The 136,504-nt window shown below is 38.0% G+C and overlaps 5 protein-coding genes across 9 annotated transcripts in view; 2 read left to right on the top strand and 3 right to left on the bottom strand.

The window, feature by feature from the left end:
• Positions 1–2,932: 2,932 nt before the first annotated feature.
• Positions 2,933–26,370, top strand: WIPF3 (WAS/WASL interacting protein family member 3; the record flags this gene model as incomplete). The annotated part of the gene is made up of 7 exons (XM_032235838.1): positions 2,933–3,055; positions 13,391–13,523; positions 14,597–14,728; positions 15,831–16,604; positions 17,189–17,299; positions 23,860–23,961; positions 25,978–26,370. Coding segments are annotated over 7 exons (1,416 nt in total), but the record flags the coding sequence as incomplete, so codon positions are not given.
• A 3,059-nt stretch (positions 26,371–29,429) lies between these two features.
• On the bottom strand, positions 29,430–53,658 carry SCRN1 (secernin 1). 2 transcript variants are annotated; one of them, XM_032237706.1, is made up of 10 exons: positions 53,472–53,658; positions 52,277–52,331; positions 49,976–50,135; positions 43,327–43,508; positions 37,836–38,038; positions 36,157–36,351; positions 34,443–34,608; positions 32,901–33,081; positions 30,294–30,453; positions 29,430–30,037 (listed from the first exon to the last, which is right to left on the bottom strand). In XM_032237706.1, the coding sequence occupies exons 3-9, from the start codon at positions 50,132–50,134 to the stop codon at positions 30,295–30,297; spliced, it is 1,245 nt and encodes a 414-aa protein (XP_032093597.1). In that variant the 5' UTR covers position 50,135; positions 52,277–52,331; positions 53,472–53,658; the 3' UTR covers positions 29,430–30,037; position 30,294. The 2 variants fall into 2 exon arrangements, with proteins under 2 accessions (XP_032093597.1, XP_032093596.1); XM_032237705.1 differs by lacking the exon at positions 52,277–52,331 and having other exon boundaries at positions 53,472–53,657.
• A 2,823-nt stretch (positions 53,659–56,481) lies between these two features.
• FKBP14 (FKBP prolyl isomerase 14) lies at positions 56,482–65,348 on the bottom strand. Of its 3 annotated transcripts, none has more exons than XM_032234681.1 (5): positions 65,219–65,348; positions 64,533–64,752; positions 61,983–62,134; positions 60,170–60,297; positions 56,482–58,066 (listed from the first exon to the last, which is right to left on the bottom strand). In XM_032234681.1, the coding sequence occupies exons 2-5, from the start codon at positions 64,721–64,723 to the stop codon at positions 57,908–57,910; spliced, it is 630 nt and encodes a 209-aa protein (XP_032090572.1). In that variant the 5' UTR covers positions 64,724–64,752; positions 65,219–65,348; the 3' UTR covers positions 56,482–57,907. The 3 variants fall into 3 exon arrangements, with proteins under 3 accessions (XP_032090572.1, XP_032090570.1, XP_032090569.1); XM_032234679.1 differs by lacking the exon at positions 65,219–65,348 and adding an exon at positions 64,913–65,208; XM_032234678.1 differs by lacking the exon at positions 65,219–65,348 and adding an exon at positions 65,034–65,207.
• Positions 65,349–65,605: 257 nt separating this feature from the next.
• Positions 65,606–93,171, top strand: PLEKHA8 (pleckstrin homology domain containing A8). Its single transcript, XM_032235650.1, has 14 exons — positions 65,606–65,796; positions 73,714–73,830; positions 74,539–74,694; positions 75,405–75,523; positions 77,361–77,519; positions 79,368–79,408; positions 80,096–80,211; positions 80,962–81,103; positions 81,700–81,785; positions 85,174–85,232; positions 87,012–87,142; positions 88,156–88,226; positions 88,490–88,551; positions 89,361–93,171. Exons 1-14 carry the CDS (start codon positions 65,757–65,759, stop codon positions 89,553–89,555), a joined length of 1,494 nt encoding a protein of 497 aa, XP_032091541.1. The 5' UTR covers positions 65,606–65,756; the 3' UTR covers positions 89,556–93,171.
• Positions 93,172–104,673: 11,502 nt separating this feature from the next.
• Positions 104,674–136,504, bottom strand: part of COLQ (collagen like tail subunit of asymmetric acetylcholinesterase) — a 61,136-nt gene continuing 29,305 nt past the window's right edge. Inside the window, exons 9-17 of one of the 2 annotated variants that reach the window (XM_032237169.1) lie at positions 133,093–133,137; positions 130,752–130,787; positions 128,886–128,966; positions 125,707–125,767; positions 123,047–123,183; positions 121,726–121,845; positions 120,096–120,216; positions 116,213–116,315; positions 104,674–106,579 (exon numbers count right to left, since the gene is read on the bottom strand). In XM_032237169.1, the coding sequence (XP_032093060.1) occupies positions 106,510–106,579; positions 116,213–116,315; positions 120,096–120,216; positions 121,726–121,845; positions 123,047–123,183; positions 125,707–125,767; positions 128,886–128,966; positions 130,752–130,787; positions 133,093–133,137 (774 nt within the window). In that variant the 3' untranslated portion in view covers positions 104,674–106,509. Of the gene's footprint in view, positions 106,580–116,212; positions 116,316–120,095; positions 120,220–121,725; positions 121,846–123,046; positions 123,184–125,706; positions 125,768–128,885; positions 128,967–130,751; positions 130,788–133,092; positions 133,138–136,504 lie in introns of both variants that reach the window. The other variant, XM_032237168.1, reaches the window with a different exon arrangement.

The following is a 136,504-nucleotide window of genomic DNA, read 5'->3' on the forward strand; positions in this document are numbered from 1 at the left end:
CTGGGGAGGGTGAAAACAGCCTCCCCTGCCCCCCCCGGAAGCCCTCCGGAGGCTTCAGGGACCTCCAGGAGGCTTTCCTGAAGCCTCCAAGCAATCAAAACGACCCTCCGAACAAACCAAAAGTCTGTTCCCGAACTTCAGGTTTGCACTCCAGAGGTTTCAGGGAAGCTCATGAAGCCTCCTGAGAGCCTCTTGTGGGGGGCTATTTTCACCCTCCCCAGGCTCCTATAAAGCCTATGGAGCCTGGGGAGGGCGAAAAAATGGCTTTAAAAAAGGGTGAAGTCAGCTGGCCAGCACGCACATGCGCGCTGGCCAGCTGACAGGGCAGTGCCTCACGTGCCCTGACAAATGGCTCCACGTGCCACCTGTGGCACGCATGCCATAGGTTCGCCATCAGTGCTCTAGAGTGTCAGCATCTTTTTTTATATAATGGCAACCAAAACTGGATACCATATTCCAAGTTTTGTCTTACCAAGGCATTATGAAGTGGCATTAACACTTCATGTGATCTTGATTTTATACCTCTGTTAATCAACTTAGAAATGGATTGGCTTTTTAGCAACTGCACAAAAAATGCTAGCTCATATTTAAGTGTCCACTAGGACTCAGATCACTCTCGCAGTTTCCACTATCGAGCCAGGTTCTACCTATTCTATACATGTGCATTTGTTTTTCTTGCCTAAATGTAGAACCTTACTTGTTTCACCATTGAATTTCCTTTTGTTAGATAGGGTCCAGAAGTCAAGTCTGTCAGGATCTTGAGCTAAAGTGTTGGCTATTCCTTGATATCATTCCTTGATGAGTTCCCTTTCTATCCCCTTGTCTTGGAAGTCAAATTACTTGTAATCAGAGCAAATGCTGAGAAGATGGGGTAATTTTTTTAAAAAATGTTTCAAAGATATGAATAACAGACTGCTTTTACCCATAAAAATTAATGTATGCAGTCATCATGACCAATTGGACCTGAGGGAACATATTTCTGGGATGGGTTCTGACAGAGGCTACTGCCAATTCGCTCAGGGATACACACACACAGCCCGTGCATGTGCAGTACAACTAAAATTGCTTTGCCATCACAGAAGCAAAAACTATAGGCACTGCCAGGAAAATTGGTTCTGGGGCTTGTCAGGCCTGGGCCACTGCCAGTTTCAGCGACTGAGGCTGCCAAGCTACTACCGGTTCGGCCGAACCCATAGGAACCACCCACTGGCATTTTTGTGTCATATTTGGGCTTGGAACTAAACAAAGTTAGGATTGTCTAATACCTGGACAAAAAACTTTAATGGAATATTAAAGGTGATGGAGAGGTTGAGAAATTGAAAAATCATCCCAGAAAAAGGCATTGGTAAATCTGCATTGCTACCAAGAAAACTGCATATATATGTATACATCATCATCGGGAATCATTCCAATTTAATAACAGGTATGAAATAACTTTAATCAAAACTATGATGAAGTACTATAGTGGCCACAAATAAAATTGCCTCACATGCTTCTTTTTTAAATTGCTTTACAAAGTAATTGGGTTTTTAGTGGTGCATTACACACCATACTTAATTTGGTTGCTGTTTCTTAGTGATCATCCTTATTTTCATTTTGAGATATGTGTTCGTTCAACAGACCAAAGAATGACTTGATGGAAGAATCATGAAAGCTACTGAAGGGTGGAGCTATAGAGTGACATTGTTTTTTGCATAATTGATTTGTGTCACTATATTATTTGTTTTAATTAGTAGCTTCCATTTAAATAAAGTCTTGCTTATTTTCCCAAATTACTTGATTGAATGAAATAATTACATTTAGTAAAAGAGGATGTTGGAAGTTTTAAAAAGGGGATCACACAGTGGGGAGAATATATTGAATCTTCATTACCACATCTTGAGAGAAGCTTCTTCCCAAACTCTCTAATTAGAAATGTCATTATTTTAACATTACTCATCATGCCACTTTTGTGTTTTATTTTTATTTTTGAATGTCTGGATAGAAATCTGTAATTCATTTTATTTTGTGTTAATGGCAAAAGTACCTATGTATAAAAGTAGAATTATTTCTGAGAAGATGGTTCACAGAATGCTGCATAAGGAATCTAGCATGTAATTTGATTTGACTTTCAGGAAAAAAATTGACTTTCTTATAATATAAGAAAAATAGATTGGCAATATATGTTGAATACATATTCTGGCAGCAAAGTTGGCATTGAAGATCAGCAAATTCACTCTATAGAACAACCACAATGTTGATAAAGGATTAGTCAGTCAATAAAATAGAGTAGCTACTGTAATTGCATCATTGCTATTCTGCTATACATGAACATATAGTATTTGGCCAGTGATCTCAATCTGATGTCCTCTAATGTATGAGATTACAATTCCTACAATTCCCAAACAAGGAATTAAATAGAGTATTACTGTTTCATTTCCACTGAATTATATGTTTAAAATGCAAAATAGGGCATAATCATAAAATCTTCCCTTAAAGCCTTCTTGAGTTAATCAATGTGAAGAGCTACAATTGTTAAATGCATATTTTACTTAGAAACTAACAGGGATTTCTTTTGTGCATGTGATTTATCTGCTTATCATTTAGAGATCTAAGATTTGTAAAAAGCAAAACAAAGCAACCACCTTATAACCTGAGTCAGGGGTGTCCAAACTTGAGAACTTTGTGGACTTCAACTTCCAGAAGTCCCCAGCCAGCCTGCTGGGGACTTCTGGGAGTTGAAGTCCACAAGTCTTAAAGTTCCCAAGTTTGGACATCCCTGACAAAAGTAAAGATGATCATGGGCATATAGTTATGTATACTGATTTTCCCCATAGAGCATTCGATCTCTGATTGTGGACAACAGATGCCTGTGTCACCGCCACCACCACCACCTCCTCCTCCTCTCCCACCCTTTTCCTCTGGAGGACCACCACCTCCTCCTCCTCTTCCTCCACCACCACCACCTCTTCCATCCTCTTCCGGAGGTCCTCCATCGCTAACTTCCCCTACTTCTTTTTCATCATCATCTGGAGATCATCCTCCTCCACCACCACCACTACCTTCATTTCCTGTGGTAAGTTTTTTTTTCCCCCTTCCTGGTTTGATTAGATTTTAAAGAGTGCTACTCCCATTTGCCTTCTGTAGGTGGCAGCACCTAACTAGGTTTAGCTGATCTTGAAATAAAAGGCCAGTTCTTGAAATATCTGTTTTGGTATTTAGATGGGAGGTCACTGTGAAATCTGAGGTTCTAAGGTAGATCCAAAGTTGAAAAAACATTTTTGGATGTTAACAGGAGTTGAACCTGATTTCTGGAAAATTTTAGTAGTAATACTACTGTACATTTAAAAATATACTTTAAAGCTGAATAAAAGAAACTAATGCTACTCACAAAATCTAAAATGCTGGAGCTTTGTCAATAACCGCATTTTAAATGCATTTTAAAAAATAAAAATAGGAGAACAGTATTCTTGAAAGTAGATACATGTATTCCTTAAGTAAATGTTTATATTTTCTCTTTTTATTTAAAATACTATGCAATTCTTTTTATTTTCCATTTCCATTTAGTTGATCTTAGTTACTTGGATTTGATTTGTATAATATTTTGCTTGCACGGTTTATGTATTATGATTGCTGCATTCTATAATATAGTTTATAGCTCACCTTCTGATCTTGACTGTGTTACGTTCATCAGGTATACTATTAATCCAGTATAGTTTCAGCTCATTCCTTTTCTAAATACAAAAAAATATTGTGATACTCCAAAGCCAACAAACTGTGTGACTTAAGAAAACCTCCATTTAGTTATGCTTGATGCATACAATTGGCTGGGATTTTTTTTCACTTTTCACAAACTACAAAAATATTTTTTGTAGATCTATTTAGGTTCACTAGCTTTAGAAAGAGTTTATCTTTAAAAATACTTTATCTCATATATTTTTCTTGGGTTGATTTCAGGTCAATAAATTGATAGGTATCAATTGAATTCTGAGATTAAACAATTGGGTTGATGCTTACCAGGCCAGAAGGCAGGAATCTGGTCTATGGTGGACATAATTTAAATATTAAGGCAGAAAACAAAGGAAAGAAAAGCAATAAGTGCAAAACAAGGATTCAAGTTAGTATTGTAAAGTCATGTGCAGAAAATTTTAAATCATCCTCTGTTTGGACTGGAGCTGGTCTTTAAATATACTTAAACAATTTAAAAAGTCATTAGAAAGGAGATGGAAATTGCCCCTGGGCAATATGGACTGAATGGATATTTGGGTCATTTGATATGATCAAAATCTTCCTCAGTCCCTTAGATCAACTGGTTGACTTCTGCAACTGCCTGCTTTTAACTTTACCTCATGCTTGGAGATCACCAAACTTCTAGATAGGATTTTCTGCATATTCAGAACTTAACAGGACTGTATTAAAGGACTAGGTTTAGGTTTTTTAGGTTTTATTGGGATTTATATGCCGCCCTTTTCCCTGAGGGGACTCAGGGCGGCTTACAACCACAGGGGAGGGGAAGTGCAAGGTCAAAACAAACACTTTGTGAACAAAAGAAAAATAATAAAAACACAACTTTCATTCAGCAATCAAACACTCGGGCGGGTAATTGGAAGCCTATCCCCAGGCCTGCTGGGAGAGCCAGATCTTGAGGGCTGCGCGGAAGGTCTGGATCGTGGTGAGGGTGCGGATCTCCATGGGGAGCTCGTTCCATAGGGTCGGGGCAGCAACAGAAAAGGCTCTCCTCCGTGTGGTCGCCAGTCGACATTGACTGGCAGATGGAATTCGGAGGAGGCCCAGTCTGTGCGATCTGATTGGTCGATTTAGGGAGGTAATCGGCAGAACCAGCATGTTAATTAACTAAAAAGCTGTTCAGATCAATGTTTGCATTCTTTTAATCTGTGACAGCGACAGACATATTTCCATACCTTATTTACTTATTTGTGGACTTCAGAAAACATATTCATAAAGTATCATATCTTTCTCTTTTATGTTTTATTACCTTTCAAAAATAAGAATGTGAAAGGCCATATGAAGCCAAAGCTATAGTTCAACTTCTGAATAATTGTACAGATCATAAAAATTAAGGTGAAGAATCCAATGACAAAAAGTATGTCCATGTCTGTATGATTTAAAAAAATATCCCTCTGAAAATGTATTGTTGGCATAGTCATATATTGCTCTGTGATTTTCAGAGATGTCTAGAGTTAACTTTGCATTTTGTCAAGTCAAATTAGACAGTAGGCAAAAATGCAAAAGTAGGAACTGCGTAGGTGAAGAACAGACACAAGTTCAACTGTTGACATAGTTGGTCTGCCTACACCATTCAGTCATTTCACGACCTTTAAAAAACTGGTGAATTATAGCAATAGCAATAGCAGTAGACTTATATACCGCTTCATAGGCCTTTCAGGCCTCTCTAAGCGGTTTACAGAGAGTCAGCATATTGCCCCCAACAATCTGGGTCCTCATTTTACCCACCTCGGAAGGATGGAAGGCTGAGTCAACCCTGAGCCGGTGAGATTTGAACCGCTGACCTGCTGATCTAGCAGTAGCCTGCAGTGCTGCATTTAACCACTGCGGCACCTTAGTTCATGGGGCTGCATCTACAAATCCTCAAGGAGATCAACTATTATAATCCTTCTCTGACATTCCTAAAAATGGATGGTAAGCATAATTTCCTCATGATGCTTTGTCTTTTATACACATTTTCATATCTTATTTCTTTCCATATATTTACACAATGTAATCTTTTAAAAATTGAAATAAATTTACTTTGCTAATATAAATTATAAACAAGGACCAAAAAAATCATTTCTCTTCTATCCTAGGATGACATTACATCACTAGGTGGCCTTCTGTAGCCATGCATAAATTTGGAAGGCCCAACTATTATTCAGTCCCATAAGTACTGGGTAACCTTCCCTAATATCCCTAATATGGAATTTTTGGAGAGGAATAAATGTAGTGGCAATTATTTGATCTTGGTAAATCTTGATATTAAGAACAGGACTTTGGAGAAGTGTATGACTTGAAACTGGCCACATCTCATATCTGTAGATAGTCACTGAACATGCATGAATTGGCAATAAAAACATGCAAATCAAATCCAGCCAAAATAACATCAGTTAGACTCTGGATTGAACACTTTATTTTCTATTTCAATGAGAGTTAATATTTCTCCATTTATAAGTGTGAGTATAGTATAATATTTATTGTCATTGTACTTAAATACAACAAAATTGGTTTTAACCTCATTGGTGCAAAATTATAACAGAAAGAAAAAAAGAAAGAAAAAGAAAAAACCTAGCGTGTGCATGGAGTGATTGTGGTTTTATTTAAAAGTCTCACAGCCCAAGGATAGAAAAGATTTACTGACTTCTTTCTCCTGACAATCTAGCCTGTTAAATGCATGAGTCATTCCATCCTTTTTAAAAACTGTACTTGTTATTTAAAGTAACATTCCTTATATAAGAAATAATAGAATATCCCCTAATAGCTGCCAAAGAAAATGAGCACCAACTGTTCATGTTCTGATTTCATAAAGGAAGGTCATGGGAATTGATTTTATTATTTGCAGAGGCATATGTGGGATTTAATAAAAGAAATAACCTTTTCTTTCTTGTTGCTTTTGAATTCTAGGAGGGAAATCAAGAAAGTGGAACTTTTGGGTGGTTGCTTATTTTTAACTCTTTATATTTCACTTCCCTCCAGGAGCAAGCTAAAAATGAAGAATGTACTATATCAACAATATTTCAAAACATTAGCCTCTAATCCCTTGTTTATAGAAGTCTATTAAAGTGAGATTAACAAGTAACAACAATGTGCAGTAATCACAAGGGCTTAAAAAGACCTCCAAGGATTTCAACAATATATTTTAGGGAGTTTAAGATTTTTACCCTTTGCCAAGCAAACAAATATTGAGACTTAGTAAGTCACTGTTATGCTTGGAGTATGTTGGAATAAGTAAAAGACACATCTTTAATGTGTCCATCTCCCAATGTTTTTTTAGATCATAACAGTTAACATCATAATCTTGTGTATCAGCTCAGCAGTTTTGCTTTATTCCACGCTGTTGATATTATAAGGTTTTGTTTTGTCTTACATTGTTGTAAGAGTCTATGAATCAATTACGATTTAGCAGGACATAAGTATATAACTAAAGCTGGGGGAAAGCAAATTAAGTGATTAACACAAGGTCCAAGTACAAAGATGGCTGACCAGATTTGCCCAAACACTGAACAAGCTGTGGCATTCATTCTTGTTACCTGGAACTAGCAATTGGTGAAAGCATGTTAGGAGAAGATCCAAGCAGGAAATAAAGAAGAATTTCCTGGCAAAGAGAATTATTAAGCAATGGAATATCTTGCCTCCCAGAGTTGTGGGTGCTCCATTGCTGGAAGTGTTCGGGGAAAAAATAGGCAACCATTTGTCCAAGATGGTATGAGGACTCTTACTTCGGAAAAGGGGGTAGACTAGAAGACCACCAATGTCCTCCTGGCCCCATGATCCATAGTCAAATGCTGTGATGGCACACATTACAGTGATGTAATCAGAATCTGATTGGCAATCAGAACTCTCTAGTATAAGAACTTGGATGGGAAATAGTATAAATAGAAATACAGTAAATATATTTCGATTGTGGGGTGGGTAATTCAGTTTTAAAAATAAAATGTTATATTAAGATTTTTTTTTCTACTCCTAATGATATTCTTATGAGGAGAAAAAAATAACTACTGTGTAGTATTTCCATATGACATAACCTGTGGACATATGAATGAAAAACAAACCCCACAGCTGTTGGTTCTAAATTTAAACCAAGAGTTTGCCCAGCACTGGACCTAGTCTAATAGCAGAGTTACAGCAAAACTATCAGGAAAGCTGCTGGAAACAGAATTTGAAGAGATTATTTAAAAATAAGGACTTTTTCAAGTTATGTTTCTTCAGTTCTTCACAGTAAGTATTGCTTGATGCTTTCCAAAAGAAAAGTAATTGGCAATACAATTCATTTTAATGTCTGCCATAGCAGCATTTGAATATGGAACATTAACCATTTGAAAATAGTGTATATATGTGTGTGAGAGAGAAATTTATCAAGGAATTTGAAGGTGAATTATGTAGGTTAATTTGTCAGACAGCATTTCAAAATGACCCTCTTTTTGGCAAGAAATGTAGTCATAAGAATAGAAGCTATTAATAAGATTTTACATCATCCCCCAGGAAATCTTCTGGTGCCAATATTACCCCAGCTGAATGTACCATCTAGAAGAGCTAACACTACATTTATGGGAAAGAGAAGGAAAGTTTTGTGGCTAACCATTTAAAATACTTATAGTATTTATATACTAAATAGGGTCTGTGGATCTTTTCATTATGTTTCAGATTTTTAATCAGCTATAATTTAAAGTTAGAGATATATTAAAATAGGATGGCATTCAGAGATTATGTTGAACAGGGAATGGCACAGATACAATAAGTAACATGGCTAAATCTGAATGTTGATTTAATTTCGCATATATTGAGTCTTGTTTGTGAGTTGTAGAAAAAAGAACCTGACAATTAGGTACAGCCTGCTGACTCCAAGTTGCTCTCCCTTCTATACTCTAACATTAAAGGCACTAGCCTTATTACCCTTTAAATATGCTTTTGTCATCTCTCTTGTGTTTATCACAGCATGCAAAAGTTGAAAACCAAATTATTTCTTCAATCATGGTCTCAGACGTTTCTAGTTTTTGCTTTTATTAGATATATTTTTAGGTGGACTAACTGCAAGTTGGGAATGTCACAGAACAGCCAAAATGAAAGCCCTGGCAAAAGCTAATTGACTATGTTGATAAACAGACAATTAAAAATAATTACACTTAAAAGAAAATGATGTATGACTGTTCAAAAAAAAATTCAGTATTTAATATGAAACTATTCCAAAATGCTTACCTGGCCATTTAGGACAGCATTTACCAGTAATTCTCTATTCTAGTAACGAATGGTGCTGCTTAATTTCTATAATAAGGGTTAAACATTTAATCTGTAGCAGATTTCCTTCCTTTCCATTGTGCAAGAAGTAAGTTATTGAACCATGAGAGATAACAGCTTTACATATGTTTACAGGAGCACATCTTGCTTATTTCAGAACTAAACCTTTTAGGACTAAGACTGAAATAAAATTGATTCAAATCTTGGTTTAATAGTCAGCCTACTCAGAATGATCTGTGCCTTTTGTTGCTGCCTCTATTTTTTGGAAGTATCTGTGTTATTTGCCATTTTGTTTCCTTTTTCTTGTTTAGTTCTTTGTCTCCTTTAAAATGATGCTTTATTAAAAGAGGATCTCAGTGAGTCATGTTCAAATAATAATGTTCAAAATAAAAATGCAGTTATTTTGGCCCTGTGGGAAAATCCAAAATCTCTATTATGGGCATTAATACAGAAGTTTACAGAAATGTGCAAAGTTTTGGGATCCTGTCAGTGAACAAGATGGGGAAGCAAGAAAAGCAGAGATGTGACATGATAATAAGCCATGAGGTCTGCAGTAAAGTCAGTCCCAAGTTGAAACCCTTTCCTCACTTGCACCTAATTATCATGTCAACATGGCCTGACAACAGTGACGTGCGGTGAGGTTTATGCCTGGTGAGGCTCAGCTGGGCATCCTTTTGCGAAGCAGGGCAGCGTTCGGCCTCGGCGGTGGGGGGAGGAATTTGCATCGCGGGAGCCGCCAAGCGCCCAGGTCTGCAGCAAAGGCGCTTGGCGGCTCCCACGATGCAAAGTGCCCCGCCGCCCACCCGCTGACCCGGCCTGCAGCCGCTGCTTCTCCAAGCTCCGCCGCTGGAAGTCTCGGATCGCTTCTGGGAGAAAGCTGAGTGAGAAGCGGAGCGAAGCTTCTCCGTGGCCTCCCGGCGCTGCGCAGAGCCTCTTTCTCCCGTTTCATCTGTCTGATGGGCATACTTTCCTGATTTAGCCAAGAAAGTGTAAAACATAAGAGGGAGAGAGTCATTTGTTACTACTTTGCACTTCCTAAAGCCCATCTCTTCCATTCACCTCCCCTCATTATGATCTTGACTGATAGATGGTATCCTATTACACTATGATGTCCAGGAAGTGGAAGAGTAAAAACACCAAAAGTTTTCACCAGGATTTTTGCTTAAAACACACAGTTCACGTGAAATCAGAAAATCCACCATTACATTCAGCCCTTTCTAGGGCAGGGGCGTCAAACTGGTGGCATGTGAACCAGATGAGTCACATGCTAGCCATGCTCATCCCCAATTTAGTAAAGGGGAAAAAACTCACGATTTGTCACATAATGATGTGATAACGCAAGCTTGACACCCCTTTTATAGAGAAAGGGAAACAGTTTTGAGATGCAGTGGTTTTCAACTCTAATCTGGGAAGTAGCACTTAAGCTTTATTTCTTTATTTGAAAATGTCTTATAAGTTTTAAATGCAAGTTCTGTTTAAGTTCTCATTTAAATGGGAAAACCCATATTTTATTTGTCTCTTAGATATGTTTAACTGTGACTAGATTTTTGCCTGGGTATAATAATTCTGCTAAGCTAAAATTAAAATAAAATTCCTTGTGTAAATGTTCCTTACATGAATGGATGTGCCCATCACTTTAATATCAAAGAAAACACCCAAATACATTTTTATGTAATACAAATGGTCACAGCAGAATTAAGGGGAAAACTTAATATAGGTCAACTTTCAAATGGACTCTGGTGATGTATTAAGTTTCTGTATAGGCAGATCTGTCGGTCTAGCTCCAGGTTGAAGGAGCTTCCAGATCCGATTATTATATTTTGTGATTTTTATATTTTATTACGTGGTAGCCTTATTTTGAATGGCATTACATTTCATTAAAAATTTAAAGTATAATCCAATCTTTCTCAACTTGGTGCCCTGCAAGTTTAATTAGGACTGTAATTACAGCAGTTCTAGAAGCTGCAGTCCCAACACATTTGCACTACCATTGAACACTTGATTCCTCCTTCCTTGTTTCTAACATTCCCAATCAAAAGATATTTTTTTGGAGCTGAATACTGTCCATAAATTGACTTTTAAGTTTTACTATCATATCAGTTCCACCAATCATCTTGATTGCTTTGGAAACAACAGAATTTATTACTTGGGGTTGAAGTCCAAAGTTTAACCATTGTACCATTTTGTGTAATGATTAAAGCATCCAGCTAGAAACCAAAATACATAAGACTATAAAATCCCATTTCATCATAAAATTAGCTGGGTGATTTTCAGCCAGTTTCTTCTTTCAGTCTTAGAAAGAAGAAAATGGCTAATCCCTTTCAAAAAAGCTGCTATGCCCAGTCATAAGAAATAAAAAATTACTAGATGGGACAACAATTTTTTTTTCAAGGCTGCTGAAGGGAAATATGTAAAATGAAAGTTTGATTATACCTGAATAGAATTCCTTAGTAAAGTGATTCAGTGTGAGATAAAGGAAATAAATGTAAGTTATTTCTTTGCCTGATCCTAACAGTGACGTGCGGTGAAGTTTATACCTGGTGAGGCTCAGCTGGGCATCCTTTTGCGAAGCAGCTCAGCAGGACAGCGGTCAGCCTCGGCAGGGGGGGAATTTGCATCGCGGGAGCAGCCAAGCACCCGGGTCTGCAGCAAAGGCGCTTGGCGGCTCCAGCGATGCAAACTGCCCCACCGCCCCCGATGCCGCCACTCACCCACTGCCCCGGCCTGTGGCCGCTACTTCTTCAAGCTCCGCTGCTGGAAGTGGAAGTCCCGGATCGCCTCTGGGGGAAGGCTGAGTGAGAAGCGGAGCGAAGCTTCTCCGTGGCCTCCCGGCGCTACGAAGGGGCTCTCGCAGGAGTGCGTGCCAGCGGCTGGTGGCCCGGAGCGGCCCTGGCTGCGAGACAAGGCAGCGCTTAAACCAGCCACTGCCGCCGCCACCACCCCTCCTTCGCCCGGAATGCCCTGCCGGGCGAAGGAGGGGCAGTCGCGGCGGCATGGTTGCTTTAAGCGCTGCCTTGTCTCGCAGCCAGGGCCGCTCCGGGCCACCGGCCGTTGGCATGCGCTCCTGTGAGAGCCTCTGCATAGCGCCGGGAGGCCGCGGAGAAGTTTCGCTCCGCTTCTCACCCAGCCTTCCCCCAGAGGCGATCCGGGACTTCCAGCGGCGGAGCCTGGAGAAGCAGGCCAGGGCGGTGGGTGGGCGGCAGGGCACTTTGCATCGCGGGAGCCGCCAAGCGCCCAGGTCTGCAGCAAAGAGCCAGCCTCCTCCTTCTCCTCCACTCATCTCTCCTCTGAAGCACGCCCTCTGAAATAGCCTGCCCAACGTAAGCGTGCTCAAGAAGACATGATTCGCTGCTTCCAGATCAGGAGGCGGGAGAATTAGTGCCTCTTTTCCATCTGAACTTTTTTGCCTTTTAACTCTTTCTTAACTTTTAGAAGGTGAAAAATTCCTCATGGAAAGGAGGCCCCGAGTTCTCTCGCCTCCTGCTTTGGTTAACACTCAGCAGACACCAAGCCACTGTGACCTGGAATCTGGTAGCGACTATCTTGGCTTTAATTATTTAAAAAAAATTTTTTTTTAATTTTTTAATTTCTTTCTTTTTCCTCCCTTGCTCCGCCTCCCTTGCCTCTAGTGACTGCACGTCCCTGGATCCTAACCATGTTTTGTGGGTGAATATTCCATTGATTTCAGTTGATTTGATTCCAAACTGATATGATGTACTTTCAACTATCTTCGTTCATTAAAAAAAAAGACATTGATATTTTTTATTTTGGCCTTACTAGCATAGTCATCAGTACCGTTGTCTGTGATTATCAGCTGAAATGGAAAATGAATTATGTGCTTTTAAATAAAAGTAATTCATATTGCATTTGCAATCTGTAATATCTTTAGTTAAAAGAAGTTTTGATCAGCATGTTCCACTTGTCAATCACATACCAGAAAGCTTTGTTTTTATTGAAAGAACCTGTAAAAATTCAAGTAGGCCAAGGATCCTGATAGATAGTGAAGCACTATATTATCCTGAGGAAACGCCTAGTAAATTTGCTACCAGATTGTAATTCTACATAGCAGACACTGACAATATTTAAGTATTAAAAAATTGACACTGGTGACCAATTAGTGAAAGCCAATATGGCATAGAGTTTAAGGATGTGAACTATAACCAGGAAACTTCAAACTGCAGTCCATCCTCAGTCAGAAGAGCTAGGACTCACTCAGCTTTGTTATGAGGAAAAGCTGGAGAAGAGAATAGTATACTTTGAATTCCTGGAGGTAAACATGAAGTACATTTAACAAATACAATTTCTGGCCCATATTTTAAGATCCTGATGTTGACTGTCAAACCATATACAGTGTGATGATCATCAAGGAACCAAACATTGCTAGACACATCTCCCTGTCCTTGTCTCTCCTGATGTCTGGGATTTTGACCCGTTATTTTGACAGGCAAACACAGAACCACCCAAAGTGAAAAGGGAGGAATCCAAAAGTCGAAGTGCTTTATTACACGAGATCCAAAGAGGGACTCGACTGAGAAGAGTAACCCAAATCAATGATCACAGTGCTCCGAAGTTTGACAGTAAGTCTTCTGTTTATGGACATGCTCCAATGGCCGCTCAGTCCTTTTTACATTAAAAGCCCTTTCTTGGCAGAAACCTTTATTTTTTCCTTGATTACAAGGAAAACTGTTTCAATGACTCACTTCCATTTTTCTGATGAAAGTTTCTTATATTGGCTTGATTATTTGAAAACGGTTAATCTTATCAAGCTAACATTTTTCTTAAATATTCTGAACTTCTTATTAATTAGAGGAATAATTTTCAAGTCTTCCAATTACCCCATATACAGTATTTTGGGATTTTGGATTCACACTGTATTTTGGATTCATTCTTAAATCAATTCTTAATTCCTCCTCCTCCAGTTTATGACTTTAATTCTTGCACTTTTTCTGTACAAGTGACACATTTTTGAGCCTTTCTTTTTTTCAGCCATTCTGAACACTTGTCAGTTATTCAGTCATATCTTTCATTAGGGAAATAGATTGATAGTTTTCTATATTAAAAAAATGTTTCCTAGTTAATTCAATTCCCTCCAGCCAAAATCAATAAAGAAAATTGCAGCAAGGAATGCCCAAGATTCCTTGAAAATTAACAAGATAAAGAGGAACTAGTAGAAGAAAGAAGCAAAAAAGGGAACATATTAATCTCAGCAGTAATTGGTTGAGATTATAGAAAGTCAGTGTCAACATCTAAGTTTCTGTTTTAAAGAACAATATACAGTATATGCACAGTTATTATCTAGATTACAGGGAATATTTCTGTCTTAATATATGTATCAGAAAGTCCTGCTTTTTGTTACGTTAATTGTAATGCATACAGATTTTACATCATAACTAAGCCATAATACAGTTTGCTCAGTTATATATTTCGTATTTAGTTATATATTAAAAGTATTTTTTTCTTTGGCTTAGTGTATATGTGAATCCAGCCACAGCATGTTCTAATCATGCTTACTAGCTGAATCCTGCCACACTTAACCATCACTATGTTGTATGTACACAGCGATTAGCCTCTGTTCATTTTATGCCAAAAGAAAAAGAGCAGAAAACCGAAAAGCTAACATAATACCCCTTCTCCTCCTCCTCCTTCACAGCTGACAAAAGAAGGCCCAGCAAAGATGGAGGAAGCTCTGGAAATTGTAGCAGTGAAATTCCTCAGGCATTAGGGAACCTTTTTGCAGAAGGATTCCCTGTTCTGAGACCAGTGGGCCAAAGAGACTTAGCAGGTAAAAAATACAGTTTGCAATGGAGTCTAAACAAAAAAAAACACCAGAATATTTTAGAACATACGAATTTGTACTTTTGTATATAAAATTAATATTCAAAGAATAATTGAAGATTTGGAGTGCAAACAAGATATGATTTATTTTTGCATGTTAGCTATACTTATAGAAAGTTCTCAGATCCTATGAATTGCATAAAATGCAAAATCACTTTGGTATTCATTGAGCACAAATCAGTTATTGTGTAGTATTTATGTTTGCATTAACAACAAACATGCATATTCTACACATTATTTGCAATATATTTTCTCTTATTTCATTATATTAGGGAAATTTTGGTCATCATTTTTGCCTTGTACAATAAATTAATTTAAAAACATCAAGGCCTTTGAACGATGTATCTGTTTCAAAATAAGTATAATCAAGCCAGTTAATAATCATGCTGCTATGATTCATACTAGCTGTTATTCCTGGATGGTTTTATAGGACAGTCAAGGATAATGCCATTTAAAGTAATAAAAGTGACCAAGATCTTACCTTGGTCTTACAAACATTGTTTGTCAACCAAACAGGTAAAACAAGGTTAAACTAACAAATCAAGCAAGTAAGAGAGAGATATGAGAAAAACAGATTTCAGGCACAATAGGTTAATAAGCTACAGTGCTGTGTGGAAAGACAGCTGTTCCTGAATTCACCAGAGTGTAACTGTTGCCTGGAGACATTCATCTCACCTCTGTATGGTGTAATTGAGATGTGCAGGAACAGTTCCTCCTTTCCACAGTACTATTTTAGTTTGTTTTTTGACTGGCAACAGAATGAAGCAAAATTTAGGTCCTTCTGATTCTCGGAATAATGAAATTGCTGGATCTGTAGTCTTTGAAAATGAATTGGCAGGATTAGAATAGCTAATTGATAGTAGGACAACCGATTTAAGAAATTAAGTTAGAAAAAAATCCTCTTGTTTTCTTCATTTGAATCCAATAATCTGGATGAATTATTTAGATTTAATTACATTGAGAATAATTTAGACTATTCAAAGAATGAATTGTTGGCTGTAGTTTTGAAAATTAAAGGTGATTTATTTGCTTTTGCTTCATTTTCTCAGTGAATAGGACTGGAAAGCCACCTATTGCCAAAACAACCCCAGTCCCACTCAACAATAATGGGAAGTCCAGTGGCAACTTTCAGATCTCCCCAAGTGGCCCTAAGCAAGCAGATGAGTCAGAAGCATCCAAGATTCAGAGTGCTATTCCAGCTCCCCCCAGCATCCCTGCTCCTGCTCCTCCTACTTCAGTTCCATCTTCTCCTCCTCCACCTCCTCCTCCTCCACCACCACCACCACCATTACCATCTCCCTCTGGCAAACCATCTCTTATCTTTCCCCCTCCTCCCCCTGTACCACCTCCTCCTTTTGAGCATCCTAATAAATTTCCTTCTCCAGACATGGCTGCTGCTGCTGTATCCTCTCAGATTAAAACTCCTAAAGGTCATCTCTCCCCATTACACATACCACCTCCACCACCATTACCCTTGTCTCCATCATCCCCCTCTGAGCTTCCAGGCAAAATTAATGAATGTTCCAGCCCAAGCTCCTCCCAGCTCGATCTAAAACATAATTCTCCCCCCATGCCTCCACCACCACCACCACCTCTCCCAGGTCCTTCTATGTCTACTTTTTCTTCACCTAGAACCTCAATGTTTTCACCACCATCACCAACCTGTAACAGTGCCTTGAACAGCAGCAGTGATTCTGCTCCCCTAATGCCTCCCAAGAGCCAGTTACAAAAGCTTCCCATTCAATCAGTGCCTCTTCCCTCTACTCCCCCAAGCACACAGCAAGCTCCTGCAATGCAGAAAAGGAGACAAGGAAGAGGTGGAGGTAACTACTTTCAATAGCACCTATTGGATTACTTCCTGTGGAATATAACTCGCATTGGGTATGGATGTCCTTTCTATATACACTTAGGAGCGGAAGTTAATTGGAATCCTTAGTGTTCTACATTGTGCAACTCAGAAATTGCTTTAGAATGTAACTACAATCTCTCTCTCTTTCTCTCTCTCTCGTCCATGGAGGACTACATGCCTGCTTGGGTTGTACGGCTGACTGAACACGCAGCCTTCAACAGATTGTCCAAGGTTTTATCTGCCCATAGGCCAAAATAAGTTTCCTATAAGTCAGAGAAATTGTATCTAAAAGTAATAATACCTCACTGAATCTGATGATTTGAACAGAATGTTTTTTTAAAATATACAGGGAATCTACAAAAAGAAACATGCTGGACAAAATAGGAGAACTGACTGCAATCCCACATTGGTTAATTGTGACTAATCACACTGCCTAATTCTGAGAATGAATAGGTTACATGTATGCATGTTTTGCTAGAACTTTTTGGAACGAGAATGAGCGGTAAGAATGCAAATAAATACTTGATTCACTCTTTTTCTCATGTTTATTCTTCTTAGCAAAATTGATGCCACCACCTGTTCCTCCTGCAAGGTCTCCCACAACTGAGCTCACAAGCAAATGCCAACTCACACAAGTATCTCCATGGCCACCAGCTACTCAGGACCCAGGTATTACAGGTAGCACTATGTCATTTATTGTTGCCAAGTATTGTATATACAAAAACAGAACTTTTCTTATCATAAGGTTACAGACTTAATGATCTATGTGAAGGCTTTGTTAAAACTTAGTCTGCTTAGGAATAGCAATGCAAATTGCTCAAGAAAGTCAGTATGCACTCATCCATTGTTTAGTGACTAAATTCTGTTCTAATTACTAGTTGTTGTTAAGCAAAATGGTTGCTAAGTGAATACGTAGTAATTCAAAGAGAGAAAGAGTGATGCTACAAAGTTTATTGGCTGCTACTGCCTGATTCAGTCAAGGTTCTTCTGTACATCTATACCAGCATTACTCTTATTCTGACATGCATTATCAGGCACACAGCCTTTAGTTATAATGCATACGGTCAGAAAATGATGTTTTTAATTACCATCACATTTGTGAATGGTCACAAGCAGAAATAGTTGCTAAGCGAGGAACAAGTGCATTTAAGTATGTCAATTTGAACTTTTTTGGAAACAAATGGACATTTGTACAGGAATTTTAAAGGCAGATACATTCATAGTTAGCAATATACCTAGGAAAAAACTCCAGGATCAACTATTATCATTATTTATAAGAAAACACTGGCAAATCATTTCAGTATTTTTACCACAAAAACTACTTGAATAGTTTACTAGATTGACCTATCATAGAATTTAAACTTTTTAAGTGAAACAGTAAGATACAAAAAAGTGGATTGTGAGAGACTACCGCAATTCTAATATCTTTAGAATTGGTAGAAGTGTATGGGGCTAAACAAGCTTTAAGTAAAACTTACGGAATTTTAAAAATATGATAAAATGATGCAACTGAATTGAGAATATGCTGGATGGATTATTTTCCTGTGGTTTTGGCTGGAGGGGCTACAACAGGGTTTGTTACAGCCTGATTGGTCCAGCTTGGTCCTCCTTTCCCTCTCAGTTCCCAGTTTCCCTGAGTCTTTGGTCCAAGCACTAGCTGTGGCTCCAGTGAGGTATTATATTAAACTGTAATAAAGATTCGATTATTGGATATTCTAAATTAATTCTAAACAACTTGCCATCAGAGAGATGTTCCATTCTCACGAAAGAGAGCAGGGGGCTTTGCCTCCGGGCTCCACAGCAATCTGAGAGCTGCCTGCCCCTTCTGAGCACAGCTGAGGCCGTTTTTCACTTAATTCAGCACGGCGGCTTAAACGCGGCTTCTAGCAATCAACTTTAAAAAGCTCCAGCTGATTCTGATCAGATTTCAGCACCGCTGCTGCCGGGGCCTCGCTGCAGCTTCAAAGACCTGCCGTGGCTCACTTAGTCACAGTGGGCGCGCTGATTGAATTCACCAGCGTGGACCTCAGAACAGAAGGTCTACAGATAAGCTGGGCGCAGGAGTCTCTCAGACTCGGCTCATCGCGAGGCTAATCCCTCAGAGCCACTTCAAAGTTGCGATCGCCTGATTCTTCACCCATGAGGTGCAGCGGCCATTTTTTGTGTGACCTTGTGGGCGGCGGCCTCTTGCTGCATTTTCCAGCAGTGGCTGAATCGAAAGTTAATTGGAAGCCCGCAGGAGACGAAGGGTGCCAGGCTTCACAAAGCAACTGCAGAGAGCCAGAGATCGAAACCAGCAGGCACCCACAGCCATCCTCGGACACGTGAATGAGGCATGGCCTCCAGAGTTTCAGATCTACAGGCCCAAGGAGATCTTGCGGAGGAGGGCCAGGGGAGGCTTAGACCCAGGGCAGCGGCCTACAGGCCTACAGCCGACCAGCACCCTTCCAGAGCTGCTGCTAGTGGGGATGAATCCAGAAGACAAAAAGCCCTGGAAAAACAGGTGGCTAGGGCAGGAAGACTGGCGCAGGGAACTAGGCCTGAATCCCCCAGCTGATCTAGATCTCTGATTGGGCTCCATTCTCAAATACCTGGTTTGCCTCTTAGGGGCTTCTGCCCTTCCTCTCCCTCTATCTCTCCTGCAAGGCCCTGCAGGGGGGGTGGCCTCCCCTTCTCCCCCCACATCTCACCTAGAGCCTATAGGGAAAGGGTGGAGGATCCAGGAGAAGGGGGATCCCAGGACAGGGCAGTCCAACTTGCCCCCCGAGGGCTTCCATCAGAGGCCCTTCCTAGGAGGATTTAGAGGATTTAGACCAGTTGCCAAATAGCATCAGGAAACTTATCTCCGCAGCTATATCTAGGGGTATTTCCTCGGGCCTAGCCCAGAGGGACAGTTCTTCCAAAGGGGTGTCTAGACCACCAGCGGTTTCCTCTTCTTCCAGAGGGCACGATAATCTTAGGCCTCCTTCCCCCTCAGTGGTCAGTGAGGGTTCCATCTTGGGAGAGGTCACACACCAAGACTTGGGGTTTCCAAAGGATGAGGATTCCGCCCCCCAAGAGGCCCCAGCATTTCCGGGGCTTTTTCTTCCCCTGCTTTCAAGCCTATGTTACACAAGGCCAAAAAGACTACTCAGATTGGCACAGGGGCTCCACCAGTCTCCCAGCACAGGGATCCCAACTTGGCCATGTTTATAAATCTCAGCCCCTCCTCTTTTCCTGGAAGTGGTACAGAATCTGTGGGCGAGGTAATGTGGCCGACAAGCTGAAGCCAGAGGACAAGTGTGCAGAGCTTACCCTTCCTAAGAACGTCAATGCTTCTGCCTGGGCTTTAAGGCGGCCGCAGAAGCGTTCTATTTCAACCGCACAACAGTCATGTGGCTCCGACAGCTACAGGACCGCATCCCAATCCAAGATGAGCGTCTTCACCAAGACCTCACTAAGATCATTTCAGCTACTCAGTTCTCGGTGGACGCCACCCTGGATTTCATTAAATTTGCATTCAGAGCTCTATCCACCTCTGTGACTGCAAGGAGACTTCTGTGGCTCCATAATTGACGAATGGACAACAAGTCCAAATGGAATCTAGCAGCAGCCCCCTTCTCCGGCCCTAACCTTTTTGGAGCTTCCCTTGATCCCATCCTTGTGGAGAACAAGGATAAAAAGAAGGTCCTACCTTCAAATTCTAAGAAGCCGGACAATTATCTGTCTTCATACTGTAGGCCTTCATCTTTCAGACCTCCTGACCAGGACTACTGCCAGCAGTGGTATGCCCCCTGCAGGTATGATAGACAGAGTCAGCGGCCGTTTTGCCAAGATAGGAATAGGTTTCAGGGTCACCCCAAATAGCCCTTTCGTGGAGGGGGCAGCCGTCCCTTCCGCAGGGAAAAATGACTCCAACCCGAGTCTACCCGTAGAGGCGCCACCTGGCATTCTTCACGGACCAGTGGGATCAGATAACATCGGATACCTGGGTCAGGTCGACAATCAGGGAGGGTCTCCGTCTGGAGTTCCTCGTCCCTCCCCTGATGCTCTTCAGAACTTCTCCCCCCTCCACGGACCCAGAAAGGCGCCGCCTAATACTCCTGGCAATCCAGCATCTGCTGGACATTCAGGCAGTCGAGCCGGTCCCTCTGGAGGAGTGTGGGCAAGGCGTGTACTCGAATCTCTTTGTCGTCCTGAAGAGCTCTGGGAGATGGAGAGCAATCCTGGACTTAAAGCATCTAAATTCATTCCTGGTCTACCGACGCTTCAAGATGTCCTCTCTCAAATCCATATTACTGGAGATCAGGTGGGGAAACTTCATGGTGTCAATAGACTTAACAGAGACATACTTGCACATTCCAATTCGGCCAACCCACCGCAAATTCTTCCATTTTTCCCACAGGGGTCGTCATTTTCAGTACAAGATACTTCCATTTGGCCTGGCCTCTGCTCCCCACACGTTCACGAAAGTCCTGGTGGCGATGGTGGCTCACCTGCGCTCCCGGCTGGTGAGACTCCATTGTTACCTCGATGACGTTCTCGTCCTAGTCCAATCCTGAACGCAGGCGAATCTGAATCTGCAGATTACCATTCAAACGCTACATTCCCTAGGGTTTTCCATCAACTTCCCCAAGAGCCACCTCTCCCCATCAACAAAAATCCTACACTTAGGCACAGTGATAGACTCGAGAACAGGGCTAGTCCGTCTCTCACCAGAACGTCTGACAAGTCTGCAAAGCTTGGCACGGCACATCCGCGCAAGTCGGTCAGCTTCCATCCTGATCTTGGTGCGATTACTGAGCAAGATGGTGTCGTGCATAGGGATCGTCCCGTGGGCCTGCCTGCAATACAAAACACTTCAGTGGACGCTCATTCCATTCCAGCGACAGTGGATGAGCAACTCCCTGCATTCCATTCGTCTACCACCGGGCCTCCACTGGTCCAGAGGTGGTGGTTGTCCCCGTCATTGAACCGTGGGGCCGAATTCTGGGAACCGGACCGCATCTCCATCATGACGGACGCCAGCCTCTTCGGCTGGGGAATGGTGATGGAGACCAGCCTGGCGCAGGGACAATGGTCAAAGTCTGACCTGCGCCACAACATCAATTGGCTGGAGCTGAAGGCGGCCCACCTAGCTCTTCTCCACTTTCGAGACTCAATAGCCAACCAGCATGTCCTCCTCCTGACGGACAATGTAGCAGACATAAATTGTCAAGGGGGGACCCATTCCAAAAGCCTGTGGCAAGAAGCTCGGAAGCTCGATCTATGGGTGGAAAAGAACTTGGCATTCATCCTATCAGAACACATCTCGGGCATAGCCAATCACCAAGCTGACTGTTTGAGCCGGATGACAGTGGATCACAGCGAGTGGCAGCTGGCTCCAGAGATATTTCACAGGATCTGCCTCCACTTCAGCGATCCACTGGTGGACTTGTTCACCAGCCCGAGCAATGCTCAACTTCCCCGATTCTTTTCCCACTTTCCTGCATGCAACGCAGAGGGCACGGATGCTCTCTAGAGCCCATGGCCCCTCAGCCTTCTTTATACCTTTCCTCCTCTTCCTCTCATCCAGGGAACGCTGAGGAAAATAGTGTTGGAAGGGGCCCATATCATCCTGGTGGTCCCGTTTTGGCTGAGGCGACCTTGGTTCACGGACCTTGTCCAACTATCCATATCTCCACCCTGGAGGATCCCCCAGGAGGACATCTCCCTGTGCCAGGAGGGTCCTGATTCACCCGGAGCCCCAGAGGATCCAGCTGACCACCTGGCACTTGAGCGACGCTTTCTGAGGGACGCTAGCCTATCTGCCAAGGTTACCTCCACTATCAAGGCAGCCAGGCGTCCTTCTACCACTCAAATTTATAATTTGACGTGGTCGACATTTGTGTCCTGGTGTGGGAGGTTCCAATTATCCCCGGCTTCTGCCTCGGTCAGCCAGGTCCTCAAATTCCTACAACACTAGACCGCGACCTCCCCCATAACACCTTATGGAGGCAGACGGCTGCCCTATCTTCGGTCTTAGCAGGGGAGGGTCATTGGTCATTAACCCAGTAACCGTTGGTGAAATGTTTCCTCAAGGGTGGGGCAAGCCTGTGCCCTCCCCCGGTACACAGGTTCCCCATGTGGGATCTCTCCCTGGTTCTTAGAGCCCTTACAGATGTCCCCTTCAATCCTTTGAGGACCGTGCACCTTAGGTTCCTGACCCTGAAGATGATTTTCTTTGTCGCCATCACTTCGGCTAGACGCATTTCCGAGTTGGGCGCTTTTTCGTCCAAGGAGGATTTGTGCCAATTCCACCAAGACAGGGTTGTCCTGAGACTAGATCCGACCTTCCTGCCAAAGGTCAACTCCCTATTCCATAGGTCGCAGGAGGTCATCCTTCTCAACTTCTACCCCCCTCCTTCCCACGAGAGGGAGGTCCGCTGGCACTGCCTAAATGTCCGCCGCACCCTACACATTTATCTCAGGTGTACATCTCCTATCAGGCAGTTGGAGACCCTGTTCCTGTCCTTCCAACCTAGGTCGCTAGGGGCTAGGGTGTCTTCCACCACCATAGGCAGGTGGGTGCGGCAGGCCATCATGGAGGCCTATCAGGCAGTTCACCAGGTTCCGCTGCAGGGCATCACTGCCCATTCCACCAGGAGCATGGCTACTCCCTCCCCCTTTATTCAACACTATCACCTTGATCATTTCGCTTTGGCGGACACGGCCTTCGGCGGTTGGGTACTCCAACAAGTGGCAACCCCCATCCCCCAGAGTCAACGACCCACCCTGGGACTTAGCTTGGGTATGTCCCTGTTGTAGCCCCTCCCGCCGAAGCCACAGGAAAAAGAATATTGGTCCTTACCTGAACGTTTCTTTTCTGTGGCAGAGGTGGGAGAGGCTACTTTCTCACCCTTGGTTTGATCAAAAGGGGTCGGAGTGGCCAGTGTTTTCTCGGTATATGTGGTGTTATTTTCCTTACATAATTGCTGTCAGCTTTTCCATTCAACCTCATGAAACTGGGAGCCGAGAGGGAAAGGAGGATACTTAAGAAAAATCCCTCAGTCTCTGGACCAATCAGGCTGTAACAAACTGTTGTAGCCCCTCCTGCCTCTACCACAGAAAAGAAACATTCAGGTAAGGACCAACATGCTTTTTATTGTGCTTGTGTATAACATTCTATGATGGGTACATATGTAGTACATGCTTGTTACTTTGCTTATTGTAATTCAATATGAATTTTTTTAAAATTAAACTCTTTCCAGATGATTTTGAATCAAAATTTACTTTCCATTCCGTGGAAGACTTTCCTCCACCAGAAGAATTCAAGCCCTTTAAGAAAATTTATCCTAGCCAAGAAGCAAGAAGTAAGTCAACATTTCTATCTCAATATGATATGAAATGCTTCCTAAATAGGGGCTATTATTCATCTTGGCCCTCTAGTTATGAGAGAATTCTAGGCTTTCTCAGTGTAATGCATGGAAAAGTGTTTCCACTGTAGAAAAATGTCTGCTGAATTTTCAAAAACATCACAGGAGCTTCCATTGATACCCACAATTTGTGTTTTATATAGTGCCCATGTGTGTGTGGGGTATGACTTTTGTCAACCAGATCTAAATCATTAAGATTATACCCTGGACCTCTTTGTACTCTCTCATCTTAAGAACAATGTCAAAGCCACTGAAACTTGTTTTTGTTGTTTTTGACAATTTAATTGCCTTCTAATGTAGCACATCTCCAAGAAGAATGATAATCTCCGTGCTTATTATCTATAGGCCTTCCCCAGTGTTATTTATGCTTCATTGTCTCATCCACATGAGACATCAGTTGGCTGGGGAATTCTGGGAGTTGAAGTCCATATATCTTAAAAGTTTCTCAGGCTGAGAAACATTAACCTAGAGTGATTTGTTTACTTTGGCTTCAAAACTGGCTTCGGTATATGGCATGGAGTAACCCAGGGATAGAAATTTGAGGACATGTGATAGATGCAGTCAGATTATGACCTACATAGCAGAAACAGCCAATCACAAATAATCATTTACCAGAAGGTGAATTATTATTAGAACAATTATAGACATATATGTCATTTTATTATATTTTATATGTGTGTTTGTACATAATTAGTCAGCCAGTTTCATATAAATAAAAGCTAGCTGGGTTACCTTGGGCCAATCATTTTCTCTCAACCCTAGGAATAAGGCAAACTACTTCAGAAAACCTTGCCAGAAAGATTTGGGATTAGCTAAGCAATCAGCAGCAGTCAATCTGCATGCATACATATATGTAATTGTTCTAATTAAAACTATAATTGTTTTATTAACATTCATATTTAAAAGGTGAAAATGTTAAACAATGTAAATGAACTCTTTGTGCACCCAACTAATCTCAGTAGGACACTGCCATGATCCAAAGGCATTACGGCAAGGAAATATGGTGCAAGAAACTGGTAGCTTTTGAAGCTGACTTTAGATTTATTTATTTTTTCACTTCTTAAAAATAGATATAAAAACGTTTAAATGGTTCTTTTAAAAAATCTTTTAAGAAATGACAGAGGAGTAAAACAAATTGTGGCCTTTGAGGCAATCATCAGTAAAAGTACAGTGGCATCCATGGCGCACTGTTGCCTACTAACTACTAGATTAGATGTTCTGAGCAAGCCATGTCCTTTGTGCAAATTGATAATTTTGGTTGGATAAGAATCATAGTACAGATGATCCTTGACATACAACCATTAATTTAGTAACTTTGTTTAGAGGTTGCAGTGATACTAAAAAAGGGACATGATTGTTTTTCACATGACCATTGCAACATCCACATCATCACTTAACCAAAATTGCTTAAAATGGCTCAAGTTGCTCTTAGCAACTGGTATGTACTTATGACAGTTGCACTGTCCCGAGGTCATGTGATCACTATTTGTAACTTCCCAGCCCTCTTCCAACAGGCAAAGTAAATGGAGAAAATTGGATTTACTTAATGACCTCATTCACTTAATAATTGGAGTGATCTGCTTAATAAGTGAGGCAAAAACAGTTGTAAAATGGGACAAAACTCACTTAACAACTGCCTTGCTTAGCAATCAGTTGTAATTGTAGATCAAGGACTATCAGTATATATTGAGAAACTGCTATCTTAAGTCCTATGTCAAATAAATACTTCTTAATCCTCTAAGTATATTAAATTGCTGTGATTTGAGAATTGTGTGTCTACATGTGTGTCTTAGTTGAATTCAGAGGTATTATGAAGACTTTCAACTGAGATAAGTGGTCTATAAATTTGCCTTGGTTTTCTCAGGTTTATGGCTCAAACCTCTTGCTTATTGGAGAAAGAAATTGATAAATGTCATGGATAATGTCATGGAAAATACCTTTTTCTTTTTACAGATAAAGCAAGCAACCCCCCTTTACGAACACAAGCAAGATGAGATCAACAATTCAAGGGTATTCCCAAAAAATCAAGAGTTCATCAATTGCAGTATAAAATGTGGGGAATATTTTTGTGATAGGTACAGGCAAATATGGGCACTTAAAAGACCTGCTGGATGCAGATGGGCCAGAATGAGAATGCATGTTCAGTTATAAAAAAAAGTTGCAACATAATGTATTTTTATTTAAATTTCTTTAAAACTGGCCTGAATTTTTTTTGATGCTATGGAGTATTATAATTTACGTAGCTGTTCTTTCTTTTTTTGGTATATTTTGGTAAAGTAAAATTGATTGCCTGTACTGTATGCAATTCAGTTGCCCATGGAGTTTCTGTTGTAATTAATTCATGATTTCCAAATTTACATTATATAATATATAAATTCCTGGCAAGTCTTCTCTTTTGTTTTTTTTGTATATAGCTTTTCAGTGGTGCATATGTATAGATTTCTAAAAGAATGTCACATATATATTCTGAGCATGAAGAATGAAAACAAAACATTTTCCATTAGCTTCTTCAGCCCATCAGACTAAGAACATAAAATGTTGTTACTTGTAGTCCTCAACTTGCAGGCACAATAGGGATTGGAAAATATGTTATTTAGCTGTGTGGTTGTTGTGAGGTATCTCATGACTGTACCCAATTTTATAACCTTTTCTTGCCACGTCCTTAAGCAAATCATTTGCAATCCTTATGCAAGATATCATGTGACTATGACTTGCAACCTCCCTATAACTTGGGATTGTAGCAAATAACCATGACATGACCACAAGTTATTACAACAGTTATAAATAAGACGCTATAACCAACTGCCCAAATTACAATCACATGACCATAATCAGAGATCATAAATGCAAGGACTGTTTTCTTCAGTGCCATCCTAACATTCAAAGGCTGCTAAACATTAAGTGAGGACTACTTGAGTTAGCAAGCTTCCATGTGATTGTGAAGGCTGGCCCATTTGATGCCTCTACCCATCAGAAGCATTAAAAATGCATAAAACCAGAAAAAGTTCTAAAATGCAAGATCTACTTTGAATATTTTAAATATAAAAAGCAAGTTCTTATATCTCAGGGCATCTTGTTTTTGAGTACAAGGCCAAAAGATGCTTGCAATACCAGTTGCCCCCACAGAGCAGAGTGGAAAGTTATTTCCCCCCTTCCCCTCTCTCTAATAAGTGGATTCAGTGACAAAATTCCTCTGAATTAGATGTCACACACAGCCTACTAGTAGGAAGAATATGTGAACTGGAGCATGGAGTAAAGGAATATATCTTGTTTAGGAAGCATCTGAAGTCTTAAACACTAGCTCTTATACATTTGGGCCCTAAATATCCCCATTGCAGTCCTTCCTTTGTTGCTTTTTGTGAAAAGCAAAATTGTGTGAGACAGGAAGCTATGTTTGCCATATCCCCATTAATTTGGTTCTTAAATTTTCTTGAATTCGAGAACTTACTTCTGGAATAAAAAAGGGGAAGGAATGCGACTTTTCTGCACCAAGGAAAACTAAAAGACATTATTTACTGAGTCAGACCTTATATTTAAAAACAAGACACAGAGCAGTAGTGTCTAGTCAATGATGACTCAATTAGAAATGACATGTAACCATATTTATCTGCACCGAGACCTTTAAATATGAAAATTATTGAAACATTAAAAAAAATTCAGACTGTATCCTAAATTAATTTTAAAAAGAGTGGAGGAGAGAGAGGAAAAAGGGGATGATTTCCCATTTAAATAAGCTTTTGACATATATTATGACATATAATGTGATTTAATAACTTCCAGAAAATAAATAATTTTACATTAATAATCTTATTTCTTACTGGAAAAAAGGAAAAAAAACGCATCTGTAATGCATTTCAGAAAATAATATTAAAGTATTTACTACCCAGACATTATTTCTCCACATAAATAATTTATTAATTTGGTCAATAATAAATGTCTAATACATATATCCTAAATGACACCAAACTCCTGATAGCAACCTCCTACAAGAAATACCTAAAATGTACTAATTCTGCTTCAATCAGGTATTATACATTCGAACACATCCTCAGGGAGAGAGCATGATCAAATCTTGAAGCATAGTTGAAACATTTGGAGTTTCACAGAAAGTGTCCATAAATCAATGCATTTACCATATGGATTTTTCCCCTTCTCCAGCTGTCTTTTAATGCCATTATTCTTTGAAATTTTAAACCATAAAATAATAGCTATACAAACTGTCCATATAAGATACATTGCTTCACTAAGGAAAGTCTGTAGATCTCCATAGTGACAACATATATTGGAAAAACTAGAAAAAAAAGTCTGGCCCTTGAAAATTAATTCCTTGTACAGGGGAAAAATACTTTCCTTAGCTTCCTGCATAATGTTTAAATCTATTATTTCCCTCATGAATCTGTGTGTCATTCTTGACATCTGTTTTATGAGTTTCCCTAGTTAACAGTATAAACAGCATTTGTGATCTGATCACAATTATTTAGTTGGAAGTTGATAGTTGGAAATGTTTATAACATCAGAATCCTGATGTTTTCAATTATAGGATTAGCACCATAGTTTTGAGATTAGAATCTGATCCGCCTGTCACTGCCTGATGGCTTCACTTTCACAATCACTTTCTTCCATACATCCATCTTTTCATTAAGAAGTCAACAGTAGGAGGAATGACTTGCTGATGGCCAAGATGAACTTGGTAATGTCCAATGTTATCTGGATGCATGGACAATAAGCAATTTAGGAGAATGGATTCAGGATGCAAAAACCTGGAGGTAAATAACACTTTCACTTTCAAATTGCTTTAAGAAAGTAACTCCAATTTTATATTATTGGTGAATGTGGGATATGAGGGAAATATGCATTATAACACAAAAACCAAGTTATATATCTATGACAATGAGATGCAAGTACACTAGTGCGAGTTTCTTATGTCATTACCACACATTTTAACTCAATCTTGGTTTGCTGCAAATGCAAATATGTTGATCTCATTAAGTGTCTGTCAATCAAAGTGTGCAAACCTTGTTCATCTGAGGCTATCTTAGTATTCATAATTATATAACAATGGTAATTGTTTACTGGATTAGATCCTGTTCTACTATTTTAAGTAGCTATAAATGACTGCTGCTATTTGGCAAAGTAGTAAGTGACTTATTAGCTGCATAAAACAAAGGTGATAGAAGATATCCTCACCTTCTATCTCACTTGAAACCTTTCCAACAGATTTCCAATAATATTGGGAACATGATAAACCAAACATTTGGAAACATGTTTCAAACGCAGCACAAAGAAATATGAAATAATGTGGAATAGAGAACTAGATGGGCTATTTCTCTAAGGCAGTGTTTCTCAACCTTGGCAACTTGAAGATGTCCGGACTTCAACTTCCAGAATTCCCCAGCCAGCGAATGCTGGCTGGGGAATTCTGGGAATTGAAGTCCGGGCATCTTCAAGTTGCCAAGGTTGAGAAACACTGCTCTAAGGTTTATGTAAATTGTTTTCATTCTCATTTAAACTAGCATTAGTGAGAAAGCATTCCATTGCTAAAAGTTATACCCTTTTTAATGGAATTTCCTTTTTTTTAAACATTTCCACATATTCTGTTCAAAAATATCATTTAGAAGTTATAAAGTGGACCATCTTTCTTTTGAAAGTAAATCAATATTTTGAAGGGAAGTTCTCAAAAGATCCTGATTAATTTGAAAACAACATTAAGATTTCTACAGTCTTTTCTAAAATTATTCATTTCTAAAGTTTTGTCACTCAAATAAAACAAAAATTCCAGTTTTACACCGGCCAGCATGCATCTACTAACTGAACCAATCAGTGAATCTTCTCTTTTAGCAATATACACAGGACAACACATAATGAAAAAGGATGTTAACTGGATACAGCTACTGAGGAAAGTTTCTCTAGAAAGTCGAATATTTCCTCCCAAATTCGGCAATATGGTGAGATTATCTTTCAAGGCTTGAAGAGTTCTATGTTCTTGTGCAAAGGCTAACAGTGTCTATGGGCACTGAAATGAAAAAAAAATAAAGTCTTAGTTTACAAATTACAAATGCCAATCTAAAATGCAGGAGAAATATATACATATAGCAAAATAACCAAAATGTACTGAACTTAACTTCTTATATATGCCAAAAATTGCTTTGAAGTAATTTAAGTTCAGGAGATAGAGAAGAATATTAACCTCTAAGCTGACTTTTTTACTTTTAGAAAAACATTTGCTGAAATAGGAATATGCATGTGGGGAAAAAAACATGAAGACTCACTTCATTTGAAGAATTTTATTTCTGTATCTACACAGTCATAAAAAAGGTCTTCTATTTCTGAAGAATCAAGAATCTCAGAGCTAGAGAGAATGCCTTCCATTGCTTCCAAGCCCTGTTTTTCGAGGCTTAACATTATTCTTCTTAATGTCTGACCTTTTTCCTAAGGAATGCAAAGGCCAATAGGAAATAGTGATTAAAAGGATTTAAGCTGTAATCTTATACAAATGCTTACAAATGCATCCATATAAAAATTCTCAAGAAACTAAAAAGGATGAAATGCTGTGCATTAAATTTACATATAATAAAAAAGTTATAATCCAGACTTTCCTAACTTGGTTACTTCCAGATTTTGCAACATTCAGAATTATCAAAAAGTGTGTAAGAACTGCAATTCCTAGAATTCCATGTCAAAATTCTGAAAGTTGCTGACTAAACACATATAGAAGATGACCAGTTGGAGAAGATTGGAGTATACAGCAAGAAATATACTTCAATCAGTATAGAGCTGGAAGGGATCTTGGAGGTTTTTTAATCCAAACCCCTGTTCAAGCAAGAGAACCTATACCATTTCAAGCAAGTGGCTGTCCAGTCTCTTCTTAAAAACCTTCAATGATGAAGCACTGACAATGTCTGAAGGCAAGCTGTTTCACTGGTTAATTGTTCTCATTGTTAGGAAGTTTCTCCTTAATTCCAGGTTGCTTCTCTCTTTAATTAGTTTCCAACCATTGTTTCTTGTCTTGCCATCTGGTGCTTTGTAAAATAAGTTGGCTCTCCTCATCTTTGTGGCAGCCCTTCAAATATTGGAATACTGCTGCTATATCACCTATAGTTGTCCTTTTCTCTAGGCTACCCATACCCAATTCCTGCAACCATTCTTCATATGTTTTAGTATCCAGGCCTTTAAAATCATCTTAGTTGCTGTTCTGTGCACTTTTTTCAAAATCTCAAAGATCTTTTTTTGTAATGTGGTAACCAAAACTAGATCCAGTATTCCAGGTGTGGTCTTACTAAGAATTTATAAAGCAGTACTAATACATAACATGATTTTGATTCTATGCCTTTACTTATACAAACAAGAACTCTATTAGCTTTTCTGGCTACTGCTGCACACTGCTGATTTATATTAAAATGATTATAAAAACACTTTCCCATGAAAGAGATTAGGACAAATGGGAACTTCCCCTAGAAAAACTCTATTTTTTTACAATTATTTCTCTAATTTTTTTTCAGCTATAACTGGGTGGGGGAACAATCATCTTGCTTTGAAAAACTTCCAAATTCCTTTTGCTATTTGCATGTATTGTCCTTTAATTGACAATACTTAAAATTATAAAAGGAAAAAAATGGTGGCATCTTGGGAAGAACAATTGTAGTATTAATTTTTTTGACAAAACCGCCATTCATTCATAGATCTATTGAGATTCTCAGTCGTCCAGGTCATGGTTGTCCCAAAGGTGCTTTTTTCAAGAGGCAACTGGACTTTCTGGTTTTTCTATGAAGACGTTACACTTCTTGTCCAAGAAGCTTCTTCAGCTCTAATTGGATGGTGGGGAATGGAAGGATTTATACTCCTTGCAGACAGATATTTAAGGTCACCTGGAGGTTTATCTGTGTCATCGGGGTCAGCTGAGTGGTGCAAATTGGTGTGGAGCCTTCTTGGAACTGTTGAAAGGACTCTAGAAAGTCCAATTGCCTTTTGAAAAAAGCACCTTTGGGATATTCATTCATTCATTCAGTTTCTATGGCTGCCCATCTCCTATAGTGCACATGCTCACTTGAAAAAAAGTAGTTGAAGATACTATTGTAAGTATTTCAGATATAAATACAGATGCAAATAATTTTTTGCTTAGTGATGGTAATTGGAACTGGGATATCTGTAAGACATAATGCCATATCACCATGCCAACTTGCATCAGCAGTTCCAGCAGCCTCAATTGCCATCATTAGGTGAGTAATGTGCAATCTCAGCAACCCATGATCACAGGAATGCCTTTCGCGACTGCCTACCCACTTCCTCATTAGCTTTGCTTGTCAAAAATTGGCAGTGAAAGTTACAAATATTGTTCACGTAATTGCAGATTGCTGCAACATTATAATAGTGAGCCAGTTGCCCAGCATTCGAATTGTGATCATGTAACTGGGGATACTGCAACAGCCACAACTGTGAGGACCTATTGTAAGTATCCTTGTTTAGCCCTATTGTACTGTCACTGAACAAGTAGACATTAAGTTAGGACTACATGTAGTGCTATATTGGACATGCATGCTGGAAAAAAGCAGTTGGAGATAATATTGTTAAGTATTTCACCTACCAGTATAAAGATTCAGTAATTACAGAAAGTAACATTCAGTTTTCAACTATATGTGTAAAGTTTCTTTTCTCCCATTACAATGCATGTCTCTTTCTGATTACAAAAACGTCAACATGTATAATATAGAATTAAGCTATCTATAATTAGGCAAAGAAGCAATCAGCAATAAAAGGAGCACAACCTTAATATATTTTATAAAAGTATAAGAGAACTGCTTTTAAAATGCAAATATGGACTGAACAATTCAATCAGTTTAATAATAATTAATATTCTAAAATTGAATTGGAAGCCTTACCTCATCACTCTCTAAGACTAATCGGGCCTGCTGTTGTACCTTATACAGTTCATGTCTGCGATCAGGTTTCTCCTGAAACCGAGGAATTTTTTTCACAGGATCTTCACTACCAAAAATGGGTGATTGAATTTTAGGTACCATTTTCATACCATCCACAAAGATAAAAGGTTTAAATATAGACCTGAAAAAAGTTATATGAATGACCAACTGAGTAATTATAGTTACAGATTACATTGTCACCTAGCACCTTTTCCTACAAACAAAAACAACCTACCCAAAATAAATTTGAGCATATCAATTGCATTAAAGAATAGGGTAAATATATGCAATGCTTTCGACAAACTCTAATTACTTTTGCTAATTATTATATTAAAACTTAAATAATCATGTTAGGAATTTTTATTGCCACTGATCACTTTTTTAATTGGTCTGTTTTATCACACTATTCTGCACAAATTAACAGCAAGTTTATGTCACATAAAATATCCCTTCAAGCATATAGGCTTTTAATATTGCAATTTTCTTGTACAGAGTTATTCATATCAACTGGAATAGACTTGTGCTACTTTTAGGAATTGTGTGCAGTGCCCTTTTGCTGCTTCTGAATCCTTCTTCCCTTGAAATATCCTGTGATTAGAACTAATATCTGGAATTCACAAAAATTTGTTCAAATTTCTATTACATCTAAAAATAAATTTAACATCATTTCCAATTAAAAAATTTTTTTTGATGTCTTAAATACAAAAAGCTTGCAGGTAATGGACAAACTACAATGCTGGAGCCAATATAATATTTCTTGATGTATTATAAAGGTTAAAGGTTTTCTCTGTCCAGTCCAGTCAAGAACCGAGGTGGTGCAGTGGTTAGGGTGCAGTACTGCAGGCCACTTCAGCTGACTGTTATCTGCAGTTCAGCGGTTCAAATCTCACCAGCTCAAGGTTGACTCAGCCTTCCATCCTTCCGAGGTGGGTGAAATGAGGACCCAGACTGTGGGGGCAATATGCTGACTCTGTAAACCGCTTAGAGAGGGCTGAAAGTCCTATGAAGCGGTATATAAGTCTAACTGCTATTGCTATTGCTATGACCGATTCAAGGGGTTGGTGCTCATCTCTAATTCGGGCCAAAGGAACCTGTGTTATCTGAGAGATGATTCCATTATCATGTAGCCAGTATGAAGTATGAAACACAGTAATCTTCCCATTGAAGCCGTGCCTATTTATCTACTTGCATTTTCCTGCTTTAGAATTACTAGCTGTGCAGGAGCTGTGGCAAGTAATGGGAGCACAGTCTTTGGATCTCAAACCTGGGCTGGTTTGAGCTCATCTATCTTTTTTTCCACTCTTACAAAGCTGCCTTTACTCAACTACTGATAGATTTAAATTAGCAGCTGCAAAAATATGCCCAGAGATTTGAAAAAACAAAACAAAATGCTGAACATTTCTTTACATAATCTTATACAGTGAATAATGTATATTTTACCCATCCAAGATGTAAAATTAATTAATTTTTGAGACTATTAAAAATGCTGGTCTTCTAACATACTTGGATGGATCTGGTGTGCCAGTGAAAAAATGAATGCATGGGGAAGTCAGATTCTGAGGTAAGATGGACACCATGCTTGCTGTTGTAAGAAAAGAGTCTGAATCCACAGAGATGCCATCAGCCTTGTTACGTAATAGGTCAATCATTGTTTCCACAGTGATGTTGCCTGGAAGAAAAACATGGAAATTGGGAATTTAGCATGATCACTTCAGGAGGAAAAACCTACCCTCTTCTGTGCCAATTCATCTGGGAGGTAACAGGTTATGTGAGGCTTTTTGACTAAAATAGGGAAAAAATGAATGTGTGATGATTAAGTAGAATAGATCAGTGAAAGAAAAGCTGCAAACATATAATAACAGGTAAAATGGACACAGAATAAGAAAGAAAATTAATCATCATACTTATAACTGCTGTAAAAAAAATGGAAACCACTTCTCTGTAATATTTTTCTTTCGTTTTCTATTTTTTTCCTTTCTTGAAAGGAAAGCTTACACTTTGATTTTCTTTTGTTTTTCTTACTTTATATTAGTATTAATTTTTAATCTTACTTTTTAAAAATAATATATATAATTTATATATTTATATAATACATAATTGTATATGTATATCAGGGATGGATGGACTTCAAAAATTTCAGCAACGGGTTCTCTGCCCAGATGTTGTGTGGGCGTAGACATGGCCTAGTCGGCCTCCTGCACCACAGCAAGGGGGAGCATTTGGAGGTTCTCCGAACCAGCCATAACGTTAGCAACGGGTTCTCCTGAACCCAGGTGAACCCGTAGCAGCCAACCCCTGATATTTGTGTGTGTGTGTGTGTGTGTGTGTGTGTGTGTTCATATGTATATGAAACTGCTTGCTTCAAAACCATCCATACACAATGCAATATGGTTATTCTCTATTTATTGCCAAGAGACAAAGGAAAAGATCCAGCAGAGTCCACAGATATATCAAAAATAGGAAAAATGCAAGTTGCAATAATACATGCAGGGAAAGAGGCGGTACATCAAAGAGATCTCCCTTTCACACATATGCCTGTAAAGGAATTGTGATTTATAAAGATTTTTCTGGTGCCCTTATGTATGTGTGCCAAAACTAAGCAACCTCCCAGATTTTGTGCAATCCCCAGCTGCCACCTACTTTCAATATGACATCATTCTTTTTCAGGCCCCTAATATAGTTCAAATGCTTGTGCCCCAGATCTAACTGGAAATTCCTCTGTTATATAACTCACTCTCTCAAATATCACTTTGAACATTGCAGCCTAATATTGAGGGTAAAGTTAAACAGAATTATTAGAATTCAGAAAAGAGCAAGGGCAACAAAATAGATGCAAAATGTAATGTGTGGTTTTATCAATCCCTCTTTTTAGACAATTGGAATTCATCCTTCTCTGCAGAATGAATTTGCAACTTTTCTATCATTTTCTATTTAATCAACTGTGCAATGCAATAAAGATTATTTCTAAATTTTCTGAGGAATTGTTCAATCTTCTCCTATGCAAAGTGTGTTGATGGGTGAATTCCTTGCATGAGATCATCACCGGGATAGGACCTGGAATTCTCTGCTCCAAGTTTCTCTTGTGCCCTTTTATGCATACATTATCTAATTTATTCTCTCTAAAAATTTTGCCATTGGTTGTAATAAATTGTCAAGTTGCCCTCCTGCTCTAATCTTGTACTGTTTGAATCAGACTATGGGCAACAAAGTTACTTGCCTTCTTGCTTTTTTAAGATCTCCTTCCCCAAACAACAATTTGAACAATCGTCAACTCGGGAAAATATTTCAGCAAAATTGAACTCCTTATCTGTGCTCCACCATCCTTTACTTTCTGCATAACTTCTAAGCTCAGGGTGCTCTGCGTCGATTTTTGTAGTTAAGGACAGACAGTTGCAAATGCACTTCACTCCGTCTATAGAAACAAAAATAAAACATCTAAATAAAATATGGCATTAAAAAAACTAAAGTGAGATCCAATTTGCATTCAATAAAATCCTATTAGCTAAGTGCTAATGTTGTAACAGATTTAGAAGAGTTGCTCCACTGAATTGTGCAAAGTAGTGACAAACTGATTCTTTCTCACCTTTGCTGCTTTTATAATAAATAGCAAAACCTCTCTCCATTCACTCAAGTGTCTGTCACATTTAAGGAAGGTAGCAAAAATAGATGCACAGAGTGGCTAGATTGATTTGCAAATATGCAGATATACCTAATATATAAATCCCATTCAGAAAAATAATCAACATACTTTCTTCTATAATAAAACATGCTTAGCAGCTTATAAGCCAAGATAGGAGACTGGCCTCAAACTCCCTTGTCTGGTTAGAAAGAACAAAAGTTTAATCCAAGCTTCAAGATGGAAGAAAAGAGGCTTGCCTGGCTAAAGCTAAATGAAGTTTATTTTGTCTCACTCTTTCTAGTTAAAAAGATTTAATCTTAAGGCAGAGAACAGGGAGACTACTGGAGAGGTGTAATGGAGGTTATGGATGAGGGAAAGAGATGCTGCCTAGGGAATAATCAAACAAGAAAGGTCACTTAAGGATCACTTAAAGTCACTTAAGTTCATGGTCACTTAAGGATCAGAGAAAGAATCTTAGGAAGGAACATCCCACCCCACCCCAATTGATTAGATGGTTAAAATGGTGATGGGAAGAGTTTGTACAGTCAGACTTGCAAGATTGTTACTGTGATGTAGCCTTATAATAAAGTAACTTTAGCTCATCTAGTTGTGTTTCCTGACTGGTTTATCTAAGAAGGACACAAAAATGTGAATGAGAATAAGAGAGAGAAGAACTGAACAAGCCAGAAAGAGAACTGGTAAGAACTTCAAGAACAGTTCTTATTACAAATGGCAAAACTCTGAAAAATGGAGAGCAGTAACATCAGGTGGATGGAGAAGTAAACTGCCTAAGACTGTGGTTGAAAACAATGCATTGGGGTAGGGTAGAGGCAAAAATTTAGGTTGGCAGGAAAACATCAAACAGCTAGGCCAATATGTGTGTGGTATGTGGTGTGTGGATGTGTGAAGCAAACAGTGATTTGCCTCATTATCTATTGGATATTCATGATTTAGTGAAAGTCAGAGAAAAACTGTTTTCATACTTTAGGAGTTCTAAATGATTAATTTTTAGAAACAATTTGAAGACCCTTACACCAGTCATTTTACTCTGCAGTTCTTTTTGAACTCAGGTCCATTTTGTTTTTTGACTTTCAGATTTGAGGATTTCTAACTTCTATTTTATAAGCTGTCTGGAGAACTCCAGTTGGGTGATGAAACAAAAATACAAGTATATACAAGAAATAAAATCTGAATTTATACAGTGTCACATTGGAAATTCACATTTTATATTTTCTTATAAGTAATGGATGAGGATAAAAATTAAAATTAAAGCAGACCTATAATTTTCTCTGCTGCCCAATATTTTCCAATAGTATCCAACACCCAGGCTTCTTTTCTATCTACTATCAGATAAGCAGACAGGAAAGTATGGCACATATTTCCATCTTCATAGTAATTTCCACCTTGACCATATTCTTCCAGCAGCGAGACAATGACATCCAAAGCTTCTTTAGCAGTTGAACCTCTTTCAAGCCCAAGTCTGGGAAAGGAATTAAAAAAAGCCACCCTAGTTACAGAAGCACTTAGAATTTATCTTTAATTTATATACAGAAAAGAAGAAAGCAATGTAGCTGTCTGTTGAGTAATTAAATAAAGTCTAAGCATGTTTTTCAAACTTGGCAACTTGAAGATGTGTGGACTTTAACTTCCAGAATTCCTCACCTAGCATGCTAATTGCCAGGTTGAAAAAGCACTGGTTTAAACAAATAATGATTGCACGTTTTTTCTGGGGAATTGGTACTGTAAAACAGCACAAAGTCAACTGTATGACAACAATGCAACAATTAGCCTCACATATTGAAAAGAGACGTCCTTAGCAAATATAAATGGTGGAATAAAAAAGGATTTCCCTGTCTTTTTGTGAATATTCTTCAAGCACAATACTCTCCATACTGATGCTATTCATCTATGTTGGTATTATGTTAATAAGCTCCCAGAAAGCAAAACCAGCATCTTGTTCAACAGAGGGTGCTAGATTGAGCAAATCTATCTTGGCTACTTCCTGGAGCCCTAATCTGTATCACCTGTAGATCAGCTTTATGAAAAAGAGAAAAGGGAGGAAGAGGAGGAGAATAATTTTGTAGTAGAAAATTGGCAGCCAGAGGAAAAGAATAAATTCCTAAAATTGTTTACTATTTTTAAAAATGCTGCTGGATAATTTGAAATCTATTCCAGATAGATTTGCAAATTGTTGTCTTCTAGATGGGCAGGGTGTTGGATAAACATTAATATTTCGTGGTTCCTTAAAGTGCTTAAACGAATAAAATAGCTTACTGAACAAAATTCTATTTAACAGGAGAAGGATGCAGAAATACAAGCTACTAACTTTTTTAAAAAAAAGTGTCAAGAACAGTCTGATTAGCTGGGGGTGTCAAGAACACTCTGATTAGCTGGCGGGGAGTCTGCCAGGGCACAGGCCAGAGCTAACTAATGGGTGTGGGTCGGAAGTGCTGGGAAAGGTTGGGATTCCGGGGAGACATTAAGCCATTCCATTGGGGGGTTCCCCCATTCCATTGGAAGGTTCACCATCTCTACTGTTTGTGGGAGAGGCAGATATAGTGGGTCCAAGGGCCAAATTATGTTCGGGGGATGTGGCTTCGCGGTTTACAAGCAATCGCGCATTCCAACCCTCATCGCCCTTCTCGCACTCCCAGGTGCTCAGGATTACAGGATCCTGGTCTCCGGCTGGTGTCACTTAATGCCAGGTCCATGGTACATAAGGCTCCCCTTATTTACGACCTCATACAAGAGGGTAGAGCAGACCTGGCGTGCATTACGGAGACCTGGTTGGGCCATAAGGGGGGTGTTCCCCTTAGTGAATTATGCCCACCAGGCTTCCGGGCATTTCACCAGCTGAGAGCCCAGGGCAGGGGTGGGGGGGTGGAGTGGTTATTAGGGAAAGTCTTGGAACTCAGAAGGTCACTGTGCCTCAGATAGGTGGGCGTGATTCCCTTTTTGTGAAATGGGGCCTTGGAGTTCAGGTGGGCCTTTTTGTTACATACCTATCTCCCTGCTACATTTCATAAGCCCTGCCAGAACTGCTGAATGTGTTAGCCGGATTGGCGGTTGATTTCCCCAGGCTTATGATCCTGAGGGAATTCAATCTGCCTTCCATAGGCAAGACATCCGAATCAGCTCAGGAGTTCATGGCTTCCATGACGGCTATGGACCTAACTCGGTTAATTCAAGACCCCATCCATAACAGGGGACACACGCTCAACCTGATTTTTGTCTCTGGGCAGTGGATGAATGATCTAGATTTAGGGGATATTTCTATCCAATCCTTGTCATGTTCTGATCATTTCTTCATCAGGCTTGACTTCCATACTGCTACTCCTCACCGCAAGGAAGCGGAACCAACTAGACAGTTCCGCCCCAGGTGCCTGATGGACCCTGAAAGTTTCCTGATGGAGTTTGGGACTTTTCCTGAATTGCTTGCTCACAACTCGACCAAACCCTAGTGGAAGCCTGGGATAGGGAGGTCACTGGGGCCTTGGATCGCATTATGCCTTTGTGGCCTCTGACCCAGTGTCAATCCCAGGTAGCTCCCTGGTTTACCGAGGAGCTCCGGGGGATGAAACACTTGAAAAGACGCTTAGAGGGTGGTTGGAGGGCCAGCCAGTCCGAATCTGATTGAACACTAGTAAGAATTTATATTAAATCCTAGTTAGTGGCAATAAAAGCGGCAAAACGGCAACATTTGTCCGCTCGTATCGCATCCGCAGATAACTGCCCAGCCGCCCTGTTTAGGGTGACCTGCTCCTTACTTAACCAAAGAACTGGGAAAGACCCCTTGTAGGGTAGGGCTGAAGAATTTGTTCAGTATCTGCAGGATAAAATCGCTCAGATCTGGACAGGCTTGGACTCTGACTGGGTAGATTCGGGCGAGTCGATGGGGATGAATCTTGTGGACACTATCTGGGATGAATTTGGCCCTGTGACCCCCGAGGGCATGGACAGGATTATGGGGAGACTCAGTGCTGCCACTTGTGTGCTGGACCTGTGTCCCTCTTGGTTAGTTTCGGCTTCCCGGGAGGTGACACGAGGCTGGCTCCAGGCGATTACCAATGCTTCATTGAGAGAGGGGTTCTTTTCCACTGCCTTGAAGAAGGCTGTGGTGATGCCCCTCCTTAAGAGGCCTTCCCTGGACCTAGCTTCTTTAGCCAACTATTGTCCGGTCTCCAACCTTCGCTTTGTAGCGAAGGTTGTCGAGAGTGTGGTAGCACGTCAGCTTCCCCAGTACTTGGATGAAGTTGCCTACCTGGATCCATTTCAGTCGGGTTTCAGACCCAGGTACAGCATGGAGACGGCATTGGTCGCATTGGTTGATTATCTCTGGCGGCCCTGGGACAGGGGCTGCTTCTCTGTCCTGGTCCTATTAGACCTCTTGGCGGCTTTCGATACCATCAGCCATGGTATCCTACTGCGACAACTTGGGGGGTTGGGAGTGGGGGGCACCGTTTTACAGTGGTTCTCCTACCTGTTGGATCAGTCACAGGGACAGAGATCGACCCCCAGGCACGCCACTTGTGGGGTGCCCCAGGGGTTGGTTCTCTCACCCCTCCTGTTCAACATATATATGAAACTTTATGAAACATATATATGAAACTGAGGGGGAAATTTTAGCCCCCTCAGAGAGGGCCTGCAATCTGGGAGTCCTCCTGGATACGCAGCTTAGTTTAGAAGAACACCTGACAGCCGTGACCAGGGTGGCCTTTTACCAGGTTCGCCTGGTACGTTAGTTGCACCCCTTCCTGGATCGGGATGCTCTGTGCACAGTCACTCATGCCCTCATCCTTTCTTGCCTGTACTACTGCAATGCTCTCTACATTGGGCTGTCCTTGAAGAGCACCCGCAGGCTTCAGCTGGTCCAGAATGCAGCCATGCGGGTAATCATGGAGGTACCTAGGTGCTCCCATGTTACACCCCTTTTAGGCGGCCTGCACTGGTTGCCGGTTGTTTTCCAGGTGTGATTCAAGGTACTAATTATGACCTTTAAAGCACTCCATGGCTTAGGCCCAGGGTACCTGCGAGACCACCTACTGCCACCAGTAGCCTCCCACCGTCCAGTGCGATCCCACAGAGTTGGCCTCCTTAGGGTGCTGGCGGCCAGACAGTGTAGGCTAGCGACCCCAGGGGGAGAGCCTTCTCTGTGGGAGTGCCTTCCCTCTGGAATGAACTACCGCCGGAGCTTCGCATAATCCCCGACCTCCGGTCCTTCCAACGCACCCTAAAAAGTTGGCTTTTCCAGCAAGCTGGCCTGGCCTGAACAGAATAAAATAAATGATTAATTTAATTGTTAATTTTAATCTAATTTTTAAAATTGTATTGTTAATATTAATTGTTTTTGGATACTTTATTTAATTTCCTTTTTAACTTTTGTAATATGTTTTTTTTAAATGTTGTACGCCGCCCTGAGTCATTTGGGAGAAGGGTGGCATATAAATCCAACAAACAAACAAGCAAACAAGTTTGGAGTTATAATGAATTTGGGTTACAATAAAATATGTCAAATATAATTACTATTAATGTAGGACGAAACAATGGAGGGAATGAATTTCTATGTGTGTAAGGGAGGGAAAGAGGGAGGGAGGGAGGATGGATGGATTTTCTGGGTCCGTAAGTTGATCTCAGAGAATATGTAGCTTTAGCTGCTAGATCTTCCCCAAGAGTTTTAAAAAAAACATTAATATACTACAATACACTGATAGAACAGAATATTGCTAGTTCAGGGTTGAACTGTGGGCTTCACTTCATAAAGTCTGAAATAAGAATTATAATTTGTATATAATCTTCATGTATAATCTTCAAATACACTTCATGTGCATCCCTATATTTGCATATATTTTGTTTTTAAAACAGAGTGACCAACGCAATAATATTACCAAAAGTACGTACGTATGCACGAACTTACTTACTCTATTGAGGGGCAAATGACATGGGCTTTGTAATTTGTTAACTAACATACTTTGTATTTCAATTTGATTTATTTATCATTTTAAAATGATGTTCAGGTTTATTAGCTTTTAACATTCTTAAACTGATAAACAAGCTGTAGACTAGCTCGAGATAAGAAAAAGTTTGTTAGTACAAATTGGGGTGGTCTGGTTTATTTCTTTTGTGAACTTCAAACAACCTTTTTCCTCCAATTATACCCCTTATTATGTCAGACCTCATTTTAGTGAACATGTATGATATTATGGGATGTAAATATGTAACATGTTTGACTCAGAGGTGATATGCTGCTGTTCGCACCAGTTTGCTCGGTGGCGGCAGTGCGAGGCTATGCCCACCCACCCTGACGCCATCATGGACCTTCTGCGCATGCTACTGAACCGGTAGTGAAGAGAATAGAATACCATTACTGGTTTGACTACATGTAACTGATTGCCTATGCAAAAGGGAGGTTACTTTTACTCTGTCCAATCAACTTTCCCCTAGCATTTTCTTTGTTGTGTTAACTATAAAAAGGAGGCATACATAGGTTCAAGGTTTTCTTCCTTCCTTTTTCATTGAAAGATCTCATTTTATCAAGGTACCCTAATAAATTGCTTTTGAATTATCTTGCAGGTCAGATGCTTATTGGGAAGATAAACTGAGGTAGAACCTAGGGCCAGATTTGGCTTTGTCTGTCTGTCTGTCTGTCTGTCTACTTCCAGTGTTTTGTATGATTTTCAAAATCACCATATCAAATGAAAGAATTGTTTTAATCTGCTAGTATTCTGGACCAGTCCCATAAATTCCTTGTTCATAAAATGAGCTTCTCACCTCACAAGATCCATTCCTAGGAGAGCTTCAGTTTCAGAGGCTGCTTCTCTGGCTAACACAGCTTCATTAGCAATGAAGACTCCATGTTCATTGGCTCCCATTTCAGCCCCCCAGAGCCAGGAAGGTCTGCTCAGTGTAACAGCATTTGTTTTAGGTACTTGATCTATTTCAATGTATGTGCACTGTACGGAAAAAGGAGATTCATTTATTTATTTAATAAATTTTATCCCACCTTTATTACTTTATAGTGATTCAAGACAGTAAACATTCATCATGCTGCATCTTCCTCCTCTTTTCCCTGCAACAACAACCCTGTGAGGTGGGTTGGCCTTAGAAAGTGACTGGCCCAAAGCCAGCCAGATGGTTTTCATGGCTAAAACAGAACTAGAACTCATGGTCTCCAAATTTCTAGGCCAGTAGTTTACTAGATCAAATTATTATTCAGTCTTCATCTTAAAATGTTAATGACATTTTAGATTTTGGACAGGACTACATATAATTTTTATCGTAATAAACACTAAAGCATTCAGGTTTTCATGAAATTCCTAATAAATTCTTCCTCGACCTGCAATGTTCAAAATCCCCAGCTACAATGGCTAAATTCTAGGAATTGCTGTCTGAACATCATGAGTGAAACTAGATTAGAGAAAGCCATTGTATTGTAGTTTATTATCTTATTATAATTAAGTATGAACTACATAAGCAGCCTTAAAGAGTTATAAGAGGAGCTAGGTGACTTATGCCTACAATCTTTTTAAAGATTTTAAAGATTAAAGATTTCAGATGCATTCATGACCTTAACACATAACTCCTGATGTGTTGAGGTCATGAATGCATTATTATATACTTTATTTATTAAACATGAAACTCAGCCAACTGAACATTCAAAAATGTATTACAAATACCAGTGACTAGTGCTAATGGTTGATACAGTTTGCTGTCAGCGTCCTAGGTATCAACCAAGTACCTTCTTAAAATATAAGATGTTCCGAGTTGTGCAGTTTTTTGCAGTTCCGCTTGTGTTATTGCAGGAAGCTGCAATTTGTGGATGTATCTTGTAAAATTCTTGGACATGGTGCCAAGTGCCCCGATGACAATGGGTATCACTGTTACATGCTTTATCCATAGCCGTAGTTTCGATGGCCAAGTCGCAATATTTCATTATTTTTTCTAGTTCTTCTTCTTTAACTCTGGCATATCCAGGAACAGCGATATCAATAAACTGTACACTTCGGCCCTCTACAACCGTGATATCTGGCGTTCTCCAAATGACGACCCATTTGTATTCAAAAGTGCCACATGGTCTTCACCTTCTCATTTTCGATAACTTTTTCCACTTTATGTTCCCATGACTTTCTGGATACAGATAAATCATATTTTTAAAATAATGGTCAGTGGATTAATTTAGCAACTCGGTCATGTAATCATGCTTTGTAATCAGTTTGTGCAATTTTGCTGCATTCACATATTAAATGTGAAACAGTTTCGACTTTGTTATTGCAAAGTCAGCAGTTTGGGTTGTCAGTGGATTTTTGTATCTTCACTTTCATGGCATTAGTTTGTAGTGCTTATTCTTGAGCAGCCAGTGTTAAACCTTCTGTTTCTTTCTTGTTAGTTCCCATCTTAAGCCATGTCCATGTCAAGTTGTCATTACATTTTCCTTCAAAGTTTTTCAAATGCTGTCCTTGCAAAGCTTTGGTTTTCCATCTATTTAATCTGTCATCCAGCTGTTTTTCCTTATATTCTGACTTTTTTCTGTTGTTTTTATGCTGTTCTCTGTTTTCACAGCCTGCATCAATTTTTCTGTACTTTGGTTCATATAATCATTCAAACTTTGTTTTTCTTCTTCTACAGTTTGATGGATTTGCAACAGCCCCCTGCCCTATTTTTCTTGGCAGGTACAACCTGTCGATATCATGGATGTAAGGCGTGGTACATATTCAAAAGTTTGCGTGTTTTCCGGTCCAGGTTTTCCAGTTCAGCCATAGTCCAGTTGATGATTCCAGCTGAGTAGCGTATCACTGGAACTGCCCATGTATTAATGGCTTTAATTATGTTTCCAGCATTCAGCTTTGATTTTAATATTTTGCGGACCCTCCTGATGTATTCCTTTTGCATTGACTCTTTGACTTTTCCATTCAAGATGTTATCTGCTTCCAATATGCATAGGTACTTGTAACCATCATCCTTTGCTAATGCTTTCACTATATTTCCATTTCCCAGTTCTATTCCTTCTGTTTTTTTCCATTTTTCCTCGCTGCACGGATAATATAGCACATTTTTCAAGCCCAAAGTTCAAGCCCAAAGTTGTTTATTATTATTATTATTATTATTATTATTATTATTATTATTAATTATTATTAATTATTATTATTATTATTACTCAATTGTATCACAGCGGCCAGTTGTTTCACCGGATTTGGTATTGGTTACTAGTCGGGCCACACCCAGGGGCCTACTTTGTTCTATAATAATAATAATAATAATAATAATAATAATAATAATAATAATAACTCCGCCGTTGCCGGTCCCAAGCCCGGATGAGAAAGGAGGAGGGTTGGGGTCAGGTTGGCATCTGGTCCCGTAAAAAAAAACCCCGCCAACCCATACAATATGGTGAAAAAAACAAATAAGAATTCCATACCGCATCGGTCGTCGCGCGGGTTAACAAGGGCCGCGGCGGATGTTGGGGTCCCTGGACATCCGTCGACAAGTGGGCTACAAGTGGACCAGCCAACAAAACGACAAAAATATAGTGCAGATGAAAACCGTGCCATAATGGCCTGTTACTACAACTCAGAGCCAGAAAAAAGAGGCTATTTAAAGCGAATGTATGAATTATGGAAACAACAATATCCAGATTCAAATGTTAGTGAACAACGACTAGCAGATCAAAGGCGATTTATTATACGGAATAAAGTGTTTAGTGAAGTTGAACATGAGGAAATTCAGGCAAATTGCAAAACCCAAAAAACAATATCACAAGCGGAAATAACTGATATTCAAGACACAACTAAAGACATTATAGTAGAACTCCCAGAAGAAACTCTCGGGGAGGAAATAACATCACCACCACTAGAACCAGTTATCACTGAACCAACTGATGAACTAACTCAAAAACAAAAAGAATTGAAGGATAAGATCATGGAGTATTTTCTGCTTAATGAGGAAAGGCAACGTTTACCATCACTAAAAACTGTGCCTAAGAAAATTTTGGCCCCTATCATGAAAATGGTTAATGCAGTGTTTTCAACAATTGAACCGGGATCCATCTTGGAAACAAACCAGTTAATGTACAGCGCAGCTGTAATAGTCACTAATGAACTAGGCATTAAAATTAAAGTACCTAGTCACACAACAGAAAAAGCATCAAAGCCAAAGTGGAAAATCCGTTTAGAACAAAAAATCAAAAAATTAAGGGCAGATGCTAGTAACTTAAAGAACATGCATGAGCAACGGCTTAAAAACAACAAAATCATAGATCGGCTAATCAGACGATATAGATTGGATACAAGAAACATCAATGAAGCTGTAGAGATTGTAAAACAGCAGATAACAGCAACAGCTAGAAAAATTGAAAGATATGAGGCACGAATCATCCAATATAAACAAAATCAGCAATTTCGATCAGACCAACGGCGTTTTTATCAAAGTCTTAATGTAAATGGTGACACCAAAAGTGAAAAACCAGAAAAACAGGCCACAGTTGAATTCTGGAAAGAATTGTGGGAAAATGCAAAGGACTACAACAAGGAAGCAAAGTGGATACATGACTTTGAGAAAAGCATTGGCAACAAGCAAATGCAAGTATTAGAAATAACAACTGAGATGGTCAAAAATCGAGTTAAAAAGGTAAAGAATTGGACATCACCTGGAAAGGACCAATTACATGGTTTCTGGCTCAAATATCTGACCAGTTTACATGCAATATTGGCCAGGCAACTGAATGAAATTTTACAAAAGGGCCAAATTGATGAATGGTTGACAACTGGAAAAACATACTTGATTCAGAAAGATGCAGCTAAAGGAACAACACCTGAAAACTACAGACCAATAACATGCTTGCCAACAACCTTCAAATTACTCACAGGCATTATTGCAGATAACATGATGGATTATTTGGAAACAAACAACATCTTGCCAGTAGAGCAAAAAGGCAACAAAAGAAGGAGCAGGGGCACCAAAGATCAGCTTCTAATTGATAAAATGATATTAGAAAATTGTAAGAACAGAAAAACGAACTTGAATATGGTCTGGATTGATTACAAAAAGGCATTTGACTCACTGCCACATAGTTGGATCATAAAATGCTTAGAAACAACTGGTATTAGCAAAAATATTACATCCTTTACTGAAAAGGCGATGAAACAATGGAGAACTGAGTTGGCAGTAGGGAATGAGATCTACGGAATAGTTAATATCAAGCGAGGAATTTTCCAGGGTGATTCACTTTCACCTCTTCTCTTCATCATCGCAATGATCCCACTATCAGTAATCTTAAAAAAAATGAAATTAGGCTACCAAACAGCCAAAGAAGCTGAAAAAATTTCACATTTACTATATATGGATGATTTGAAACTCTATGGAAAGTCAGAAATAGAAATCCAATCATTGACAAACACAGTCCGAGTATTCAGCACCGATATTTCAATGCAGTTTGGCATGGAAAAATGCGCCACTGTATCCATAAAAAGGGGCAAAATCACTGCATGTGAGGGAATTGAAATGCCCAATGGCCAATTAATTAAATGCAAAGAAAATGAAGCCTACAAATACTTAGGCATTCTGCAGTTGGATAACATCAAGCATGGAGAAGTAAAAACTATTGTCAGGCGAGAGTACACCAACAGAGTTAGGAAAATTTTGAAATCTAAATTGAATGGTGGAAATACAATCAAGGCCATAAATACCTGGGCAATACCAGTTATAAGATACACAGCTGGTATAGTTAACTGGACACAAGCTGATTTGGACCGAAAAACCAGGAAACTAATGACAATGCACTACAGTTTACATCCATGTGGTGATACTGATAGACTGTACCTGCCCCGAAAATCAGGTGGCAGAGGATTATTACAAGTGAAGCAAACAGTTGAAGAAGAAAAACATGCACTGGCTGATTATTTAAAAGAAAGTCAAGAACATCTATTAATCGAAGTAAAGAACAAAAATCTACTGAAGGCCCAACAGACGAAACAAGAATACAGAAAAGATGTGATAAAATCAAGAATGGAGAGTTGGCAGAACAAAGCACTGCATGGCCAATTTCTGGAAAAAATAAAAGATAAAGTGGACAGTGAACAAACTTGGTTATGGCTAACAACAGGTACATTAAAGAAAGAAACAGAGTCACTAATCCTGGCTGCGCAAGAACAAGCTATCCGCACAAATGCCATTAAGGCCAAAATCGAAAAATCCTCTGATGATGCCAAATGCAGACTTTGCAAAGAAGCTGACGAAACTGTTGATCACATACTCAGCTGCTGTAAAAAAATCGCGCAGACTGATTATAAATTGCGGCACAATTCAGTAGCACAAATGATCCATTGGAATTTGTGCAAAAATTATAATATTAAAACAGCAACAAACTGGTGGGAACATCAGCCTGAAAAAGTCACCGAAAATCAGATGGTCAAGATCTTGTGGGATTTCCGTATACAAACCGACAAAATACTGGCGCATAATACACCAGACATCACACTGGTTGAGAAAAATAAAGTCACAATCATAGACATCGCAATACCAGGTGATAGCAGGGTCGCCGAGAAGGAACATGAAAAAATCGCAAGATACCAGGACTTAAAAATCGAAATTCAACGACTATGGCACAAACCAGCAGTGGTAATTCCAGTGGTAATTGGCACACTGGGTGCTATTCCAAAAGCACTGGAATTACATTTAAAACAGTTAAAAATTGACAAAATCACCATCAGTCAAATGCAAAAAGCCGCACTGCTTGGATCTGCACGCATATTACAAAAATACGTTACGACGTCCTAGGCCCCTGGGTGGGGCCCGACTAGTAACCAATGCCAAATCCGGCGAAACAACTGGCCGCTGTGATACAATTGTACAATAATAATAATAATAATAGCAGTAATATTTATATTTATAATAATATTAATATTGTTAATATTAATATTATTTATATTTGTGTTTATGTTTATATTTATAATAATATATTTATAATAATATTATATTTATAATAAAATCTGGATAGCTGAGTCTATAATCTCAATGCTGAAGAACCAAACATGGCTATAAATAGACTACTCTTTTTTAAAAAGCTCTAAAATTGACCATCTGGGACAAGTGAATTTATCTAATCCCATTACTGAAGATCCAACAGCCACATAAATTCAAACTACTGAAATACTTATGGTGTTTTTCTGCAGATTTAAACAGAAGATTTAAATATATCACAATCTTTCTTTGAAAAATAGGAATATTGCTGTTATGATGAACATATTGATATCTGATAAAGAAGATCTGTTAATCTCTGTTAACTGTACACTGTCTCAGATAAACAGAACCAACTGGGGACAGACAATTGGAAGGAAGGAAAAGAAAAATAGTATTTTAAGATGCTCTACAGTGTTTCAACCATTTTCAAAAATATTTTGCCAGAACCTCAAATATTTTTATTTACCTCAACTTTACTTCCTGGATCATAAGTAGCAGCAGCAAAATAAACTACCTCCTGAACTTCATCACGGGGACGTGCAGAATTTTTTCCAACTACTACATGGCCATTTTTAGTAGATGGTGGAAATGCAACAAAACAGTAACTGGGAGGTGCTACATCCATCCTAAAACATAAAAGGTACAAGTATATATTAAAGATATGAGCTTGCCTTATTTCGGGATTAGAACCTGTAGTAGAACTGGCTGTACAAATTCATATATAGGATTTTTTTTATTCATTTAAAACTATTTATTTAACAACTGCATATAACCTTATGCTAACCATGATTGATTGGATGGATATGAGAGTAATTACTATTTTCTATCTTTAAAAGGAATTAGCACATGAAAACTGAGGACACAATTCAGTTTTATTGATTATTGTTTTGAGTCATTATGCCTGCCTTGATAGTTTATTCCAAGATAAAATACCTTTATCACTTTTGATGAATGCCATACTAAACAAAAGAATGGCCAGAAAACAAACTTAGAAGATACATACAAGCGAGCTTGTCAAAGTGATCAACCTTGCTTCATAGTAAGAACACCAGTCTTCTAGAATCTCTATGCCTGTAGCTGTAGCACTCTTAGTAGTTGTGCAGAAGCAATTCTGACTGACTGAAAAAAAGATGACATCTTCTGATATCCAGCCCTCCCTGCCCTTTATACACATCAATTTCATACCTCAGCTGCGAAACTTCTGATTAAAGATGCCAGGCCAACACCGTTGGTATAGTTTTAAATTCAGAACATCAAATTCTTAACCTGGATTCATTCCCAGTATCAGCATAAACTGTAACAGCTTAAGGTTGCCAGGCCTTTATACACATCAAACACAGTATTTCCTAAGACACTGTGTTATGTCACCCAGAAGCTAAATGTGAAAGGAAATAACCCACACTCTCAGAAATTTTGGAACTGTATATTTGATACATTTTCAAGAGAACACTTTGTATCCTTAAAAAGCTTCCTCTGGATGCAAAATAATTGTTGCTGAATATAACTGAATAGTTCTATATTTTCCAATGGTTTGAAAAACACTTGACATTTGCTTTAAAGGCCGTAGTCTTACTAGTAACTATTACATTTCATTGCTTCAAAAACAAAAAATATGTAGATCATTAGGACAACAATTCCAAAGTTATTTTGGAAATAACAATAATAGACTCGAGCTGTTGAGCTACCAACCAGCCCCAAAGGCTGTGAATCTCACCAAAGATTAACCACATAATAATAATAATGGACAAGTCCCATAGTTAGGGACTTGTACTTCTATATTTCAAAATTTATATGTATTTTTTATGCAGTACCTCTTCTATACTTTACCCCATCATTTTATTTTTTGACATTTCAAAAAAAAAAAAAGGCACACCCATCTTAATTCACTATTATGCATAAGGATCCAGTTGGCAGATTAATAAGGGTTAGAAAATCGGATGGGATGGGATGGGATGGAAAAGAAGAGAAGGGGAGGGAAGGGAAGGGGGAAAACCTGTACTTGCAAATCAGGAATTGATCCAAGGATTATACTTGGGCTTATGTGTGCTTTGCTACTAACCTATGACTCCTTTCAAGAATGGCCAGAGATCTTGTATGGATGTATAGATAGAGGACTAGGAAAACACAGTTAAAATCTTACATCCCATAGTGATTTTGAATGTAACAATCATTTATTTGATTATATGTTATCTATAATACAAATAAAAAAGCACAGCTACAAATATATTAAAAAAAAGAAAAAAAAGATGGTATTTACCTACAAATGTCATTGGGACTCACTTCAATCATGGAACTGACTAAAATATACAAGACTTGCATAATAGAACAAATTCTTTTAAATAGATATTGGTATAAAGCAATGTTCTGGGCACATAATTCAATTTAAGTGCAAAAAGATTGAGGAAAAAATGCCTTTAGCAGAGCTAATCAGTTATATTAAAGATTGCAATCTTTAACCTACACTGCATTCTTTACATATCAGCAGTAAAGGCAAAGATTGAATCTTAAAATACAAAAGCTTGGCTTTGAAGAATTACTGAATTAATGGTAATTTAAACTGAGACTGTTTAAAACATTGTTTTTCAGATTATGAGCCAGGACTATATTGCTCATAATTTTAGATTGCATCTAGCAGTTTGCAAATTGCAGCAAAGGTTCTTGTTTCAATCTGTCCCTCTCTATTATTTAAAGGCAGCCAACTGAGACAGCCCTGTAAACATTTTTCAGATGATATGCATATACATATCCTTAAAATATTCATACATACACACAAAGCAGTAATCATATGCACAAATTTCATCTCCTTAAAAGATAAGTCATACCTGTAAATGAAAGAGATAGAGCTTATTATGTATGATGATTATACTGACTCTGGTTCCATCAGTTGTCAAAATCAGCTAGATATTTAACACCATAATTAAATGAGCATACTGTAATAAGCAGCTACAGTCTTATCTTAAAAGACCCACTGTTCATCTTGAATTATATACAATCTATAATTTATTCTAGTTTCAAGTAAGCCCTAAAAATTTGATGGAGTTCCCCCCCCCACTTATCATTCTTTTATCAATTGGTGCATTCCAGACATGTTAAGACTACAGTACTTAGAAGGTTAGACAAATGGGGCCAAAACTGGAGAATAATAAAGGGAGTTGTCATTCCAACATATCTAGGCTGGGCCAGGTTGGAAAAGGCCTATAAAGCTTCAGTGAATCAAATTTTATATTCCACACACTATACTATGGAGCATAATGTCATCTGATATTTGAGTGACAGGAAAAGATTTCCATGCATAATCATACAAGTTGCACAAAACCATGATTTGTTTGGTCCTGGTTTAGCACCTTAAGAAAAACTGTGGGGGTTGGTTCATTAAACCATACAGCACCACAGTATTCAGACCTAAGTCAGTGAGTTCTGACAACATGCCAACCAAGCCAAATTAAAACTGCTTAGCCCAATGCATGAACCCAACCTAATGCTAACCCTGATCAATGCATTGAAGTAGCGATTGTGAGCCACAGACCATAGGCCAAAGCTTTTAAAATAACTTTTTGCTGGATGTGATCATCGTCACATCCTCTTGCAAAAATAACCGCCTACTGTTGAGGCATCACTATCCTAAAAGCTCTGAAGCTCTTTCTGATCCTCCTGGTTTCTTTCTAGTAAAAACATCCACAAGGAAGGGAAAAAGAGAAAAGGCAAAGGCGATCCACAGCCTTTTCGTTTCCTCCCACAAATCCGGCTGCAGCCTTGCGAGACTCCCTGAGGCGATTTAGACTGGCGCTGATTGTTCATCATCCCAAAGCGCTCCGCCGCTCGGAACCTGAAGGTTGCAGAGCTTGAAGCGAGGCCGGGCTGAAAGGGTTCACATGGGCGATGCGCAGCAGCGGGCATGCCCTTGACGCCCAGCTGGCATCACAGCGCATCCTTTCTCCCCCTTTCGGCAAGGAACGACTTACCTCTCGAGCCACCTTCGAGGCGCTTTTCCGTGGATCTTCCTCCGCCGGAGGCTGCTTCTCTTTTTGCAGACACCAGGGGGAAAGAGGCTCGGCTCCAGGTAACAGCCAGGCTCCCACCCACGTGAACAACTTCGCCAGCAGCACCAGAAGAGAAAGAGGAGGGAGGGCGGACGTCAGCGACTACTCTGCCACCTCACCGCCCGGTGGCGCCGCCTTTGTCGCAGCAGTTGACGCTCGCCTTCCCTGCGCTGGGCTCAGACGGCGGGGCTGCTGCGGCGAGACTAGGGCGGGCGACAGCGGGAGGAGGGGATTGGAGCTCTTTCTATCAGACAGCGGCGGAGGGGGCACCTCGGAAACATCGGCCTCGCCCAGGGTGCGGAATATGAGCGCCGCGCTTCTGAGTATGAACAAAGTGACATCTCAAACCAAGTTGCTAAGTAGGAGGGAAAGGTAGAAATAATAACATTATTTCCCTCTCTTTCCCGAACCCTCCAAGGTGGGGTCCAGGAAAGCTAAGAAAGCTGAGGTTGATGTTAATGATTTGTCTAAAGCCCCTTTTGTTTTGTTGATTTTATTTTGGTATCAATTTATTATAGTCTGAACTGCCTATCAGATTTTATGTTTTTAGCTGTTTTGGGTGGGTTTTTTTTTTAGTTTTATACTCTACCAGAGCAAATAAATAAATAATAATAAAATAATCTGAAGAATTATAGTGATTGTGATGGGAGAGATAAAGCAAATATGTTGCAAGAAGCAAAAATGTTAAACTGGAGACTCTGGATTCGCTTTTCATAGTTCCATATTAGGCTGACACTAAAATGAGTGAGGAAATATGATTGAGGCAGGTATGTGTCCCCATCACAAACCTTAAACCTTACTGCTATGTTGCAAGATCACTTAATTTTTATAATTGTGATAGCAAATAAAATAAAATAAAATCCAGACATTAGAAAGATCAGCAGGCATATGATAGGAAATACCTAATTGGTCAAATGCTGTATTATTATGAAATATGAAATCTTTTGTGTGATCTGCCTTGAAATGTTACAGTGCATTTCCTGTGCTGCTCCATTTTTTTCTAAGATGTTCCATTCCATTTTTAATAACATTTTCAGACCACTTATTGGGTAGGTTCGAGGGATTTTCCTATGAAGTATTTTTGAAATTCCCTAAACCCGCTGATGGCTTTCCTTTGTCTTTTGACTATATCAGATAATTTAGTCTATTATAAGGTACTCTACATAGGACTGTCCTTGAATAGTTGTCTGGAAGCTTCGATTGGTTCAAGATGCGGTTTTGCACAAGCCTAGATTTGCACATTTCATCTTGCACTTTTTTAGGAGCTGCATTGGTTGCCGATTTCCTTCAGGTGCAATTCAAGGTGCTGGTTATTACCTTTAAATCCCTACTTAGAAAGCCCATATTACTTTACTTCAGTGGTTCCCAAACTTGGCAACTTTAAGACTTGTGGACTTCAACTCCCAGAATTCTCCAGCAAGCTGGCTGGAGAATTCTGGGAGTTGAAGTCCACAAGTCTTAAAGTTGCCAAGTTTGGGAACCACTGCTTTACTTGAAGGACAGCCTCTCCCTACTCAGTTCACCAGGACCAAAAGCAAGGCATTTTTCAGCTCCCATCCATTAAGAAAATACAACTGGTGAGATCAAGAAAAAAGGCTTCCTTGGTGGCAGCTTCTTTCCTATTGAATAAGGTAATCCTCAATTTATGACCACAATTGAGCCCAAAATAGTGCTAAATGATAAATTTGTTAAGTGAGTTTTACCCCATTTTACAACTTTTTTGCCACATTTGTTATGTGAACCACTGCAGTTGTTATGTTAGTAAGTGTTATGTTGTTAAGTGAATCTGACTTTCCCATTGATTTTGCTGATCAGAAAGTCATAAAAGGGATCACGTCCCCAGAATACTGCAATTGTCATAAATATGAACCAGTTGTCAAACTTCCAAATGTAAAGCACATGACCATGGGGATGCTGCAATGGTTATAAGTGTGAAAATGGTTATAAGTCATTTTTTCAGTGCCATTGTAACTTTGAATTAAGTGAACTGTTATAACTTGAGGACTACCTGTACTGCTCCTGCTTTATAATTTTCAAGAACGCCCTGAAGACGTGGTTCTATAACAGGAGACCTCAAGCTGTCACAGAACAGATCAAGTTCCTAGTGTGATTATATCAGATGCTGCCATTGGGGAAAGGGCAGTACTGGTGGGGTTTTATGTTACGGATTTTTAACGCTGGAAGCACCTAGACTCCCTTGTGAGAATTGGATAGCTGTGTAAATGTGTTAAATAAATATATAAGTAAATAAAAGTTCTTGCCCTAAGACCAAGAGATGGTGACGATGAATGATAATGGACATATATTTTGTCACTTCTACTTCTCTTTTTTTTAACATACTAATATTGAGGAGTGGGAAAATACTGAAATTGCATAAAATCCTCAACAGCTTAAATTACAAAAACATCACATTCCTGTGTCTACTTTCAGGGAACTACACCCAAATTGGTAAGAATAATTATAGTCTACATATTTCACTACTGATGGGGAATTCAGCCTCACAAAGTCTGCCTTAGAGCACTCAGATATGGTAACTATAGGATTCTGACTAGGCTCCCCTATATTGCTAAGCCTCTTATTAAATTGTTAAGTCATGACTTATTTAAGCTATGCTGATTGAAAACACACAACTATGGTGGTGTGCCTACCATATTGACCACAGGAAGGTTTATAATATTAAAAATCAACTTACTCAAGAGTAAAAATAGATTTGCACTTCCAAAACTAAGCTACAGAGATATATTGTCTAGGTCAGGGGTGTCAAATTGGCCGCCCGTGGGCCAGATGCATCATGTGCAGGCCACGCCCATCCCAGCTCTGCAAAGGGAAAAAAACATCATGATATATAATTTGATGGCAATGTGATGCAGTGAGTTTGACACCTGTGGCCTAGGTCATTCTCATTTAGCAACAGTTCTATTATGACAATGATGAAAAAGTAATTTTACAGCCAATCCTTGTATTTACAACCTTCACAGTTTTGTGAAGCAAAGGAAAGCTGAAGTAAGAATGTAAGTACAGTTAGGATTTTACTTAGCAACCACTTTACTTAACCAGATTGCTATTAAACAAGGACCATCTGTAAAACTCCACCAACTTGCTAGAGCTATTGAATTCCAATCTACAACAGAGCTACACTTACAGAAAAAAACCAGAGAAGTAAAAGTCTCATTTGGAAAATCTAAACTCCCTACACAATGTAAGGGAAGAACTCAGTAATTCAAACCCATGTCAACATGACGGACCTAGTTGCCATAAGGGATTGCCTGCTCTTTTGTTGTAGAAGCCTGATTGTTTGTGTCTTAACTCACAGACAAACAGACACAAAGCAGATCACCTACTGTTAAAGTAATACTACCCACCCTACTATAATAGGGAAACAGACATGGTTCTCATACTAATGGGATTGAATACCTGAACATAACATTTCCTATTGGTATATATAAACAGGACATCATACTAAGTGAAATAATATCTTGGTTTTGTTTAATCTAGTATGCAAATCCAGCTAACCATAATTTCTTTAGTAAACCAAATTGAAAGCATGACTTACCAAAACCCAATAAACCTACATTCATTTTTCAAAATAGGGATCAACGGATTTGGAAGGCAAATAAAATAGTGTGAGTTCGACTGGCAATTTAACTCCAATTCAAAAGAACTGTTCATACTGCACTTGGTTTATATAGAAGAGAGAAAATCTTGCTAAGCTACAATTTTGAGATCTATTGGGTTTTAAGTAGGTCTTGAAAAGAGCATCAGGACCCAAAAACTAACCCCCTCCTTAATTGCTTTCATTCTTTTGAATTGTGAAAAAGAAGTGGTTTCTTTAATAAAAACTACCGTAAGGTCTTAAGTTGCTTATATGAGACACTGTAATCATTTCCAGCAAAAAGCAATATTTTATTTTTTATTTTTTTTTAACAAAAAAATGTTGCTGATAAAAGGGATCTTTGGTCCTATATAAATTATACAAACAATGAGATCTACTAACACAATGTGACAACTATCATTTAAAATATTAAGAGTTCTAAGAGCACAGAAATGAAATACTTGAACAAGGGATGTATTCTTAATAAATACTTCAATGTAAACAATGGTATTTTCAATATTATTTGTTTTTGGAAATGTTTTAATTTCATGTTCTTCAACACATAATGCTTCTACCTAAATAAAAACCTTAAAATATTTAAGTCCTATATTTAAACATTGTATCATTTAGTATCAGGAATAGATCTTGTAGAAAAATAGGTGTTATAATTTATGCACACATTGATGAGTAACAGCTCCAAAAATTTTTTAAAGAACCATTCATTTTGCAAACTTGCTTTTTTTTAAGTCACCTTTTACACAATGTTTCATAGTTCATCATGCTTATAAACAAATTCTCTTGCAGATATAAAGCCATCATTGTCCTCATCTTCTTTATTAAATATGTCTTTAACCAAAATATCATGGTAGCTTAAATTAATTGGTGCACCATGTCTTTCAAATTCCATCTTCAAATACTTTTTTACCTTTGAGACAAAGAAAAAAGACCAAAATTTAAAATTACAAATATACATTTAAAAGCAGATAAGCATAGATTTACAGAGAGGAGCCACGGTTATTGAGATATCTTTTTTTAGTACACTTTGTAGCTTCACATAAATATTATCCCTTTATTAGCTAGCCAAAAGTGTAGGAGGAACATAATATAAAAGTAGATCCATATATAATCCAGGATTACATATTTATTTATTTAAATTGTATGCTGCTCATCTTACCTGAAGTGATTCTGGGCAAACTTACAATTAAAATATACTACAAACATTAAAATAATAAATAAGAATCAAAAATTTAAAATTCAATTAAAATAAAACTAACTGGGATCAAAAGGAAGAGGGCAAAGTGCATTCAGAAAAGGATGGGCTATTATCTATTCCACTAACCATTCCAAAGTGCCACATCCCAATTGGGACCTCAGACTAGTTGGCATAACCATGTCTTCAGGGCCTTTTGGAAAGCAGAAACGATGGGTGCATGCCCAGTTCTTGATTCATCTAAACTTTCCCTCAGATAATATGTTGAATTACTGTGCAATAGAACTCTGAAGGCAGAAATTGTTCAGTTCTAATGTAGCTCACCTTGGAATGAAAATTTTATTTATAGACACCACATTTTCATAGAACTTCAAAGGAAATGACAGCTTAGATATTGTGCTGCCCCAGCAGTATAGTGTAGGAATTAAGAACTCTCTCCTTTAAGAAACTACCTCATGGGAAATGTAGGCAGAAACTACCTTATGGGAAATTAGTTCCATGACATGTGATCACATCTGTGTTTCTGATTGGCCACTGGGGCATTCTGTCTGCGTGCAAAGTTTATAGCCGGGCAGTTTAAATGCCTTTGTGAACCGGAATAGTAGTGCTTATATCTCCGCTCAGCATGGGAGTGAAATCATCATCTTTTTACACCACATGATCGGACAGATTATGGAAAGTCAGAAATATCTTAACACTGAACTGTAAGTTTTGCTGTTAAGAATGTCTGATAATACTTCTTTCATTTTTCATTTCCAACACCTCCCTTTCTATCCTTACTTGAGTTTAATGGTTTTATAGAAAGGTTTGGATATTCGGATAAAAAAGAGATAAATTAAAGGTCTGAATAGATAGACAAAGCAATGAGATTTTTAGTTGGGGAATCCTAATTGATCAACTTACCTGGCTCTAATACAGTTTGAAACCCTGCAAGTAGTAAAATAACCGAAATTTGAAATGAGCTACATTGTTTAAGATTTACAGATAATGGGAAGCTGTGTTAACGTAGTGGGTTTATTGACCCTTCTTGTTTCTCCTTTCTTTTTGTGTGTGTGTGTGTGTTTTTTTATTTTGTATTTTTTACTATTCTCTTTTTTTTTTCCTTTGGCTTTACTTTTATTTTATTTTTTTAATTTTAAAGTTAGCTGGCCTTATTATACTCAAATGCTTGTTAAAGAATTATGCCGGGTATGGGACCTGCGAAGCCGTAAGGGGGTTAGGGAGGGGGGATTATAGGGGGGAGGGGGGAGGGTGGAATTACAGTTTCAATTCTTAGAACAATAAGAATTCACTTGTATACTGCGGCTCGTTTTTCTTTTTTCTTTTTTTCTTTTTCTCTTTTAAAACAAACTGAAATGTATGGATACACCAAAGCGAGGAGAAGAGGGAAAGAGGAGGGAGAAGTAAAGAGGGAGTGAGAGGGAATGTAAGGAGGGTGAGATGGAGGGAGGGGGAGATGTCTGAGGGGGAAGGGAAGTAGAAGAGGGGAATGCTGGAGGGGTGAAATGAAAGTTGGAGGGGGAGAAGAGAGGGTGTATGGGGGAATGAAGTGTCATGTTGGGTTTTTTTTTTCTCTTTTTTTTTTTACGCACAGTATATAAGTGATTGTATAAAATGAAAATGAAAATGAAATAAATAAAATGTATTCAAACGAAAAAAAAAAAAAATAAGAAATAAGAATGTCTGATAATAAACTTGATCTGAATAAGATTCCTAAGCATGGAGTTAACTGCATGCTCCAAGCAAGCCTACAACACTCGAGGCAGAACATACTGTATATCTTTTTCTATACGCTGCAGAATACATTAACAAATTCACCTCTTCTTTAGATAGCTTCCAATCATCATCAAGATCCATCTCTTGAAAGGACTCGTGAGATCTTGGTCCATTTCTGATTTCTAAAAGGTCAATGTGGAATATCAGTGTGCTTTCAGGTGGAATTTTTCCTATGAAATAAATAAACAAGAAATATATAAAATGGAGATCACATTAAGCCTAATACTAAGAACATAACACCAATTTTGTTATCTAGAGTTAACCAAAGTATTGAAAGATGTCTAATTAATTTAGAATGCAAATCCATGCACACTCAATTAGAAGTTAGTCTCATTGAACCTTTAAATGTATCAGAATTACAGCTCTTACAGTTTAGCACCCCTGAAGGCACCAGAATAATGGACAAATCTTCTAATTATATTATCTTATTGTAAGTGCAAAAAGATATCTAATCTTCTATAGTTTACAGTTCAACAAATGTACACATATTCTGTTTATAGCTCCATCCCATTTGGATTATATAAAGGTAATTATTTTATGTGTTGTTTCTGCAATGTTTGTAACATTGAATATGGCCAGAAAATATACTGACATACACCTAGGTTAATCTGAGGAGAAAGACTTGTAATATTTCTCTTTGTTCTATAAAAGTTAAGTGTAAGAAAAGTAAAAGTGAGAACACAGAACTGGCTTCAGTTCAAATTTATGTTACCTTGTCTACATTACTTCATTATATCTTGTAGCAGTTAGATATGTGGATGCATGTGTTGTTGTAGTTGGTTCTGTAGCAGAGAAGCTGGAAAAGTACCAGGACTGAAGAAGGAAGAGAGGAGGTGGAAAGTAAAGGCCATAGTGGTAGAAGTACTTGACGCTATGACTGTTACGCTGGGAGAATGTCACCAACAGATTCCAACATTAAACAATCTGCCCAAAAGAATGCAGTGCTTGGAAAAGCTAAGATACTGAGTAGAACCTACAAACACCCAGGGGTTCTATGGAGCACCAAGGATTGAAGAAGACACCCAAAGGATGAAAAGGGTGTATGTGTGTGTGATGTTATTTTATTAGAATAAGTTACATATAAACCAGCAGTATACTCCTATATAAGAAAAATAATTCTCTTTATATCAATGGAAATAATCAAGTTAAAAGGATATCAAACTAGTTTAAATTAGCCAAGGAATATTTCTGAATATATAAGAGCATATGTGTATGCAAAAATTAGACCATGAACCTGATCAAATGTTTCACTAAATCCATAAGTGAACAGAAATTGATACAACTATTTTATAATCCAAAATTAAATACAACAGCTCTCTATAAATGTTAATGCATAGTTTTTATTTATATGGAATTGTTTACAGACTCAAAATAAATAAAAAAACATTAGCAGGTGCAAAGGTTTGGAAGGTCTATTGGTCAATACTTTGTAGCATCAACTGCTTCCAAAAGTCTCCTGTAGTCAATTAAGAATCTTTTTGGTCTTGCATTTGGATTCCCCTCCCCACTCTTACTTATAGAACGCTTCTAGCTCAAATGTCCTTCATGTTTGAGATTTCCACAAGATGTTCAGTATTATTCAAACTTTGGGCTACAGAGGTATGCTAAAGCATGTTTCGTTCTTTTTTAAAAGCATCTCATGATTGAGGTATGTTTCAGATGGTTGTTTTCCCAACAATATTTTGAATCTATAAACACAGACTAAGTAAGTATATATTACAAGATACAGAAAGATGCTGTGTTTCCATGCAATTGTATTATGTAACCTGGGTAAAGAGATAAATATTGGTAGAATATATGATTTTATGAACCATAATCTTATAATTATATGATTTTATGAACCTGAAAGTATTACCTTTGCCTTCTTTTCCATAAGCTAGGGATGAAGGTATTGTTAATTTGCGCTTCTCTCCTACACACATCTCTTTCAAACCTTTGTCCCAGCCTTGGATAACTTCCTTTATACCAAGAGTAAACCACGTTGGTTGGCCATTATTATGCTTGTGACTGAAACAAATAAAACATTCCCTTAGGACATTCAGTTGAAAAAAAAATCCTGTTGCTGGATCAGATCACAGATTTAATATTTCAGTATTCTGTTCATGAAAGCTAATGACAGGCTAATTGAAAAGCCATCCCATTCTATTTCTTTCTATAATTTACATGGCAAACAGAATTACAGGATCCCATGAATTATTTCCTGGAACAAGTTTTGAAAACTGAAGCCGAGGAGTGTGAAGCCCCCCAGTCATTGCTAACTAAACTCAAGCAGTTCTCACCCTTGGCTTTGCTAGGTGTGGATGCAGGAGTGGTAATTCAGCAATTTCTGGAGGGCCCTAGCCCCATTTTAAAGCATAGACATAAAAGTGGACAGATTTTAAGATCTTTTCTCCTGATTTAGCAACTGAAGCTATTAATAATAGCACAATATAAGCAAAAATAAGTAGCTTATGTTTGCACTAATTGAAATCTAGGGTCTTCATGATAATCATTAGCTTAAAAGTATATCAGGAATTTTAAAACTTTGCAATATTGCAATGTTCTTGTGTGATAAATTGGGAGGAGAATGTCACAGAAATGCTTTTAATTTAATAATTAACAATGCAGCCAAAATCTCCAATAAGGAATGAATTTGGACATCCTTATTGCATTATTAATTTCTGGAATCTGGCTTTTATTCTTAAAACAACGTGATTTCTCATTTATTTTCTAATCTGTAATTGTTCTTTATAGCTTTTTTTTTAAAGACCTCACTCAATAGCATGCTTACAGCCTTCTCATTCGTTTTCTGAATTCTTTTGGTACAGTAATACCCAAGGAAATATTTTGCTGGGAATTCAGAGTATAAGAACAAACTTCAGACATCATTTCCTTTAGTTACACATCGTACTTACTTACCAGTTTAAATATGTTTCTATTATCTATCTGTTACATTAATGGATACAAATATTGAATGTCATTAGTATATAAAGATATTCCAGAAATTATAACCAACAGAGATGGAAGAAGCAAGCAATATATTTGACAGAAGCTGAACCCAATTACTGGAGTCAGTGTCAATAAATTGCAAATAGATGCAACAGCTTGTCGCAAATATGCTTTTTGTCAATTTAATTTTTAGTAAAATACCAAATCTTCAAAATATACCATGCTCTAATCACAGAAAATTAAAAACGTGATTGATTTAGTGATAGATTGTAAATTTACAAGATGTTAACATTTAATGTTTAAACATCTAATTCAGACTTCATTTCAGAATGTTTTATAATGTAATTAGACAACCGTGAGACATTGGGTCATTGTTTCACAAAATATTTACCTTAACAGCGAAACAGAATAACCAAGGGCAAAAAAAGCAGTGGGAATGGGAACCAGGTCCAACTTCCTACAGATGACTGTCTTTCAGCAACTGATGATGTAACAAGTCTACCTAGCCTCCAGACCAGAGGACTAGGATGAGTTAGTCTACTTGATTTCCAGCAGTTGAAGAAGGACCTGGCCTCTGGAGGGCTGGGGTAGGACTGGTTTACAGAAGTTTCGGATGACAGCAGAGAAGCATAGAAGTAATCACAAATCTCCCAAATTTCTATCCCTTGGGAATCATGGATCTCAGTTTCTGGATATCTTTTATAATGTATCCAAGGAACTTTGAGGTACTTGATTCAAAAATTGTTGCCCTATGATGCACTATAATTTCACCCAGTAAAAGTTACAGAAGAATTTAGTAATAGATACTTTAAACTTCTAAAGAATACAATATACCTGGCAGTCCATGGAATTCTTGTGCCTCTTCCAATGAAAAATAGCAGATAGAAAACTGATTTGTAAGCCAAATAATATTCAAGATGAGATCATTCCTGAAGCAAATTTTAAAACAAATGACTGTCTGTGTTGCTCATACACCTCCAGGGGTATTGATCCATAAACTAAGAACACTTTTATTATATTCATTTATATTTATAAAAGTATGATGGTACAAAAAGAAAGAAAGGGAAAGAGGGTCTTTCCGAAGTTAACCAGGACTTTGCTGCAAGAATGGTTTATCCTACTTCTGGATTTAGAAATAAAAGTTAAAAGTGATCTTATCCAAAGGAAAATCTCACAATTCAGAAAAACGAAAGTGTATGTAGTAATAGTTATGACCCAATTGAGAATAAATCCACAATATCCTAAAAACCCAATATGCCTATAATAAGGCCACCAAATATTTCCAATTAAGACTACATCATGCATTTTGATTTTGCATATTAAGGATGGGCCACTTTTAAGGGCCATATTCAAAGAATAATGAGAAAAGCTAACATATCTTCCACTATGGTAAATACTGTTTCCATTCAAATATCCCATTGAGCAAAAATGTGATTTATTTGGTTAGCGTGTCTGAATCTGCAGAACAAATACTTACGTGGAATGAAACAGTGAGCCATCTTTCTCTAAATATCCCTCATAGTGCACCAACATCAGGTCTCCAAACTTGGTCTTCCTTTTGCAAATGAAAGGTTTATGGAGAACTTCGATTTTGACTTCTGGTTCTGGAATGAGAGCACCATTCACCAAAGCCAGTGTCCCAAAGAGAATCCAAAAGGTACCTTCCATTCTGGTTACTTGAAGATGCGTTTTTCAGACTGAAAAAGCAACCGGCATGACATTACATGCACCTGACCATTAAAAAAATAATAATCCAACAATCCTCAAATAGAATCTCACATTACTAAGGAATGATCTAAGATCACATTATTTTTTTAAAAGCCCTCTAAAATATACTGTCTTTACTTTCTAGCGTACTTAAATTATATCTTCTGAAATTCAACTTCATAGGACTTTAAAACGTTGGACGTTGCAATAAAGGTGGAGATGGAAAAGGCTAACCACGGAGCCGAGATTCCTCCCAGCCTTTGTATCTCACCAGCTTTCAGTCTCATTCACCAGATCCGCAGACGTGGCAAACGTGGTCTTAAAACCCGCAGAAAAGCAGACAAATCTCCTCCAAGTATTCGTATCCATTTAATAGCCACCTCTCCTCTTTCTCCTTTCTGGTTGGCTGAACGCGAGGGCTGGGTTTTACGCCAGCCACTCCATTGGGAAACTGACCCGTTCATCTGCGAGGCGAAAAAAAAACCGGGGAAGCTCTCTCATCGCTGAGCGACGATTGGTCTCCCAAAAATTCTTGCGAGAGAACGCCGCGCATATATTTTGGAATCCCTCAACACAATACCGCCGGCTTCGGAATGCCATCATAGGCTGACGCCACGCATGGATCCGGATTTTCATTGGTTCCCAAGAACTCATCTGCTCTCTTGGTGTTCTAGCCGCGCCCCTTTTCTAATCACATGTAAACTTTGTATTCAAGAACGTATTTACGTAACTCTGCGGAGTGGATGAAGCCCGTAGCTGTAATTAAATCTGCATTTCTACTCTAGTAGCGTAAGGCTAAGTAGTTGGCTGGTAGGGGGGGGAAATAGGGCGGGGAACGAGACAGGAAGGCGGGCCGGACTTCTGCCAGCCTCAGGATGGCCTTGGCCGTCCGTGCTTCAGCTGTGGGGCTGAGAGCTTAAAAGTTTCCCGGGGGAAGGCCAGGGGCAAGGTTTCCCCTGTCCCAAGCAGATCTGGATGGGGGGACCTTGTCATTATGGAGGGGGTACTATACAAATGGACCAACTATCTAAGCGGTGAGTATTACCCGTCCTACCTCGTCTTTGTTAACCCGCTTAAGTTGCGCCATTTCGGCAAATCCTGAACTTGAAGCTGGAAACTGGTTCCTGTAACTAAAAGAGCGAGGTAGTGACTTTGAAAACTAGGAAAAAAAGGAAAATGTCCTGAGTGCCTAATTTAGATGCTGCTGGCTGTTGGAGGTCCTGGCCGGGGGGGGGGGAGTATTAAGAGTCTGAGCTCTGCTGTTTTGCCTTGAAGAATCGAGGGATCCTGGCTTGGGAGGACAGTCCAGTCCTAGAAAATAACTCGCTTGCTAAAGTTTAAATACAAGTTCAGAAATAGAAGGAGTTGTGGGAAACCATGCAGATGCTGCCCCTAAAGGAGAAAGAATTGGACAAAAAACGGGACAGAGCACCTCATTTAAGCAAAAAGGGATTATGCACCATCTGAAAAAGTTTTTTTTTTGCCTAGTATCCATCAGCAGTTAAGTGATTGGAAGGTAAGGATACATAGTGCTGCCAATGTAGTGAACTACGAATAATTAACATTTACAGTTTTTCTAACCTGCTCTTTAAAAAAAAAACAAATTGGAGACATGGTTACTATAAATTATGTAGATGCCGTCTCCAGCTTAATTTTTTTCAAGCTGTTTTCATAGGACAAATTGTATGAGACTAGCTTTTAATCTCCTGATCATCCTCATTGCTCACTTTCAAATCAATTTCTTTGTGATTTTCTTATAAGGCAGTCCAGGACCTACAACTATTGAGCTCAAAATTTATGTTGCTAATCAAGGCAGTTGTTAAGTGGGTTGTGCTTCATTTTTGCCATAATTCTTAAGTGAAGCACTGAAGCTGAGTTTTTCCTGCAGTCGTGAAGCACATCTGACTTCCTCCTTTGACTTGCTTCTTGGAAGCTGACTGAAAAGATTACCAGTAGTGATCACATGGCCCTAGGGCAGCATAATTGTAATAAATACATACCAGCTTCTTGGTGCCTGCATTTTGATCATGTGATCCTAGGGATGCTGCAACAATCATAAATGTGAAAACTAGTCATAGGTCACTTTTTCAGTGCCATTGTAAAGTTAATGGTCACTAAACGAATGGTTGTAAATCAGAGACTACCTGTATTAGACTCTGCCAAATCTTGGTCTAAATTTTGTGGCTCTCTGCATAATATCTCTTAATTTTATTAGAAACTGCTAATGAGTAACCTGTGAATACTATTTTGAGTAGGCTATGTATCCACTTAGTTGTTGCTCTATTCAGCCCACACTTAATTTGCTTGCTAATCAGAATGCCTGTGGCAAATACTTTGCTGAAATCCAGACAGTTAAATTCATTTATTTTGATCACAGGTTAGATTATTAAGAAAAATTGGACTATAAGAATAGTAAATTTAAACAGAATCAAATTCAGTGCATTCAAAAGCTATTCAGTCTCCCCTTCACTTTTGTCAGTTTTGTTATGCTGCTACCTGATTCCTACAGTTGTTGAGATTCATTTTTTCTCATTAATCTACACTCAGTATCCTATAATGACAAAGTAAAAACAGAATTTTAGAAATGTCTATAAATTTATTAAAAAGGAAAAAGTGAAATATCACATTGGCATAAGTATTCAGACTTTTTGCAACAATACTTGAAATTTAGCTCAGATGCTTCTCATTTCTCTTGATAATTGCTGAAATGTTTCTGCATCTTAATTGGAGTCCACCTGTGGTAAATTAAATTGATTGGACATGATTTGGAAAGGCATAGAACTCTTTGCAGAAGGCCTCACAGCTGACAATGCATACTGTAGTAGAGCAAAAGCCATGAGGTCAAAGAAACTGCCTGCAGACCTCAGACACAGGCATAGATCTGGGATAGGCTACACTAAAGTTTCTGCTGCACTGAAGGTTCCTAAGAGCGCAGTGGCCTCCATAATTCTCAAATGGAAAAAGTTTGGCACAACCAGGGCTCTACCAAGAGCTGGTTGCCTGGTCAAACGAGTAATTGAGGGAGAAGGGCCTTAGTTAAGAGAGGTGACCAAGAACCCTCTGAACTCCAGAGATCCTGTGTGGAGATGGGACAGAGTTCCAGAAGGACAACCATCAGTGCAGCCCTTCACCAATCTGGGTTTTATAGCAGAGTGGCTAGACAGAAGCATCTCCTCAGTGCCACATGAAAACCCGCTTGGAGTTTGCAAAAAAGCACCTGAAGGATTCTCAGACAGTGAGGAACCAGATTCTGTGGTCTGATGAAACCAAGATTGAACTGTTTTGGCCTCAATTCTAAATGTTATGTCTGAAGGAAATCAGGCACCACTCATAACCTGCTGAATATCATCCCAACAGTGAAGCATGGTGGTGGCAGCATCATGCTGTCAAGGTGTTTTTCAGTAGCAGGAGACTGGTCAGGGTTGAGGGAAAGCTGAACCAAGCAAAGTACAGGGATATTCTCAATGAAAATCTGTTCCACAGTGCTTGGGATCTCAGACTGGACTGAAGGTTCACTTTCCAATATGACAGCAATTTCAAAGTTGTTGCAAAAGATCTGAATACTTATGCTAATGTGATATTTCAGGTTTTTTTTCTTTTTGATAAATTTACAGACATTTCTAAAATTCTGTTTTCAGTTTGTCTTTATGGGATACTGAATGTAGATAATTGAGAAAAAATGAATTTCAACAACTGTAGAATTAGGCTGCAGCATAACGAAATTGACCAAAAGTGAAGGGGGTCTGAATACTTTCTGAATGCACTGTAAATAAACAATGCAAATATAAGGCCTGTTCTGTTCAGTTGTAGTATAACACAATCACAGCTATCATGGTGTTCTCAGGAAAGCTAGGTATATAATGTTTACAGTGTTAATGCAATCTACAAAGGAAGTTGCCTAATCAAAAAATAAGGTAATGTTTGCCTGACGTGATTGATTTTTTTATGTTATCTATGATAGAATATTACTTTCGGAGTATTCATAAAGTGATCATTTTTTTTAGAATCTTCTTGATGAGACTAATTTTAGTACCAAGGGTCTTTTTTTAAAAGCCTTTTTGAAGATAGAAATATTTTCCAATTATTTGGCTTTTCACCAGTTCTTCAGAGTAGTTTCTTAGGATTAATCTATGTAAATTTCTCCCTGACCGTCAGTGGTTAAAATGCAATGGGCTAGAGATTTAAACTCATTTAAGGATCTTGAGTTCAAGTCCCAATTTAGCTGGGTAATTTTGTGCCAGCCACTCTAAATAGGAAAAAGAGAATGAATTGGATACATTTACCACTTTGAGTTATTTATAAAAATAATAAAGGTGAGATATAAATAAAGTTTGGGCCAGTCATTCTAAATAGGAAAAAGAGGATGAGTTTGATATGTTTGCCACTTTGAGTTATTTATAAAAATAATAAAGGTGAGATATAAATAAAGTTTAAAAAACAAACTCAATAAATATTCCATGAACATATACCTATCATCTTAAAGATTTAGCCCTGCCCCTTCATACAGATTTGCGGAATTGCTTCACGGAAAAAAATAGTGTTTTATTGGAAGATATACATTAAGAAATTTTGATTTTTCTTTGCTACTATTTAGCATTTTGACATTCTTTATGAGCAAATGGTATATTGTTCCTTTGTTCTTAGCATCTTTTACTAACTTGTGTTCATTCCCAATTTTAACTTTCCCAGTACCATCCCAGGAAGGTAGGGCTACTGTTAAGCAGTCTTCCTTTATTTTTTTCAGAACTTTGTGAACTTTTTTTGTATCTTCTGCTGCCCTTCAGGTTTTTACTGAAAGGAATTTCCAACTATGGAAGCCTATTTACCATTATGCTAATGCGATATTTCAGAGTTTTTTTCTTTTTAATAAATCGTGGGTGAGGCGGGTTACCCTGCCTATTTTTGTAACGGAATGATCTTACAATCTTGAACAAATACACTTTGCTCTAAAAGGATTTATTTACATTATATGTGCAGTCTAAAGTGCAAGGAGGATGAATTTAGGAAGGTGTGATATCATCATGCAGCATTAAAAAAGAGAGTATCAGGTGTTTTTTTCCTGAGTTATAGAACAAGAATCAGGTTTAAAAATAGACCAAGGTAATATAAGAAATTCACTAAATGAATAATTTTAGTGTGAGACATATGGTACATTTAAGTTATATAGATAGATAGATAGATAGATAGATAGATAGATAGATAGATAGATAGATAGATAGATAGATAGATATGTTGTATTTGTGCTGATAAATAACCAGCCGAAGGACGAGCCGGAGGACAGAGAATGGAAGTAGTGATCCTCCCATATTTGGGCATACCGGGGTTGTAACTTTAATATATATGTTTAAACTATTTATATCTGTTGTTATTAACTTATTCAGAGTTACAATGGTAAATATCCAGATGTATTTCCTTTGTTAATACCAAATGTCTCTGAGTTCCTATTTTGCACTTAAAGAATGATAGGCCCGGTTAACTGAGTTTAAGCTGTAAATCTCAGATATAGAGGTTTTATAGTAATAAGACTTGTTGGGCAGCACAACTTTCTTTTTAGTAAGTCAGCATAAATACTTAAAAACATAGTTATCAATGTGTCTAACAAAGATCCAAATAAATTCAATATTGAAGTTGAAATATGGATAAGATTTGCATCTGAATCATGATTTCATACTTGATCTTTTTTCCTCTCTGTGCTTTATTTTCAATTAGGTTCATTACAGTTCACTAGCTATCCTTCAAAAATGGTTCTAAACAGAACATAAACAGAATTTATTAATATTTAGTGATGATTTCTGCAATATATTTCTAAAATTTATATACAATACCTATTCTAGAACCTATAATCCCAAAATATTGATGAACTATAGTTCCCATCAGCCCTGGCCATCCTAGCATATGGGATGAGAGTTAAGGGTTATAATTTAGTAATATTTTGAAGATCAAAGGTTTAAATCAATTTAAATAGCTTTAGTAGCAATTATATGATTGTAAAGTTTCTCCAAGAGAGATAAGAACAGAAGCATTCCCAAGGCAGGTTAAAGGGTCAAATGCCAACAAAGTTACATAATATAAATTCCTTTTCTACATGTGTCTTGACATTGTATGCATGGATAAAAGAGTGGCACTTACACTGGTCATGTGTAATATTGTGGATGCCTCTGCTATGTGTGCATGCATTTTTGTGTATATGTGTATGTATATTTGAAATACATTCATTAGAAGAAGTAGAGTTGAGATTAGAAAAAGGCCACTACTTGTATTTGGTATTCAGAATATAAACTGCATTCTTACTGCATTCAGAATATAAACTGCATTTTTACTATGCCAGTTTTATTTTATGGTGTCTTTTTATAAATCTGTTCAAACTGCAACATACTTGATGGAACAATTTTTCTCATATGTTCTTATTTATATCTTAAGATCATTCTTGATTAAATGATCTTTTTCTCTTCTTAGGTCAAGTGTGTGTATGTGTGTATGTGTGTGTTTCTAATTGACAGTGAGGATATTGAAGTAGGGTCTAGCTTGTGCTTATTAGGATATCCATCAATAGTAAAGGAACCAACAGTCCAGATATACACCACAGACTAGCACTTGATAGGACAACCATGAAAGCCTTGGAAAAGATATTCAAACGCCATGATACCTACGAAAATCAGAATTGAAAGAATCAGGGACCCATAGTCTTCCCGGTGACACTCTATGAAAGTAAAATTTGGACTTCGAAGAAGAGGCATATTAATACTATTGAACTTTAATGTTGGAGAGGTTTCTTGGAACACCATATCCAGCCAAGTAAACAATCAAATGGATCATCAAACAAATCAATCCAGAATTCTCACTCACAACACAAATGACCAACTCAAATTTTTCTGTTTTGAATATGTTATGTGAAGATGCAGCTCTCTGAAGAAGGCTGTGATGCTGGGAAAGATGGAAGGAAAGAAAAGAATAGAACAACAAGCAGCAAGGTGGATAGACTCAATTGCAGTGGCAATAAGCATACCATTGGAAGACAAAGACCAACCTAGGGATGAATCATAATGGAGAAACTCTTCATATGGAATAAGTCTTTATTGAGTCTTTATTAAAATTCAGTTGCCTTGGAAAAATTTAGAAAAGTAGTCTCCAAAAGTATACTTTTTAGAATTTTCTGGCAAAAGTAACAAAATAAATCAGGGGTTATTTTAAAAATGAATAAACTTGATTCTTTGCCATTAAAATATTAAAAATGTATATTTTATATTCAATGCTTTAAAAAGTCACTGGTAAGTCTTGAATACTCTCTTTGTATCTTTACATCTATAAACTATGCTTTCTGTTACATTAACATTTGCAACACTTAAACGTGTGATTTTATTTTATTCAAGACCCCATAGCTGAAATATAAGAAATGCTTCATTTCTTCTTCCTTCTGTCTGTATGCCATGGTGCAAGATATGATAATAGCATCACAGAATGAGTGCCCAGATGGTCTCACACATATTGGGGTTAAACATGCCACCTAACTATAAATGCAATTCATGTAGAAAGAACAGTTTTTGTGCTGGAATTAAACAAAAGCGCACAATTTGTGATCACATTAACATAATCAGCATATAATCATTACAACATTATGATAATCAGCAATCTAATTATTAATTAAAAGCTTATATCTACTGAATTCTATGAATTATTTACATGATAATTTCTGTTTTCTTGAGATCTAAAGCTGCTTTTTTGCATGTAGGTTAAGTATCAGCTGCCTTAATACAAAGGAGGAAAATTACAGTATTGGTTAATTATTTCTATCTTGGCTCTAGTATCTCCTGTTGTTTTCTAATTATGTCTTATGATTCCTCCTTTTTCTATGGCTCTCACATTCATAAATTCCCCAGTAAACAACTTGTCTCGAGTAAGTGAATTCTTTCCCTTCCCACTCAACCCTTCATCAGAAGTTAATGATATCTATGTACCTTCTACTGAATATAGAACACAGTTTATGTTTTTAGTATTAAATGGAACATCAAGTCATTAATCTGGGAAAGTGTGGGGGTGCAGGAATGCTGCATGTATCTATGACTTTAATGGATGTATATTGGTACACAGCTATAAGCAAGATTAAGTTAGATTGCTATCCAGACCTTAGCTTTACTTAATTCCAGAGCTATCTAGGTGAACAGGATTTCAATTCTTTGAATTTCCTTTACTGACTGATACTGATTAATTTGAGAGACAGCTTTACTGAAACCAGTGCGAACTGAATTTTTGAACAGAGGTATCTATTTCTCACAGATGATTCTTGTATAATAGCTTTTCCAGATCTGATGGCATGCAAATCCATGTGTAGAATGGATTGACGAGTTGTTATTAAAGTTTTTGATACACATTTACTGTGGGTGTTGTAGAGTATATAATAAGTAACCATAAAGGTGAGTTAAAAGTAAATGGTATGGAATTTTTATAAGAGTAAGTTAAATAACCTAAATTGCTCTTTCACATTAATCTTTTCTCACCTACAAACAATTTCATTTAATTTCATATTTTAAATTAAAAAAAATTAATGACAGAGAGAAAGGGGACTGGTTGTTTAACAAAAACCATGAAAAGTTGCAACCTCTCTTAAAACTACAGATTGGATAATAACAATATTATTCTCTTAATTGCTTTGCAGTCTCTTGAGCAAAATGGCCTTTTGGAACCAACTGCTTCTAAATCAGTATTTTTTCAATCTTAGCAACTTCAAGGTGTTAGGATTTCAACTCCAGAAGTCCTCTTGCTTAATTAAAGTTAACTCCTGGTTTGATGTGACATACTTAAATCTGTATATGTTATATTTTTATAGAGCATACAGTTTTTGCTAGGACAAATTCATTAACCATGGAGCAAGTTTGGGCTTGTTCTTTGACCTGCAGTAAAATATACCCTTTTTTCCAGTTGTGATTTTAAAACACTGCTTTATTTCTTTCCAGGCTGGCAACCTCGGTGGTTCCTTCTTGCAGGAGGTGTGTTATCCTATTATGACTCACGGGAAGATGCTTGGAAAGGCTGTAAGGGGAGCATTCAGATGGCAGTTTGTGAAATTCAAGGTAGAGAGATAATATCCACAAAATATATCTTCTTGCTTATTACATTCAATGGCTTTGTTTAGAAAGTCATCTGCCGCTTCATAAGCTGTGTATAGTAATCTGTGAGTAAGTGTCATAAGCCCATACTTTTCCAAATACATTCCTGGTCTTTTTCTCCACCTCTTTGGAATGAAAAACCATCCTATCTTGCTTTGTTTCCTGTTAGATGTGAAAAAGAAGAGATCTACATTAATATCAGTTAACCAACAGGGACAATAACTTATTAGCTTAGTTTTTAAACTGACATGAAACCCAGAATTAACATCAAAGAAGAAATTAAATTAAAAGAAAACTAATATCAGATAAACTATAATTTTTGTGACAAGGAAGTGGAACTCATTAATATGAGATATAACCATACTTTGATTGATTAATGCAGAATATGTCATATAGGTCTTAAGGTGGTTTGCAACACCTCCTCGTTTATTTATTCCTGGTGTACTTGATTTAGCCAATGGAGCTATGATTCTGATTTTTTTTTCTGTTTCTCCTATCCATAAATTTGTAGAAAAGAACTCTGATTAGTAATTCCAGGAGTTTTCATTTGGTTTATTTAGAAGAAAGGAAGAAAAAGGATGCTTATAATTAGACAAATTGTGTCTGAATAAAGTTAGTCTAAATGTGACTGTAGGAAATGTTGATTGAGTCTTACCTAACTCTTGATATTAGTTCATTCTACAGATAATACACGCATGGATTTGTTGATTCCTGGAGAACAGTACTTTTATCTCAAAGCTAAAGATACAGCTGAAAGACAAAAATGGTTGGTTGCCCTGGGAACTGCCAAGGCTTGTTTGACAGATATTCGGACATTAAAAGAAAAAGGCAAGTAATTCTCATATGGGGATCAACTTAATGTAATATTTCTCAGCTTCCCCCAAAGTAATATTTTCTATTTATGTTCATATCCAATCTTTGAATTACTTGTTGCACACAAGCTTTGTTGAACAGGCTTTGTTTTATTTCTTTCAAAAATATCTCTGAGATTTTTTATTCCTGGGAATCTTTATGCTGAATAGGGATTTAAGTATGAATGTCTCCTGAACATCGGACAATTTAACAACTGTGCAACAATGAATTCCTTCTTTTATAAGTCATATCAGTTAATTAAAAGCATAGTAATTATAATGTAGGAAAAAGGTGTTATAATAAAAATTGCATTTACTCAAATATTACTTCTAATTTCCACCAAGTGAAAAGTTATAACCTATCCAAATCTATCTTTAAAACATGATCTAAAAAGATCTGGTTTTGTTATTTAAGAATATATTATATATTATTTTCTTATATAAAGACAAATTTCTAATTTGAAATCTTGTATATTGTTTTAGAGTCAAAAATTAATATACTATATTAATATCAAATTTGGTTTCATGGGTTTTTTTATTCTGCTTTCCAGAATTTAAGGAATAATTAAATGATCACTTTTCTAAATACAGTATTCTTTGGAAAAATAATTGTTGAGTAGATATAGGAGATGCCTTTGACAGAATAACATATTAACAACTATGACTTATTTTTCTAATTTAATTTAGAATTTACAGAAAACACTGAAATATTGAAAACAAAAATGGCAGAACTTAGATTATATTGTGACCTCCTGGTTCAGCAAGTGGAAAAAATTAAAGCAACTACTACAACTTCACATGTTCAGGTAATACATTCCAAAAAGCACTCCCATTGTCAGAAGTATTAGAGATGTTTGCAAAGGACTTCAGGACAAGTATCCTATAGAGGGAGTTTGAGAAAACAAATGTTTTCTTCAGATTATATTATTATAATTTTTGCTCTAATATCAGGCCTTTCTTCTGTTCTTACAAAGTTATTTGATGAAAAATTCATTCTGGCTTCCATACAGCAACCAATATTCGGCTTTGAAATATAATTCAGGCCTTCCAAAAGTAGATTTGGCTTGCCTCTTTTGATGATCTGAGTCACAGTGTTCTGATCACCATGAACTGTGTCTACAGGTGAATTAATTGATTTTCACATGTACATAATATGGAAGTGATAAGAAATCTAGACCTGGGTGTATTCTAAACAGTACCATATTTGGTAGGTGCTTGACACATAGCTCTAAAACACTGATGGCTAACCTTTTTGTCTTTGTTCGTGGGGACATGCCCCACCCTCTGCACATGCATGCATGACCCTCCCCCGCGCTCCTCCTGTGCATGCACATGGTTCCCCACCACCACCACCACCCCGCTTGGGCCAAGCAGGCTTCACTAAAGCCTCCTGAAACAAAAAACGGGGTGCAGGCGGTGTTGCACCCCACGCACTCCCCCGCCATGCATGCGTGCGTATCCTCTGCATGCACAGCAGAGACCTGAAAATCAGCTGGATAGTGGGAAGTGCGCGCACATGCGCGATGGAGCTCAATTGGGCAACGTCTCATGTGTCCACAGAGAGGGCTCCGTGTGCCATAGATTTGCCATCACGGCTCTAAAGCGTAGCAAAACCCTGCTACTTTTGTTAGGTTGTAAAGAACTAACCAGGACACTAAGAAATCACCTCTCATGTTTGATTAGTACTAATACTATAGAGAAAATACTCTTGAAAGAGAGAAGCTATTTATATTCCTCTTACTCAGATAATTCATGCAAGATATAATTACACATAGAGTGAATTTTGAAATGGACAGTTGCCTTACCCTGTCACTCACTTTTAAATGAAAAGGCAAATAGGCAAGAGACATCCTGACAACTCAGAGTGGCCTCATTTTTAAAGATGCAAAAGCTTCTGAGTTTTCCAGGAAACCTCAGTCCTACCTGGATAACAAGGTCTTGGTAAAAATACATTATATGTTCTGGCAGTCAGCAGTGCAGTCTGAATCATTTGTCTTGCTTTTAATGAACTGTCAATGTCAAGTTCAGTATCAGAAATCAGCCTGTGTACTTTAATGTCAGGAAACCTGACAGACAGAGTTGGGGTCCTTTTGCTGGAGGCATGAAAAATGTTTAAGGTTTTCCTCTTTATACATTCTCTATGAGAGATATATGTCCAGAAAAGAACTCCTTAGCTGTAGCATCCAGATATGGAATATACTCCCTAAGAAGATCTGCTTGTCATTAATTTGTTGGCTGGAAGTGAAAACTTTTCCCCCCCATGCACTTTTAAAATTAAAATCAGTAATTCATTTTATTATTGCTTTGTTCTGAAATTTCATATCTTCCAGATCAGTTAAACTTATTTCAGTTGAGCAGTTATTTCTAGACAGCATATACATTCCCAATTGTTAGGAAGACACTAACAAAATCTACTCTAGCTTTTTAAAAATTGTAGCTTCCATTGCTATACCTCTATTTAAATGCAAACTAGCCTGGAATTTACCAATGAAGGACAGTTAATTAATTTGCTGTATAAATAAATATGTCATCTGAGCTGGGAAAAGTGAATTCTGATATTGAAGATTTGCAGTTGAGGTAATGATGATGGCAGGTTGGAAAGCCAAAAGCTTGGGTAATGCTTGAAAACTTTTAATTTTGCAGCATGGAATTAATATGGGCGCACTATTGAACTCCAGCTGTGCCACATTCCTGAAGACTCTTGAAGAATGTATGCAGATTGCAAATGCTGCCTTTTCTTCTGAATTTCTTCAACATACTCCAGGAGAAACTTCATATGCAGTTATTCGCAAATTAAACAAGGTAAATTTATATAATCTCAGATGCTACAAAATAGTTTATGAACTGACAACTTATGTTTGTTTATGGTTCTGAATATGGTTTGCTCTTTTCATGAGTCCTGAAATCATCCACAAATTAGTATTATTGCTCAGATAAACTACTGAACAATAAAGGCACCGCATTTTGGCAATCTGCAGTGAGAATCAAAACTAAATGCTGGGCAAGTCATCAGATTCCTAAAACAAATAAAAAAGACTCTTTCTCAAACACAGCAAATAACTCCCTCCAAATTTTAGCATTATTAATATGTCATGAAACAGTAGCTTTCTGTCAAATAAAATCATTGTAGCAAACAAGCACTGTACATCGCAACTGCCAAAAGGGTGACTTTCTATTATGGAAATCATTCATTAGATATTCATAGAATGAGCAATTCCAAATGCATATATAATTGAACTTTGGCTTGAGATGTGCTATACTGGAAAATAGGCTTATGATTTTTTTTTGTCAAGAAAGCCTGTAATATGTCTACTTTTTTGTAGAAAAAGGCATTAAGGAACAAATTTTAAATATGAGTGAGAAATTTATTAACAGACTATGCATTTTTAACAGATATTACAAATATGGTTTGTTCCTAAGGTTTTTTTAAAGATACATTTCAATGTCATGGTTAAAAAAAACCAATTGCCAAGCAAGTTTGTCAAATGCTGCTTTGGGTGTGGTCTGCAATATTTCAGAAGTTTATTTCTTGCTCATTGTTGTTCATGGATTGTATACAGGTAGTCTGCAATTTACAACAGTTCATTTAATGACTTTGAAGCTACAATGGCACTGAAAAAAGTGAAATGACCATTTTTCACACTTATGATCATTGCGGCATCCCCATGGTCCTGTGATTTACCTTTGGATATTTGACAACTGATTCATATTTGTGATGGTTGCAATGTCCCAGGGTCATGTGATCACCTTTTGTGAATTTCTGACAAGTTGAGTTAAAGGGAAAGCCAGGTTCACTTAAAATGGTGTCACTAATTTAACAATTGTACTGATTTACTTAACAAATATGGCAAAGGTCGTAAAATAGGGGAAAACTGATTTAATAAATTTCTCAGCAATATAAATGTTGGGTTTAATTGTGGTCGTAAGTCAAAGACTACCTGTAACGGATGAAATGTGGAGTGCAGGATTTGTTTCCTTCTGCAATATATCGTGATTTTTGCTGGTTTATGCTTTCACTAATATGATAGCCTGCTGTACTAGAATATGATAACTTCCACCTTCCTAACTGACATGATGAAAGGTGGCTGGAAAAAGTGATAACAGACTTCAGAGTCAGCAGTCAAATTTGGATCTCAAATAGTTTGAACATTTTTTTCATGGATCTCTCAGCTTTTAAGGCAGTATGCAAAAAACCTGATTATATTTAGAAAATCATTGTCATTCAGATACTAAAAATATAAGCCAAACAGAGGGAGCAGTATAATATTTTAAACTGGAAAACAAAATAATTGAGATAAAAATGACACAAATGTCCATGCCTCAACAAATATTTTGGGTTGTAAGGTTGTTAAATTTTGAAATTCCAGAATTAATAATTTATATGAGATCCCTTTCAGTTTTCTTCTCTTCTTTACTTGCCATAGCTGAAAATTGCTATTTATGTGTAGTGTGGCATAAGCATGAATTTTAGATTTGCTTAGCTTGGTTATTTCTTGTTTACTCGTTAGACTAAATTAAGTGGAGTACTGTAGCATTCATACATAATGTTTTAATTTTTTCCATATTTTGATGAACTTAAGGTACAATATCAAACCGGAAGAATGTTGCCAGTGCTTGAACTCATAACCAATCTTTTTTTCCCCCTTGCAGCTGAAACTTCCGGCCATACTTAGCCGCAATGTAACAGAAAGGTACAACTTATTTTTTTCTTCATTCAGTTGGAGATTTTATCAATATCTAATCTTTCTGTGGTGATCCCAATCCTCTATTAGTGGTAGCAACAACAGGGAGAAACTATTGCAAAGAATGGTGTTTTAATGAGGTGGTTCTGTAGATGCCAAACAACATCTGGAAAGCCACAAGTTACTTCCAACTTCCTTTCTTTTTTTTTTAATGACCAGAATTCAAAACTCTCTGTCTATATAAAAATTTTGAATTTAGACTTGAGTCCATCCAAAGAATTTGTCTTACATTTCTGTATATTAAGCCAATGCCATTAGACAATTTTAAATGGATACCTTATAAATAAATAAATAAATAAATAAATAAATAAATAAATGCATATTAACATACTGTAAAATTCACGTGGCACCCATAGAACCATCTGCTTCTGCTGCCAATACTGCGTTTATGTTTTAAAAATAAATTTCATTCTTCTTTTATTAGCATGAAAAAATAAACTCCCAACTGAACAGTCAATAGTGAGACTTTTGCTTTCTAAAGATGCAAATGCAGCTACTGGATCAGAAAAGTAAACTCTTAAAAATGTAGTATTATACATAAAAATGGAAGGAAAGGTGAGAACATTATGTAAGACAAGCATTAATTTTAAGCATTCATTTGGCTTTCCCTTTTTTTAAAAATTTCTTTCCTCCCAGGAAGATGCAACTAAAGAAATGTGAAAATGGGTCTATTTATAAAAATACTACCCTTTGTGAAAAAACTTTTATTGAAAAATCATCCCCTGTACCCCTAAAGAGAAGCGAAACGAAAGGTAAGAAAATAGCCCTTATTTGTTCTCTGGAGAATCTGTGGAGAAATTATTTCATATCTAGCCATAACAGAATCCTGAGTTGGTACAGACTTCGCATGTGTGGGCTTGAATAGGGCCAGTTAGAACACAATGTTATACAGTACTTTGCAATGTGCTTTTCATTCTGTGGCTGTCCTGCTAGTTCCATGTCATGAAAGACTGATAAAGCCACATCTGAAGGGGAAAAAGAGGGATGAAAGTCAGAAGAATAAAGACATCGAAAGAAAGATAAGTGAGTGGATATGTGTTTGTGAAGAGATGTGATCGACCTCTCTATAATAACCAAACATTTGAATAATGGATGTTTGACATCTACTGTTGTTAAGAGTTTGTCTTCAAGACAAAGAGGCAGTAGAGTAGTGCTGTCAAGGGGACTCATGACTTTTTTCCACTTTGCTAAACTGGGCGTGGGCGTGGCCAGCATTTGACACATCTGGCCCAAGGGGCTGGAGTTTGACAGCCCTGCACTAGATAATTCAATTAGAGTAATAAGGATATAGAATCTGCTTAAATTTGATATGTTGTTTATTTTCCTATTGTTTGGAAAAATATTTATGGATTTGCTAACTAAATAAATGATAATGCATCTCCAGCTTTGTTACCTGGAAACTGCACATAGAAATCCATTCTGGTCTAATATTAATTAGAAGTTATTTTTTTCCACAATTAGCTTCCATACCATTTAAATACTTTTGTTTCTTTAAATCTAAGGTAGCCCCAGTAAAGATGGAGAAAACAAGCTGCTACCAGAAGGGAACATTCAAGAGGACAAATCTTTAGAGCTTTTAGAAGAATCTGTAAACAGATCAGCAGACACTGATTTTCCTACGTTCTTCAGTGTTATGAACTATAGGTAATGTGCCACCTGGATGGAGCATGCCCCAAACATCTTAATTAATGGAATTCAGTCCAGAACAGCATAAATCTCCACAGAATTTGGAGAGCTACATGCTTGCCTAATATGTTATGAGAAAAGAAAAACTAGTAAACATTTATAAATATTATAAACTACAGATCGTCCCTTAACCAGTCATTTTATCATCGTTCAAAGTTATGACAGAAACAAAGCCCATAAAGCACTCCCAATCATCACAAATGCTCACACCACCTTCCTCCTGCGATCATGTGTCTGCATATTGGGCAGGGCAGCTTTATGACCAATTAGGACATTCCATAATTTGTAATATTTTTTGGTGGGGCCCGAAAATGCTGGTTCATTTAATGATCACAGCATTTGGTTAATAGTGGCTTGAAAAAGACTGTAAAATTATTTCCTGTTGCAAAAATGCCTCAGCCTATGGCCATAACACAATTGTGATCAATCATAATTACATTTGTAAATCAAAGACTACCAGTGGAAAGTTTTGAAATAGGATTCAGGGTGGAATTATTTTTATTGCTATTGCAAGATTTGACTTCTTCATGTTCTGTTTGCATTCTTTTCCAAAGATTTAGTGATATCAAGCTTTTTGAGGATGGAGGAATACCAACAGAAGAATTTCTCAATTCTTGTTATGAAATAGTTCCAGTCTTGGGTAAGTATAATTGCTGGTTTTCTCCATAACATTTATTACATATGAATATTTCCGTTTGGCTCTTCGGTATTCTATGCTGAGTCATAGAATAGATTCTGTAATTTGTAAATAGGTGGTCCTTACTTATTCTCAGTATTTGCTGATTGCCTTAGACTTTTCCAAAGTAATTCAGTAAAGTAAGTAAGTCTCTCTTTGTTATGATAGTTAGGAAGATAGAGAATGATTTGAGAAGTTGTTATGGGTTATTGGTGGCAATAACCCATAATAATCCATAATTGTTAAAGGTTATTGGTGAAAGGAAGGAATTTTGAGAATAATGAACTTGATTACAGTTCATTATTACAGGCAGATTTATTTTAGGCAGATACAACAGATCTTTGTCACTTATTTAAATAATACCTTTATATAACTTTATAGCTTTATTTTCCTACATAATTTTTTCTTGAAGGATGTTTTGGCATGTATTTAATTTTAATTTTAAATTATTTATTTTTATTCTGTGTTTATTATTATTATTTAATAAATTAAACCGAATATTCCTCCCTTCTCCTGACTTTCCCACAACAACCCTTTGAGGTGAGCTGGGCTGGGCTAAGAGAGAGTGACTAGTCCAAAGTCACCCAGGTGGCTTTTATGCCAAAATGGGATTAGGGCTCACCATCTGTTATTTTCTAGCCTGGTGCATAAATCAAATTGCCTTGCAATGTGCAAATTCAGACATTCAGCATGTCTGAAATAAGTCTTAAATAAAACTTCAGAATGTTGAAGGTTGCATATAGCCAACTGTAGTTGTATGGACCTGTTTGGGTGACCTTCATTAGGGACAGCTTTTGATTTGTTTCCTTCGTACCAAGCAATAATCTATGAAACTTACTTCTAATAGACATATTTATAGATGTTTCATTGTGTATTTTTCATCTGGCTCTTGCTTTATTTCCATGAAACTCCATTGATTTCCATAGTGGTTTCTTAGGATGCTACCTTCTATCTTCTATCTAGGCATGAAACAATTCAAGATCTATATAGCGTCTTGATCTTGATTGTCTGAAAGACTGATTTCAATAAATTTTATTTATTAAATTTATATGTCACACATCTCCCTAATCAAAGTAAAATTATTTTCAGAGTGTAATTTAGAAACTGCTAAACATTTAGCTCATTCTGACCAGGTTCAATCTCTTATGCATTTCCATTGCATCTTCACCACTTTAGCTTGTCCCCAACTTGCAATCTTAAGGGAGACTAGGATTTCTGTTGTAAGTCGTGCATTGTAAGTTGAAGCACGCAAGTGAGTGGGCCTGGTTTTATATCTTTTTTGTGGCAGTTGTTAAATGAACACCATGGTTGTTAACTGAATGTGGTAATCATTAAATAAGTTAACATTCCTATAAGCATTTTCAGTTGGAAATGACCTGGAAAGACCAGAAATGGCAAAACTCATCATAAATTATAGTCACATGACCTCAAAAAGATGAGTTGGTTGTCCAGCACATGAAATGAGGTCATGTGATTGTGATGGTCAAAGAATGCAACTATTGGAACTACAGCACCAAGTCATCTAATTGGGCGGGAGGGATCCATCCTAACTGAAGAGTTGCTAAGTCATTGTCATCAAGTGTGGACTATCTGTATAGGGACCTATCTTATAAACAGTTGTTTGTCAGGCTTGAGCTGATCTCCTAAAATAGCTCTAAATGTATATAATGGCCATGGAATTTCTAAAGCCATTGCTTTAGGACAGAGGTGTCAAACTCAATTCCACTGAGTGCTGCATCAGGGTTGTGTTTGACCTTGGAGGGCTGGGGTGTTAGTGTGTCCATCTTGATGTCACTTATGCTTGTGGTGGTCCAAGCACTCTGCCAGCGACAACAGGCTCCCAAGCTCTGTTTTCGACTGTGATGGCCTCCTGCAACCCTCTGCCAGTGAAAACAGAGCTCAGGTGGCCCTCCTGCACTCCACTTTTGCCGGCAGAGGCATCGCGGGCTGGTCCTTTGCTGTTTCTAGGGCAACCGCACAGGCCAGATCTAAGCACCCCTGGGCCAGATCCAGCCCCCGGGCCTTGAGTTTGAAACCCTGCTCTAGGAAGTCTGCAAAGCCTGAACATGTTAAATATTATCACGAAGATGTTTCCCTTCAAATGCCAATGGGGAAGGCTAGTGAGATGCTCCAGATGTTTATCACAAAAGACTTTAAAATATCATTAATAGACCATAAGCCAGTTCAAGCATTTTGCTGTGACTGATGACTTTTAAATTCTCTTTTTTTTAGGACTTGAGATAGATTTCTGTTCAGTAACTTATCATTGCAGGTGGTCCTCACTTAACAGCATCCTGTTCAGTAACTATGTAAACTTACGATGTTACTGATTGAATGGTACTTACAACTATTTTTCACAGTTACAGTGGTTGCAGCATCTCCGCATATATATATATAATCATGGTCCGGACCCTTGGCACCCAGCTTGCAATTATGACATCTTTCCATCGTGCAATAACCTTTTTTGATATTCTTTGCCAGTTTCTGACAAGCGAAGTCAGAGGGGAAGCCAGTCAAAAATGGTAATTGCATGACATCATGCTTAACAGCAACTAGAAGTACTAGAATACTTCTCTAAGGACATGATGGTGTGATGTTGCATTTTATGATTTAAATTCCCGTTCCAATTATTGTCATTAAGTGAGGGCTAGCTATATTTTTCTCAGAAATTATGTCAGAACCTGGGATCTGTGTATCCAACACAGATTGTTTGAAAATAGTTCACAGCTTTAGCATCATTTGGGGTGAAAGGAGGTTTCTTAAATAATAATTATTTTGTTCTGTTCATAAAAGAATGAGGTCAGTGAATTAAGAACAATGATGTCATGTAGACTTTTGAAGAAGAAGCATGCCAAATTTATGTTATCAGAAAATTGAGATATATTCCACAATGTCTCTGTTTGGGGAGACAATGTTTTTTTTTCCTTTTTACAACCCTGGGATCCCTTTTTATCAAGGTGGAGTTGGGGTGAATGAATGAAGCTGAGTGTTTACTGGCTGGATACCATTCCTGATGCCTACATGGAGTTTGCAGCAGACAATTTCTGATTGTGTCCTGATAGAGAAACATCTGTTTCTGCCTAGGACTGAACTCTCAAATTTCCAAGTGAGAGGCAACCGTCTTCACCTCTAGGCCACCAGCTGCTTATGAGGAGACAATACCTGACAGCAAAAATAACAATTCTTCCACTTTTCTGATACACAGGCAGATACCCTTGTGTAATACCAGATGTAGTCCAGGGGTGATATCCTTCCTGCTCTTCTGTGCTAAATCAGAATTTTGTAGATGCCAGTAAAGGAGGGCCTTGAGGGAACCAAACTTTTGAAAAAGACAATGTTTTCTTTTTTCTAGACAAACTTGGACCCACAGTCTTTGCCCCTGTTAAGATGGATTTTGAAGGAAATATAAAGGTAATAGATTCAGTATAACATTCAACGGCCATAACTTTCATAGCATTGTAGAATTGAAAGGAACCATTTAGACTATCGTGTACTCAAATTGAAAACAAAGTAAGCCTGGCCAAGATATGTCAATATATATCACTGTAGAAGAGCCTATCACCTCCTAGGTATTACGTTCAAAGGTCAAAGTGCTTTTAGAATTAGGCAGATTTTTGTAATTTTCACCGGCATTTGCCTTTCTCTAACTTCAGCTTATTCTCCCATGTTTCACCTCCCTCCCTCCCTCCCTCCCTCCCTCCCTCTCTCTCTCTCTCTCTCTCTCTCTCTCTCTCATCTGATTTTGGGAGCTTGATGCTTACTATACCATACTTATTTCATGTTTTACATTCCTAGATGTTATAAAACAAGCTATACTTTATTTTATGCAGTTCATGATGTACCTTCATATACTTAAAGAGAGCTATATTAAAGAGAGCTGTTGTATCCCCTCACAAGGCCCTTTTCTATGTTTACTTTCTGGGCTGCTGTCTTTGCCACTCTGTTGCAAAGGAGCTTTCTCACATGAGGTCCATAAAACTGCTTGTTTCAGCAGGCCAGTGGGAGAACCCAAATAAGAAAGCAGTGAATGGTCTAGTCAGGTCTATGATACGCATGCTGGAAGTGAAACGTAGAGCCATCTTTTTGGGCATGTCAGCTGTCGCACATTGCTCTTCTGGGTTCTGGCACACAAGTGTGGCGGCCAGCTGATCTTCGCACATGCAGGAGCATCGGAAACCAGAGGAGCAGTGCACCGGGAAGCTGAGCTTCCAGTTTCCAGCATGTGCATACACACCAGTCAGCTGGTCTTAGCACGTGGATGCATGCCAGAAACTAGAAGACCAGATGTTCGGCATACGCACCCCGGAAACCGGAAGCTCAGCTTCCCAACATGTGTGGAACTGCTTTTCCAGTTTCCGGCACTCCCACACATGCACTCCAGAAAGCTGCTTTTCTGGTTTCTGGTGCTCCCCGCGTGCACTCCCATTTCAGCACTTGGTGCTGAAAATGTTCATCAACACTGGTCTAGTCGCATCCCAGTTCTTTTTCATGCACCATTAACTTTTTGTCGCAACAAACGTTTTTTTTAAAGGAAGCCAGATGATATATGATAGGGCAGGAGTGATGATAATAGTACCTTAGTTTCTAAAAGCAGTGGAAATCTTGATAAAAATGGAGTTCCTGTCAATGAAAAAACACCTTTCCTTGTAGTTCTAGAGGAAATGCTGCCTAAATGTTTCATCTGAATGGAAAACTGGATAGTTAACTCTGAAAGTTCTCCAAGTCCAAAAATGGAGAGTTGCAAGGAAAATTGTTACCTACAGAAAGCTCTTCTGTTACCTTTCCTCTAGGTTGAAATATATTCCATTATCTCTTTCCTTTTATGGTTTAATTTCTAATCTTTTCGTTGTTACTTAGCTTTTTTCAAAGAGACAAAGAGGCTTTTCAGAAAAAGAAAAAATCGCTCTTGGAAGAAACCACCAGCAGGATGTATATTTAGAGTTTTAAAGACTAGTTTTTCCATCGTTAGTCTAGAGGCATGCAGTATTTGGATTGGAACCTGGCAACAACACCAGTGTCTGTTTTCACACTGAATTCAATACATTTTTCCCTGCTTTAAATCCAAATATTATAACTCTCAATCCCATCATTGCATTAAGTAAAGATGTTGGATACCAGCAGGTTTATATCTTTAAGCATGTTTTCTTTGTTTGCTAAAAAGTCTAAAATGTATGTTTGACATCCTTTCAGAAAATAAATCAGAAATATATAACCAATAAAGAGCATTTCTGTACCCTTCAAAAAATTGTCCTTCATGAGTTGAGCACTGAAGTGGCCCAAGTTCGACACTCTGCTACACAGGCCCTCCTCTGGCTTAAAAGGTCAGTTTTCTGCTCTGGGGTGGTGTTGAGATTACTCTGTAGAAGGGATTTGCTTTTGCTCTAAAATATGTTAAACAATGTTTACTTTTTAAGAAAACAGTTACATTTTTGTCACATTACATGCAAAACAATACCCAAGATGTCACTTGTATTTAAAAACACTAAAAATATATGGACTTGTGCATCATGATCAGTCTTTGGGTGCAGATTACAGACTAGCCAGTCATTGGGAATGTTATAAAGTTTAGGAAAACATTCTCCATATTACAGAGAAGAAATAGTGGCAGGACAATGTGTTTAGTTTTCCTTTATTAAATGTACGAGGTATCAAAGAGGTCTTTATTGCTGGTATTTGATAACCACATGCATGAAACAATATAGAGACATTGAATATGCATATTGGACTTGTTAGCAATTTTTCACCATAATAGTGCCCTTTATACTTAACATTTTCAAAACCAGTGCTTGCATTCTAGAAAGAGTTTTGCTTTGTTGCTGTCATTCAAGATACTTTCAGAAACATAAAAATAAGAAAATATCTTCAGTCAACCTAATGCGATGAATTAAATTGTAAAAAATGGTCTTTGCTTGCTAATAATTTTGTCATAATTTTCTTACAACCTGGAAATAGCTGGAAAAATGTCTTTGCTTTTTACAAGAACTGGTTCATGCAATTGGAATGAAATGTTTGTTCTTTAGGAATTTTTTCCAGAAAGGTGTATTTTTATTTGTTTGAGATTATATTTGATTTTAAATATTTGTAATTTAAAAACCAGTGTTTATTTTCAGATATAGTAGTTTGATATATTGATATACACAGAATTCATAGATATGGATTCACAGAGCTAAGAGGTATATTGGGCAGCTTTCTATTGTTATACAAAAAGCTTTCAACAGTATCTTAAAATTAAATCACAGAGATACAAAGGGCCTCACTATCCTGTCTTTGTGTTCCTTTGTAAAATTAATGGAATGTTTTCAGAGATATAATATACCTTGTTTGTCATAAACAGAGGTTTAAAATTTTTGAAGGAGTTCTTGACAGAACTAAAGAATGGAGAGAAAAACATCCAAACAGCACTGAGTAAGTACAAAATATTTTGTAACATTTTATAAATGCGAGAACTTTAGGGGAAAAAACCCAATAAATCTGTCCAATCATTGCCTTTCTTTGGATTACATGAACTAAATAAAAAGCAAAGCTTCAACTAAAAAAGAAACAATATTTTGTGTCAGTAAAAATATCATGGTTAGAAACATTTTACATGAATAAGAAACCTCTTTTTCCTTTTGGCTGCTTCTGATCTGAATTCAGCATCTTGCAACTGATTTTCTTTCTTTTTGCAGACAAATCTTATGGCAAAACATTACGACAGTATCATGGCTGGGTTGTTCGAGGAGTTTTTGCAGTAAGTCCTCACTGCTTTCCCAAACAAAGAGTGTAGATGAAGATAATCCACTGTTTTGAAATATTTGTTCCTGCCCTGTTGGACAAGCAGGAAATATTTCTGTTGTCACATCAATAGGCCTCCTTTTTTCTCCTGTATTGGTTCTGGTCAGGAAAATATCAACTACATCAAGTATAGGTCAACCTAATTTAGAGGTTTGATGTTGAATGCAAGGTTTCATGGGAAGAACATCTAAGGCTGTGTCTTGTCCCATCCTCAGTTCTTGAGGATCCCATGGAGCCAGAGATTTTGCTTCTCAATCTTATCACTTTAAGATGTGTGGACGTCAACTCCCAAATATCTTAAAGTTAACAAAGTTGATGAACACTGCTTTGGAGGGTGAAGCTTTGATCCAAATAAGGATGTGTCAGAATAAACTGAATGGATCTATTAAAAAAAAAGTAATGTTGGAAGAACATCTCCTTACAAAATTCATGTTCAGCTTGGATGGGTAATAGATTGCTATATGCATACACACTTTCTGGTGTATTTGATAATTGTATCCATGTGTTACTTTAAACAGTATCATTTGTTAATAGGCTTTAGGAGGCATTCCAGATGCTCAAGCCGATTGAAAGTATCTAAATGTGGCCCTGGGGCTTCAGATGATTGACTTCTATGTAGAGCTGATACCACTTTTAAATAATTTAATTTTAAATAATTTATGTAGACCTAAAATAATTTCTCTCTCCATTTATCATTATCATCCAGTGAAAATGATAAAGTAGAAATTAGAAGATACCATGGTTGACTTCCTCTTTTCCTTGCAGCTAGCTCTAAGAGCATCTCCCACCTATGAAGGCTTTGTGGCTGCATTGTCGCTTGCAGAATGTGAAAATCAAGAAGCTTTTCATCATGGAATGCAGCGAGACCTTAATGTTTACCTACCAGCCATGGAAAAGCAGCTCAACATCTTAGATGCATTGTACGAAGAACATGGACTGGAGTCAGATGAAGTGGTCTGATCTTAGTCCAACATTGCTTTGCATATTCAGGGATTCTGTCCATCAGTGTACTATGTTGCTCTTTTCCTCAGAAAGCTGTATCTGTTTTTGTTTTTTTCCATACATGGGAAAGAATTCCATGGTTCTTCCTTTTTTTAATATACAGTTTAAAAAAATACTTGTTTTGTGTTTTAAATGCAAAGTTGCTGTATAATCTAGCTGGGTTCCGCCTATCTTTATGGCAAGGTCTTTAGAATAGATATATTGCTTATTTGCTGAGTAACAGGCCGAATATCACAGTGGTTCCAATCTGAAGAGGTTAGTACCATTTAGTTGGACATTTAGAACTTGCTGGAGCATTTATTCCAATACAGTGACTGCAACTATAAAATTCAGCCAGGATATCCAAGCTACACATCCCATTCAAATTAGAGTCTGTCTTGTAAAGGACTTGTATCACAACTACATTTGTTGTTCTCCCTTCCTTTGCCAAGTTCATCATTGAATTTTGAAACAATTGGCTGTATCTATTAAGAGAGCTGTAGCAATGAACCAACTCCATTCTACTTACAGGGATTATACATCACCTCTTAATGGCATTAACTTCTATCCTGCAGCAGTATTTTAATGCTATCCCAGGAACACCAGGGAAAAAAGGGGGCCAATTCTGATACTCTGCCCTGTGTCATAATTGGGTCTAGTCCTTTTCAGTGCTAATAATCAAGTGCCATTGAATTGTATGACTGGAAGTATATACCTAACATCATATAGTGCAGAAGTGCTTTAAGTCTCAAACTGATACATTTGGTTTGGGCTGTACTCTGAAATCCTTATCATTGCTATTTCCACACTTTTCATGTTAGAAGCCTACATTTTATGGTTTGTCTAGCACTATCCGATCTGGCTAAATTTAGAACAGAATGAGATTAATGGGTTGATAATAGTGGGAAACCTTTAACGTTCTGTATAGGCTGCTGGGCCATCTATATGAATGTACTTAAAGCAAACTTACAGCATTCTGGCATTTTTAGAATGTAAATTATTAGGAGCTATTTATTAGAAATTAAAAAAAACTCTTGAAGTTCTAGGATTAGAAACTAAACTTGGTATCTGGATGTAGCTACCTGATGATCTACTTGGATAAAAAATTGCTAGTCTATAAAATTTGGAACATTCTATAATTAACTAGACACAAATGCTATCATTTATATGTACCTGCAATTTTCTACAATAGAATTATTGTATAAAATTGTATTTTGCCATCTTAATCAAATGCAATGACTGGATAACTCAGGAAATCCAGAAACTTTTTGTATTATTTCTCTTTTTTAAGCATTTATATTTTGCTTTTATATTCAGTATACAAAGTAGAGAGTTTGGAATTCATTATAGAAACACTTAGCCAATGGTCTTATCATGTTATTTTGTGAACAGTTGGTACATGAAATATGTTTTTTTCCTTCACACATTTAAAAACCCATGCTCTCTTAGAAATACTTTTTTTAAGTTATAAGGTCATGTTAAAAAAGGAAAGCTGATTTTCCTGTATCGAATGTACAATACTGCGATTAGAATTTTGAGGCACTTTTATAAACATACTTTTGTTAATATTCTAACTTGGAGAAATTTCCCGCTTGTAAATTTTTCTACAATTTTTTTTTTGTTTCAGGAGAGGAAAAAAACAAAAAATATGAAAATATTTTCCAATTTTTGTATTATAGATGATTAGCAGCATTTCAAGCTGAGGCTTGGGAATATCTTTTAATTTCCTTTCTTTTACTCACCAAGTAAACTCCAAAGGGAAGAACTGACCAATTTCTTCCTTTACTTCACTATTTTCAACCAAACTAAGTAAGCAAATCAATAGTATAACTGGGTGGAGCTTGAAGGTGGACAAAAAAGACTAATATTGAGTCCTTAACTTTTAGTGGCCAGAATAGGTATCTGAAAATAGCTTTCTTTATCTCCCTTTCAGCTTGCTTTCCCCTGCCACCTGCCACCACCCAGCTTTGGGGCATGAGAGGGAATTAACTACCCTAGCTTAGGGATTGTCTTAATAAGGACTTTGGAGTGGGGGGAATTCATTGGATTTTCAGCACACCTCCAGCATCCCATATTGTCTTCTTCTTCTGTAAGAGCACCACTAATGGGAGATCTACACGTTTTCTGCAGACACCTTGGAGCAAAACTGGCTTGTGGAATCCATCAGCATAAAGTGCCATCCTACCAGTGGGATTTTCTCATGTCTATTAGAATGGCCTCTGGACTATTTTGAGGCTTTCTCATTTAAGACAACACCAAAGCATATCTATGCAGAATTTAGAGTAATGATTACCTGATCAGGCAATGTGTTGTCCTCTACGTGCTTTACTCATTTTGTTACCCATCATGCTAGCCTGCTTTACAGGTTGACAGTGATGACAGTGAATGTAATTTGAGCTGTAAACTATGCACACTTCTGATTGTTGACTAAGATCAGCCTGCAGTTCTAATTATGTATCATGTTTTGCCGTTGTTTTGTATAAGACATTTTATTGTTGGTTTTTTTACCCTAATCATTCTTTCACATTCTCTTAATTAGATGATTTTCTTACGATGAAGGGTTGCATAATTTATTATGGAAACCTTGCTTTTCCAAGGATTATGAAAAATTTTTCAGTTACCCCACAATAATATGCATGATGTAAAGTTATAATTTTTTATATTATAGTATGTTGCCATTTCTAAGACATCATGCTTTTGTCAACCAAATTAAGTGATAGTAATTGATAAGTTATACCGTATATTATGTGGATTGTGATGAAAAATGCCTTTTTTTTAATTGAAAAAAATGGAAAAACAAGGATGCAGTTTTCCACCAAATAATATAGAAACGTAAGTAAATTTGTAAATACCTCTAAACATGGATGTGATTTGCTTTACTTCAATGAAATGAATGTTAGCCCTGTTGGTTTAAATCAGTTAATACTTTGTTAATTGTGTATTCTCAGGGAAATGTGCAGTAAGGCAAAAATAGTCTGTATTTTACAATGAAGCTGTTTTTTCATGTAAATACACTATAAGTTTCATATCTCTGTTCTTACAAATTGTTTGGGATTTGGATAATATATGAGATAGCAATTGGGAACTTCATAAATTATAATTGACTTGTATGATTTGCATAATCTAAACTTCTATCAAGCAACATAGCGAAACTGTTAGAATTTCTTCTCACCCTCAGTAGTTGAATGTATCATACTTTGATCATTTGTAATCTTCCTTTTAAAATATACTCTTGAAAGCAAAATTGCCACATTCTGATGCTGTTTCAGATTCAAGATAACAGTGGATCAGAAAAATGTTATGAAACATTGCTAAAGCAGGAATTTAAACATAATTTACCTGTAAAAAAAAAGCAAATAGAGTATCATCATAATAATTATTACAGGTAATGCACAAAATTCTGTAATGCTATCTGTTTGTTTTATTCTCTTTACTATTTTTGTTCAACATAGTCCATGCCTTGAAAATGGATAATATTTCTTTTAGTTACTGGACTTTGAAGTCCAATCCAAAGATGACAATCTCTTTATTGGAAATGACGGTACATAGAATACAATCTCATTAACCTGAATAATAAATGTTGGATTTTATTGTCTCTAGTTTCCTGTAATCCATCCATGATTTTTAGCCGTTCTAAAGCGGGTAGAGACCACCTAGCTTCGATAAAGTGAAGCCTGTTTTTAGGAGTATTCCATGTGTTTAAAATTTTGGGTTATCTGTTGGAATCAATTTACATTATTTGCACGTTGTTCCTACAATCCAACTTATATTGCTGTAGGCAATATAAAAGCTGAAAGTGGCCAATCTCAGTCTTTACGTGGGACCTAATTACTTTTAGAATTGAAGTTTTATAAGTGACACTCTACTGAAAAAAGTGATAATTCTGAATGAAGAGAGATAGGATTGTCTTGTAATATGGGCTGAATTTGTGTCTTAAAAATAGGAATTTCCGCAATGCATTCTTGTTTTGATAGTACCCATCTTAGATTTGGCTCTCAAAGAATGGTATAATGGTACAAGAGAAAGACGTTGGGAAACTGGACAAAGAGATATCAGCAAGGGAATAATAAGGTAAGAGACATCATATCCACCATTGCATAGTGGACAAGGCAAAAGGCTCAGAAAAAAAAAACACCTTGGTTTCTTAGGTTGTTAAGAGAGACAGTATTGTGCTTTAAGATCTGCAAGATTGATGCTGGCCTTGTGGGATAAACCAGATAGGAATCACAATCAGGAGTTCCAATTCCATTTATTACAGAGACCAGGAGTTAGTTCTACTTTTTTGCAAAGCTACATTGACAGAATTTTGAAAACAACTCCCTTCTCCCCTCCTCTTTGCAGCTCAAGAAACTAGGAATGATCTTGAACTTCTTGCCACACCAAATGTGGCCTATGCCATCATCTAATCTGATTGTTCTCTCCCAAATTTGTTTGCAACTACACAAATGACCCTAGTATAAGAACAGTATAAGGATATAAGCTCAGAGATACTTACAGTATGAAAATATGGGACCGAAAGAACTTTGGTCCACTAATACTGAATGTGTTAATAAGAATCAATATAGAAGGAATGAAGTGTTATTTTAAAAAAAGTTGCAACTGGGACTATAGCTATTTACTGTATAATTAAAAGGCAAGTAAGGAATAACAGCACAATTATTATAAGAACATTTCTCCAAATTTCTGATGGATGTACAATGAAAATGATGTGCAGCGGGAAAAGAAAGCTTGAGCACAGAGTAATCTTAATAATAGGCTCTAAATTTTGTTCAGTCGGATTAGGATGGGTTGACCTTTACACACACACTTAATATTTTTTTATTCCATGTATTTTAATTAACTTAGATTTATGTGAAAGAACTGTATTGACCACAGCATAGAAGGAGTGGATGCTTAGGCATCAGCATATCAATTATATGATGCTTCTCTGCACTATATTCTTCTAAATTGCCAGGCTAGAGATGAGCAAAAGTAATAGTTAAATTGATAGAATATTCCAAAGAACTGGAGAACATTCCATTTGTCTACAGACAAAGCTATATCTCCTGACCATTTCACTTATAAAACCAAATGGGGGGTTTTCATGCTGGGAATGGCTACTGAGCTGAAGGCAAACTCCACCACCACCACCACCCCTTCTCCACCCATCCATCCATCTTTTTGTTATCATTGATATGTTATCGTTTTCTTTTGCATTGTTTTATTTTTCTAGTATTTTACTTCAGTTTTGTTAAGACTTTTCATTTCTCTTTATTGTTGTAAGCCACCTAAGTATCCTCTCAGCATGATAGGTGCCTAGTAAATTTAACAATAAATAAAAATAAAATTTGGGGGACTTTTGGGCCATGCAGTTTAGGCTAATCACATGATGTTAGTAGTGGTGAAATTTAAATAATTTAACAACTGGTTCTCTGCCCTAATGACCAGCTGGGTAGGCATGGCTCGGTCATTATGTGACTGGGTAGGCGTGGCCAACTCAATGCCACTCAGGTCGATGGGCGCTTCATCTTAGCTGTTACAATGTAAAAAGGGTTAACCAGAGAGGCAGTTTCTGTAAGCAGGACAGTAAAGATTAGGCTAGAAACAACCCCAGAATGTTTCCTTCCTGCCTTCCTTACAGGATTAGCCCTGTAAAGTGAAAAAAAAGTGAAATAAAATTTCTTCCAGCAACTGGTTCTCTGAACTGCTTAGAAAGTTAACAACCGGTCCCAAATAGGTGCGAACTGGCTGAATCCTTCCAAAATAATCCAGACCCCTAAATTAAAATCAAGAATACTAATACTACCTTTATTGTAAGGTTACAAGTTTGAAAGTATGTTCTTCCTCCAGTTTCATCAGTTTAGATAGGGAAGCTGCTAGGCAGGGATGCACAATTAAGCAGCAGAATATTTGTGATTTATCCCAAATGCCCCGAATAAGATTATAATTCTTCTGGCCACTATCTGCCAGCATGTGCTTTTTGTAGCAACAAGATCAGACTAGAATTGTGGTGCAACTTTCCTCCTATTGGTGATACCTGAAGGGACTTTTTGTTTTGTTTTATTTTAATCAATACAATCATTTTATTTATAGGTTTACAAAAGTTCTCGGTTGTTTAGAATTGCAATATGTCCTAGCTACTATAGTTACACTAAACTGATAAGTAGTAGATGTGTATTTCTATGTAATTAAAATAGTCTGTATATAATTTTCCACAAGAATATTCATACAGGTTCCACTGGGTGGCATGAATGAGCATTGCTTAGAAAATGCTTCAGGAGCAAAGAGATTTTGAGGCAACAAATTATTTGTAAACATCTTTTCTATTGAAACTATTTGAAAATAACATAAATTGTTTCTGTAAGAGCAGTCTTTATTGCCTGAATATGCAGTCTGTCCACAAACAAAGCCAATCCATTTTCCCCTAAAAACAGCTGATAGCAGGATAATTATTCCTTATAATTTTCACTATGGGGCAGTCTTCATCAACCTGTAGAAACAGAAAGTGATTGGTAAAAGCAATTCTTCTGTTCTCAAATAATATATTTTTGAATTATTCATACACTTTAGAAGGCCACTTGATGCCTGCATACACATTAGGGGTTTCCATGAATATGATGCCCAAAAATAATTGTACAACACAAGTACTATTTAAGCAGTATATATGTTATTTGTTTTCACTTTAAGCAGTATATATGTTATTTGTTTTTATGGCAAGTGAAATGCCAGGACAATCACACTCTGTTCAATATATTTATATGTAAATAATAAAAACATTAAAAAAAAGAAAAACAGGGCACCCAATTCACCCACTGAACACCTTCAGCTTTTTGCAGAGGTGTACACTCTGCCTTACGTGTTTCCTAAAAGTCATAGGTGTGGCTCCCAGAGGCCTCCATCAGCTGCCACTGAATCACAATTTTAATGGGTAAATATAAGATATTGATCGAATATATTGCTGATGGATTATTTTAACTATTTTAGCTATTTTTACTCCCCCCCCTCCCACAATACACTATTTTTTTAGAATATACTTCCGTCTCCCCTCATGTACCACTCAAAATACTATAATGACTCTCAACTCAAAAAAAGGTATGTGCTGGTTTTCAATGCTCATGAAATTTTCTAGCCCATTCTTTTATCATATGTAGTATGAGAGATTATTTATTAGTTATCCAACTAGCAATATAATACAATGGCAACATAAAACAAATATATAAATCAGATGAAGCATGGGAAAGTATTGGGCTAGAGTAGAAATAATTTAACCCCAGATATTATATACAAAGCAGCCATTAGCTATTGAAATACTTAATAGTATATGAAGTTAGGACACTATATATCAACTTACTACAAGCCAGAGCTCACTTCCTGAATAAGTTGGCGTATGATTCCTATCCTCTCCCCAATTGCAGCTGTAGTTCTAACTTCATCACTTATGTAGAATGCCAACTTATCACAAACTAACTATAAAGTTAAACAGCTGTTTACATAATGTTGTTGGTCACATCTTACATATTCAGTCATGACTAGACCCATCAAATCTGTTCTGAGCACAGACTATTTGTGGGCAAAAAAGAGGCAATGCAAAGTTGGACTGTTGAGAATTCAGAGGTTGCAAACATGGGCCCTTGACTGGGTCCTTGAATCCAACTAAATCAGGAATTTTCTATACCTACAATGTAAGTATAGATATCCAAGTTGGGTAATTTATGGTATAGATTTTTATTGCTAGCCATTACCTGCAAAATCAACTAGATCTAATATGCATACAGTTCTAGATGGCTTTTCTCCTTCACTCCTAAGATTCTGTTTTTTCTACCACTCTGATTATGGCTTTCTGCCAAATCTATTCTAATTAATTTTGCATCTGTTTGCAGAGTTGATGTAGTCTGTCCATAGCTCTTCTTCAGAGACTAAGCATGTCTCACATATTTTCCAATAGATCATATAGCTTCCCACTTGGTTTTTTCTTAACAGCTGGCATACAATCTTCATGCAACTGAGAAGTCATTCATTACCGATGGATCCTTGGGTTCCTCCCCAAGTCACAATTCAATATTCAATTCTTTCCTATAATTTGAAACCAAGACAGGTATATAACCTGGAACCTGATACTCCCCCTCCCCCATCATATTAAGTAAATGCCACCAAGCCACCAAGCTTTATGTAAAACTAGTAGGGGGGGGGGGGATTGGAATCCAGTAATTGTCTTTTATACAAATGTGGAGGTGGGGTTTTTTTTGGGGGGGGGAGCTTTTCCAAGTCTGCAAAGCAGATTCCCATTTTACTAAGTATTTGAATTGCCTACATTATCAAGCGTGGAAAACTTTGGGACACTGCCACAATTTATGTCTCTCTAAATAAAGTGTGGAAACTTCTGATCATCTGCCTAAGTCAGGATTGTTAAATATGTGTCCTTCAAGCCCACATTTAGCATGTGATAGAGTGAGTGCTGGGGACATATACTCTTTCAGAAGAGAAATCCTTCCATTCTAGAGTGCTGACAATATGGAAAATTGTAGCCTATTCCACACTGGTTCTCTCAAGCGATCCGAAAGTAAAATGTGGTGAGAGACTTGAAATATGAGCCTTCTTGCAGTTTGAAGGAGGTATACTATAGGATGTTTACAAATCCTTCCCATTGCCTTAGCACAAATCTTATTGTTCATTAAACAAAAGCATCTGTGTCTCTTGTGTTTTTGATCAGGGACTATTTCTTACATATTTTATCTTCTGATATCCAAGTGGTTTATAAATAAAATAAAAAGAAACTGAAGATAAATACACCACAAATAGCAATAAAATTTGGGCTTTGCATACAACAGATACATACATAAAAAAGTTTAACTTAAAGTTCCTGAACAAATTGTTTTTGACCAAATAATTCAATGTGGCACCAGATTCTGTTTCATGGGAAATTGCATGACATCTTTGAAAGGATAATATGTATGTATGCTTCCTTTTCTAATCTCTCTTGGAAATTGCTTATTGACTGTTTTTCTGTTATTCAGCTAAAATCTGGTAGGTAGAAAACTTTCTATCAAATTTTACAGCATTGTGAGTTATTTTCAATCCCTAGCCCAAAAAAACCCCCTTTTAATTACAAGTTTAAGAAATTTTTTTTTTAAAAAAACCTTTTTTGGAATAAATAGCAAAAGGATAATTCAAACTTTGTTTGTGGAAAGTTACAAATGGACCAAGGGTCCAGTTAAATTTGAAATAAGACTTGGGTATTAACTGTAAAGAATCCTTCTAATGGTTTGCACAAATTGGGAACTAGAGGAGAACTAAAGATTATAATTGTAAATTCACTCAAACTGAACTTACAATTATAGAATGAAGAACAATATTTTAACATTGGAGATATCAAAGGGTTGTTTTTGAACAAGGAACCCAGAAGTTAAATTTAAGACTACTATATCTGTCTATATCAGTGATGGGCAACCTTTTTGGCGTGGTGTGTCAAAAATCGGCAAAAAATCGAGCATAACTCGCGTTGTGTGTCACTTCGACAAAAACATAATTTTGCACAATTTATAGTTTAAACTACAAAAATATATAATTGCAATATAATTGTATTTAATAAACCAAAAACAAATTATTTAACATAGCTGCTTAGTAACTTCTTTGTTCATCAGTCGATTTCGTATGTTGCCCTTGATATTATTATCAGTATCACTTACCAACGGTCCTGCTTAGCAACCAAAATGTTGGCTCAGAAACTCTGGCATTGAAGCGTGCAAGTCTTAAAGCTGTCAAGTTACAAGACCCTTGCACCCCTAACCCTTTAGGAAAAAAACCCCAGGGGTCTTCAAACCTGACAGCTTTAAGCCTTGTGGACTTCAACTCTTCAACTAAAAGAGAGACTGATAAATATTAAAAAAAATAAAACCAAAAAGCAGCTACTGCAGTGGCTTAGAATTTTACTCAATTACTGTTGAGCCCATGGAAAGTTCTGCAGCCCCAGGAGCAAAGGAAGGGGGACGGAGAGAGAGAGATTGGCTGTTTGGGGTGCTTGAAACCACCTGGCCCTCCCCAAAGGAAACCCTCATTTGCAGGATGAGCCTCGACTGGCTCTGCCCAGCGGGGTTACCCCAAGCGCCATTGGGCAGCGACGGATGCTTATCCTTTTTCCTTCGGCTGCTTCAGCTGGGACTTCAGACACCCCAAGGGAGGGACTTTATCAGGCCTCCCCCTCCCCACCCTTTGAATGAAGGTGTGATATGGCTCCTCCATCCCTGCTCTTTAACCCAGCCAGAATTACAGGAGGGCTGCCCCCGTTCTGCTTTCCGGGATGGATCTTAGCCGAGGGACACTAAGACCCCAGAATGGGTGGGGGGTGGGGGAAGAGCTTCTTGACGGAGGCCACGATCGACTTTTGGAAGTTGTGTTTTCGTAAAATAAGATCAACCTTTGGATGTGTTTGTTCCGCTCGGCCAGCGGCGTTTTCTCCCACTTAATCCCGGCGGATCCTGATATCTGAGCTGGAAAACTGCAACCCCCCGGAAATGATGACGCCCCACTGAGTAGCTGGGACTTGCAGAAAAAGGCTGCAGAGAGAGAAGCGTTCGATCCGTAATCCGTCTGTGGGGGGTGCTGGGGACAGGCCGGGCCCCTTCTTCCCACCTTTATCCCCCCCACTCTTGAGGGACAAGCCCTTTCCCCTGTCCCAACGGTGGAATTTGAGGCTACCTCTGCTTTCCCTCTCCCTCCCTCAGTTGTGCAGCAGCGGCAGCGGCAGCTCTCAGCCTGGGCGGCAGCGTCACGCAGGCTGTGGAAGGAGGGGGAGGAGGAGGGAACCAAAGAGAGCTTTTACCGAGTCTGCGCCCCACAGCCAGGACCGTCCTGGCGCCTCAAGCCACGTTTCTTCCTGCAAAGCCCTTCTGGCGTCAAGCGGAACTCTCGGGATGCCCGAAGGGCTTTGCAGGAAGAAACGCGGCTTGAGGCGCAAGGACGATCCTGGCTGTGGGGCGCAGACCCGGTAAAAGCCTCTCTTTGGTTGGTTCCCTCCTCCTCCTCCTCCTCCTCCTCCTTCCACAGCCTGCGTGACGCTGCCGCCCAGGCTGAGAGCTGCCGCTGAAACAAGTTTGGGGAGCATGTGCGTGTCACCCGAAATGGCTATGCGTGTCAGCACTGACATGCGTGTCATAGGTTCGCCATCACTGGTCTATATAGATAGAGTGTGTTAGGAACAACTTTTATCTGGCAAGATTGAGACTGATTTGAAAGTGAATTTAAAGTGACAGGCTGTTTCTTCAGCTTCATTGCTGATTATTGCTGCCTTCTGAATTCTAGCTATTTTATTTATTTATTTTTCTCTTGTCTCAACCTTTTTTCTTTTTCCCTTTAGTTTGTATTAGTTTTTTTTAACAGTTATAATTGTAATTATTACTAAAATTACTATTAAAAGAATTATGTTTTCCAGATGGGAAACTCTTCCAAAGAAGATTCCCTCCCTTCCTTCCTCCTTTTTTTTGTGGGATGATAATAATATTTTCAAGTCCCTGCAGTTTCTTTGACAAGTTTTTTTGGGGGGGAAGTGATTTGTGATTGCCTGCTTCCTAGGACTGAGAGAGAGCGAGAGAGCCCACAGTCACACATCTGGCTTTGTTACGTAGGCTGAATTGGCATGATGCATTTACCTCTGATTAACTGAACTGTATTTTATCCAACTCCATATTTTTACACAATGCCCTGAACTATAATTTAAAAAAACCAATTGGGGTTTCACAAGAAGCTAGGTTAATGTAGCCACCTTTCTGGTTAAATGATGATGTGCTCACCAGCAGGATACATAAGACATGTCTGATGAGTTTAAAGTTATGGCAGGCTGGAATTAGAAGAGGCAGTCTTTGATAACATACAGAGATTTTGTTTGTTTCCATATTGACCTGTTCTTTATATCACCTGTTGCATTAATGTTTCAGTTGATCACAGCCATTTTATTGTTAATGGAGAAAATAAAGTGGTTACCCTGTAAAGAGATTGTGTCACTTTACAGGGTCTCCCACATAGGAGCTGTGGAATTCCAGATCTCTTTTCTGACTGCTGTGAGCATTTTCCTTCATTGTAGTTCAAGCTTTTCTGGAACGTAGGATGAGCAAAAACTGTTTCCCAAGGAGTTTTGGGGTGTTCAAAATAGGCTTTGGATTTTCCAGATGTCCCCTCTTTCAACCCTATAGAGTTTTATTATATTTGTTTTCTCACAGTGAATTGGTACTATATAATTTGCAATTAACCTTCTTAGTAGACTCTAAATGGGATGGTTTTGGGTGAAACCCTGGTTTTTTAAACCTTTGTGCATGTTTTTAATTATATAAATATTAATTAAACATCTTCCAGCTGTGTTTTTTGTTATTCCAAACTGGATATTGTCCAGTTTGCATTTATTCAGTTGAATGACATTTCTAATTTAACCTCTTGTTCTTGCCAAGAGCAGGCAGACAGCAAATGAAAATAAACCTTCCATCACAGTGATTGTGTGTCTCCATGACAAGGAAAGTTGGATGCAAATATTTTCCCAGTTGAGGGTTTCCAGATCACCAAGCCTTCCATTTCCCAAGCTTTACACTGCAAGTTTAAATACATTTGGATCAATTATTATTTTTTTCAATTCAGATGTATGCTGACATTCAAAGTTCTACTCGCACAGGATCTCTCTATTTTATACCATTTCTCTGAAAATAAGACCTCCCTCAAAATATTGCAACACAGCAGCAGCCATAAGGTGACCACGTCACTGTCTCCTGCATCTCAAAAATAATGTCCTCCCAAAAAATAAGGCCAAGTGCTTATTTGGGGAGGGGTGTCAAAAGAAAATGACCCTGTCTTATTTTTGTGGAAAAATAGTAGTTTTGTAGTTCTAAACTCAGGTCTATAGGCTACTTAGCATGTCAATCTATTCAAGCAGTCCAAAATGACTGTGTGTCACTGTGAGCGGCCATATTAATTATTTAAATAAAAGTAATAAATAAAAATAACAATTTCCCTCTTGCCACAGTTGATGTCCATAGAAAACAGACTGCTTTCTTGAACTGATAAGTTGTAGTAGACTGTCCAGGGATCAAACAGATAACTGATAATTTTGAGGATTCCAAAAAGAAAAGACCATATTTCTTTAATAGAGCAAGTAGCATGGGAACAGATTCCCAGATCAAATGTAAGTAGTCATCTAAAAACACTCACTGCAAGTGGAATCTGAAGAGCAGGAAAGCATCACGCCATTCCTTCAAAAATGTAGCATTATACTAAAAAGTAGCATGAGAGTAATGTAGGTGCTCGGGTGTTAGTGCTTTTTTGTATGTTCTGTAGTTTTGGGACTCCATAGAAAAAGCATACACACACTGTCAGATATTCTTATAGGTCCTAGAAAGTTCACCATGTTTTTTGTTGCATTTATTGTTCTTGATCTGCTTCTTTTCAAGGGCATTTGAGTTGTAAATACATATTAAGCTTTTTCAAATAATAGAGAGCAAAATTAAATCACATGCTTTGCCTGTGGAAAATCTCAAACCAGTTAAGATATCAAAAGTTGCAGTCACATGACTGCAAAATGCTGCAATTGATTGTAAGGAGATCTAGTTGTCAATGCCCAAAATACAATTATGTGTCTGGAAATAAAGTAGAAAGCATTGATGGTAATATACACTTCATTAATTCCTATTCTGCTTATACCTCTTGAAAATCAAGCTAAAATAAACCTACCCATGGGGCCAAACACTTAAAAAAATAAAAATATCAGCGGAAGAGTATGTGCATAAATAGCATCCTTTAAAAAAAAATCTTGGTTCTTTAATTTTAAAAATCCATGGTGTAATTTCCAGAAGGAATGCATTCCCTTAATACAATCCCAGTTACTGACCCTATCAGAGATACCATCTTGTTTATTGAACTAATTGACATCAGTCTTAACTGACTCAGAGATCACAAATGCAATCAAAACATACCACAAGACTTTTTGCTGCAGCTCTTAGAACTTGTTTTGCAAAACAGCAACAGAGAAATGAGAAATGGGGGAAGAGAAGACTGCTGGAGTTCACTAATGATAATACATAGATAAATGCAGTAATAAATGAAACTTTGAAATGAAACGGCTGGAATGGGAGGGGGAGAATTTATATTTTTAAATCTGTAACCTTCCTTCCAGAGTGACTTTTTTTTCCTATGCCAAATAAATAATGGGATTTCTTAGTAGATTTTAGATACATATCCACAATTCAAAACTGATGACTCTATAGAGATTTTACACTGAAAGTTACTTTTTCCATTTCATCTTCTGGCCAGTATTATCATAAAATGAGAGTTTTATAGACTTTTGTTCTAAATGAAATGCCTTCTTGGAATGTCTTTACATTGCAGCAAAAGTTTTCAAGTCAGCTTGAAAATCTTCAACATATTCTTGCCAATGATTAATTATGCTTTCTCCCAAATTTACATCATCTTAACAAGAATACAAGGCCTTGAATTGGAACTGATCCTTGAATGAAGATAAATCAGTCTTACTCAAATGGAGATTGTTTCCAAATCAGAAGAAGAAAGAATTTCTTTGTATTCTGCACTAATCAGACCTCTTCTTGAATAGTGAATAGCCCAATTCTTTAAAATGATTCAGACATATTGGAACAGGTTCAGAGAATGGATTTAAAATACAGTCATGGATATGTGATTAAACTATGAAGAAAGGAGAAATTATAGTACAAATATAGCCTGCTGAGCACGCACACACACCCCTGAGAATATGACAGTCACTAGGAACAACCATGGAATATTATAGCTGTTGGGCAAATTCATGGTAGATTTGGCACCCTGAATCCTGCTTGAATGCAACTTGAGCATACAATTGAAAAGCATCTGAAAAGTTGTATCACAGAACCTAAGTGACCTTGGCACACCTTACATTCATGGGGTTGTGCCCAGAAGTTTTACTATAATATAAACAAGTCTTCTGTCACGTAGAATTTTCCAGAGTTGTTGAAGTACAGTGTTTATAGCCAGAAGGTGATTCTGCATAACAAGCTGTAATTGACCACGTCTGATAAAATTCCAGATTGCAGGAAATCAATACAAAAAATTCAGATAAAGGAGCACCAATCTGAATAATGGAATGGTTTTTATTTAAAAAAATATTTTCACAATACTATACACATGCAGACTTAAAATAATCTACATATCTATGGTAAAAAGGATGAATAATTATTATATTAATTTTATTATAATTGTGTGCTGTCCTCTGTATTTAATATCTACAGAAAAAGCAGAATATAACAGTAGCCAATGTTTTACAAGTTTCATGCATTTCAAACATATATTTTGGATCAATAATAGCAGGAAAAGAGTGGTCTGTCTTAATTCTTTTAATTTGAACTAATATTTCACCAAATGAAAAATTAATCTACCTGCATTTAAAGTTTCAATTTGTATCTTAGCATATTTCCAATGTAAAACTTCCTTTTTAATGTCTGCTATAAAGTAAATAGTATTCTGAATGCTGATAATTTTTTTCTAGAAAATAGGAAAAGAAAATCCATTTATATACATATAAAATCTATACAGCATTTAGACTAAGCTGTACAAATAGGAATATATACACAATCATATATAATGTTATACAAAGCTGAGACTGGAAAGCAATTATCAGACTAGAAATCAATAAAAGTGAGCAACTAGTTAACATTTCCTGGCAAATAAACCAGAATTAAAGTTTGATTGAAAGTTTCTCAACAATTATTAATACAACTCAGCTTTTCAAACGCAGTCTTCCATGCAGTGGTAAATGTAAGTGTATATTTTAAATGAATTCAGTTAGGATCTTATTATTTCCAAATATTTTCATGAATACAATGCATGAAAGAGTATATTCACTAGCTTGTTCCATATGAGCTACTGATCTGGAGATGCAGAAAATCTGACTACAACCCTGACCAGGTTCCTAAATGTTTAGACCCACTGGACATGAAACAGGCATCTGTATAAACTTGCATAGGAGTCCTTAGTTTTTAAAAACAATGTGCTGCAGTCTTCCAGAAGTCGCTGAATGGTACTTTACATCATTATTGGCCATGTTGGCTCTAGCTGACTGGAATATGAGCTCAAGGCATTATTTCTTTCAGCATCAGAAACTGATCCTATTCCTAGGATTCTGAACAGTGTCTATCTATTTCAGTGGTGTTATTAGCCAGCAAATGTGGTTCCTTCCTAATTGTCTCATTTAAACTGTCAGCAAATATGATTTAAACTCATTGCATCTCTCTTGTTTTAATTTATTTATTTTTAAACTAAAACTAAATAGTCTATTTCTCTTTAGCTCTTATTTGGGCACATCTGCACAGAAGTTAAGTCAGAATGAGTTCAGTGACATTTAATACAACATTAGAGGGCATTGGGCTGCAGCTTAAATTGCCCAAATCAACAAACATAAAGTATTTGCATGTAATTCACGTAATTCATGCAGCTAAAGCATGGAGAAATTTCACATTGTAATAATAATAATTAAAAAACAAAAACAAAAGACTCCTTATAAACACTGGCAACAGATCTGCTTTTATCCTGGAAAAGTCTTAAGAAAACCTGAAGAGCTTATTTGAAGAACTAACAGTGCTAAATTGAGGTATTATTGTATTTTAATAACCTAAAGTATGAAGTTAAATATACTGTTCCTTTGGTTTGTTTTTGTTCTTGATACACAGGAAAATTCCTTCAGCCAATCATGAAAAAGGCAAATCTTGAGTCTTACTGTCACTGGATGTTTTCTATTAAGACAGGAAAGGATGGTCCGATTTTCTTCCACTGTGATCAGGAAATTAACACTTCTTTCCAATCATCATGGCAACATGACAATGGTTGTTGCAGCATTGATTGTTTCTCTATCGTCCAGTCTTGGTTTGATGATACTAATGTAGCACCTGATGCATGCATGTCATATATAGGTCACTCCTTTCTCACCACTCACTTTTCATGTAAAATAGCGACAATCTGTAGAGTCAATGTAACAGTAGGAAGTGCAGCGTAATTTTCCATAAGACCTAAGAGAAAAGATAAGGCAGACATGACATATAAATTATTTATTATAATTTACTGTATATACTCGAGTATAAGCCTAGTTTTTCAGCCCACTTTTTGGGCTGAAAAAAGCCGCCTCGGCTTATACTTGAGTCAGTGAAAAATTTGCCCGAAATGGAGGAGAAAAAGGGGCGGGGCCATGCCGCTGGGTGACACTCGTGAATGGCCCAGTGCCCCTGTGAGTTTCCCCTCCCTCTGTGTCAGTTTGCCGCGCAGCGCGCACCGCACCATCCCCCCTCCTCACGTTCTAATGTAATGCAGGGCTGTCTTACGATTCCCCTTCCTCCCCCTCCTGCCGCTCTGCAACGATGTCCCACCTCCTCCTTGTTATGGCAAGCAGCCACATAGCGATGTCCCACCTCCTCTGGTACAGTGATCCAATGATAGGAATCACTGTGCCGTGTGTCATAGGAGGCGGGACATCGCTCCCGCGGCTGCACGGGACATCATCATCACAGCGGGACATCAGCATCATGAGGTGAGTGAAGTATTTCATTGAATACACCGCTAGTTTACTGTTTTTCTTTGAAATAAATATTCAAAAACATTATTGGTATCTATTTTTATTTTTGAAATTTACCGGTAGCTGCTGCATTTCCCACCCTAGGCTTATACTCAAGTCAATAACTTTTCCAGTTTTTTTGTGGTAAAATTAGGTGCCTCGGCTTATATTCGGGTCGGCCTATACTCGAGTATATACGGTAAATGCTATTATTTATTACAGTTCACTGCACTGTCAGCCACATATTTAGACTTGCCATTTTATCCACTTACTGAGTCCTTCCCAAAGACCTGGAATAGAAAGAAGTTCTTGTCTGATGGTGTTAACGAAAATTATCATTAGATGTAAGCTGCTCCAAGTAAAGCTGCCTTTTTTAATTGACATATTGTGTGTATTGGTTATTTCCATTTGTACCTATTTTTCTACTCATAGCACACTTAAGAAGACTTACTTATAAAGTAATAAAGGTGGGATTTAAAAAAAGAAAATAAAAGAAATAAAGTACAGGGGAGTGAAGTGTAGGTGTTATGCCTTTTATTTTCCACTTCTCTTCCAGGTTTTTCTGCCAAAGTGGATTCCATAGAAGGAAGCAAGGAAACAAACAATGGCTGATAAAATGTAAGTTGCTAAGGATTACAAAATATAGGTTGAAGGATTACAAAATCATCTAGATGTTCTGTGAGCTCTTGTAATAAACTGGGAAGCCTGCAGATGAAAAAAAATCACTTGAAAACTGCCCAAAAGGGTCTCCTGGAATTCAAGCCCTGTTTTTATTTTTTACTATCGGTATATCATCTTTTCCAGAGTTTTTGCATCAATTATGTACATATAATCATTTGCCTTTCAAAACAGATATACAGCAGGACATGGTACTATGGCAAGTTATAATTAGATACAGGCCATCGACTCAGCTGAGTTTTGGCAGAACTATCTTTCTTATTACTGCCAATTAAAATGTCCCACTAGAGCTCTGCAGATAATTTCATTTACAAATTAAATGTTTCCCGTAAAATAGCAAGAGCATCTGACAGCACACAGAACAACAGCCGCTGCAGGTAAAAAGTTTGCTGACCAAATGCATACGAGTCAGATTGCAAGCAAGCAAAGATCCAAGTTAAGTATCTTGCCGGGAAGAACCACAGCTATGTTTTTGGAGAAAGTTCCAGTATGTAAATGATGAGGAACTTCAGAAATAAAAATAACCTTGGAAGAGGAGAATTTTATTCAGATTTTATCCTCCCTGATTTTCTTGAAGATAAAGATCAGGAAGGGAGCTACATTCAAACTAGCAGATTCTGGTACTGAAAACTATAACAAAAGTTGTTTTTATTAAATTTTAGTAATTCATGACTTTGTGTTCATGTTTGGTCTGTCTTGACAACTTGCTGACGACTGTGAAAAAGCCTCCAAAACAAATTTTACTATTTTAGTAGTAACATGGATCTTTGCATGTAAATGTTGTCGTGGCTGCCCAGATGAAGTGAATAGAGTATTTCTCAATAGTAAACATCTCTATTTGGAGGCAAAGGGGGGCCAAATTATGTTTCCCACTCAAAGGGTAATAGATTTCACAGTGTCAATAATTGGGGCAAGATGCAGTCATAAAGTGGGATATCATGTGATCCTGGCAGTCTTCTCTGCCATCATTAAGTGAGGATAATAGGTAGTTAAGTGAGGATGTCACATAACCATGTCTTAAGATTTCCTGTTGTCTTCCAACAAGCAAAGTTAATGGGGAAACCAGCAGGAAGTTGCAAGTCACAATCATCTTAGGCAATTTGCAAGTAGGATGGTGGTGGATAAGTGCTATGGAGTGAATACACAGGGGACAGATACTGTGGCCTGGGGCAAACACAGCTGGAGGTGGGATGTGACTGCGCAAGTGCAGGCAGGGATCTCATGCTCCATAGCTGGGTTCCTCAAGAGAAAAAGAAGGGGAACAGAAGCAACTTGCTAGCTTTCCTGCTGTTTCCCCATTGACTTTGCTTGTGGGAAGCCGGCAGAGAAGGCCCTAAATGGCAATCATGTGATCCTAGGATGCTACACCCATTATAGATCCTAGTCAGTTGCCAGATGCCCAAATCACAATTGTAATGGTGGAGGTGCTACAACAGGCACAATATTGAGGAAGTAAAACGTGTTCATCACTATTGTAACATTAGACAAGAAATATGTAGTTCTTTTTGTTTGTTGAAATGTTCAAGCAGCATGGAACGATATTCAAAAGTAGTTAGGGAACGAGAAGATGGTTTACAAAAATCCTCATTGCCTTTTTATCTATTCATGTTTAGGAGGCCATACAATAGTAAATCTCCACTCCTTCTCCACTCCAAAACTGTAGTTCATTTCCTGGAGCCCACTCAAATGCTACCAAGCTACACACTCAAATGCTACCCCCTCCCGCACCCCAACTCGCTGCATGAACCACAGACAACGACGGCGCTTTCTTTAATGAGGCCAGTGGTTACATTGATTCCTGACCCCACCCGCTCATCGTGGTAAGCCTTTGGGGTTTTTTTTGATTACCATCGACCCGGAGAAGAGGTTCCGATCCGGACTGTTATTAGAGTTGGACGTATTGGACGGCTGTCTGTCCATCGCCGCCACAGCCCTCCGGTGCCCCCCCCCTGCTTGGCCTGGCCTCTCGCCAACGCTGTGGCGTTTTCAACCTTACCGGCCTTATCAGCATTTTTGGCTTTATTCTGGAGACCTTAAGGGGCTTGGGTGGCCTGTGGGAACTGGTGCTTTGAGGACTGGCGCTTTGAAAATGGGAGAGAACTTCCTAGACTGCATTATTAATATTGGTTAACGAGAGTGTGATTGGCTCGGATGGTGCTGAAGACGTGCGAGCGCTCGGCGTGTAGCCATCGCTGCGTCCTTTGTGAACCTTCACATGCCTCCCCCTCCCACCCTGCAGTACTTTATGATCTACGACACCTGTTACTCCAGCTTATTGCGTCTGGGAGAGCCCTTGGAACCTGCGAGGCCTCCCCTTTCTGCCTCCTTTTGGGGCCGGGGAGAGCCTTCTGGAACTGGACAGGGCTTTCCCTCCTTACCACCTTTACCATCTGGTTCCTCCTGCCAGTGCTCATAGAACTGGACCCTTGGACTCCCAGTTTTTGCAATCTTGCCCCCGGGCCACGATTATCAATGCCCTCCACCATCTCAGGAGCCCGATCTCTGCCACCTGGATTTTCACCCCGTTCTACTACCCTACCACAACTCTATGTGAACTCTGCACATTTTAACAGCTGCGCAATTTTTTCTCTTTCTGTATGGGTTATGTATGTGATATGTAAGTGATGGATGGTCGATGTCTGTACCGACTTTTATTTTATTATCATTGTAACCTGTAATTTTAAATGTTATTTACGTGGGGACTGTATGAGTGAGTGATTGCTTATGTATGATAGGACTGGGAGTATAGCCAGGTGCCTCCTCCACTGAGTGCTATTGCAGAAGTGGCAGAGGGCCTGGGCCTACCTCCCTGTCCTAGAATGACTGAGATAAACGGCCTGCCGGGGAGAGCAGAGGCTACGGGAGGGGAAATGGGGCCCGCGGGTACTGGAGTGGGCCGGAACATTACGGTCATAATAGGGAGAGGCAGGTATGACAGGAACTTCAGGGCTAGCCATTATCGGGGAAAGAGGGTCCGCTACGTCACAGCGATCCCTCCTTCCGGCCCTACTAGTTCCACTCCAGGGACAGATGGCGAGAGTGGTCAGGGCCCTGGTCTCAGGCTGTTGTTGCTAAATGCCAGGTCTGTGGTTCACAAGGCTCCCCTCGTCCGGGACCTAATATTAGACGAGGGGGCAGACCTGGCATGTATTACTGAAACCTGGCTGGGCCCGGAGGGAGGAGTCCCCCTCACTGATATGTGCCCAGAAGGATTTCAGGTGCTCCATCAGCCGTGACCCCAGGAAAGGGGTGGGGGAGTGGCTGTCATCATCCGAGGGTCATTAGTTCCTCGTAGGATCCCTGCTCTGGAGCTTGTCGGGTGTGAGTCCTTGTTGGTGAAGTTGGACCTTGCGGGTCAAGTGGGATTGTTGTTAATGTACCTTCCTCCCAACAGCATTGCAACAGCCCTCCCCTCGCTAGAGTCAGTAGCTGAGCTGGCGGTCGAGTTCCCCAGGCTTATGGTGCTGGGGGATTTCAACCTGCCTTCGCTCGGTGAACACTCTGATGGGGTGCAAGAGTTCATTGCTTCCATGACAGCCATGGACTTGACCCAAGTAATCCGGGGATCGACTCACTCAGCAGGTCACAGACTTGACCTTGTATTCCTCTCGGAGCAGTGGAAACGTGATCTAGATTTGAGGGGTATTAAGATCTTGCCCTTGTCATGGTCTGATCACTTCCTACTGAGGCTGGACTTTCGGAAACCAATCCCCCACTGTAGGGAGGAGGAACCAATTAAATGGTTCCGCCCCAGGCGCCTGATGGACCCTATGGGATTTCAGACGGCGCTTGGAGAAATACCTGACGCTCTTGTTCACAGTCCAGTGGAGTCCTTAGTCCCTGCTTGGAATACAGCGGCGGCGGGGGCTCTAACCCGGATTGCGCCTTTGCGGCCTCTCCGAGGTGGCGGATCCAGGAGGGCTCCTTGGTTTACCAAGGAACTCCAGGAGATGAAGTGCCAAAAGAGACGCCTAGAGTGCCGCTGGAGGGCCAGTAACTCTGAGTCAGACCGAGCACTGATGAGAGCCTATATCAGAGCCTATCTTGTGGCAATATGGGCGGCGAAATGTGAGAATTTTGCCACTCTTATTGCATCCGCTGAATTGCGCCCAACCGCCTTGTTTAGAATAACCCGCTCCCTCTTGAAAGAGAGGGACGCGGAGGACCCTTTACAAGGTAGAGCTGAGGAATTTGTTCAGTTTCTAATGGATAAAGTCGCTCGGATTCGGACAGATCTGGACTCCAATTGCACGGTACCAGCCGAGGTACCGGGGGAAGGTCTTGAGAGGAGTTTATGGAATGAGTTTCAACTTGTCACTCCTGAGGAAGTGGACAGGGCCATGGGAGCGGTGAGTGCCTCCACCTGTATACTGGACCTGTGCCCCTCTTGGCAGATCTCGACCAGCAGGGAGGTGACACGCAGCTGGATCCAGACGATAGTTAACACCTCTCTCCGGGAAGGATCCTTTCCGCTCCTCCTAAAGGATGTGGTGGTGAGACCCCTCCTGAAGAAACCTTCTCTGGATCCAGCCATTTTGAGTAACTATCGTTCAGTCTCCAACCTCCCCTTTGTAGGGAAGGTTGTTGAGAAAGTGGTGGCCTTTCAACTCCGGCAGTCCTTGGATGAAACCGATTATCTAGATTCCTTTCAGTCTGGATCAGGCCTGGTTACAGCATGGAAACTGCTTTGGTCGCGCTGATCGATGATCTCTGGCGAGCCAGGGATAGGGGTCACTCCTCTATCCTAGTGCTCCTTGACCTCTCAGTGGCCTTCGATACCATTGACCATGGTATCCTTCTGCGACGGTTGCGGGAGGTGGGAGTGGGAGGCACCGTTCTTCGGTGGTTCTCCTCCTACCTCTCGGACAGGTCGCAGTCGGTGTTGGTCGGAGGGCAGAGGTCAACCCCTAGGCCCCTCACCTATGGGGTCCTGCAGGGTTCGGTCCTGTCTTCCCTCCTATTTAACATCTACATGAAGCCACTGGGTGAGATCATACGGCGGCACGGGATTAAATACCATCAATACGCGGACGATACACAATTGTATCTGTCCGCCCCGTGCCAACTCAGTGAAGCAGTAGAAGTGATGTGCCAGTGCCTGGAGGATGTCAGGGTCTGGATGGGAACGAACAAGCTTGCACTCAATCCTGACAAGACAGAGTGGCTATTGATGCTCCCTCCCAAGGATGGTCCAGCTATTCCATCTCTCAGCCTGGGGGGTGAAATTATTCACCCCTCAGAGAGGGCCCGCAATTTGGGAGTCCTCCTGGATCCACAGCTGACCTTAGAACATCATTTGTTGGCTGTGACCAGGGGGGCTTTTGCCCAGGTTCACCTGGAGCACCAATTGTGATCCTATTTGGACCGGGAGGCCCTTCAGATAGTCACTCACGCCCTCGTCACCTCAAGACTGGATTACTGTAACGCGCTCTACATGTGGCTGCCCTTGAAGAGTGTTCGAAGACTTCAGTTAGTCCAGAATGCAGCCGCGTGAGCGATTGTGGGTGCACCTAGGTACACCCACGTTACACCTATCCTCCGCGAGCTGCACTGGCTTCCCATTGGGCTCCGAACACGCTTCAAAGTGCTAGTCGTTACTTTTAAAGCCCTTCATGGCATCGGACCTGGTTACCTGAGAGACCGCCTCCTGCCAATTACCTCCCAAAGACCGATTAGATCGCACAGACTAGGCCTTCTCCGGATTCCATCTGCCAGCCAATGTCAGCTGGCGACACCCCGGGGGAGGTCCTTCTCTGTTGCAGCTCTGGCCCTCTGGAACGATCTCCCCATTGAGATCCGGACCCTCACTACCCTTCCGGCCTTCCGCAAAGCGACTAAGACCTGGCTGTTCCGGCAGGCCTGGGGCTGTTGAGTTGTCCAGCCCCACTTCAGGTTTGTGACTGTTGTGTAATTTTAAACTGTTGTTTATTTTTTATATATCCCCCCTCCCTTTTATTGTAAGCTGCTCTAAGTCTCTTTTGAGAGTGGGCGGCATACAAAATTTAATAAATAAATAATAAAATAAATAAATAAACAATAAAAGAACTGAAATGCACTTACTGAAATAATTAATTGGATTTAATTAACTCTACATTTAATGTTAAGTTTAAACTGGATTTAATTAACTAAATAAATATAATCAAATGTCCCTTTTAATTTTGGATGTGGACTCCTCCATATTTTGTACATCACTCACTGTTTCGCCTTCAGTCTTTAAAAAAATATTTTTTGTTATTATAAAAAATTATGTACCTGCCCATCTTTTAACTTTCTGCAGCAACCAATTGTGGAAAGCCCCCCCCCCTCCTAGTAGTATGAAATATTTTTGGAAATATTAAAAAGGCAGAATATTATATTTCCCTAAAGGAAAAATGGAGACACATGCTCTTAAAGATAGAAAGCAGCCCCCAGCAGAAGCCAGCACTTGAGGTAAAGAGCTTACTGAAAGAAGCTAACTATCAATATGGCTGTATTCATAAGCAAAGCAAATATTGCAGGCAGAAATCCATTCAAGACAGGATATTTTGACGCTCCTTAGCAGAACGGTAGTATTAGAAAATAGTCCCTCACCCAAGATCCAACACAAGATGAAAGCCATTAGTCATAATAGGAATTGCCCACACAAGCCCCTTCATTGCATAATTTCCAAAGCAACCTGGGAGCTCAGACAAACAATAAGCCAGAGGTTGACCAGATTAGTTCAGACAAACACCTAGGATTTGCATTTCCTCTTTTGCCTATAGAGCCAGCTTTGACTCCTACATAATCAGTCCATGACCCCATAGGAATCTGACAACAGCCAATAGAATATTAAAGGACATGTTCTAGCAGAGGAACAGGAAGCTCAAATACAAAGCCCAAAGAACGTATAAAAACTCATCCGCACTCAACTCCATTTTGTCAGCTGCCCAGAATCACATGTGGTTCTACTTCATCATTAAACCATCTTTCCAATCAACCTCCATGTTTCCAGTGTCTTTTTCCCAGCTTGGAACTAAACCAGATGGATATTTCTTCCCACGCAATCAAAAATTGATTGCACAAAATCACTTAAAACTATAAAATTCAACTAAAGAAACAACAAAAATCTGGCACCATTTAGTTCTAATGTGCATCTAATCTTCTCCCAATGTTTGGGTTAAAAGCATTTAAAGGCTAAAATGGTTGGAGGCTTTCTGAACAAGCCAATACAATTTCAGTTCAAACAAAAGCAAATTTAAACCTAAGATCACTTTTTTCTGATTAGTTTTCTCCAATTCCAAAAACAATACAATACTAAAACAACAACAACAGGACTGGGGCTGCCCTTGAAGAGCATCCGGCGACTTCAGCTAGTACAAAACGCAGCCGCGCGAGTGATCGCGGGTGCACCTCGATTCACCCGCATTACACCTATCCTCCGCGAGCTGCGTTGGCTACCTGTCGATCTCCGGATGCGCTTCAAGGTGCTATTGACCACCCATAAAGCCCTACATGGCAGTGGATCTGGATACTTGAGAGACCGCCTTCTGCCAATTACCTCCCTACGGCCTATAAGATCTCATAGGTTAGGCCTCCTCCGCATCCCATCGGCCAGCCAATGCCGGCTGGCAACCACAAGGAGGAGGGCCTTCTCAGTAGCGGCCCCGACCCTTTGGAACGAGCTCCCCGTAGAGATCCGCACCCTCTCCACCGTCCAGGCCTTCCGCATAGCCTTGAAGAACTGGCTCGCCCGTCAGGCCTGGGGATAAGGACCATTGCCCCGCCCGAATGTTGTATGCATGTTGTGTATTATTTTATTATGTGTTGTTGTTTTAGTATTGTATTGTTTTGTATTCCCCTCTCCCTGGTTTCTGTGAGCCGCCCTGAGTCCCCTCAGGGAAAAGGGCGGCCTACAAATAAAATCAATTCTAATTCTAATTCTAATTCCAGAGTGTGACAAATTTGAGGAGACTGCCACCCTTCTCCACAATTTTTTGTCTTTCAGTTGTCTGAGAACTAAGAAAATGAAAAGTGATCCGTGTCTATGCATACATCTTTGTGTGTGTCTATATAACAAAATCAAATATTCCTGATGATATGCAACTATCTCTAGAACACAATTACTCCTACGATCTTTTCACTTCAGAATTTAATTCATCTTTATTTTCCAAGTAATCAGAGGCAAATGAATAATTTTGCAGACTCACTTCACTATCTTTCTATAACTATTGATTTAGGATGAAGTGAATCTTTCTTTTCACTTCTAAGCAAATACAGAAGATTTGTTCTTTAGGCTTCAGAAAGCTTTTCTCTAAATCAACTATCTCTTTCTTATTAATATACCCCTCCCCTGCCCTGAAAATAATTATACTGCCTCCCTCTTCTCTCTTCCTTTGAGTTCACATTTGTTTAATCAAAACACATCTTCTGTAATTTAGTTTTAAAATGATCATACCCAGGGAGATATGTTTTGCACGTTAAGTATCCAAAGTCATTCCCATCACATTCTTCTCCACCTTCATGCCGATAGCCATCTCCACAATAAGCATGGTGGCATCCTATTGATTACAAAATAGAAAACAAAAATATATGTTATTTTGTGGAGACATAGTTATTTTTATATTAATATAGCTAAGATTATATCAGTTATCTTTATATCAGTTTAAGTTATCAATTGATAATTAATTTATCCATTCAAATTATCATTACATCAATATGGCTTATTGATACGGGCTTTGAAGTGAGTATGTGTATTATGTTATACGGCATCACTACCCAGAAAAGAAATGAACTCTGACCCAAACATACATAAGACTTTGAAGTCTGCCTTTCAAGTGGTTAAATTTTCAGTGGCATATTGCTTCTCTCACCCGAGAGCAATATTCCTTCGTCTTCAAATTTGCTGTGTAGCAGCAAAGGTCAGCAGAGATTTAATATTGTTTCCTGTTAGCATAGCCCAGCCATTTTGAGTTTAAAAAATCCTGACCTTGATACTGTTACAGTGATACAAAAATGGTTGGTTATCTCTAGAAGAAGCTGTTTGGTAACTAGTCAGAAAATGTTCATAAGAGGGTTGAATTGCCCTGCTTGGCTATTGGAAAATTAAAAGAAATCATGGATTTTTTTTCTCTCCATCTTATTTACTCTCTATATTTAAACAAGATACTTAATGATGCTAGTTGAAGATCATATCCTTGCAAACAAACTGCTTGGTTAGTTTTAATGTGTTTTTGTGTAACTTCCCATATTGTGTGAACCCAGCTCACGCCTAGGATGAATAGTTATGGGTTAGAATATTGTATGAAATCAGAAAATAAATTAACGAGTAACCAGATTGAATGTTTTGCATGAAGGCATGCAGCAATCAGCAGATGATCACAAACTAACTAATCAAGTTATCCTGTATAGCCAATTTATGAATTCAACAGGACCTTTAATCTGTTGTTCTGTGTGTTGCCCAGTACCAGAAAATTGGTTTGAATTATCTGTGGTTCAATTAAAAATAAGAGGCATATATTTGCATCCCTGCCATAAATAATCCATCTAGCATTGGCTGGCTTTCTTTCACACAACTAAATTTATTCAGAAGTTCAATAGCAATTTCTTAAAATCTGGTGAAAGAGAAATAAAGATTAGTTCTCTTTATTATTTTGGACCACACGAATATCAGCTAATTATTCCAAATAATCTGCTTTCAATCTTCTTTTAAGCAATTAAAACTGTGGGGAAAAAAGAAGTCTTTGTTTTAAAATAACCTGCAAATCTATAAGATCTATTTCCAAACTTTTAATATTAAAATATAATTTTTATATAAAAACTATTTTGTATTAGAACTGAAATATTTTTGTTTCAAAAAAGCCTTCCAGCTTGTTATTTCTTCAGAGATATCTCAAGATAAATTCAAAATAATAATTCAGAAATCATATAAAAACACATATGTGATATTCACCTTTTTTTTAAAAGCACATACAAAAACAGTGTAAAGTAATACATTAAAATAATTTTAGGAAAAAACATAGAAAGCTAATATTTGATAATATAAAATAAATAAGCCAATCTACAATTTGACTGAAAAGTTATTTTGCATAATCTCAACACAGACTTCTGAACCAACAAAATATCTTAGTTTACAATCCTCAATTGATGATTATCCTTTTGGACTACATTTTTAACAAAAGTTCAGTCCAATTGTAAAAAGTATAGTCTAATAAATCTGGAAGATATCAAATTGTCTTTTCCTACACTATTTACTAAAAAAGAAAAAAGATGAAAAGCAGGAATAAAACCTGGCCTAATATAATCCAAGGAGTGTCATAGCTACATAAAGGATTTTTGATATTATGTTCTGTTTTCAGTACATAATATCAAAAGTATTTGTTCACTGATGCTACTAATCAGAAATTGGAATTAGTCTAAAATGTAGCCAAAGAAAACAATTTTCTCAGATTTAATAGGAAACTTTTAAACTAATAATCCCAATGACTGGCCTTGCCTATCCCACATAAACCTCTGCGTTTTCACCAGCAATTGCTTTAAGATAAATACAGGGCGGGGCATAACCTTTTCCTAGGGGGTCACAGCAACACTTGTAATAACAACACAAATAATTCATACACCATTCGAAAGCCCATCAAAAACTGAGTTTATTGACACGATTTAATAGTCAGTATGACCACCATTAGCCCTTCGAACAGCATTCAAACGAGGTGGATAAGAACACAACAAATCTTCAAACAGTTCCGTTCGATTTTCCAGATTTTTCAACACAGTTTCCAAATTCATTCTCAAAGTTTCAACCGAATATCGATTTTGACCTTGCTCCTGAATCATCAGAGCTTCCACTTCATCCTTAATTATGGCCCCAATGTTCTCTGCCGGATTGAGATCTGGCGAATTTCCCGGGCCAGACGTCATTGCCCCAAAATTCGACATTGTTTTCCTTTAACAATTGCTGAGTCGCATTTGCACGCATGCAAGGAGCTTTGTCATGAAGAAAGACAGCCTCACCAACCACCAAGACATTGTCTGGATCACTGAGAAATGGAATGACATTCTCCAATAAAATTTTCTCACGGAAATAACTGCCATCCCAGGATTCCCCTTTATCCTTCAAAACCCAATGCAGTTTCTTGGCTGTGAAAATGACGAAAATCCCGATGCAAGTCGGATTGCGAACGATTTGTCGATATCGTTCATGTTTGGCGATGTCGTCGACGTCTTTAGCCCAAATTCGATCGTTCTGGAAATTCGGTTTTCGAATGGCATAAACGAAGAATTCGTCAGATGGCGCCAAATGAAGAAAATCTTCCTCGGTCCATTCAGACAACCAATCGCACAACCAAAGCCGATCTTGAACGTGTGTTTGAGTTTTCAATGGTTTGCAAATGACGTGGAATGGCTTCAAACCTTCTCGTTCTCGATATCGGCCGATTGTCCTTTGATCAACTCGTTTTCCACGAATTTGAAGGATTTCTTGGGCCACTTTTCGGTTTCCTTTTCGTTGTTTGCGACTGCCAGTTGCAATGATGGCTTTGCTTTCTTGGGACAGTTGCAGAGGACGCCCTTCTCCAAATTTTGTGAAACATTCTTGGGCTGTTTTGTTCCAATTATCAGTAACCCAATCCGGATGACGTTTCAATTTGTTTGCAATCCATTTTCGATTGATAAACGTCGCTCCAGCATCGCGAGCCTCTCGAAAGGCAATGCATTTTATTCTGTCAATGATCCTTTGTTCTTCCGAATCGAATTTTCCAGCCATTCTTAAAGCAAATTTAACATTTAATAGCTCATTCAATTCAGTTTTTTATGGGCTTTAAAATGAGGTGTCGCGGAAGTTGTAAACTGCTGTCGATCTTGCTGTGACCCTCTAGGAAAAGGTTATGCCCCGCCCTGTACTGTCATTGGTGAGCAAGCATCATGTTAAAAAACTGTATCACACTAGTGTCTAAATGCAACTGCATGTATGAATTATTTATTTATTATTTATTTATTTATTTATTTATTTATTTATTTATTTATTAGACTTATATACCGCTTCATAGGGCTTTCAGCCCTCTCTAAGCGGTTTACAATTTTTTTTAGCAAATTGAGTCAGCAACCTGCCCCCACAGTACGGGTCCTCATTTCACCCACCTCGGAAGGATGGAAGGCTGAGTCGACCTTGAGCCGGTGAGATTTGAACCACTGAACTGCAGATCACAGTCAGCTGAAGTGGCCTGCAGTACTGCACCCTAACCACTGCGCCACCTCGGCTCTTATGCTGTGTTTTACCATAGTTTGTATATAGCTAGAATAAAAATGGAGTAAACATACTTATACAATGAATGGAGTAAACATACTTATACAATGATCAGTCACAATGGTGTTGCCATCATCACATTCTTCTCCATCTTGGATGATGCCATCTCCACAGACATTATTATCTCCTAGCAGATGATCCAGTGGATAGGAAGTTTTTAGCTGCTGACACAGAAGAAGATTATATAAATGGAGCTCATTGTAGGAAGAGGACTGCTTTAGCCTATGGTAGGCAAAAATAAGGAAGAGTTTGGTAATTGTTTTCATGAGATTGTAGCTCATAAAAACAGACACCTTTTAATGTGTTAGTTTGAAAAGGTGGCTACTCAATTCTTTTGATAAAATGCAACCAATACCATTCTTACTGACTTGAAAAAAATAGATATTGTGACATATTGTGTCTATAAAGCAGATAATTGTATTACCTTTTATCAAATTCTTTTTTAACCAATATTTTAGAAGTATTCAACAGTGTATTCTTGGGAATCCTGTATCAGTTATTTGTGTGGAGAGGGAACTGTGATAAAAATGTATATCCAAAGTAGAATGTAAGCCATACGTACATATACAGGAGTATATTGTCAAAGCTTTTTTTTATGAATTCAATTACCTAAAGCATGACATCTAAGAGCAAATACAGACATGACATTATTAGTTATATGCTAGACGTTCAAATTTATATAGCTGTCCATTTCACAAACAAGTGACTCTGGACAACATATAGCAAGACTAAAAAAACCTTCATATATACAAAATATAGATGCTTGTCATGCAATATTATGTTGCTGAATCCAGGTTTAATCAATCAATCAATCAGACCAACTGAATTCCATTCAATGTTTTAGTTATGAATAAGTAAAGTCCATCAATTCCTCTCTAAGAACAAAAGGCAATGTGTGAAAATAGGCAACAATATAGTGGAAGCAAGATTATTTGTAAGGATACACGAGTATAGGAAGGGATAGTGAATGCAATAGCAATAAATTAGATGTGGCTATTGTTTCTTTCTTTTCTTCCTCCCCTCATCTCTTTTTTTCATTGCCCCTCCAATATCTTTTGCTTATTATTCTGTTCTGTATTTTGCATTGCACTGGTTACCTCAAGAGAACACATATGTACTTTTTTGTAGATAGGAATAAAATCAGAACCAAATACAATGGTATTTATTCACAAATAAGACTACAGTCTAAATTCCAGTATGCCCTAGATACTGATATTACTTACATACATACATACATACATACATACATACATACATACATAATCATTATGCTAATCTTATATTGGGATAGTCCAGTATCATTTATGAAACAATAAAAATAAACAAATAAGCAAACTAATCGGCAGTAACCCAAAATAATAAATACAAATACAAGGATAATTTTAAAAAGAAATAATAGAAATAATGTAAAAGACAATTTGATGGTGATCTTTCAAATTGGGACCCTTATAGAAGACAGAATAGGGACCAGTCATATTTACCCATGGAGAGACCTCCACCCCAAAATTTACTAAAATGTATTTAACAAAAAATAAGTGGCATCTTATCACTTCTTTAAAAAAAAATCCAAGAAAACATCAGGTACAAAAACAACATAAAAGTAAGCTTTTTTTTTTACTGATCAAGAAATCAAATGCTTTCAAAATTACACTGTTTCTTCCTCTTTTTACCTGGATTGGAAACCATCCAAAAGTATCTTTAAAGTATAAAGATCGTTGATCTCTTCGAAATGCTAGAGCATTTTCTGTGTTTAATCTTTCCAGGTCTTCCTGATTATTCACTACAAAAATCTGAAAATTACAAATAGAAAAAGGAGGGAGACTAGATCACAATAATATTTATGTAAGACAATAAATTGCAGTACAGATATGTGAGATGATTCCAAATCTGAATATCTTGAGATCAATACTTTTGTATCTTTCCAACTGACCCTCCAATTCAGAAAAATATTATGAATTTGAAAGCATTCTGTGGTCGAATCATTCAACAATTTCTAATTAAAGGTAGAAAAAGTAAACTTATTATGCATCTAATATTTTTATAAGAAAAATGAATTGGAAGAGAAATATGAAGAATATGTAAATGTGCAAATGTATATTTGCTTACCCTTTATAAGGGAAATATATATATACATACATACATACATACATACATACATACATACATACATACATACATACATACATACATATCTCCTCGTGTGCTATTCAATTATAGACAAAGATACAAAGAATTTAGAGAAAATGTACTTGAATTGTACCATTACAATCATTAAATTGTATTATTAAATGTATTTTCATTCAGAAGCAAAACATGACATTGTTAACCCAATAATTGCAAGAACAAAGTATTGGTAGTCCTTGCTTAGCAATCACAATTGGTACTAGCAACTCCATCACTAAGCAGCGTAGTTGCTAAGCAGAAAATCACAATGAACTCAGAACTTCTTTTCCCATTCAGACAATAAGCAAGTCACCACAACTGTTAAGTGAGGCATCATGGAAATACAACTTATTATTTTTCTTCTGTGTTCTTCATTAACCAGATGTTGTGAATGCTCCAACACTGGAAGTTTTAAAGAAGATGTTGGATAACCATTTGTCTGTTGCCCTGTAGGCTTTCCTGCCTAAACAAGGGGTTGGACTAGAAGACTTCCAAGGTCCCTTCCAACTCTGTTATTCTATCCTATCCTATCTATCCTATCCTATCCCTGCTTATTGCAAGAGAGCTGGGAAGCACATAGAGAACACATGACTGCATAAAGTTGAAATAGTTGTACATTCAAGGATTGGTTGAAAAGCTGTTTTTTTACACTGTCATAGCCTTAAATGCTAAACGAAGCAATCAGTAAATGAAGATTATCTGCATGTCTCAAGAGTTATACTTTAAAAGCATTTAACTTAGTTATTATAATTGTTCCAGTTTATCAACAAAGCAATCCAGTTATGCTTCAATTACATAATATGCCATCTTAATTCCTGTCAAACTTACTGCAGGTACTTTGGAATAGGCCTCTCCAAACAGTGGTTCCTCATATGGTGGACCATTCACATTTGGCTGAGAGTTGCAGAGACAATTTCCTGGAGGTCCTGGAAGTCCTCTTTCTCCCTTTGGCCCCATTAGTTGCCCTAGAAAATATCAGATTGCCAATTAATGATTCTGAAATAGAACAGACATATGAGAAAAAACAAACTGGGTATTAGCTGCCATATAAATCATTAATATTTATAATGCACAAGTGCTATAAATATATATTTTTCTTGTTAACTCTAATAAACTAGAGAATACATGTATAAACTTTCATATTTGGTTCTTGATGGGGATGTCACTGCCAGTGCCCAGGAAAGGGATTTTATTGGACTTGCAGCTCCCACCTGAAGAACTGGTGGCACCCATAGCTAGGAAGGTCTTCGTGCAACTTTGGGTTATGTATCACATATGCCCATTCCTGAATTGTAGAGCCATGCTCAGGCCCTTGGGATCTTCAGATTGGAATATTGTAAAATGTTTTACACCAGGACCGTCAAACTCAATTTCATTGAGGGCCACATCAGGTTTGTGTTTGACCTTGGGGGCCAGGGTGGGCATGGTCTGGGTGGGCTTGGCCAGCTTGATGTTATTTATGTCGGGGGCATCTGTGGTGGCCCAAGCATTCTGCCAGTAAAAACAGGCTCCGGAGCCCCATTTTCAGCTATGAAGGCCTCCTGCAACCCTCTGCCAGTGAAAATGGAGCTCCGGTTTCACTGGAAGAGGGCGGCAGGAGGCCGTTGCAACTGAAAATGAAGCCTGGTAGAACTGCAAGTGGCCCTCCCAACCTCCATTTTCACTGGGAGAGGCACTCTGGGCCAATCCTTTGCTGTTTCTAGGGCAGTCCCACACGCCAGACCTAAGTATCTTGCAGGCCAGCTCCAGCTCCCAAGCCTTCAGTTTGACACCCCTGTTTTACACTGAGCTATACTTTAAGAGTATTTGGAAGCTCCAACGGGTGCAGAATGCAAGAGCATGGGAAGTTATTAGTGTAGTTACTCAAAAGAGATGATACATCTACCCTATTAAGTGCATTGTTTTTAAGTGCAATTTAAGGTTCTGGTTGTCATCTTTAAAGTCCTTCAAGATGGGGATACATATTAGACTATCTCTTACTTACCTGATTTGGCAGGAAGATACTGTCATCGAGAGAATATTGTTGGGGCCAGAAGAAGAGTATTTTTTTCTGTGGCATTCACTATTTGGAACATCATTCCCCTTGAAGTTAGATTGGTCTCATCCCCATTGGCATTTTATAAGGCCTTGAAAACTTGACTTTGTGACGAAACCTGGGCCATGGGTGTGGGACAGAGCCTGTCTCCTGACTATGAATGATTGGTATATAATGCATGACTGCTATGTGTTTTAGTTTTATTTTGTTATATTGTGTATTTTGTGTATTTTATTGTAAGCCACCTAGAGTCATAAAAACATGAGATGGAGAGCTATATAAATTGAATAAATAAACTAACATTGCTCTTTTACATATATTGCCCATCTTCCAGTCCTAAGTTGTAGCTGAACTGTTTTTACTCATGGTTTCATTCATCCTATATTTTTCATGGGCTGCAGGTGTTGCCCCAAAACCTGGGCACCTGAGTTGGCATGGAGTTCCTGAATTTAAGAGAAAAACACCTAATATCTTTGTAAAGTTATTTTTTCACTTCCTAATACTAACACAATTATTATTTTATTATTAGTTTTGTATGCCGCCCACTCTCGAAAGACTCAGGGCGATACACAAATACTTCAGGCAAAGCAAAAAAAAAGTTTACTGAGAATGGTCAAGTTTTTATGTATTGTACAGTACATACTTTTATTATATGATAAGTATATCCGAAAGCAACATATGAAACAATAAACTAATTTATGTGTTTGTTTTCATTAGCCATGACAAAAGACAGACATCTTTAGATAAGAATATGTTGCATCTCCTTGACTAGTCTGTTTGTTTCTCTCTTAACATTTGTAGCTTGTTCTCATTAGTGTCCCTTAAAGGCATAGTTTTGGCACATTAAAAAAATGGTTTTAGCTCAAAGAAAAACATGGTTTCCCAAACTTCAAAAGGAGGCATGACCATGCTAAAATGCTTGTATCATCTATATTTAGATGTTAATAATAAGCCTTAGAATTCTACACAATGCTGCATTTACATTAATGTAAACTACCAGAAAATGGATGAATGTATCAATAATCTTGAATTTAAGAACAAAGATTGCACAGTAACTGAAAACTCTGTATATCTCTCTTATCTAATTCAGATAGAGAGGGAACTAATCTGTTCCTTGGTTCATTTATCTCTCATATGATATATCACATCAACTATCAATCTCACGCATCATAGATTCAAGGAGACAGAAGATAATACCATTCTATTTTTCCTGCCACTGAACACCCTCCAGCATATAATACAATTATCAAGGGGGAGATATGCCATGTGATTTTAGCCATGGCAGTTTGCTTGCCAAATTCTACCTATACCTTCCCAAAAGCTTACTGACCCCAAAAATGCTATCTTAAAAAGATGAAATTCCTTCAGCTAGTGATTAAACAAGCATGAAAGGTATATTCTGTTTAGCATAATTATATTATTAAAATTAGCTATTAAGAAAGCCCAGTCTTACCTGCTATTAACTGTCCTGGTGGGCCTATACTTCCAGGGGGTCCTATGTCTCCTTTTTGTCCCTAAAAAAAGAACCTTATAGCTATTTCCTTACATATATACTATAAGCTGTAACATAAAGGAAATTACAAACTCTTAGGTCAATATTTTTCAAACCTGGCAACTTGAAGATTAACTCGAATTCCTAGAATTCCCCAGAAAGCATGCCCCACACATCTACAGTTGTCAAGCTTAAAAAACAATGTCTTAAGCCATAAATCTAACATGCCTGTTAATCCAAACAATCAAGCTCTTCAATTTGGTAATTCAAAGTAAGAATTTATTTAAAATAAAGTCAATGAAATCAATCAGTATGTGTATATGTGTAGATGTATTATCTGAAAAAAGTATGCATTTATTTAGTGTCAAAAAGATCATCTTTATTTTCCTATTCTGTATTTTCCCTAAATGGGCAATTTCTCCAAGACAAAAATAATGTTTGCATAGGTATAGGAGAATCATTTTGTCAAACCTTGTCATTTCCAGGAAAAATTAATTATGAAAACATTTTATTGCTGCCAAGCTGAGTTTAGCTGATTCTGAGAACCTAAACAGGGGCAGATTGGGCTATTACTGGTACTTGCTATCTGAAACTCCCAGAGGTATGAGTAAGACCGGGAGGACAAAAAACCAGGTAGGAGACAATAAAAACCATGAAGCCATCAGGAGTCAGATTTGACTCAAAGAAGTGTTTACCTTTTACTTGTAATAATTTATTGCTGTGGATAGATACGATTATACCATCACAAGATCTGCTATAACAAAAGACCTAGGCAGATTATTGAAAGACCACTTGGAGATCAATGATAATGTTTCTGGCATGTAAGCTTTTAATGGAAGAGGGAATACACTATTTAATGCCATTAGTTCCAACCAATGGCTAAGAGTTATAGTGCTTGGCATTTCTTGCTTTATTTCATATACTTCCACAGCAACACTACTGTACAGCATTAAGATAAGCACTTCTTTATACTAATTGTGTTTTGATTTCTGTGTGTGCTTTTGACTCCAGTTTGACTTCTGTCAATAACCTAGACTAGTTCTTGCAATTTTCTCAGGAATGTTTTAAAGAAGTGGTTTGCATTATCTCCTTCCTAAGGCTGAGAGAGAGTGACTGACCCAACGTTACTCAGCTGATTGTACTTAAAGTGGGACTAGAACTCACACTCTCCTGGTTCCTAGCCTGGTGCGTTTAACCTGGTGCATTATGGACAACCATATTAAGTCCCATAAGCTATTGGTATATAAAGCTGATTTGTAGGTTGGCAACATAGAGTGTACCATGAATATATAGAATATAGAACAATAAAATTGAAAGGGTCCTTGGAGACCTTCTAATCAAATGTTCTGCTCAAGCAAAAGATTTTATACCACTTTGGACAAATAGCTGTCCAGTCTCTTCTTGAAAACTTCCAATAATAATGCATCCACAACTTCCACAAGATGCTGTTATATTGATTGTTCTCATTGTCAGTAAATTCTTTAGGTTGGATCTCACTTTAATGATCTTCCACCTGTTACTGTCTTGTCCTCAGGTGCTTTGGATAATAGGTAGACTCCTTCATTTCTGTGGCAGCTGCTCAAGTACTAGAAGACTACTACCATATAACCCCTATTCGTTCTCTTCATTACATTAGTCATTCCTAGTTTCCTCAATTGTTCATTATATGGTTTAGCCTCCAATCCTCTAATCATCTTTGTTGCTTTTCTCTGCACTCTTTATAGGGTATCACATCTTTTTTGTATCCTGGTGACCAAAACTGGATGCAATATTCCAAGTGTGGGCTGACCAGTGCAGTATAAAGCAGTTCTATCACTTTATGTGATCTTGAAACTATCTCTCTGTTGATGCAACCTAGGACTGCATTATCTTTTCTGGCAGCTCAAGCCCATTGCTGGCTCATGCTTAAATAGTGATCTACTAGGACACCTAGATCCCTATCACACTTGATACTGTTGAGCCAGGTATCACCTTTTCTATACCTGTGCATTGGTTTTACTTGCCAATATATTTGTTTTGATCTTTTTTTAAGGAAAAGGGAAGTGCCAGTAATACAAAACAACCATGTAGGAATTTACAAAGGAACTAATAAACACATTTATAGTGAATTGTTTGTTATTTTTCATTAAGGAGGCTTAAGGCCACTGCAAACAGAGATTAGCAAGATTCAAAAGCAATTAATAATCAGAGAATGAGGGAGAGAAGAAATTGGAAAAGCAGAGAAACAGAAGAAGAAAAAGGTTGATGGCTATAGGTCTGAAAACGGGCATTTTCCTGCAAATATTATACATTCTCAAGACATTTTCCAACAGCAATAATAGAATTCCTAAAACTGTGGCAACTGGAACAGAGTGTGTGTCATGCTTGTGATGAAGTTAGCCTATATATAGCCATTCTTAGTGCATCTAACCTGAGAAGACTCCAAGCATGAACTTAAAGGAGTCAATGAGATGACCAAGATGCATCTCAGAATGGAAGTGGAAGTAACACCTTCTTAATTTAGCTGCCACCACAGGCATTTAATATGAGGACGTCAGCTGGCTTTGGAGGCAGGAAATGGCTCAGTGGTGAGAAGTGTCTTTCTTATTTAACAAATAGTTTTTCAAGTACACATCTCAGCTTCTTCCCAGGGATGTTTCAAAACAATATTTAATCTAAAGAAAGGTTAAATCTATGATGATTATGAACATAAGATAACATAAATAAGATCAGTAGCCATAATAATAGACTTGAGGTATCTACATTTCATTAGGCTTTGTTGCCCATTACCTTGGAGAGATTGAGGTGTAGACCAATGATCACTTTTGGAGACAACAAATTTAATGCCGGCATAGCTTTTTGAGGACAACAGTCAGTGGAGAACACATCAATTTAACAAAATCTTTAAGGAAAATATTTAAGTAACATGCTAGAAGCTATATTCCAGCCTGCCGCCCCTCCAAAAGCCAGCATTGTGATCAGAACCAGAAGTAAGAGGGCAGAAAATCAATCAATCAAATGATACTTAGGGTGTCATAAACAAGGCCTTTATAGAAACAAAAATATTGTATGTAGATTTATATAAGAAAATCAAGTATATAGTAAAGAAGTTAGGGTTTTTAAAAAAGAAAAAAAAAGAAAATATAGTACAGGATTCCTACTTGTTTGCCTCGTTTCCCTGGCCGTCCAGTCGGTCCTCTATGTCCTGATGCACCAGCTTCTCCCTTTGGACCCATTTCTCCCTTGATGGGGTGGAAAGGATAAAATCTTCAGTGCAAAGATACACATTTGGTTATGAAACTGTCTTACTCAAAACTCAGCAGATATTCCACACATATGCCAAAAAGGATCATTCTAAATTGCTTGCGTAAATTAAGTAAAGTACATTTTCCTCAAAGAATATTTCCTTGAAAGACAAATTAGTAAGCTGCATTTTAAAATGATGGGGAGAGAGTTAGAGAACCCTCAAGAAATAAATAATGATCATCACATACGTAGGTTGAGACTGATTGTCAAGTCTACCTGCTTTGCAGGCTCCTCTTTTGAATCAGTTTTGCTAATGAACCCTGCGAGCTTCAGTTAGCAAGTTTAGCATGATACAAATACTGGACTATACAGTAGCTCCATTCACCCGGGGTGTGGGGAGCTTAATAAGGATAAGGACCATAAGTTCACTAAATAATAAAAAGCTTCAGTCACTTTCTTTTCTCCTTGGTCAATGAAGTCACAATCCAGTGCTTGCATCCTATTCTGAAAACAAAGATACTTTTCTTATTGCACTCACTTTCAGAAATAGAAAACTAGTCAGACCATGGTGTTAACCATCAGCCCAAATAAATGTGAACTCAAACTGTTCCCTCTACTCTGTTTTGAAACGGGTTCTAGTAACTAAGCAGAAACGGACAAGCTAAAATTCTTAATTCACAGAAAGCCTGTCCTTCTTTCAGGTGGCTTTAAACCTAAGGTCAAATGGATGAACATGGGAAAGGAGAATGAGAAGACACATGAAATGCATGAAAGCTCCTAGTGTCCCATTCCCCAATTCAGCCCTACCTACTAATAGCATATGGACTCCAGGGGGAATTACAATCTTTCTCAGAGAAAGCAATCTTCCCTGAGCATCACTTGAACATCAAAATTAAAAAGGAAATAGTGAGCAATAACATCAGCAGAACCAAATACCTTCATTTGTTTACAACAATTCAAATGAATCTGCCTTTTCTCCCTCAAATGATTAACTAGTGTGATACCACCTTTAAGAATATTAATGGATTTGGTCCTTACAGTTATGATCAGATGGTTATTTTAACATGATATATAAACAGTCTAAAAACTCATACATATTAGTCATGGCAAAAATCCTAAATCCAAATGAAATTAAGAAAAGCTGCATGACAGTTCAGGTTATTTACTGTAATTACTCAAGTTGTAAATTTTCCAATAGTTTATATTGTCAACTTTTAAAACAAGCATTCCAACTTCACTTTTTTACCTGGAATTGAATAGCTGAGATCTGTACTGATCCTATTCTTTTGAATAAGTAACACAATGTTTCTCAGTAACTTTAAGATGTGTGGATACAACCTCCAAAATGACTGGGGAATTCAGAAAGTCCAGACATTTTAAAATAACTGAGGTTCAGTAAAGCTGCAATGACCTAATCAGAAGCAGCCTAATATATCCCACAGATTTAGATTTTGCTTCGGAAACTTGCTTAAACTTGGTTAACATACTTAAAATAGGTACAAAGGGGAGGCCAATAGGTATCCTACAGTGACTACAGTTTACTTACCTTGTTTGTGGGGAGTGGGGAGTGAAGGGAATCTATGCTCTTGTCTGTTTTCATAGTGGCAAGACAGATTGGAGTTGGGAATGAACAGTGCAATCTAATCCGTATTTATCTAATATTAAGTCCCACTAAAGACTATGAATTTTAGGTGTAAATTGTCTCTCAAAATCCTTTTATAATATTAACTCCAACACATGTACATCTTGTGCACAGACTGAGTATCCCTGATGTATCTTACCTTTTGCCCCAACATTCCAGGCAAACCCATGTATCCCTGCAAAGAAAAAGTTGAATTAAAAAATGAATGATGCTTTAATTAAAAACTCAAAGTCTCAAAAGTACTTTTTCAAAAGGCAATGTTCTTCTCATTCAAGAAGCTTCTTCAAGTTCTGACTGAAGCTTCTTGAATGAGAAGTGAAATGCCTTCAGGGAAATACAAAGAAAGTCCATTGTCTTTTGAAAAAACATCTTTGGGAAACCATATTTAGATGACTGAGAATCTCCATAGACATTGATCTTGGATTTGTTTATTTCTTTTAGATAATTTACTGGTTGCCCAACTGAGACCATGTGACTTTGGGCACAAGACAAAAAGAATATATATATTAAAATGTTGTAGAAAAGACAGGATATGAAAGCCAGCTCTTCAGAGAAGGAAAAAGTTTATTGCGCAAGTTCAGAAACAATGGCCTGAACTCCGAATGAAAGCAGGAAATTCCTTTTATAGTTTATCGCTTTCAGCTAAAGCCATCTGTTAGTTTTGGATACACCCCTCAAGATTTGCCCTTGAGTTACAGCAATATTATGTCTACAGGAAGTCATAATACATAGTCAGCTAATGGACAGACGTGCATATATTTTGAGGAACTAACAATGTGTCTACCAAACAGATTTACAGTCAAGCCAGCAGATAGATTAAAATAGAGACTTTGCTTCAGCAGATTTCATGTGCAGACTTCCTAAAAGCAAACCTTTGCAATTTCTATATATGAACAGTTAAAGTTTAATATCATGAAACCCTAGTTTGGTTCAGGCTTGAGGCCTACTTTGGTTCAGCCTGCCATCTTAAAAGCAATGAAATGGCAATGAAATACAAATGAATGAATGAATCAATATTTGATTTAGTGTAAAGCAGGCTGAAAAATCTGTTTTTTTAATATTGTAGAAGAGTTTTCTATTGTTAATGTACAATACTTATACCATATAATCTATTTGAATGATGTAAGGACAGAGATAATTATAGTTATATTTATCCAGGTGAAGCAATGATAACTTGCATGAATTTAAATCATATCAGTTGTGCTGTTTTGACAATAAATAAGGATGAATGTGACTTTTAAACATAGACACATCTTAATTCATTGTATTTTGATTTTATAACCTATTTTTCACCTATTATGCTAATTTTATTTCTCCTTGATTTTGCCTTTATGACCATCCATTTGAAAACACTCCCAAGATTATATAATTTTACACTCTGAGATATCTCTTTAAATGTGCATTTCTTCAATTATCCATTTATGTTCCCTATTCTTAGCTTAACCTCTGGCTTTGTCCTAGAATGACATCTCAGAATTACATCTTTAATACACTGGAGCAAAAACTATTTTGACAATATTGATCTTAAAGTACACACTGTGAATATGTGGTTTCGCATTTTAAGCTCACATAACTGAAACCTCCATCATGAAAGAGGAACAAAAAAGATTTGGATTCCTTGTAATGTTTAACATATGTGCTTGAGAATAATCATAATTCTGTCATTAAAAAGCTAGTGCAGTTTTAAATGCTGACATCATAAAATGAATATCTGTAATAATGTATTTCTTCAGTTGGCTATATCATATCTGCCAATCCTTGGTGGAAAATTTGACACTCTGCTGTGTTGACCCTTGACTTTGGACCTATATAGTTATGATTTCCATTCTTGAAAAGAAATCCTGGGTTTTTAAGAGTTAGTCATCTAGAGCCAGAAGATATTTTTCAGATATAGCCTGATCAGCAATGTTGTAAATCGGTATTTTTCAAACTTTGCAAATGCAGGTTAGGGAATTAATGACAGTTGAAGTGCACAGATCTTCAAGTTGCCAAGTTTGGAAAAAAAAAACTGGTATTGAGAAAGCTAAACCACTCTTCTTTAAAGTCTTGAAATGAAGGGAAGCAACTTGCAGCTAGGAACCGTTCTTACAAATATAGGACTTTATAAAATTCCTTGTACAGAAGTTTCCAACATCCTAAGAAACAAAACTCTTCTATAAATGGGCCAAACTGTAAAACCTTCACTTTGCTCACCATTATTTTTTAACCTCACTTTTATTATTTTTTATAAATAATTAAAGGCAGCAAAAAATCTAATTCTCTCTCCTATTTTCTCCACAACAGTCCTGTGAGATGAAGGGCTGTGAGAAATTGACTGGTCCAAAGTTATCCAACTGGCTTTCATACTTAAACTGGGACTAGAACAATCTCCTAGTTTGTAGCCTGATGCTAGATGCAAAACTGGTCTGAAAATCTATTTTTTTTTAAAAATACCCCTGATCTATATAAGATTGTTTGATATTATAGTAAGAAAATATTACCTTATCACCTTTGCTGCCTTTGACTCCTTTCTGTCCTTGAGCTCCCTGTGGAAAACCATATCAGAGCTATATAACACAGCAGTTAAAAGTGTGGGATTGTGTTTCCTCCAATATCCAATGTTAAATTAAATACAAAATTTCCACAGTCATGAAGATATGTTAGATAGATTTTTGACCTTCTATACAATGGCAGTAGCTATTTATTAGTGTTGGGAATTCTGGAGGTGAAGTTCACACGTTTTCAAGTTGCCAATGGTGAGATATGCTGTTTTAGGTTTCTGCTCTTCCTCCTTTGGAAATGATTTGGGCTAAGGTTTGAGCAAGCCCAAAACCATAATTTCTCTGCTACTAATTAACATACATCTATTTTTCAGGCTTTCACTTGATTAAAAGTTAGCTATTTTAAGACTCTCATTAGCTTTAACAAACTGAGTCCTAAAGCAATTCTACTTTTCTGACAGTTCACACAGAAACCTGAAAAATGCTTTAATGAATAGTAGAGATGTGGTAGAGTTGGGTCCGCACAGGGGTTAGGCTTCCGTAAGCATTAGCAGTCTGATGTAATCATTCCTTACTTGCTGATTTCCTCTGGGCATCTGGTTGGTCACTGGGCTGTGGAATTTCTCAGGAGAAGCAGGACTCAGCAATATGAAGAATTCTTTTTAAATGAAATTCTGAATCGAAGCAGTGTTTCTCTTTAAAGCAAACGTCTCTACTCTACCCCCCTCCAAAAAAACCTTTTTTGTGTATGGAGTCCCTGCACAAAAGTCCCTTTCTACTAGATCAGAGCAGTGGTGGACTGTCATTGAAATGATTCAAATCGAGAAAATGTGTTCTTCCTTAATTTAATACTTTCATAGTAGATATCATTCAATATTATTGAAAAACTTGTGCCATGTGTTTTCACTTTATAAGAAAAGAAAAAAGTTATTGTTAGACAATAAGTTGTAATGAATGAATACTTGTGGAAAGCAAGGATAAAGGGACAACTCAGAAACAACTCACTATTTCAATCTTGCTTTTATTTCAGTACTAAGTATATAAAGATGCAGAATAGGAGTAGTTTCTATCAACCCAGGACAATGGACCTGTTTATTCTCTTTGGGTTGTATTGTTACAATTTTTCCTATTTAGATAAAGGCAACAATGTCAAATCTTTTATCTGGAGAATTAGATCTTGGAATTATTTGGCAAGATAATCTAAGAAATTATAGCCCAGGGTTATTTTTCCTTAGATGCTTATGTAATAAGAACAACCAGCATATAAATGAAATAAACATATAAATGAAATAAACATTCAACCATCCAGAATATAGACCTTGTTAACTGTTCTGCATAGACTGTTCCCCAATTTCTTGCTGGAGCAAAGAAAATTCTGTTTAGGGTGTTCAGCTTCAAAGAATGCCAGTAATACCCTGCACAACATTTAAATCCTATTTTAATTTGCTTTGCCATTTTTTCATTACTTGATTCTGTTCAAGGCCATTCAATGGGTAAATAAAAAGAAATAAACACTGTCACCATGTGATCAAAGCCCTTTTTATATGCATTGTATAAGGAAGGCATATGAGAAAGGACAGTTCAATCATGCACTTGCTGTCACTATATGTGTGTGTGTGTGTTTTTTCGTAGATTTTCATAGGTACAGGTATGCAGGTCTTGGCGTATTTGGGTCTTTTCCTTAGATAAATCTGAACACAAACTCTGCCTTAGATATGTAGATGACTCTTTTGTAATTTGGCCCTTTCTGGACGTCCTAATCTACAAAAAACCCAATGGCTCCCTAGGACACACCATCTACCGGAAAAAAACACACACCAACCACTACTTAAACGCACAATGCCATCACCACCCTGCACAGATCAACTCTGTAGCCAAGACCCTCATCTCCAGAATCAAACGCCTAGCTGACAAAGACCACCTGAAAACTGAATTACACACTCTCACAAATGTATTAATTTCCAACGGATTCCAAAGAAACACAATTACCAACCTAATCCAAAAGGAGACACCCCCAAAGAACTGAGACACAGAACAGTTATCCTGCATTGCCTCCTCTCTTACATCAAAGGCACCACAGATAAAATCGGCAAAATTCTCCAAAAACACAGTATCAAGACAGCCTTCAGCACTGACCAAAATATAGCCAACATCTTAAGAAACCCCAAAGACAAGATCCAGCTAGAAAACCAAGGAGTCAATGAAATACCATGCAAAATCTGCCCAGCCACATACATTGGACAAACTAATAGGAGAATAAATGCACGCATCACAGAACATAAGAACGCAGTCAGAGAAGAAGAAAAAACTTCCCTTTTCCAGCACCTTAAAGCAACAGGAGATGAAATTGATTTTGAAGGAACCAAATTAATCTCCAAAACAGAACACTTCAACAAGAGAATAATTATGGAAGCCATCGAAATAGAGAAACACCCCCACAACATGAATAAACGTGACGATACCTCCCGCCTACCAGACATCTGGAAACCAGCCCTAGTCAACAAACAAGTCCCAGCCACGAAAACTGACACTGGACCCAGAACAATACAGGACACCACCATCAATCACCCTCACCAGACTCAAACCCAAACCCATTCCATAGACGAAATGCAACCACCTTCCAGAAGCCAAACCACAGTAGCATCACCAACTGCTGCACCCCCACTCCAACCCCCACACAAAGCAAACTGACACACGCCCTGAACACATGGCCAGACTGCAAACCCGGAGCCAAATCAAATGGATGTTACATCACAGCCATCTGCTCAGGATATTACATCACAGAACTCAGAAGGGGAAGAAGGCGGGGCTTAGCAGTGAGAAGATGGAGTTTCAGGCTACTCCTGAAATTCCTCTATACCGAAGGATTTTTGGACGGGTTCTTTGAACCCTAGCTGTCCCGGAGAAGACAGTGAAGGTGAGGAGAGACCCAGGACCTCAGAGATACCCGCAAATCTCTGGGGGGGGGGTATTAACTCCTCGTGCCAATTCCTTTCTGGATTAGCTGCGTGCTAACTGAAACTGCAGGTTGCCCCTAAGAATGCTAGAAGTGATGTCATCTGGTAAGCTGATTTTATTATCCAAGAGAGACTGTTCGCGTTAAAAACTTAAGATAACTGAAACCAAAGAACAGGGAAATTTAGCGGCGAATTGGCTTTTTCTAATGGATTTATGGCTGGTGGTTACTTTACTTCTTAAATGCTTCAAGAAACTCCTCGACACCCTCCCCCCTCTGAATCTCCTTAAGTGGATCGTAAAATTTATTTTCTACTAATTAGCCCGTCACGATTCGACACTTTTATTACTTTACTACTCGGCTTTGTTTACAATCACAGCCTGTGAGAGACTAAGAAGTCTGTGGAAAAAAAAAAGTTTGCAATTTTTAACTGCGACACACATCATGGCGTCCCAA

Source organism: Thamnophis elegans, chromosome Z (assembly GCF_009769535.1).
Source record: "Thamnophis elegans isolate rThaEle1 chromosome Z, rThaEle1.pri, whole genome shotgun sequence".
Taxonomy (NCBI): Eukaryota; Metazoa; Chordata; class Lepidosauria; order Squamata; family Colubridae; genus Thamnophis; species Thamnophis elegans.

Bases quoted from the DNA above. Each gene is read 5' to 3' on its own strand.
- SCRN1 (XM_032237706.1), bottom strand. From the start codon at position 50,134: ATGGATGTAGCACCTCCCAGTTACTGTTTTGTTGCATTTCCACCATCT. The intron at 43,509-49,975 runs GTAAATAAAAAT...TTTTCCGTACAG, and splicing joins ATCCAGGAAGTAAAGTTGAG to TGCACATACATTGAAATAGA. The intron at 36,352-37,835 runs GTCTGCTTTAAT...TTGTTTCTATAG, and splicing joins GGCAGCAGAGAAAATTATAG to ACGGAGTGAAGTGCATTTGC.
- FKBP14 (XM_032234681.1), bottom strand. From the start codon at position 64,723: ATGGAAGGTACCTTTTGGATTCTCTTTGGGACACTGGCTTTGGTGAAT. The intron at 60,298-61,982 runs GTAATACTTTCA...TTTATTTCATAG, and splicing joins TTATGGAAAAGAAGGCAAAG to GAAAAATTCCACCTGAAAGC. The intron at 58,067-60,169 runs GTGAATTTGTTA...TTTGTCTCAAAG, and splicing joins GGAAGCTATCTAAAGAAGAG to GTAAAAAAGTATTTGAAGAT.
- PLEKHA8 (XM_032235650.1), top strand. From the start codon at position 65,757: ATGGAGGGGGTACTATACAAATGGACCAACTATCTAAGCG. The intron at 77,520-79,367 runs GTAAATTTATAT...TCCCCCTTGCAG, and splicing joins TTATTCGCAAATTAAACAAG to CTGAAACTTCCGGCCATACT. The intron at 85,233-87,011 runs GTAATAGATTCA...ACATCCTTTCAG, and splicing joins ATTTTGAAGGAAATATAAAG to AAAATAAATCAGAAATATAT.